This window comes from Mytilus californianus, unplaced genomic scaffold (genome assembly GCF_021869535.1).
Source record: "Mytilus californianus isolate M0D057914Y unplaced genomic scaffold, xbMytCali1.0.p SCAF_1, whole genome shotgun sequence".
NCBI classification, from domain to species: domain Eukaryota; kingdom Metazoa; phylum Mollusca; class Bivalvia; order Mytilida; family Mytilidae; genus Mytilus; species Mytilus californianus.
This window is the reverse complement of record NW_026262581.1, coordinates 119,563,171-119,707,349: the sequence shown is the minus strand read 5'-3', so window position 1 is coordinate 119,707,349 and position 144,179 is coordinate 119,563,171. Positions and strand designations below refer to the sequence as shown.

General features: G+C 32.6%; 2 protein-coding genes and 1 long non-coding RNA gene across 3 annotated transcripts; 1 reads left to right on the top strand and 2 right to left on the bottom strand.

Moving 5' to 3' along the window:
- Window positions 1-41,704: 41,704 nt before the first annotated feature.
- LOC127732418 (orexin receptor type 2-like) lies at window positions 41,705-133,767 on the top strand. Its single transcript, XM_052241452.1, has 5 exons — window positions 41,705-42,220; window positions 98,523-98,895; window positions 102,394-102,535; window positions 119,358-119,476; window positions 132,219-133,767. The coding sequence occupies exons 1-5, from the start codon at window positions 41,825-41,827 to the stop codon at window positions 132,452-132,454; spliced, it is 1,266 nt and encodes a 421-aa protein (XP_052097412.1). The 5' UTR covers window positions 41,705-41,824; the 3' UTR covers window positions 132,455-133,767.
- On the bottom strand, window positions 57,656-60,084 carry LOC127732434 (uncharacterized). Its single transcript, XR_007996258.1, has 3 exons — window positions 60,013-60,084; window positions 58,806-58,912; window positions 57,656-57,772 (listed from the first exon to the last, which is right to left on the bottom strand). It is a non-coding gene; the product is annotated as an uncharacterized LOC127732434 (long non-coding RNA).
- LOC127732426 (putative nuclease HARBI1) lies at window positions 126,227-127,377 on the bottom strand. The gene has a single exon (XM_052241465.1). It carries the CDS (start codon window positions 127,248-127,250, stop codon window positions 126,342-126,344), a length of 909 nt encoding a protein of 302 aa, XP_052097425.1. The 5' UTR covers window positions 127,251-127,377; the 3' UTR covers window positions 126,227-126,341.
- Window positions 133,768-144,179: the final 10,412 nt, after the last annotated feature.

Genomic DNA, 144,179 nt, shown 5'->3' with positions numbered 1-144,179 from the left:
ACACATACTTAAGAGATAGTAGGACATCTATTTCTGACTCCAACGTCAAGTAAGAAACAGGAAGCTTTCCGAATTGCCGCCAATTTTATTTAAACGCGAAAACAACCCAACTTCATAATGGCGGGCTTCATTATTGTCTTTAGAAATTAGCAACAACGGTCGTTTCTAAGGACTTGCTTTCCTACTGTATCAGCGTCTTTTATCAAAATTACTTCCACCTACTTACAATGTTTTTAATGGCGTCTATGTTAAATTTATTTATATGTTTGTCTGTTTTTTTTAGTCAGTTGTGTTGTATGTTTACACAGTTTGGCTGCTGGATTCCAATATTGTCTGTTTGGGTTGCTCACCCAATTTTGTCAATATAACAGAACTTAAGACAACTGTCATACAAGTGGGAGGTTTAGCTAGATATAAACCAAGTCTAATTCATAATTTTCCTCGGAAAATGCCTGTACCAAGTCTGGTATATGACAGTTGTTTTCCATTTGTTCTTTTGGTTGATAATATTTAATCTGTCAAGTTAGGTACTTTTGTTATACTTTTTTTTAAATACTATGACATAAATTGTAGCAAAGGTGACGTAACGCCAATTGTTAAAAATGCATTATTTAATTTGGGCCATCAGGTTACATTTCAATTGTACAAAAAAAAGAAAGCGATATTTTTCCGGTAACATTTATAAATGATAATTAAAATCTAAATGTGTGTTGAGTCCCAAAAAGAAGGGGTTCGTATAAGAATTTTAGGTCAAACGGCTATTGATAGATTGGTTGGTTGGTGATTGCTTAATGTCCAGTGGCAATATTTAGAAAGATGCAAGTAAAAGCTTATTATATTGTGTTTTACCCTGATAAATAAAAGTCGCCTTTGTAAGAATTAATCTTATCTGAAATCCTTAGAACATACCGTATATTGGGTTTTTTGCGTCGGCTTTTTTTTTCGAGATGTGACCAAAATAGGAAGGTTTACTTTTCAAGTGTATAATATTCGCTGAACTGGATAATACACGCGTCAATATATTATCTTAATTCCTATACAACATAGAGGCTAAAACGTTGTTGACATATTTTCATTGATCATTTTTATGACAGTTATGCCTGTTTAACTTGGTTAAAAAAGCTTATTTTCATTTTAACTAACCTGTACAGCAATAATGAAGCACAAATGAAGAAACATAAGTGTACGGCATATAACATTAAGTATGATATGCACTGGCTGAAGATAGGAAGCGAGAGTAAGTACGACTCCATGTCAGATATTGTGGTGGCTATAGAGAACCAAACTAATGAGGTACTAGAAAGTGAGATCGTTCATGACAAAGGATTGTCGTTCGTGTTTATATTGAGAAGGCAAGGGAATAGAGGCATCTGAAAAGGAATATAGCCTGATGTAGTGGTTACAATAGTTAAAATATAGAGGAAGTTAAAGATATGGAATCAACCCTCATTATAGATGACGATACCACTATAAAGACAAAATTATCAAATCACAAAAAGAAGTGACATGAAGCATGTTCAGAATACCATTGGTAAAATATTATACGGCTTACCAGCATCATACAGAAAATAAATATGAAACGAAAATATTACACGTTTAATTAAATATTTAAGCCATGCAGTTAGTTGTAACGTACAGGAATGATAGACACCATATGGAAGAATATATGTCCGCAATAGTGGCACATGCTTTCAATGATCACGGAATTGCATAGTTACTTAAAAAAAACAAAACTATACATCATCCATCAAATTATCCAATTTGAATTCACATTCTAAGCTATTTCATCATTATATTAAACACATAGATAAACTCGTACTCTGTGCTTCTAAAAGAGTAACAACTTGCAAGAGAGGATGCGTCGTTCAGTGAAATGTTGACAGCAAAGGCACTTAAAATTATCAGCTTCATTCTGCTTCAACAAGCTTAGAAACAAATGTCCATGGTAAACATTACAGACATATAGTAGAGCAAAACATATAAAAAGAGAAAGCTGCATGCAATCTATTGCAACATTGTTTGAAAGATTAGAGAAAGAGAGACTTAAAAGACGGAAATTGATATTCAATGTCAAAACATGCAAGAGACAAGTCTAATCTTTTTGTTGCAGAAACTCTTCTTCCACTCCAAAATATCTATCCCATGTATTTACCTTGACATTGTAACAACATGATTATCTCTAAACTGAGAAATATTTTAAATTTCTATGATACACATGATTATTTTTGATAATATGTTATCTCTTCTACAGGTATAACTTAATACCCCTCCTATGTAACCGGGTTGCCAATGTCTAACAATATACTGTGTTACAATGGTCGCAAAGTTCATTAATTTATACCCCTCAAAAAGGATTGCAGAGTTTTTTTTAGTTTTGTTACAAGAACTTCTACCAGACAATTACATCCTAATTTCACATAATGCAATATTCTTCGATGCACCGAGATTTAAAGGAAACAGGTTTTGAGTTCATTAATCCACTACCGGGTTTTGTTTTCCAAAGTCAGTAATTCTAGTGATCACATTTTGAAAAAGAAGTACAGTGCGCATAATGCATCCGCTGAAGTACAAATGCTTAAAGAATTAATTGAATTTACCAGTCAGTATTAATTGATTAGGTCTTTTCTCCTTCACCATAGTTCCGTGTGCGGTATGTTTAAAACATGGTATAACATCAAAGGCTAATAACACTAAACCCTTTAACAGAAAAAAGTTTGATATCGCCAGGAATTTAAACAAGGATATCTGATATTTGTTGAGAATATAACAAACGCAAATGGCTTTGGAGCGAGATACTGACAATGACATTAAACTTTTGTTTGATTAGAAGAATACGAAGAGAAATCCACGCGTTACAATAACTGCTCGCCTTTTGTAGCCGACTTTACGGTATGGGTTTGTCTCATTGTTGAATGCCGTACGGTCACCTATAATTGCTTACATCCACTTCATTTTAACTTTGGTGGATAGTTGTTTCATTGTCAACCATACCACATCTCCTTTTTCTTATAGAAATAGACAAAACACACGTATGTCGCACACACGTTTAATGCTGGTATTTATGAGTCTTTTACTTGCTCTCGCTGGAGTAGTAAGTTAAGTAAAACAATCAAGCTAAAAAAGAGTAAGGGTCAATTTCCTCATTATAACACAGTTTGCTGTTACACATTGACAACCCAATTACCTCACGCTGAATGTTAAAAGGAGGCAATAGATGTCAAGGGCAAATTCAAAGTTCATAGTCCTCAAACACTATTTATAAAACTAAGACTGAGCAATACGAACTTAGGTGATATCAGTGTCTCCGGAAGGGTAGGCAGATCCTACTTTACCAAAGGCACCCGTATTGTTGTTCATGATGGGTACAATTTTCGGACAAGTCTAATATGGTGATGTTTCCATATGCAGACGCTGCAGGAATATTGCTACATAGAAATGGTATGTTCACAATCGGGAAACTGAACCGTCCCTTTTGTCGAATAGTTTTGTTATAAACCGACCCAATTGTCAATTTCTTTATGCATGTCAAAATATGAAGCAGACTGAGCAACACGAACCCAACCAAAAACTGGGAGTGATTTCAGTTGCTCAATTGCAGTTAACTGTGGTATCCTTTATTTTCAATCTTTTGGGTACTTTATCGGAGTTATTTATAGATATTTTAACAAATTGACAAATTCAATTCATTCTCAAAATAACAGTTTGATTTCCCCAAAATAAGTTGACACTACAGCATACTGACTTCACTAATGGCCTGATTTGGGTTTATTTAAAAATGTTTTATATCTTTTGCCTTAACAAAATGCCAAAAACTGTAACACTTAATTCCAATTTGTCAAAAAAGTATTTAATACTTCCTGTCAAAGCAAAAGCATGTATAACTTCCCCTTGTGTGTGATACTTCAATCCTCATAGTTCATAAGCAGCGGTTATCGTCCTAAAGGTTGCAATTTTGAAATTAAATTGTTTTAATTGCTTTCGATGCAATTTAAAGAATTACAAAATGTATAACCTTCATTAAAATTCAACAAATTCAGATTTATTCGAATTGTCAAAAAAGTATTAAATACTTCCTGTCAAAGCAAAAGCATGTATAACTTCCCCTTGTGTGTGATAATTCAATCCTCATAGTTCATAAGCAGCGGTTATCGTCCTGAAGGTTGTAATTTTGAAATTAAATTGTTTTAATTGCTTTCGATGCAATCTAAAGAAGTACAAAATGTATAACCTTCATCATAATAATAACTAAAATTCAACAAATTCAGATTTATTCGAATTTTTATATATATGTCAACCCTTATTTGGATTTGGATTTGCCTGACTTCGTATTTCAATCGCTAGTACTGCTTTTGTCATCACAACAGAACCCGCTGTCCAATTTCTTGATATCGTCACATCCACATTGTAATTGTCCCTCCATTGTTACTGGACAAACTGTAGGCATGTTGCAACCGACGTCTAAAAAATAAACAAGTTTTAGATATTACCATAATGTGTTTGAAAAGATATACTTTAATAACACTGACAATGTCGATAAACAAAAAATCTCAAAATATGTAAATGACAGCTTTTTATTTAAAGACGCAAAAAAAAAAAAAAAAAACCCGGAAGTGTTCTTTACACTTACTAAATTTATCTGATGGTGTTACATGTGAATAGGATATGTTTCAATTTTAAAATACTCGCAAAAATGTTTGAAGTCAAATGCTAAACACTCATAGCACAAATGTAGTATCACTGTTCCTTCTCAATTAATTCTTAATTACGTCTATCGAAAAAATGTAGGATACTGTTAAACATTTTTTACTTATTAATAAGGCAAACAATTATTGTAAAAAAGTGAGTTTATGAGTGTTTTTGATATGTACACAATTATTGTAAAAAAGTGAGTATATGAGTCTTTGTGATATGTAAACAATTATTGTAAAAAGTGAGTATATGAGTGCTTGTGATATGTAAACAATTATTGTAAAAAAGTGAGTATATGAGTGTTTGTGATATGTTTACGTCGTATTGCTTTGCATTTTAAAAACATCTTTCCGAACACGGACTTGTAAATATGCACACCAAACACAAACAGTTATCTAAATAAGAAAAAAATGTAGTTTGCCTACCTGGCTCAACAACTGAAAATGTAAATACACACTAGTTTAGTTCATTCCACAAAAAAAATACATAATTTTGAAAAAAATGCTGTGTGAGTACTAAAACATAATTGAGCTTTATAAAACATTTGAAAGAGATCCTGTATATCAGCGTTTCAAAGGAAAACGTGAAATTAAACTCTTTAAACAGAATCTCAATAATGGCTGTACAAAGTCATAATATTTGAAAATAAAATTTGAAACAACTTACCAACTGCACAATCTTAAAAAAAACTATTTAGGAATAGGTATAAACGAAATTAGAAAACTTACATAACCACAAATATTGTGCACACGGCCGATTCGTTATATAGAACCACAAGTCATAATCGTTAAAAAATAATTAACGGCGGTCAAGTAATGAGATGATCGTGAAGACAATAAAATACAATGTAAATTCAAATTCTAATATAAAGTGCTTCTTTCGCTGGTAAAAAAAACAGCGTGATAAAATTCTCGATATATCTTAACTTAGCGCAGACTCAGAGATGTACATATTAATGGCTGTTACTATTTACCTCCAATGTTCATCCACATGTATCATGTGCAAACACTATGTGGATTTCGTTGTGTTCAAATAAAAATTGAAAAAGAAACTACAGAACCGTTGTTCCTATTCTAATGCATAACAAAAAAAATAAAATGCATAAGATCTTAAAAAATAAATAAAAATAAAATAAAATTCCGCGAAATTTCATGAATGATCTTGGCACATTAACATCATGTCAAAACATGACGTCACGTGTACGCTCTAAATTCGGATAATATCGCATTAAAATAGAGTTTTGAGGTAGGTGTTGTTTCATTTTCTATTCTATTGCATCATTCGCACATACATGGATTTCAGCAAGTCAACATGGTGGCTCACTCCTTAGTTACGACATGTCAACTGAGGATTTGACAGTAAATAGTAACCAACGGAAACAAATGTTTGGGTTAAGAACTATATGGATTGCACACATTTTTTCTAGTGGTTATTTCAGAAATAATTCATGCAAGCCTTAGATTTATTTGAAACTTGTAGCTTTTATCTTACAGCTCGAGATAACATTCGAATATAACGGCCCAGGCCATGTGAAAATTTCCAACAAATCTATGGCTTGCATGAAATATTTCTTGAATCTGTGAACAAATCCATAGTAGTATCAAAAGGCGGAACAAATAAGAATGAAAGAAGGGTGTCTGTCAAACTTATAAGACTAGTATTACTCAATAATACTGCGCACTTGGATAACAAGAACATGCAGAACTTTACAAGAAAACACAATCGGTCTCTCTTCGTACAGATAAAATCAGATTTTCTCTCAACAGATAAATTATAACAAAAATTAAACAATTTTAGATTTATTCGGATTATCAAAAAAACTTGGATATGTCTTTGCTTTACTTTGATGTAGAACTGTAAGTACTACTATTTTCATCACAACAGAACCCTTCGTTAAATTTCCCGATATAATCACATCTACAACGCGTGGCGCGGGGGACAAACAACAGATAGTTATGATGATGAGAACAACAATCATACTACTAAAAATAAAACATAATATGATAACAAAAAAGATATACATGTAGCACATTACCACCATGGTACATTATAAACCAAAAAACAAAAAACAAAACATGCCAATAAGCATGGTAGCTGTCATTTGTTTTTTTTGTTCCCAAAGCATGTAGGTCACTGATAGTTCAGAGAAAAATATTCAACCTGAATAGTTATATATGTTTGCGTTTCCTTTCTTCCATCACATATGATTTATAATTGAACATCCTGATTTTGATTTCAAATGATAGAAATTTGAAAACTTTGATTAATTACTTACCTACATCTTGTCCGGTTTAAAAACAACATGCCTTTTAGTATATAATAATTTGAAACATTATATTTTTAACACAAAATTTGTTATTAACCACTTTTTGCAAAGGAGTAGAGCCAGGAATTCCAATAAACGGCCCTGTAAAGGTGCATTTTTAAAACTTCAATTGGTTGTGAATGTATTGCTAAATGTATTATTTTTGAAAGTATAATTAGAAAAAATGTATATCTGCTTCATACATTATCTATATATTAGCCTGAAGAAATAGGTATAGTTTTCATTTTAATCCGTTTTTCTAGAAAGCCATCATCTTTTTTTACCTCATTTCATGATTTCATATGTGGCGCCAAAAATCAGGCGTTCACAAATTCCCATACATTTATGACGTCACAGATACATCACTTAATTGGTAAAAAATATTTCATAACTGAAACAATTAGACATTTAAACATATGCTTTCACATAATTTTCACATCATCGCAGTTAAAAATATTCAGGTTTCTTAGGGCCTAAATTATGAGTTAGTGAACCAACACCTTTAGATTATGTTCCTATGAAAACATGCCAAGATACAACGCATTTGTGGATCTCTCATATACAAGCTGTCTGAGTAAAAGTAAACATTTATTCCGATAGAAATTTTGCTCACTTTAAAAACTACGAATTAAAGTTGAATTTACCGGATATGTTTCAAAATAAGATTGTGTTGAAATCAATTTGATGTTCTATTTGTGGGGCATGAAACCGAATATGAAAAGTCGAAAGTATCCAACTCAATATAATATACAATTATGGCCCGTTGAAAAGGCTAATATCCAAAATTGTCAACACGAGAAGGTTATTTCATTGAGGGCACAGCCCGAAGTGAAATAACTTTTCAGGGTTGACAATTTTGAATATTCATCGCTTCTAAGGGGCCACAATTGTTTTATTATACCGAACTAACAGTGGAAGGGCATTTTGAATAACTGTAATAGCACTTACCCTTACTTCAGTCAGTAACAAACACAAGTTGACGTTCAAAAATACATGTAATTTGTGTCTTAGAATTGTCGTATGTACAACATAGGTAGATTCTTTTTGTAAAATATTGATGGCCCTGAAAAGGACCGTTATTAGAGATATCATCGGCACAAGATGCACGTCAAAAGCCTTATTTCCTCTTCTCTCGATCAATGGGCTTCCTGTAACTTGAACGTTGTCATTTTGTTTATTTACGTCTGTGACGTCATTTTCATGGGTACAAATCAACAAACTAAAAAGGTTATTCGCCGGTGAATAATAGGGTTATTCAACGCTGGAGTAAATTTTTAGGATTATTCGTTCTTTCTTGCAATTGAATGAAAATTGACTGAATTATTGCATGTCACGTGATAACGTTTTACCCAATAGAATTGTTTAAAATATATGTAAGGTATAATAATAATATTTATATAGAATCCTAAAACAAGCGATGTAATTCTGGTCTATCGGAAGAAGACACTTTTAATTAAACATATATTCAAACAGAAAGTGTCCGAAGTATAAGCATTTAAGTAATATTATAATGTCAGTATAGAACCACTGGCTACCAGACTAGTGATGTCATAGACTTGCGATCCATGATAGGTGATGAGACCAATAATTATAAGAACCAAAAATCTTTTTATGAACCGATCCATAACATTTTTCAGCTTGTACATGTAATTTCAGATTTACTGATCTTCACCTTATTAGCTGCATGATTGTACAAGAGTAGCACGATGGGTGTCATTGTGAAGTAAGAACTGATTAAACAAGTAAACCTCAAATTGTTATGGTGTTCAAGTTGGTTAATCATTTGATATCTTTGTAGATTTTTTTGACGTTTTTTTGTTTGCCTTCTTTGATTTGTAAGTTTGATATTCCTTTGGTTCTTTTAACTTTTCATTTAGTACAAATGTAGTTTAAACATTGGTAACACCACATGCAGAAACTATAATACGAATGTTTTGCCTAATTGAAATATGAAGTCTATTTTTGGGTAATAATGACTTATTTCTCTTACCTACAATGGTGAGTGGTGTTTTCAGATCAGTACCAATACAAACGTCACACACGTTTGGGTAATCACGGAATATTTCTTTAAATAATATGAAAAGAAATGTAATCACTCATTAAATTCTATTAAGGCAATCTTTTGTAGAGTACATGATTAAAAGCTCAATGTTATTGTTTATTTGTATATATGTAATAAGTAAAATAACAAAAATACTAAACTGAGGGTGGTAAGGGGGAAAAAGGAAGGGGGGGGGGGGGGAGGAGGTGTTCTAAAAATCGCAGAAACGTTGCACGGAAAATAAAAATCGGGAAAAACGAAGCACGAGAAATACAATCGTAAATATTAAGGAAAAAAGTACTAGAAGTTATTACTCAGTCGTTCTTGGAGATCATGCAGTCATTATTAACCCTCTTAATGCCAAGTCGACATATATGTCGTTCTAGCGTTAATGCCAAAGCGACATATATGTCGTGCGGGGGTTAACTGCCAAGGCGACATCTATGTCGTCACCAAAAAATAAATTAGTATACCAATTAAATCAAGACATTGCAAATTTATACACTATATACTCAGTTGTGTATAACTATTATAATGACCATGGGTCACTTAAGTTTACGTTGAGGTAATGACTTCATAAATATGACGTCATAGTGACGTAATAATTACGGCGAAAATTGGGTGTGCAGTCTCTGAAAAATGTCGTTTACAGAAGACGGCAACAGTGATGTTGATATGTCTGACTCATATGACACGGATGATGGAGATTCAGACAATGAAGTCAATAGACCTGGTAACATCAGAAATGGACCGTGGTTTACTATTATAGAGCCAAATTCATTCGTTATTGATAGACTGCCGCCTTTCAATCCAGATCATGGTCCTGTTGGCTTTGACGCAAATTTAACTCCCTATGAGTATTTTGAGAAATTCATTGATGAAGATTATTACAGTTCGTTTGATATCATAGTGGAAGAAACAAATAGGTATGCTACAATAACATTACACGCTTATGATCCAACTCTACAAGGAAGAGGAAACAACTGGAAACCAGTTTCCAAGCAGGAAATCAGTGCTTATTTTTGGGATAATGTTAGCAATGGGAATTGTAAGGAAACCTTCCCATACATCATATTGGGCAAACGGAAATCCAAATGTACTAAAATACACTCCAAATTTTTCCCAGATTATGTCAAGAAACAGATTTCAGGAAATTTTGAGGTTTTTGCATTGCAATGACCAGTGTTTAGCAGTCGAGAGAGCTCAAGCTGGTTATGACCCACTTCATTAAGTTGCCAATATCATAGAATTTTTTAACAGAACTTTTGAGGAAAATTACAGGTAAGAAAAGTATAATTCATGCAACTAATGTACGTTTTGAGCTTTCTTTTATGAATTTTGGATTATTTCTAGTTAATATTGCACAAATGTCTTCAGGATTTGTTTGATATTAAAAAGTGTATAATAATTTACCTCATTATTGTTTCAGTTCATTCACAGTATTATATCAAAAAATTATTTACAATGTATGTATTCCCAACGTATTAAATTATTTCAGACTTTCATTGACGAAAGAATGATTAGTTTCGAAAGAAGACACTTTTTGAAGCAATACATTGCTAATAAAAAGGCACACAGATGGGGTGTCAAGGCATGGGTTCTTGCTGAATCAGGCAGTGGATACACACATCAATTAGAAATATACAAAGGCAAATCAAATGCACCTCGTCATCCTGATGGACAAGGGTATGCTATTGAAATTATATTTCAATATTTTTATATTGTTTCATTTCCGAAGGATTATTCAAGTCTGGAAATGATTGACTTTTTGTTTACATGTAGAATCATGGAATGTAACACCAGTCAACCTTTTTCTCAATAACCATGCACACGTAGCATACAGAAAGTGATTATCTTATATAGCAAAAAATTAACAAACAAACAAACACACGAATATTTGATTATCATATACATCTTAAAGATTTGTGACAAATTGATCTTAGTGATAGTAAAATTAAGTCCGTTGTATCTAAACATGTCAAAAGGATATAAAGGGGTATACGTCAAATCGGTGGCATTCAACAACAAAAATTAACAAAACGACTATAGAGAGCAACATGTAGTCTTCAACCAGACTGTAACGAAGTCTTAAGTACACTAGTAGATTGATAAGTGTCGTGGTCAGTTGTTAATTTGTAAAACAATTCAGTTTAATTTGTTTCTCAAACCTTGACATACCGTTTACTCAAACACACAATAGTAGTGTACAACATATGAGAACTGTGAACACTGTGAACTACATGTACATGTATATTGTAAAAAGAAATATAATCATAAAACCATAAACAAAATTCTCGTAGAAGGCCTTTGATGTATTATAACGACAGTGATCATCGACATGAATGTCTAACTTATTTCATATAACGTGTTTAGATTCATTGTAAAGTGGATATATTTCGTAATAAACGTTGCAGTCAATATTTAATGCAATGCCATACATTTTTTATATTCTAGATACAAAGTCGTTATGGATCTGATGAGGCCCCACTTTGGAAACCAGCACCATGTGACCATCGACAGTTGGTTTACCAGTCCGAAATTAGTACACGATCTCAGAAACAGGGGTATATATTGTACTGGTACAGTCATTACCACACGAAAAGGCATGCCTCAAAGTTCTAGAAAAGCCAAAATTCCAAAGAGGGGAATTCTTGCAAAGTCGCAAGGACCAGTTATGTTAGTTTTATATAGTGATCGCCGACAAGTGTCGTTGTCAACAACAGCTGGAAGTGCAAAGTAAGTTTTTGATTGAATGTAGTGTATGATACTGACAAATAATTCTTCTTTTTCTTCTTCCAAGTAAGGAACCGAATTCATATATGAATGTGTATGGTCCCGCGAAAACGTAGCAGAGTCGTCGGGCAGTTGTATTCACAATTCATTCCAAAAATACGAAAAGCCGTGATCACGTTGTCATAGAATATTTGTGAACAAAAATATGATTTAAACTCATAATACGTTTATACATGTAAAAAAATGTACATGCATTGAAGTGATCAGAACACTTGTTTTATATCAAGTTCTAGAACTAGAGTCTTTTAATTTGCGAAACTAATCTATGTTTTATTTTCAGGATGACCCGGAAACCTAATAGTAAGGGTAAAGTTGTGAATGTGCCAGCTTTGGTACACAAATACAATGAAACGATGGGTGGCGTTGATCTGGGTGACCAGTTTATTTCACAGTATTAACCCCAATTTAGAAGTTTGAAATTATGGAGGAAGATTTTGTTCAATCTACTCATGACTGCAACAGGTATGGTTCATTCAATATTTTATGTTGCCAAAGGTTTTCAATTTGTAAAATATATCTAAAGTTATACGATGGAATTGTTTGTTCTCTATCTTAAAATCTTTTTTTTTTGTGTGTGTAGGTTTTAGTTTTGATGTTTTACAGACATTTAGTCCTATTTCATACCGATAATTAAATACTAGTACCATTTCTCAAAATGAACTCGCAAACAGTTCAAATATGAAATTTTGTTTCCTATAGGTATTAAAAAATATCAATTAACATTATTTTATTTTGTTTTCAGTTAACGCCTAAATATGTTTTAGAAATACCTTTGTGATACAGAAGAAAATGAACCATTTGACTTTTCAACAGGAAATAGTGCAGGGTTTGATTGGACAACACAGAGATGGACAGACACGACCGGGTCGACGCTGCTTACTTCAAAGTACCAGATTTACTGCTCGGCACTTTATAGAATGGATTCATAACAAAAGAAGAATGAGATTTGCCGTTTGTTCTGGCAAAGAGAACAGATTTTTAAGGACAAGAATAAGAACATGGTGTCCGGACTGTGGCGTTGGACTTTGTGTGGGAAGATGTTTTAAACATTTCCGCACATTGCAGATTTATGAGGAATAAAATGTTTGCGTGTTAGGAAAGAACCCACTTCAATAAATTGGACATTAGTTTGTAGTAATAAATACTCAAATGTTATCACATTCCAAGATAAAGAACAAAAATATTATTCGTATACAAAAACACTCTAACTAGCTAATCTATTCTTGATAAAATGTGCAAGAATAAAATACATACATGTATATAGGAAATACATGTTGAGTTCTTTTCGTTCTTTATTTGTATAAAATAACTTCTATGAAACAAAATGTGAAATGTTTTGTTCATCTACAAATATACAACAGCATCGGTCAATTTCTCATCATTAAAAATATCTTACGGTAGCAATTGTCTTCTTTTATCAATGAATATAGCTGAAGACGCAACTTTCTAAAACATTTTAAAAAAACCTCGAAAACGACGACGTCAAAAGAATTCGGTACTGGTGACGTCCAAATGTCATTACCTATTGGCAACGTCATAACGTTGATTTTTTAAATCTGGCATCGAGAGGGTTAATGGACATGAAGACCCTGCGGTCACCGGATTCGTACTCAGAGTCAGGTTTTTATTCGGATGCTAACCTCTACCTGTTGCCTTTCTTTTGCTAAAGGCGGTTTACTGCTATCACTGCTGTTATAGAAGTATATAATGCATTCAACGATCTGTTTTGAATTTTCCTCCATTTTAAGTTATTGATACTGTTATAAGCTTGTAATGAAGAGAGCAATTAATATCCTGGGAACAGTTCATTAATACATAATTTAAAACAATATCCGGGATGACTTTTAATTAGTTCCGGTTTACTTTTTAATCAAATGCGGGACAAGCACGATAAATTAAGAGTACCGACACGAAACACGGAAAATATATAAGGGGAAACACGAAGCACGCTCATCGAACCAAACACGAGAAAACGATAAAATAAAATGTCAAAACACGAAATCATGTGAAATAAAAAGGCCGAAAACATTGCACGAAAATAACCCTTTCCCACTCTCTAAAGTCCAAGGGAAATTCAAAACGGAAAGTCCTTTAAAAAATGGCAAAATCAAAATCTCAAACACATCAAACAAATGGAAAAAAACTGTCATATTCCTGACTTGTAAACACATGTACAAATTAGCACACTGTTTTTATATTAGTAAATATTGAAAAGGTTACAAGACCATCTACCTACATCATATTATAATATGACTATTCTTTAGCAGTGTTGCTTACATCACATGTTTAGAACTTTACAATAGCACAAGAACTTAGTTTTTTCGTGAGTGGTATCGACAAAATTATGTATGGGTGATATCGTTTGCATGAGTATTAGCTTTTTAATCAAACATATATTTACTCATTGGAAATGCTAATTCCCTATTTTATAAAATAGTTATGTAAATATCAGGATAGGGTGGCATTGTCGATGAGACTTGTCGATGAGACAACTATCCACCAGTGACCAAAGGACGAGGATGTATACAACTATTATATAATACTTATCTATTTACCACAAGGTTACGGTATGATCAATATATCATCATGTTTAAATCTTCTTGTGAATAATAATGACAGAATCACTGAAACTTTTATATGTTTTTGTTTTTTTATTAAATCATTAAACATGTTACACCGATAATTTAAATAATAATAGGTTGAACGATAACTTAGAGAGATCACTGTTTTTCGTTTGATGTTTTTGAAAGATGATTTTAAAAAAAATAATTTATCCATTTGTACTTTCTGCAATTTAACAGTTCGCTCTAATGCTTACTCTAGGGTGATATGAACAATGTTTCGGCATCAACAGATTTATCATCTCTTTCATCTTTTCTACATTGTAAATCCGAATGTGTGTTGTTTCCTTGGATTTCAAGTCTACAATAAAACAGCTGATTATAAATACATACAACTATTCTGTGCTATTTCATTTTTAGTAAGTTTTGAGTTTTCTCTATATCGGTAGCAGTCTTGGTCCTGTCTATTTAAAAAAAAAACAACAACAAAAAAATTCGCCATTGTTAGTTGGTCTATCACAGAGAGTAAGTCATGTTTTAATACCTTGGTGAAAAGGCTGGCGTCAGTATTGGAGCAGGAACTGCTGACACTTTCGGAGCACATGGCAAAACTTTATGTATATATCTTAATCAGATCTTGGACTGTTTTGGCTGAACTGTTGCATGCAAGATCATTTTTGTAATAATGTTAAGTGTAGTTTAATGTCCTTTTTGCTTTGAAAGTTCTCTGGTCCCAGCGTATTTGCGGAAGATTCTGAAGAGACTTCATTTGCGCTTCGCATCGTTTCAAGTAAAGTTAAATCGATTTAGCCTTGCATATTGATGTGTGTTTTTTTTCAAATGTGCATAAAATTGAAACACTGGTCTGAAAGACTACAACTGTGAGTATCTGGAAAAAGCAAATAAAACCTTTTCGTTCCATTGGACTTGTACGAGTCGAAATCAACATGGTAAATTAGCTTCCTTACTTTTACATGGTGAAGAAGAAGCACTCAATCACACGATTTCGATTTTAAATCTTTATTGGATAGTGTGCACTTAAATGTGATCCCAGAATGGACTCTTGCTTCTGTTCTCTTTGAAATTTAACCAGATTATCATAAAACATAACAAAGTAGTATTTCCCGAAGAACAACGAAACTTCCTGATCTTACAAAACATTCCCAAGTTGATATTATTGTGCCGTTATTTGTTAAAACAATTACTGTCGGGTCATCACTGCTCACTGTTCCTCGAATCCCAGTATTAGTGACGCCTGGTTTATACGATCTGCACTTTATAGCACATGAACCTTTATAGTTAACTGGCGAATATAACAGCAAAAATGACAGTAAAGTGAGCATTATAATAACAAATATCTATTAAGTGTTAGTTATGGTATCTCATTGTATAACGAACTTTTATTCCATATAGCTAGACATTGAAGATTCTTAATTTGTATATAATAGATATAAGAAGATGTGGTATGAGTGCCAATGAAATAACTCTCTATCCAAGTCACAATTTATGTCTAGATATCGTTTAAGCAGAACGATTTTGTATAAAATTACTTAATGTTCCATACGATTCTCAACAAGAATCATAAACAATATTTGAAGGAAGAATCCAATGTTGTGTGATATGTCTGATGTCAGGAGCACGTTAAACATCCGATACAGCGTGTGGCAAATTGAATCATATACTGTGGTTCTATATATATATAGTTAGATATGCTATAAGTTTTAATTAAATGCTTTGGTTTTATTAAACTTATGCTGTGTGTGACAAACCCTCCCCCTAACCTAGGACAGTGGTGTAACAGTACACCATAAGAAGTAAAGAACAAACTGTCAAAATCAGTTGAAAAGGGATTAACTAATCAGATCGATACAACGCAGAAAAACATCGAACATAAACACAGACCGAACGTGGCAGGGTATTTATACATCCCCAGAATAAAAAAGAATTAAGTCAGATCTGAGAGTACTCACAGTTACTGGCAGCTAGTTCAAAACCAATAACTATAATACAGCATCATGCATCTAAGACTTAATTATAAACCAATGCACACCTAAGATCCAATTGATTTAGTGTAAAGACGTCATTAACAGTCAGAGAAAAACATGACCTTGTGCAATGTCAAGATACAGGTATCGACAGATTGTAGAGCCACGAATGTGCATATGTATATAACAATAACATTAATTCAATATTTTACCATTAAAACAATATTCAAAGATCTAATAACAGTGTCGATTTGGTTACCGATATGTTTACCCGATTCGTATCTACATTTTCGGGCTCGGTAAACAACATCTCCGTAAAAATTATGATTTGCTATCCCGTTTAAAATAAGGTACAGCCAAACTTCCTAACAAAAATCTTTGTATATCTGGAAGAATTAAGTAAAGGTTTTAAGTCATTTGTGGTAACGAAATCCCTGACTTAATAATTTACCAGTAAAACATTTCATTGACATCAGAAACTTCACACAGACATAGCGAACAAACTGTGAAATTGTGATATATAAACACCGTATGATGGTGCCAAGAGGAACATCGCCGTCCAAAATAGGATAATTATCAATAGGGAACGAAAAATCGTCCCTTTTGTCGTAAATTTTAGTGTAGAGTTTCCGGTGTAAAACTGAAATATCTAAATCTAGGAAATGACAGTTATTACCGTTTATAGTTGATTTATTTAAAGTAAGTTCTTTTGGGTAAATTTTGGCAGTATCTTTAGAAAAATTCTTGATTATTTAATTTTAACGAAAAAATATCATCAAGATAAGTGTTGTTGAATTTATCAATAAAATGCAATTTAGGGGGGTCTTTACTGTGATTCATGCTGCCCATAGGTATACCTACAACCTGTCGATAAACTGTATTGCCGAAACGTACAAAAAGTTATCAAGGAGAAAATTAATAGCTTCAATCATCTCATCACACCTCCAGTTAGCGGCTGCAGTCGTTTAATCCAAGACAGTTCGATAATTTTTCGAGAATCTTCAAATAGTTTATGCAATTGCCCTTTTGTTTATGGATCGTTTCGAATATTTGGAATTTTATAAATTTAATATTGTGATTGTGTTTTCCTAAATGTTGGTAAATTATACTATTGAATTTCTTAGGTTTTCGAAAGCGGTATTGATGGTCATGTGTTCGTCTATATATAGTTTAAATATTAATACATTAGTGTAAAATGTTTATTTTTTATTCGAAAACTACATGAAAGAGGAAATGTTGTTTCTAATTGACTGTATAATCTCTTAAAGATAAGTTACTTATAATTATCAAGGGTAAACAAAATGAACTTTTTACAACAAATATTTGTTACAAAGTTTATCCATCTCAAACTAGTCTTACTAAATATACCATTTAAAGTAATCGCGTCTCTTCCTCTAGCCTATGTATTCTTTCGATAGTCTTTCCAAAGGAGTAAAAGGAAAGAGCGTCAAAACAATGTTATCGAATTGAGTAATAGGCCTTACAAGGGAAAGTTTTTCAATGTTGTGAGCTAGCATGATAAGTACATAGGATTCAAATTTCGATTTTATGAATGAACTGCCCCGGTTGACCTCGGGTTAATTGGGCGAAGACTCTTGACGTTAATGTATATGCTTTGTGACGTCGTCCATTTTTTCCGGGAAAAATCATCAATTGGAAGATCATGAATATGTTGGTCGGCAAGTTGTTATATTACAAAGTAAGACATATTAATATCACTCATTATTTTTTTTCCTGAATATACCTGAATAACTCCCATTGGACGTTCAGACGCAACGGATCATCCTTAACTATAGAGTGAAAAAACTTCTTTCCAATAGCTAACGGAGGGAGATGTTTGGAAACAAAATCATATCTTAAATTGTATTCAACATGACGTATTTACCTAACAAGCGTAATCCCTTCTCAACAAATCATTGATTGGATTTCATCGAAAGTTCACACCAAAGTAGAGGACCATGATCAAATATGCATGACAAATTGTTTAATCTATTATACAAAAAATGAAACTAGTGGCCTTTACCCGAAGCTTCCGAATCCATACATGCAGTAATGCCATTTACTTGTAGATAAAGACTGAATTAAAGGCAAACTTATCCTTATTTTAATCAATGCCTCACGCCCGTGAGATGCAAAATATGTCACCCCCGCCCGTACGATGAATTACACTTTGATAAAAAAAAAACAACTTTAAAAACAAAAAGCATTAGGTATGATTACATGAAATGAAATGACTTTTTTTTATAAAAAGTACGGAAATAGGTGACAGAAAGGTAGTTTTTATCCAGAAATTTTCATTTAAAGTCTCAAAATCAGCGACACGAAAACTGAGGAGGGGTGTTTTAGAACAGAGCACTGTGGATGTCTGCTTCTGCTGGCTGTAATTAGATTATGGTGCAATACATTTTTTGGTGCTAACATTTCTCAAAAAAAAAAGGAAAATTTTATACTTTTGCTTACATTGATTTAAACTTCGCTTCGAAGCCACCACCTCGTGTAAAAAATAGACAACATGTGGCGTTCTACACGGTGTGTAAGGAGATAGACGAAATATTGAATATATATATTTTATATGTAAATATTTGACTTTCAATGACATAAAACATTACCTGCTGTACAGCGGTGCCATAAAAACACAAGGAGCACTACAAGTATTCTAATCCTCATTATAACAAAAATATTTTAAAACCGTTTTATGAAATTGTCATGTAGATAATGATGCAACAGATTTTGATATACATGTACTTCAATAACTGTATAAAATCAATTTATAAACAGCTTTTGCAGATTAGAAAAGATATGCATCATGCATTTGTCGCTGTTTGTTTGAACATCTGCAACTGACTCATCAATATTATATACTGACGGACTTTAAAAACGCAACACTATATTACTCTTTTTAATTCCCATTTTCAAATATGCAATTTTTGTAAAATAAATGTATAAACATAATTTTCATTCATAACTTCATCATCTTAAAAAGTTTGCAGCTTGCAAGTTGAGTTGAATACTTAATTTTTAATGTTCAGATCGTGTGGTACTGTGGATTCATTATTATTCGTGGGATACCAATTTTCGTGGATTTCGTAGTTACAGGTGAACCACGAATTTAAATGTACAACGAAGTACAAATTTTCTAAAGAAGTGTATGCAGACCTTGGTAAAAACACGAAATCAAATATCTACGAAAAGACAAAGTTTCCTCAATCCACGAAAATTGGTACCCACGAAAATAAATGAATCCACAGTATGCACTGAAATCCTGGTTTTCCCCCTTATCAATGGATGTGTCACCGTCGAAGGCAATGACTGCCTGCAACCAACAACGCCAAAATGATTGTCAGACAGGTCAACCAATTATGTTGGGAATGTTTTGAGTTCTGTTTGTACCTTCTGATTTTGCCTCTGTCTAACCCATTGCAGTTTATTTTGGCAATTATGGGCTTTAAACTTTAGGGCTTTAAATGTTTTTCTGCAGTCCATTCTTTGGCATTTCAGTATTTGGGAAACATTTATGACGTGAATCTGTCTGCCATGGCATTCGACGACTTGATAAGCAGTTGACGTTCCGGCCGTAAACATCTCTCGCAAATGACGTTGCGTAATCAAATTTTACTGGTTTGCTACTAACCCCCTACGCATCCATAGATGGTTAAGTAAAATCCATAGGGGGTGAGGCTGAACGCCGAATCTCTTATGGATTTTACTAACCCACTATGGATTCTTAGGGGATCAGTAGTGAACCGTATAACGAATGTATCGCATTCGGATCCTCTCCTGCTAAGTTATGTATAAAAATAAGCAATAAAATACAATAATATTAATCGATGAGGTCACCATTAATTGTTAATGTGACGTGATGAACCCCATATGAAATCTACTGGCCCCATACGGATCAATTAGAGGTCACCACGTGACGGCGTTTAACCAATCATAACGTCATAATTTATCAGAATGCGATAAATATTGATCTGGTTATGGAGGGTCATCAACAATTCCCGTCTGCCTGTACCGTTGTTGTAAGGACAGCAAGACGAGTTTCTGACATGAAATTGTCTGGCACCAGCACGTTCACGTGTTTCTGCCTGTAATGTTCTTATGGCCTGATTCAGACTATAATAATCCGGTATGTTCAATAACCTCAGGTAAGTCAGGTATTGATTTTTCTAAACAGAAAGAAGTATGGTAAGCATGAATGGTAGTTATATGATGAATAATCATGATTTGGTAAAATAAAATCACCAAACTGTGTGTTGCGTTCAGTCCGTCAGTATAATAAAAACTAGGAGTACTCGCTGGGAAGGTCGAGTACTCGAGTACAATTTTAGGACTCGGATACTCGTTTGCCTTTTAAAAATCTTGAGACATTTTCCCTCGCTTTAGTTCCCTTTGAAATAGCCCTTTCGTAATACTTAGGAGATAATTGTATTGTATTCTAAGCTCCGACGGCATCAATTGGTGATTTGATGGCTGCAAATTAAGTTTACTGGCGACGCGTTAGCGGAGACAGTAAACGGGTATTTGCGACCATCAAATCACCAACTGATGCCGTCGGAGCTTAGAATAAAATATTGTTATCTCTATTCTAAAGAAACTGACGGAAAACAACGTCAAATCATACATTTAAAATCTGTCATACGTCGTCTGCGCTTGCGCGAACGTTTTCATAGCATCCATTGTGAATTGATGCCATGAAAATTGGTGACGTTATCCAATCAAAAATGAACGTTACAAACGATGTTGCATAAGAATAATTAATATATATCAACAAGTTCACCTCCAATCTAACGTCAAACATTCTAATCCAGTTCGTTATAAATGTCTCCAACGATATCAGCCGTATAAACTTATTTCAAAAGATCTTTATGAATAGAAACACTGTAAAATACTTGCCGTTAAGATTTGTTGAAGGTGATGAATTTTTGAACCTTGTAAACATTGTCGCACCTGAGTACAAGTTTCCAACTCGTAATACGATCAAATTGCGTATTGCCAAATTAGTTACGGTTTGTGTTCTTCTCATATATTTTATGATGGTATGATACTAAACCCCTTACGGGAGGGATTGTGCTTGATTTCCATATGATGAAGACATAATCTTTCAATCAGTTTAATTGAGGTCTGGAGCTGGGATGTCAGTAACTGCTAGTAGTCCTTTGTTAATTTATGTATCATTGTCATTTTGCTTAGTTATGTTTGTTACCTATTCTGACATCGGACTCGGACTTCTTTTAAACTGAGTTTTACTGTTCGTATTGCTGTGTGTTTGTTTATTCTACATTGGCTAGATGTATAGGGAGAGGAATGAGATCTCACAAAACATGTTTAACCCCGCTGCATTTTTGCGCCTGTCCCTAGTCAGGAGCCTCTGGCCTTTTTTAGTCTTGTATGTTTTTTAATTTTAGTTCATTTATACGTTTTGGAGTTGAGTGTGTCGTCCATTTTCATTGAACTAGTACACATTTTTGTTTAGGGGCCAGCTGAAGCACGCCTCTGGGTGCGGGATTTTCTCGCTGTGTTGAAGACCCATTGGTGGCCTTCGGCTTTTTTCTGCTCTTTGGTCGGGTTATTGTCTCTTTGACCAATTTACCATTTCCATTCTCAATTTTATATGTTGAACAAAAACCCCGTCTCATTTCAGAAATATCGTCTGCTTAAATAGCGTCACTCATAAAGGATACATGGACCTCTACAGCTACAGACAGTAACATAACTGTAATCGAGCATCACACAACTGATAACTGGGAACTAAAAGATAATGTGTTGGTATATGAACACACAAACAATAATTGCTAGTATAATATGTTATTGTTAGAAACGATGGTCAGTTCTTCATTGTTTAATTGATACAAAAAAGTAGGAGCGATACACATAACTTAGTATCAAGTTATTTTTCGTAGTCATACAGTTTGAGTTTTGCAATAATACGTATGTTTTTGTTAAGATGTCGAACGATGTCATCATATTATAATTTGGTTTATGAAAGGTTATAACAAAAATACCGCATCCCAAAAAAAAATTAATACTTTTCACCAGACGTTAAAGATTTATCCAAGTATTTGAGTATTCACGAGTATCATGACCGAGTACTCGAGTATTGAATTCCAGATCTTTCGACATCCCTAATAAAAACGGATGGATGAAGTTATGCTTTATACAACATTTAAATACATGACTAAATATATCTTTGTCCTCAAGAATATTCTTCAGTGGCACTACATGTAGTTCAGTAAATGCATCTTGATGCAAATTGTCATGCACATTTTATACTAATTTAGTTTTCCTTAACAATGAAGTGGTTGAACAATATTCACATAAAATGTTTCCATACCTCGCTTTCGAATCTTGCATGGTCGACTTAATATCTGTCTGATCGCATTAAATTGTGTTTGTTTATTTAGTTTCCGAATAGAATATTCCATGTTCTTATCGAAAACTTAAATTTCAAATTCTTTGCTTCTCTTTATCGGCTATTTGTTTAAAGTTAAAAAAAAATGCGTGTGTTTTCACTCTCCCGATCGAATTTTGCTTTGAAATAAAAACGGTTCCTTGTACCTTTTTCAGTTTTTTGGTATATGAAAGTGAGAAACAAGAAGGATAATGTGTTTCAATGTGATGTAACAACAGATCTTCAAAGGCATTCTGTACTTCAAAGAAATAAGAGAATAAAGCAAGAAAAAAAGGCAGATTAAGATTTTGTAAATTTAATGATTTAATATTTTCATTTATATTGTATAACAATTGCAACATTCACCTTGTTTTTGTCAAATGTAGCAGATTATTTTTGTGTAGACACCTTAGCTAGTGTTTGTTTCCTCGTTTCTCACGTCGTCAAGTGTTTGGTCAGAATTTACGTGGAGTTTGTCTGAACTATCGTTGATTCAGTCAACAGATTGATGGTTAGTTTCCTCTTCATAAAACAGTTTTGTTTCCTGCCTCGTAGTTCTAACAGCTCTACCATCTTCCTTAAATATCTTATTACCTTACAAAGTATCTATTACTAGTATATTATGTTTTATTTCGTTCGATTTGTTTTGCAGTGCTTATCTCTTATGCGGTCGCCGTTTTTTTTTCAGCCTGTTCGCTAAGCAGAGTTACGTTTTAAGGGGAAAATAATTCTTTTTGTACGGGACTCTTTTTGGACCTTTTACCATAAGTATTCCTTTTTTTTCAGTTCGGTTCTCCGAAATACAGGGTTTGCAATCTTCCAGTTGATCCGCACTGTTAAAGGAGGCAATTTCTTTTTCTAAACAAATCTTCATTTGTTGATATTTTGTAAAAGAGATTCGACAGATACCAAAGCGATATCCAACTCAAAAGTCGAAAATAAAATGAAAATGCCATGGCAAAAAATGAAAAACGATAAAAAAAAACCAAACAGTATACAAAACACAACATAGAAAACTAAACTAGACAGAATAACACAAAACCCACCAAAAACCGGGAATGATATCAGGTGCTCCAGAAGGGTCAGCATATATTGCTGCCCAGAATGGTACGTTGCTTGATACTGGCATTTCGCTGCCTATATCAATATCGATCCAATGTACAAAAATACGCAACCACGTCTAACCGTAATTAGGAATTTAATCTTACGGCAGGTGAAGGGATATTTCAACGATTATTGTAAGTTAAAGAACACTTGCTGCAACACTTTGAAGGGTCCATTTGCATATATTAGAACGGGCATGGTAATGCATAAAAGGTAAGATTAAACAAATATTATAATTGTCCTTTCCAAGATTTAGATATTTCTGTTTTACAGCTGGAAACTCTACACACAAAAAAATGTATTACTGGTAAATAACTAAGTCAGGGATTTTGTTAACACAAATTACTTAAAACCTTAACTAAATTCTTTCATAGATACAAATATTTGGTCTGGAAGTTTGGTTGTACCTATTACAGACAGGATATCACATTCGTATTTTTACGGTGATGTTATTTACCGAGTCCGTAAAGTTAGATACGACCCGAGTAAACCTATCGATCCTTTAAAAAAAACTTATTCTAAAAGGTTACAAATTCAACACTGAAATTAAATCGGTATAAATATTGATTATGTTATAAACAATTAAACTTCAACTGAATGTTATTGCGAAACACATATTATGTTCATTCACGGTACTTCGATTTGTCGATACCTATATTTTGGCAATGCACAAAGTCATGTTTTTCTATGACAGTTAATGACCTCGAATTTTACATAAGCGGCCATCTTAGTACCAGATTCTATGACAAAAGAGATTATTTTAATTTTGAAATTATCAATTTTGACAACATATTTGTTGAGTTTGGATGTAGTCTTTTTCAAAAAATTGTCGCATTCCCATGGGAACGAACACTGCGCCTCTCCTTGTCAACTTCTTCTTATTGCCATATAAGTCGGAGTTCCTTCAGACCCTTGTCAAAAACAAGAAGATCAAAGAAGCCAGATCATTTAATTTCACATTCAGATATATTGATGATGTTCTTTCCATTAACAATCCAAACTTTTCTGATTGGGTTCCATTAATATATCCTCTAGAACTAGAAATTAAAGAATCAACAGACACGGCTTCAATCGCCTCATTTTTAGACTATACCTCGAATTTGACATCAGCGGTCATCCCAGTACCAGAATCAATAACAAACGAGACAATTTCCCCCCACCTTAGTAGCAATATACCAACTTCACCTGCATATGGGATATGCATTTCCCAACTCATTTGGAATTCAAGAGCTTGCAGCTGCTACTCAGATTTTATATACTCAGACACCAGTGTGTCTGAGTAGAGAGTTGATGAACCAGAATTATATCAAAGAACGTCTCATCCTTTTCTGAAAAGGTTCATCGGAAGATACCAAGACCTTGTTGATACATATTCCGTATCAACTTCACAAATAATACATGATGGTCTTGATGTATAGATTCTAGGTACTGACTTTGTTTATCATCTTAATTACGTGTTATAGTGTTCTTTTATTTGTCTTTGTAAATTATTAACCTTTACTGTTTAGTTCATTTTTGTAATCCTTTTGGCGTGGCTCGGTACTTATACATCCCGCCATTGTGTTATTGTGCTATGGTCTTTTTTGTATTCTTGTCTTTCATTTTTGCTTATGTGCATTGTCTATATAGATATAGGAAGATGTGGTATGAGTGCCAATGAGACAACTCTCCATCCAAGTTACAATTTATAAAAGTAAACCATTATAGGTCAAGGTACGGCCTTCAAGACGGAGCATATGCCATTTTGTTTTTCTTTGTTGGCATATTTGTTTGTTTTTATAGTGATTAAGATTATAACACAATGTTGACTGCTGACCCCTTTTTTGACATTTGTACATATTAGGTCTGTTTCTTTTGTTCACACATTGTTGTCAATATAATGGAATTTTATGCGACTGTAATACAAGTGAGAGGTTTAACTAGCTAGAAAACCAGGTTTAATCCACCATTTTCTACATAAGGAAATGCCTGTACCAAGTCAGGAATATGACAGTTGTTTTCCGTTCGTTTGATGTGTTTGAACTTTTGATTTTGTCATTTGATAAGGGACTTTCCGTTTGGAATTTTCCTTGGAGTTCGGTTATTTTACTCTTTACACTAAATCCATTGGATGATTGAAATTTTAGTCCTTGATACATGATCTTTTTATATTATATTGAACTAGCTTTTAGACACTACGAGTACTTCCAGATCTGTACTTTGTATCGATATGATGAGTTATTATAAACATAAGAAGATGTGGTATGATTGCCAATGAGATAACTCTCCACCAGTGACCAAATGACATAGAAATGAACAACTGAAGGTCACCGTAAGTCCTTTTAAACTGAATTTCATAGGTTGTTCTTGTGTTGTACTGTGACACCACTGTCCCAGGTTAGGGGAGGGTTTGGCGCTAGCAAACATGTTTAACCCCGCCACATTCTGCATGTGCCTGTCCTAAGACAGAAGGTGTAATCCAGTGGTTGTCCTTTTTTGCTGTATATCATATTTGTGTTTTGTTTAATTAATTAGGCCGTTAGTTTTCTCGTTTGAATTGTTTAATATAAGTATGTTATTTCGGGGCCTTTTATAGCTTGCTATGCGGTATGGGTTTTGCTCATTGTTGAAGGCCGATCCGTGGTCTATAGTTGTTAATTTCTACGTGATTTTGTCTGTATTGGAGAAATGTCTCATCGACAATCAGACCACATCTTATATTTCCATTTTCGGCGTCTACCATAATGTGCATTACTATCATCAGTATAATACCAGATTAAGTGTTTAAAGTGCAGAGAGCATTGTACTGATCCTACACGAGACATCGGATTTAACGTCTCAATTCTAACCGGACGTGGCTGCGTATTCAAAAATCCCCCACAGCTTAACGGACGCTCGTTTTTAACAAGGAGATCAAAGAAGCTTGCTCATTTAGTTTCACATACAGGTATATTGATGGTGTTCTTTCCATTAACAATACAAACTTTGCTGATTGGGTCCCATTGATCATTGATATGTCCGTCTGAACTAGATATTAAAGAAACCCCAGAATGATACAGATCATCCTTCTCATTTTTTAGACAAATACCTCAAATTTGACAAAAGCGGTCATTTCAGTACCAGATTCTATGACAAAGGAGATGATTTAAATTTTTAAATTATAGATGTTCCTCATCAATGCAGCCATATGCCTACTTCACCCACTTATTGCGTATAAATTTTTGAACTCATGCGATATTCAAGAGCTTGCATCTGTAACTCAACTTTGTACAACGTCATCGGTGTCTGAGCAAAACATTAATGAGGTAGTGTTTTCTGAAAGAACATCTCATCCTCTTTCTCCCAAAGTTCATCAGAAAGTACCAAAACTTAATAGATAAATATTAAGTGACTACTTCACAAATAAAACAAGATGAAATTGAGTTTATGATTTTGAATGCTGACGTTGTATATCATTTCATTTACTTTACATTTTTTTCCTTTATTTGACGTCTATGTATATACTGCCTTCTCTTTCCAATGTATACCCGATTCAGGTGTAATGTTAAACTCTGGGTTTTGGTTGAACTAATGGGTCGGAAAATAGGGTTCACAGACAACTGGTTCAATGCAGTATGTCAACATATGTAAATACACCCAAAAGTCTTCATTATAGGTGAACATTTATTTATTAGCTCAACATAGTGATTTTGCCACCATTCCAAAGCCATTGATATATCATGAAATTTCAAGCCATCTAAAATTAATAGTATTGAAAATTAAACTTAGATCAATTTATTGTTGGTGCATCCCAAACAACAGTAGTCACGTGATTATAAAACAATTATGACTCTGGAAAGCTTGATCAACGAAAATGAACCCGTATTATTACAGCCTTTTGTCATCATAGACTATTTCCTAGTATCGATAAACCTGAAAATCATAAACGGCATTTTCTTAAATCATAATATATAAATAGAGGTATTGATTTTATTAACTTATCTAGTATATTCAATGACTCTACCATCCAAAGCCAAATACCTCCATTTTTTGATAATATAGAACCACCTATTATTTCGTATTCTTATAAAAAAAACCAGCAGAAGTTTGATTTTTAATTATACGTCAGTTACACCAGACGTCAATATAGAAAATAATGTTCCTTCCACTTGAGACTGTGAAACATCTAGTTTTAGATATGTTCCCTATGGTCATGTCCTTACAGGAGACCTCAACATCGTCGGAGACCGTGAGGTCATAACTTTTCTTAAGAAAGGACCGAAATATCGTCCTCCATCTAAAATAGATTGGAAACAGTGTCGTCAGGTCATTAAAGACGCTTGTCTGTCTATTGTAAAAATTGGTGTAAACGTGAAAAATCTGATAAAAAATCTCTAGACAGTTATTTGAATAAAATTATGAATACTGTTAATATTCGTATATCTTATTTTGAAAACAATTCTGTAATTAGTAATAGGGTCCATGATATTCCCATTTCTAGAATAAAAAATAAAATCCAAGTACTCGCAAAGCGGTTTGTGTTCGTACCGAACATTTGAAAGTCCCTACTATGTACTGGTTACCTAAATTGCACAAAAAAAACATTTAAATTCCGTTTCATCTTCGCGTCTAGTAAGTGTTCTACTACCAATCTATCAGTGCTTCTAACTACCTCCCTTACTACTTGTTATTAACTTTTGTAATAAAGCTTATGAAAATAATGGTATTAATTATTTTTGGAGTGTTAAAAATTCTTTAGAGGTGTTAGATAAAATACATGCTTTTGGTGGTCCTTTTAATTCTGTTGACAGTTATGATTTTTCTACTCTCTATACTACACTTCCACACAATCTTATCAAGCAAAAGTTTTTATATTTAATTAAATGGTCTTTTGAAAAATCTCATTACAAATTTATTTGCTGTAACTCGTTTAAAGCCTTTTTCTGTAACGAAAAAGGAATATGCTAGATACACTTACTGGAAATGGGAAGATATGATTGAAGCTTTAAATTTTCTCCTGAACAACATATATGTACGTTTCGGCGTTAAAGTGTATCGACAAGTAGTAGGTATTCCTATGGGCACTAACTGCGCCCCTTTAATAGCAGATTTATTCCTGTATTGCTATGAATCTCAGTTTATGACCAAACTCAGTAAAAAGACACGTCATTGTTACATTTGGTTGATACATTCAACAATACCTTCCGTTATCTAGATGATATTTTTTCGTTAAATAATCCAGAGTTCTCTAAATATACTACCGAAATTTACCCAAAAGATTTTACTTTAACTAAATCTAACATAAACAGCAGTAGTTGTCCTTTTCTAGATTTACACATTTCAAAATCTAAAGGAAAACTCAATACTAAAATTAACGACAAAAGAGACGACTTTTCATTCCCCATTGTTAATTTTCCTTTTTTAGACGGCGATGTTCCTTTGGCTCCATCATACGGTGTTTATATATCCCAACTCGTTCGTTATGCCCGTGTGTGTAGTGATGTCATAGATTTTAACGAACGCAATCAATGCATCACTGGTAAATTATTAAGTCAGGGATTTCGTTACCATAAATTACGTAAAACTTTTACTAAATTCTTTCATAGATACAAACATTTGATTAGTAAATTTAGCTGTACCTGTAGAAAACTTATTAGTGGCCTTGGACTGTTTTCAGCTCTTTGGTCGGGTTGTTGTTGACACATTCCCCATTTCCATTCTCAATATTATGCTATATAAGTAAACTAACTGCAGCTGTAAATGAGAAAAATTAATTTGGCTAATAATTTTATTCAAAGCATATTTTAATTTATATTGATAATTTTTAAATGCTTACGAGTATTTTTTTTAAAAGAGCAGTATGATCGCAATGGTTTGAATTATTCCTATGATGCCGTCCAAAATAGAATTTTATATTTACAAGGCAGCACGAAATTATGGTATTCAAAAGAGTACCCTCAAAGATATGAGAGGGTGGGCAGCTTTTGAGGGAGGTGGGAGGAAGGGGGCGGGAGGTGGGAGACAAAAAATAGGTGGGAGAGAAAAAAAGATTCTAAAAGTGGGAGGTGGGAGAAGGGTACCCTCCTGTCCACCCCTCAGATGTAGTAGAAACCGTGGACGGAGATGCTCAAATTTTCTGTTTGATGAGAGAACAGAGAAGCAAATGGTGGATCACATCGTATATATGGCCGGTATTGGTTATGAATCTTCCAGAATAGATGTTATTTACCTTGCAACTAACTGATTTAGCCGTGTTTATGGTCAAAAGAAAACCAGAGGACACATTGAGTAATAAATGGTATTATTCCTTTTTGAAAAGATGGTCCAAATCTGACAATCAGTCAAGCCTTAGAAATTGTCTATGCAGAGAGCCCGATGTGCATCAAAGGAGACACTTACCAACTATTACAAAGAGCTTGGCACTCAGATAACAAAAATAATCTCAATGATCAGCAAAGAAAATCTTCAACACTGATGATTGTGCTCATCAAACTAAACATAACCTACTTAAATTAATACACGACATTATTGTAAAGCCTCAGTCTGTTACATCTCCAAGGTAATCAAATGAAACTGTAATTGGTGCTGGCAATACTTTTTGACCCTATTACATATTTCAATGTGTAAAATTCGATAGGGCTCTTCTAATTGATGAGATGGTCAAAAAGTGACGTATGGAAAAATCACATAATTTGATATTGGACAGATGTCATGTTCACCATACTAGAAAGGTTTCTCAACACAGAATCTAACGTCACCTGTCAAGAAAAGTGAAATATATCATTGTTATCCCAAAGCTGTTGACCTTAGTGAGCTTGTTTCAGCTACTATTTACCACAAATCAACATCTAACGAAGCAACTGAACCTGTAATGAACAATAGCAGTATTTCCGAAGATCCGAAAACCTTGTAAATCAGCCTAATCAAAGATATGGTCCCTCTCAGGAAGTATGCAAATCTACCACTTTAACAATACAAAAGTTAGAAGTTTTGACATCAGATAAAACGAACATGATATTTTATCATATCAGGATGGATCAAACAGTCAACCCTTACAAAAACAAACTAGGAATAAACATGGGATGAGACACTATTGGGGTTCTTATAGGTATGTATGTATTGCTTAATTTACATGTACCGGTATATTTCCATACATATGTTCATATGTTCCCTTACAATGTGAAACAATGAGATTTACTCCCAAAACTTGGTGTTAATGTTGCAATTTGATTCGGGAAAGTTATAATTTTTCGGTACTTTATTTTCTAAATAATATCTCGCAATGGTGATATAATTTTAACATTTTGTATAATCGAAAACATATAAATGATTCAGGAGAAAGTGATTTCGCTATAAAAATAAAATCTTAAAAAGATAAACTGTGTGAATTTGGGACGCGATTCTAACCGGGATTTTAACCTAAATTAATAATGTTACATAAAAGATCTTCTTGTTTTGTAAATCTTAATATCAAATTCAAATTTCCTCAAGTCATGAAAAAATGAAACTTTATTTTACCGCATATAAAATTGGACATTCAATAATAGGTGACCCGATTACGTTACATGACTTTACATCGACGTTTTCTCATTATGACGTTTACCGTCATAAGCCTGTGTTTAATTATAGGTTCTGCACTATATACTGCAGAACCTATAATTAAACACAACACATCAAATTACTATCAAACATGAACACATAAAATATTCTCCATTTGTATTCCCGCAAAAAAGGTACGTTGTCTCACTTGAAAAGACAGAAAAGAAAAGGAACCACTTTACCGTAAAAGGACATTTAGGAAAGAAGAAAAACATGAATCATCTAAAGCAGTACAAAGAGAAAATTACGTTTAAACCACCCTATAAGACATCTGAGCCTAAGGCAGTTGAAAACTTGGATAAAAAAAACAACATCAGCAAAACAAACCAAGACAAAAAATAAAAAAAGGGAACCCGTGAAACAAAAAGATTCACCTGAGAGGGTTATGACTGAAAAACAGATGAAATTATCAGAGGCAGATGTTAATACAGGTCTTGGCACATCTGGGACTGTGATGTAACAGTACAACCTAAGAACAAACTATAAAAATCAGTTGAAAAGGACTCAACTCAGCAGGTCGATATAAAACAGAAAAACAACTTAGACAAACACAGACCGGACGTGGCAGTCAATTTATACATCCCTCACAACAAAAAACACGCAAAGTACAGATCTGAGACTACTCGCAGTTACTGATAACTAGTTCAGATCCAATAACAAATTAAAAAAAATCATGTATCTAAGACTAAAATATTAATCAGTACACACTCAACTTCCAATTGATTTAGGGTAAAGTCGTCATTAACAATCAGAGATATTTGTTTGAATTTTTACGTCAGTTGTTTTGTATGTCTGTGGTATATGTTTACATACCATTGGCTGTTGGATCCCAATTCTCGACACGTTAATCAATTGTGTCTGTTTGGGTTAATCACCCAATTGAGTCAATAACTATAACTATAAACAACTATCATACAAGTGGGAGGCTAAGTTAGCTATAAAACCAGGTTTTACCAACTATTTTCTTCGGAAAATGCCTGTACCAAGTCGGGAATATAACAGTTGCTGGTTGATAATGTCGAGCGTTTGATTTTGTCAAGTTTAATGGACGTTCCCCATTTCGTATTTACCTTGGTGTTCGGTATTTTTGTTTATAGATATAAGAAGATGTGGTAGGAGTGCCAATGAGACAACTCTCCATCCAAGTCAAAATTTATAAAAGTAAACCAATATAGGTCAAAGTACGGTCTTCAACACGGAGCCTTGGATCACACCAAACAGCAAGCTATAAAAGGCCCCAAAAATTTCTAGTGTAAATCCATTCAAACGGGAAAACCAACGGTCTAATCTATATAAAAAACGAGAAACGAGAAACACTTATGAACCACATCAACAAATGATAACTACTGAACATCAGATTCCTGACTTAGGACAGGTGCAAACAATTGCAGCGCGTTTAAACGTTTTAATGGTACCAAACCTTCACCCTTATCTGAAACAATAGTGTTACATCACAACATAGGAAGACACACTATAAAATATCAATTGAAATGGCTTAACTCAATTAAAAGACATATTAACACCAGTGAACATACACTGAACAAATAAATTTGATCTATGATACAATGTAAGTACAAAATAAATATACTAAGGGAAGAATAATTAAAGTAACATGTTATACCGCTGTGAAATGTTAAACAATTTAAGAAAAACAATATGCTTGAACAAAAATATCAGCCATTAGCAATAACTTTAAACACAGGTAAATGAAAATAATTTTGTTGGTATGTATACGTGTACAGTTCAAATGGAGAAAGGAAATATTTTTACAAAATAAATAATTTTGATGTTCATAGTACGAAGAAGTGAATCTATAGTAATACCAAACACTAATCAAAGCTGGTATATAGACCAGATATAACCCTGAATGAGTAAACATTAAATAACAAAAAAGCATTACAATTAGAATCAGCAGGTCAAATAAACAAGAAAGTACGATTTGATACTTTTTTTTACTGCCATAAGGGAGAAGACCAGAATTTACTGTTTTCCAATACCAAAGTCACACCTTGGAATACCCTTTCTTACAAGTATAATATGTTTTCAACAAATATTTTCCCATAAAACAACCAGAATTTATAATCGTTATTACTTCTTGCAAGATAAGGAAATGTTCAAATTTTAAATTGAACTCTTGATCGGTGTTCGATTAATCGTATTGCACCGTAAGCATATTTGACGATCGGACAAAAATAAAAGAACGCAACAATAAGCTTTCTAATAATAAAGCCGCGAGTAAAATACATTCATTAAAATTCTAATTATATGCCGGATATCACTGCATTTAAATTATTTATAAATAGTTTATCTTTGTATTTGTTACAGAATAAGGAAACTAATCGAGTTTAATTTCATAACAGGGTAATCAAAACTTTTAAAACAATGGTAATTTCTAATTTGTAAACACAAATAATTTATTACTTAGTCATACAGATGTACATTACGAAATTTGATTGACAATGTCATTTGAAATATGAATGAATTTATCAAGCAGGTGGCACCAGTCGTAATAAATCTGACAATTGACACAACCAAGGGCAGTTTTATTTTCATTAAGAATGAATTTTGTATAAGATGAACAATAATGTTCAGAAATGTTAAGATTTACATCAATAACTAAACTAACAACTATATTTACCTCCCCGAAATCTATACAATAATACACGTTCTTATCTTTTCTATTTTGAACTTAAAAATCAAAAACTCATTAAAGCCAAATCAAGCTGACATGGCTCATTGGTCTGAAAAATTACAGGAAACCCGACAAATAGTTCTCGAGTTTTCCGTCGCCTACTACTTTTTTCATCAATAAAACTGTATTTTGTTTTAAAGATATTGCTGTGCACACACTTGAAATGGTAACTGAGGGAATTATTTGTGCTACATTTCAACAATTCAGTATAGAAATTGAAACGGTTTCGTATTTATACCGTCACGTAATGAAACGTTGTTACCGGATAATGGACATTTGAAAATACTGATAATTATCTAAAGTTGTGATCAGTTCTAACCTATCTTCAGAACTGTCGTAATAATCTGCCAAAGAACTTGTCTTAACAGTTCTGTTACTAAACAGTTTTGCAAGAACTGTTCTAGGGTAGAACTGTCAGAATCACTTTTCGGGTAGAAATATCTAAAGCTATTCTAAGATAGAACTGTCAGGGTCTGTTTTCGGGTAGAACAGTTCTAAATGGCGCCAATGTGAGCAGTTCACTGATCTTGATTAAGAACAGGAGCAGTTACCTGATTTTTTTAACAAGACATATTTGAGATAAAAGGATTAAATAGTAAAGCATATTACAGTCTTGGATGTTTTAAATTATTTTTCTAATCAAAAATATGTTTATTGTATATGAGAATACTTGAGCAATGAGGGAAATATACTACTCATATTTCTGTAATTATTTTTATAGATACTAGTAACATATTCTCTTTATAATATTAGTTTTATGAGTTGGTACTGACCCTCCAATGTATCTGTAACCGTATAACGAACTTATCCCACACGGGATTTCCTGTCAAGTTTTGTATAAAAATAAACAATGAAATACATTCTAATATGACGACCTATATATCGACAACCAGTATAAACAGAGTATATCTACTTTTAGCGCATATTCGTTGATACATAAATTTGGCTGTTCCACGTAACGCCCACCTAATACATACGACCAAGTAAACTAAAAAAAAACGTTTTACGTAGGCCAAGCTTCAAATACAATACGGTTATCTCTATTATAATGCAAAATAAACAAATCAGTCCATTTCAGTTATTATTTCAGTATAAAATTACATAAAACAAAAATTACGCAAAATGATGTTGTTGTCTTTGGCAACTAAACAAGGTGACGTCATATATGACGGTATGCATCCGGCGTCAAATAGAAACATCGGGCGTTTTCAGACTTCTTGTGCTCTCAGAATGTAATAAAATTATATAAAAGAACATTTTTAGGTGAAAAATCTGAGTTTTGTTTATTCGTTATTGAATAAAATATACTAGTATTAATATTATTTGAAGGGTAAATCGGAACAGCCAAAACAGTATCGTGTGTATAGGACTTTCACAAATAACAAAATTACCGTATTTGTCATATTAGAATTGAAATAATTCATGGCAGCCGTAGATTTGTTTTCATTTAACCATGGGTTGGGCATTTATATTCGTATTTCACCGCTCACTAGCGCTCGGGATAAAATACGAATATAAATGCCCAACCCATGGTTAAATGCAAACAAATCTTCGCTAGCGCTCGGGATAAAATACAAATAGAAGTGCCAATCCCATGGTTAAATGAAAACAATTCTACGGCTGCCATGTATCACTTCTTTAATAACATTAATAAATGAAGTCACTATTAACAGTAGACATGACGTCAGGATACCCCCTTTGAAAACAACTGAACCCCTACGGATCTATAAGGGTCATCACATGACGGCGTTAAACCAATCAAATCGTTACTAATTTACCCGAGGTGCGTTAAAGACTATTATACAGGTCAAAGAGCACTTAATACAGGCAAAAATCTGGACTAGTTAGTGACCATACCCTTTTCTCTGGGAGTGTTTTATACTCGAGGTTGCCTGACATTCAACAATCATATGTAAAGATACATATATGGGTTTTTTTAAAAATACGTATTATCATGTAAATTTTGGAACGCACTTATATTAACAAAAATTCATAAACTTAAAAACTTTAACTTATCATTATAACAATTAAGAAAAAATTAACAACACTAAATGATTTATCATGAAAAGTTAAAGATATCCTAGAATATTCATTTCAAATAATATAGACAAAAGAGATACATAAATAAAAAATAAAATTAAGAAATAAATAAATTAATAAAAAAGGAAGAAAATAAATAAATCAATAAAAAAGATGTAAATAAATAAACAAATAACTAAATAAAATGAAAATGAACAAATACTAGTTATGAAATAAATAAATAATATTTATGAAACAAATAAAACCAATTTATGATGTCTTTAACTCATGAAGGGTAGAATTGTCAGAATCTTATATGTTAGAACTGTCCAAAACACAATCTGTTCTATATGTGTGAGGGGAATTTTTCTGATACATTTTCAGAGGTTAAAACTCCATGATTCTAACTTTAACTTTATGAAAGAGATAAAAGTGATTGAAACGTATTAGAATTAAATTAGAATATTTAGTTCTGTGGATTGGATTTACAGTTAAAATACAGATGCATTTCATACAAAGAAAGATTCTGATTTATAAATTTTAACAATGTCATCTACATGTACCTGATTTAAGTATCATTTTTTGTCATATACAAGTCTCAAATTGGACGATCCCTATGAATTCGATTAACTTTATTATGCGAGATTGGGGACATTCGGTAATCATGAAGTTAAAGTGTCCCACAAACACCAGAGATTCCTGCTACAAAGGTAACGAAGGATCTGTATAGTATATCGAAGGTAATAACGAACTTGAATCTGCGTCTATGTTTTGTTTGTGTGTACATCACAACTTACAAAAAAAATATGTCAAAACGGACGGGAAATAGAAGTATATTCGGTTTTTTTCACCAAAAATTTTATACTTTATTTCACAATAGTGTCACTTGGGTATAACTTTGCAAAAAAAAAGACAATTTATAATCCATTTCGTCTATAAAAAAAAATAATCCCGAATGACCAACAAACTACTACAATTACACGTTGAAAGTACATCTTGTCAACCATTATATGGTATAGTCTCACCATTTGCTGTAGTGTGTACGAGGTGAAATAGCTATTGGAAAGTTAGCTGCCATCGTACAGATTGACAGTAAAGACACTGTATTTGACCCTTTCTCTTGCAGTTACATTGTATGACAAGTATTGAGGGAAATAATTGCTTTATCTGTCAGGAAAAATAGAAACGTATTTTAGACCATTACGTAGTAAACATTAGTAGGCAACCATAAAAATACCAGTGTTAACAAGTCAGAAAGTTATCAATTATATGCTAGTTCTCGCTCAAATCTGCTTTAAGCTTACGTACTATTTCAAGTCTGATCCAAAACTACGCCCGTATTATTGATCTTTGTTTTTTAATTTTAATTGTATTTACATTTTCCTTGACCAATTAAACTGGGCTTTAAGAGTTCGGTTTGGTTTTGATTCGGCAAATATTTGGTACGGGGTGAATTTTGATTGAAACTGTTTTCCAATATGTATATGTACGCGTACGGTCGGACCATATGAGTATATACTCGTTTGGTTATTAACGGTCCGGCCGTTATGAGTTTTTAGACCATATAGGTATTTTTCGAATAAATTATAACTTCCTTCGCGATAACACACAGCTCGTTCTCCGAACCAAAATCGCCACAAGTTTCTAACTGAAATCCTATAACTTTGACATATTGTCTGAATCTTAATGTATCTGTTATCTTGCCTTTGAGAGGGTAACTGAATCTCAGTGTATCTGTTATCTTGCCTTTGAGAGGGTAACTGAGTCTTAGTGTATCTGTTATCTTGCCTTTGAGAGGGTAACTGAATCTTAGTGTATCTGTTATCTTGCCTTTGAGAGGGTAACTGATTCTTAGTGTATCTGTTATCTTGCCTTTGAGAGGGTAACTGAATCTTAGTGTATCTGTTATCTTGCCTTTGAGAGGGTAACTGATTCTTAGTGTATCTGTTATCTTGCCTTTGAAGTGTAACTGAATCTTAGTGTATCTGTTATCTTGCCTTTGAGAGGGTAAATTTGAAGCCTCTTTATCATGTCAACCTTTTCGTCCTTAAATTAAACCACGGGCGTTTTGGAGAATGTTTTTTTCCAGGTGTTTAGATTAGGTTTTTTCTTTCTTCTATTTTCAACTTATTTTCACTTATTTGTTGTGTTCTTAATGCTATTTATACAATATCAGTTAGAAATACGTGCTGCCACTCTTAACTTAGTTTCCACGTTAGAATGTACTAATGTATAAGACAAAAATGGTTTAGCTCCAGAATATTTGTCGAGTCTTATTGCATCAGCTACTGCAAACCAAAAATACAATACGAGTTGTATATCATCTGATAATTTTATAATTCCAAAGCCAAATACAGAGTTGTATACTTCTAGTTTCTCGTACAGTGGACCAAAAGTTTGGGATGCTCTTCCTAGTACATTTAAAAATCTAACGCAGTATTTAAATATGAATATAACTACAAATATATGTACTATTAACATTGCCATGCTATTTGTACTTTAATGCCATAGATAAATTGTTCAACGAAATCAATTGTATTGCATATTTTTTTATTATTATTATTGAATTTGTATTCTTAAATATAAATGTAACTGTTATTGTATTAAGAGAGCCTTATTGAAAATTGATGTAATCCAAATGAGTTACTCTCTCTAAATAAAGATATTATTATTATTATTATTATTATTATTATTATTATTATTATTATTATTATTATTATTATTATAGATCGTATGAATAGGAGCAGGAGCACATTAAATAGATTAAAATATTTCTTAAAGTTATATTTCAAAGTCGACCTATTGTGTTTCGTAAGGAAAAATCGATAATGACCATGTAAAAATGCTTTTACTATAATTTTAACTTGTGGGTAAAATTTCACTATTTCATATAATAGATATTAAACAAGTCAAAATTAATTTTAAAAACTCTTAATTTGTGACACCTTGAAGGTTCCCACTAATTCAATTTACAGTAATAGTACATTTTCAACGGACATCGTATTAATTACCCGTACCATACGCGTATGATTGGACCATATGAATAGATATAGGAAGATGTGGTATGAGTGCCAATGAGACAACTCTCCATCCAAGTTACAATTTATAAAAGTAAACCATTATAGGTCAAGGTACGGCCTTCAACACGGAGCATTGGCTCACACCGAACAGCAAGCTATAAAGGGCCCTAAAAAATTACTAGTGTAAAACCATTCAAACGGAAAAACCAACGGTCTAATCTATATAAAAACGAGAAACGAGAAACACGTATGAACTACATAAACAGACGATAACTACTGTAATCAGATTCCTGACTTAGGACAGGTTCAAACATTTGCAGCGGGATTAAATGTTTTAATGGTACCAAACCTTCTCCCTTTTCTGAAACAATAGTATAACATCACAACATAGAAAAACACACTATAAAATATCAATTGGAAGGTTTAACTCAATCAAAAAACGTAAATTAACACACAATGAACGAATAAATTTGACCTACATGTATATACGCATATGGTCATCACCTTACGCGTATGGTCCAAATACTCATTTGGTTCATTAACTTCATTATATTGATATGTCCAATGTCGGGAATCTGCTTTCTGGAATGGGCACAGCAATCTGAAATTTCATTGCAAATCACCTGTTCTAATAAGATTATAATTATGGCAATTTTAATTGTTCAGTTTTTCTGTTGATTTCCTAAGGGCTTTTCCTTTTTCCTAGTAATTTAAAATTGATTGTTTGATTGTTTGTTTCTTAACGTCCAGTGGCAAATTTTTCATGCATGTTTAGGACGAGAACATATAAACAATAAATACAATAGGTAGGTTCTGAAATAGAGGCCGTCCGGGAAGAAAGTCGAAGAAATTTGGACTGCTACAAGAAAATGAGGGTATATTGGATAGGGACAGACCTTTTGCCTTGTAACATGCCACCTATGGACCCTTCAAAGAGCTGTTGCAAGGGTTCTTCACATGCAGAGAGCATGGTACTCTTTTTACACGAGGCATCGTATTTAACGTTTCCATTCTGACTAGACGTGGCTGCGTACTTGTACATCCCGTACTGCCAAACGGACCTTGGTAAGGGTTTTAATTTTACTGCCGGTCGAAAGAAAACCAAAGTGAATTTGTTTCTATTCCCCAGTCACCCTTGGGGTGTTGATTTAAGAATCAGTCATATTCTATATCACCTTGAAATTTATTGCTTGACTTTTCATTTGTATCGGTGTTTTTCAAAAGTGGAGGGTGGGGGACCTTAATGTAAAACTGTTTTTTCAACCAGAGTAAAATATTCAAAGTTTTGGTCACAACTAAAAATGTCCTTTTAAATCCGTCTCTGACGACATTAAGTTAAGAAATAGTCTACCAGACCATGAATTTAATTAACATCCAAAAAGCACAAGATGTTCTTGAGAAATACACGAACAAAATGATCGTGTATTAGATGTTCAATAAATGTATGTTTACATTCCCCATTTCCATTCTCAATTTTATGTAAATAGGGATTCTATTTTTTTTATCTGTTGAAAATCGGTTTAACAAAATTTAATATTAGTTCAAGTTGGGTTTTCCAACTCCACTTCCTAAAATTGACTGCACGACGGTATTTGAAAATCCCAATTACTTGGCATCATGCGGCATTACATTCGAAAGAAGAAATTTTAACTCATATGTCAGCGATGATGGTATTTAACATATTATACCCTGGTCCTAATCCCTCGTTCCAAGTATAATACGGATGTATTCAAAGAGTATTAAACTATATATATGTATGTGACAGATTGTCGAAAAGTGTAAAGCCAGATTGTTTTAATACCAAAGTATTGGACTTGATGCGCATAAATGTAAAAAAAAAAACAAACAAAAAACAAACTCAACATTGAAATCAAATGTCAAAATATAAGCCCTGCTGTTATACCACATGTGTCGTCCTATGGTGATACACCGACATTATACCCACACCTTTCATTCATTTTCTATCCAGGACTTGCAAGTAAAAATGTATGTAAGAAAAATTCAGTTGACCTTAAGTTCGAAGGTCTAAGTCCTAAGTTGATTATAATGTAGTATGAGAAGACGGAACTACAAAAAATAAAATTAGAAAATTAGAAAAAAAAACAAAATTCGGAATGCAAACAACTGGAAATAGCAAGAATATTATCATATGCCTAAAATTTAATACAGAAAAAGTCTGTATACTTGTTAATCGTTATTTCAGATGAAATGACTAGTCATAATCGATTAACTACAGTAATTAAACAATATCTAGAAAACAACAACATGTAATGGAAGGTCATCTGAGAAGCTCACAATTTAACATTGTTTCTATTTTCTTTCATGCCGTAGTGAATCTATAACATTTAACTTCTTAATATCCCGTGTTAGTTTTTATTTATTACAAATATTAGAACATTGGATAAATACAACTTGCACGGCAATGTGCCTATTGTTTTATCTAATTAAATCCGTAAAGCGATCATCGATAAAACCCAACAACGAAACTGATTAGTTCTGATTCGTCATTGGTTTCTGGATACCGTTTATAATTCATTAAATATAAATATATGGACAAACAGGATCTCCACAGAATATTCAATAATGGATGAAAACAAACACCAACATATCTAATAATTAATATTTAAACATTATCAGATGTAGAATTGATCTGAAGACTTTTAAACAAAAATGGATAATAATTTTACAGCAAATTATACTGCTCAAAATTTGATTCCAGAAATAAATTGGTGTTACAATAACTGTAAACTTCAACCATGTGAAGGCGTGGTGCAGGATGTTTGTAGAAAAGTAATTGCTGACTATATTTTTCCATCTTTGAGTGAATGGTTTTTTATTGTGATAAATTTGGTACTGTTCATGAGTGGACTTGTAGGAAATGCTTTAGTTTGCTTTGTAATATGGCGTAGTCTGCAGATGCACACAGTGGTAAACACGTTTATATTTAACTTGGCCTTCTCTGACTTTTTGGTGATCCTATTCTGTCTTCCTGCTACCTTGTTACAAGATGTGACAGAAACATGGTACCTTGGAGATACAATGTGTAAAATCATACATTTTATACAGGTAAGAACAACTTCTATACCATTGCATCATTCAGCTCATTTTACCAGGAAAAACGAAATAGACTAACATCTTTGGTCTATTTTTTTAATTTCAAATTTATTTTCCAAATGTTTAAAGATCAGGAAGCACACTCCCTTTGCCCCATTTTTTGCTTTATATAAGCCAAAAAAGTATAAACCTTACTTATTCATATTCGTTATAACTGCAAACAAAAAGGAATAGATTAACATTCTCAGAATCGTATGTTAGATCAAAAATAAGTTTTGATTAAATATATGAACAGTAAAAGCGTGGGCATGAGATGTAGTGACAGTCAAATACTCTTTTAAGCGCAAAAATGTAGTTTTTTTTATGCTTGCTTGACGTTGTCGTTTACTTTTTAACGACAAACAGTGGGAAAGTAGTTACAAAAATTATAACCCTTCAGAATAAAACTCTTCAATAATTGACGTTGTTTCTCAAGGTCGTTAAATTGACGGTTATAAGTTAATAAGAAATAATTAAAACAAATATGAACACCGTTCTCATATAATGTTACCATTATCCTGTAAGTATGACAATCGAAGAGAGCAACACAGGTTATAGTTTTGCGTAAACTTAGTTTATAATGTTACTATGGGAACACATTTCTAACGTACAAACTTCAGTTTAATTTGCTGCTGACTTTACATGCCAAAAGACAAATCTAATGCTATATGTGTGTCTGAAGGTTGACTTTAAAATATGACCATCAAAATTGAAGTATTGACGACACCAAGGCATATTTAAATGGACGGTATTTGCTCATACAGAATTTAATCGGGACAATGTTAATGATTGTCTTTTATCATATCTGAAGGTCTTTGTATGTCTCAAGTAGGATAATTTAGTGTTAGTGACTGGTCTTTGATATAATTTATTCACTAGTTTTGTAGACTCGGGCCGATTAAGAGCTTTTTATTTTGCATAGACACATATAAACACTACATCGAATCTAGATGTACTATCTTTTGTGTTGTTTTTTTTTTATGATTGGTTGCCAACTCGTTGACGTTTAACTCATGTCTCATTTTAGCCACATATCTATCTTTATAAACCATTATATTCACACAGTAACTATATCTTTATACGAAAAATTCCATAGATAGCTTGTAGACAGAAGTGCATGACAACTTACCCTTCCGGAGCACCTTAGATATCCCCAGTATTTTTGGTGTGTTTTTTGTTGTTCAGTCTTTAGTTTTTTGTGAAGTGTTTTGTAGAGTGTTGTTGGTCTTTTCGTCGTCTTTCTTTTTTATTGTCCCCTTGGCACATTCTTCCTTCCTTTTAAGAAGATATTACTTAGGTTTACAAGGAACACTAAAAATTAGTTAACGAAAATAGTAAAGTGTGAATGTTAATGAATTTTCTAGATTTTTTTGTGAACATGCAGTAAAGATTAAAATGTAAAATAATAGTGTAACAAGCTTCTTATACATTTTTTTGATAAAAAAGAGGAAAAGACACTAAGGGACAGTAAAAAATTAAAACATGTAAAGCGAAGAAAAAAGACCGTAACACGGCCATAAGTCAATAGAAATATATATTTATAAGTATGATACTATTGGCTGGTTTTTATTGAGAAGGCAAGAAGATTCCTATTCTGTTGTTTTGTCTTCCCAGTAAATTCATTGCAGGGTTGAAGAGCTTTATAACATCTCCGGTTTCCATCACCTATGTAAAAAATTACGAAAATACAAAGTACGTAAAACTATATTATAACGTAGGTAGAGGCTTAACGGATGTTTGCCAGCATTCTTTCTTGATCATCGGTTGTCTATACAAGGCGCCATGCAACAAGTATTCGCGCAAAATTTGACACTGTTACATTTATTGTTTGTATATTATTTTCAACTGTTCAAGCGCTATGAATGTCAAACATTATTATCACTTAAGTCGAATAAGTATCGTTTAATCCATTAAGCTGTGTTTAGTAATACATTAACGATAACAATTGTTCTGCACCAGATACGCATTTCGACAATAAATGTTTCATCATCAATGCTCGAGATCTCTCATGATCTATTTTTACAAAACATGCTCGAAGAAGAATATCTGGAATGTTCCCTTAAATATGTAGAACAACTTCACTTCTTTAATTCTAGTACATCTGTTAAATAATATTTATATTGGTATATGTACTTGGTAGTTCAAATAAATAACAAGTTTTTCCCACATTTAGTTTAGTCACTTTTGTAAAAGGATTTGTATATTTGCATCTCGTCCTCTCCTATATTCTATAATGCAATCTACTGAATATTGATACTTACTGAAAAAAATCTGTCAAAACAATGATGAAAAATGCTCAAAACCGAATTAGCAAGACGTAGGTTTATGGTTTTTATACTTCCTCTGTATACAAGCCTATGTAAGCGCTTGACCTACTTTGCATTACGGTTGTATGAACGGGTATCATGGCGGATTGATGGACACATGGATCCCTCTGTCTGCAGGTTTTGACGAATGTTGAATTTTACAGTTGTGTTCTGCCCATTAATAATCTGAATGTTGTTAGGGTTGCAGATAACAGTTACGGCATCGCTTTACCAAATCTTTAATATTTGTTTACTGTGTCGTGACCAATAAAGTAAAGGTTAAGTTCGGTATTTGCTGATATGACATTGACAGTTCAATAGTAATGCTGTGAACAGAGGTATCAGTGACCACTAGTTCCCCTTATTGAAGGTTGATGTATTCTAAATGCATGAAACAGGAAAGAAACACTAATAGATTTTGCAGGTTAACAGCAAAAAACAATTATTTACAACAGCTGTTTAACTCGATAAATGTTTGTTGTTTTCTGTGATGCTTACGTTCTTAATGTTTGAGCGGTGACCCAATATGTCTTAATTTCTTTTGAATAAAAAATGTAACGCGCTAGAAAATTAATCATAATAAACGTTCATTAGAAAGGCATGATAATATTATAGTTGGCAGTCATTACATTTCTATCTACATCAACCTACAGAAGTATTATGCATAATTGAAATAGTTAAGAATAGAAACATCCTTTATACTGCAGTTTTTTTTAATATTTTTATCACATTTCTAGATTATTTCAACGGCTTTCCAGGCGGAATACATTGTTATTAGTCTGTCTATTTTGCCCCCAAAACTTGCTTTTCATTGAAGACGTTCAAATTGTCTTTCCGACATGAAAATTTGGCTCTGTTGAAATTACATTCAAACCAGTATCAATTATTTCATCTAAATTACTCAGAAACGGCTTCCAGTACTACTTAAACTTTCTCATTATTACATTTGAATTGCCGTTATATGAACGTTCAGCGTTTAGTTAATCAATTGATGTGATAAAAATCAGCACTGGCGTGAAAATCTTAACCATAAAAACTCAATGGTTAGCTAGGGTGTAGAAATGTGGTCACCTTTTCGTATGTCGCCCAGCAGTAAAACCCAATTCAAAAGAGTGTCATTTCCCTTTTATTTGGCTGTATGAGATGTATAAATACGCAACCACATCCGGTCTAATACCTGGTGTAAGTATAGTGTTACGCTTTCTGTACGTTCACAATAATTGTATTTATGCTACACTTATATAAAATATACATTCTTAAAAATCTTTTAACACTACCATTCCAGGTTTGTATGAATCAAATCATTTAAGTAATAAATAATGTACACAATCGTTTGCAAAAGAGGGGCGAAAGATACCAGAATGACATTCAAACTCATAAGTCGAAAATAAACTGACAACTCCATGGCAGAAAAAGACAAACAGACACACAATAGTACACAAAACACAACATAGAAAACTAAAGACTAAGCAACACGAACCCTACCAAAAACTGGGGGTGATCTAAGGTGCTCCGGAAGGGTGAGCAGATCCTGCTCCACATGTGGCACCTCAAAGTTATTATTTTATTTTTTTGAAACGTAAAACAAAAAGTTAACAATACTTGACAATAACTTTTGACACATACGGATGATACTATGTCAATCTTATGGATGATCCACATCTCATCTGCTTTTAAATGCATGAACACTTTTACAAATCAACCCCAATAATTTCTATATGTTTAAAATTAAACAAACATTTCAAAACCCCTTGTTTAAACCATATTTGTACTTATATTTTTTCTTCAACATTATTCAAAAAGTTTTCTGTCTTTCCACTAACATCTTATGAAAAATGCAGAAATATTTTTTTCACGTCATCAATTTATGTTAATCAAACACTTGCATGTTCTACTGACACGATTAATAGCATACCTTACTTCAATTATCCGTTTATTGATTTTATAAATTATTAGGAGCTTTCAACTCCCTCAGGCAATGTATACGTTATAGAAACTTGGCTACTTATGTTTAGGTCCTTTTGGTGATATAGTTTTTCATCTGTTTTAGTTCTTATACAATCTTGGATTTCAAATATGTGGCTTAGAGAGTTCCTGGCGGAGGTAAATCAAGAAAGGTGCTTCGGGCGCATTCAATATATATAGTGACTGTGTTGTTTCATTTTTTTTTGCTAAACATTTACTATAGAAAAGGATTCCCTAAAGCGTTTTGTTTATTTTGAATATGTGTAGTTGTTCATAATTAAACACTAGGCTAGGCGTTCTTTGTTGAAGTACCAGAAGAACTTGTTTTATGTCTAATTATGTAACTAGCTTTGTTCGATTGATTGTCGTTTAGTTGCATTTATTTTTCTTTTGTCTTACAAAACTACACGATACCTACATCAAATGGATGCACCATGTGGATTTCGAAAAAAAATATTTCTTACTGATTATGTTCTAAACTAAATATTGGAATGCTGAAAATGTCAAATGTTGAAGACCAATGACGTCTTTTTTTTTCTTCGTTCAGTTCTTGGGTTTCATCGTTCCTCATGAAGGTAAACCCAGAAAAGTGCTCTAGACACACAAAATGTTATGTTCATATACCAGCACTTGCCAGATACCGCTGCTGGTGGACTGCTAGTCTACGGGGGTATGGTCAGCAGTCAGTGCTTTGGTACTGACATGATTTATAGCATGCCTTTCTTAAAGTCATTTTAAACAGTTTCTGGTAATCAAAACAAGGAAATTATTGAACCAATACATGCATGTATAGGAAACTAAGTCAATTTATTACAAATCCACAACGTATTATCAACAACTAAAGAAATCGTTCGATGGTTGTTGGTCATAAACTTTGGCTGCTAATTAACTTTCGGGTTTTAATGCCGATCGATACCTTATTAAACAAGCAAAATAGGATAATTGAACACGTGAAAAATAAGTAAGATCATAGAACTATTTTATTTTCTTCTTCATGTTTTCTATTCGTTCCCATTTGTTAATTAAACTTTGAATTAACAATTGTTACATAAAATAAAGGTTACAACAGATACAGTCAAGTCTGCCTCATATCTTGACTTACATCTAGAAATTGATAATGAGGGTCGGTTGAGAACAAAACTTTACGACAAAAGAGATGAGTTGAGAACCGTCTATGTTACAAAATTCCAGCAGTGCCTGCATATGGAGTATATATCCCTCAGTTGATACGATATTCCAGGGCTTGCATTTCCTATCATGATTTCTTTGATAGAGATTGCTGCTCACAAGGAAGCTAACAAGCCAAGAGTTCCAAGTGGTGAAGTTGAAATCATTCCTTCGGAAATTTTACGGACATCACGTGTTGGTTGCCCGTTAAGGAATATATGTCTCACAGATGACGACGGATTTGTTCCAATTATCGTTACCACAACCCCGTACTCTTATCCTCGAATGTAACCTACCGAATTAGACTTATTACCGGATTTGTTCTTGCATGAGCAACACGACGGGTGCCACTTATGGAGCAGGATCTGGTTACCCTTCAGAAGCACCGTACATTACCCCTGGTTTTTGGTGGGATTCGTGTTGCTCAGTCTCTAGTTTACTATATACATGTTGTTTTTTATATACTGTTGTTTGTCGTTTGGTCCTTTTTTTTTTTTGCCATAGCGTTGTCAGTCTATTTTCGACTTATGAGTTTGAATGTGCCTTTGATATCTTTGGCCACCCTTTTCTAACCAAGGAATAGATTACCATAGCTTTATTTAGCAAAACCTTTCGGAATTGTGGATCCTTAATGCTCTTCAACTTCATACTTTATTTGGCCTTTTAAACTTGTTTTGACGAAACGCGCGTCTGGCGTACAGAATTGTAATCCTGGTATCTATGATGATTTTATTTACATGAATTTTGGTATCAAATTTGTTTTGCAGAAAATCGATTAATACTATCTACCTTCCACGTTTGTTTACCTTTTCGTAAGACAATAGTTCAATTATGAAGGATTCTTTTTAAAAAAAAAAGTCTATGTACACGTGTTTTAGTATACAAAACATGTTCAGTTTTTTTTGGTAAATTTGAAGTATCATATGACTTAAAACGTTCGTTTAATAAATTTAAAGATTAGTAAGTAACGAAAATTCCAAAAGCATTCAAGTATTTATACATCTTTGGATTTCAAATGAGTGGGTTTGAACGTTGCTGATGTAGGTAAATCCTGAAAAGTGCTTCAGACGAACACATTTTATAAAGTATTTTTAATTTTTTCAACGTATTTTTTATTCCCACGAGACATTGCAAGATATAACTGGTTTTGAATTACACCGATCCCGAGTTCTATTTCAGCAGATTGATATTTTGATACACTCTAATAGTAAACCTAATATATACATGTAGCTATATATGTTTCAATCTTTGTTTAAATTTGTTTAACGTATAAATGATTACTTGTAGAAACGTACTTGAATAATTCATACGATGGAAAATGATAATATATAAAAATGGAATGCAGGTCAATTGGTCAATTATGTCATCAGAAATCGGCAAAATAGTAATTTATAAAATTTCTTTAATGTCGATCTAGAAGTAGTTTGATTAACTGGCTCCTTTAATGTATTGTGCTGATTTAATGATGTATCCAACCTCTAGCAGAATGAAGTTCAAATGAAACAAAATAAAAGTATGATATTAAGAATGAAAATAATCTTTGTCGGTTAATTGAAATGAATGGGAGTGGTTATTGCAACGGAAATATTCGATATCAACAAGTTAATAGATTTTACGTAAAATTTGGCTTTTGGTTCGTGCCTTCTGTTATCTGTCAACAATGTGAAGAAAATAAATAAATGTTATTTAGCTATATCCGAAGCTTAGGTTTTAAGTATGAACCTAAACATGCATGTATTTTATTGACGAATTTGAGAACCTAAAACTTGTAACACGCAATGGTCAATAATCGCATTTGTACATGCAGATCTATATCATCGAGAAAGAGCTTAAAACAATAGGAAAGATCAAATAAGGTTTTTACTTGATAAATTGATAAAGATTCATATTGTTAAATTCTTTTGATTTGTATGTATATATGCTATCATAAGCACCATGTTTTTCGTGCTTGGAATATATAAACAGAAATTAACATACATCAGAACATCCATTTAAGGTTCATCATAACAAATGGACAAAAATGGATGTATTTACACATCAAAAACTACTCTGTGTATAGACTTACCTGTACAGTTCGGAAAGTTTTAAGTCCTGGCATCCACTAGATATATAAAAGCTAAATGCATTTTTTGTTTCAGAAAGATAAAATCACTTTTGGATTTTGATGGGCATATTTTTCCCTTTCTGCAGATGGTGTAAAAATAAACAAACACCTGAATTGCTTTGATACTGTCCACTCAGTTAAACCCTTTAACACCTATAGTTGTGTAGATACCTATTGTCTGTTTTTGTCCGTGCCAATCAAGGACAATCAATACAATACAATACAGTGTTTACCTGAGAGGGAGCATCTCAAAGTTTTATCCCAACTTAGTTTATTTTTACACCTTCTGCAGAAAGGAAAAAAAATGGCCATCAAAATCCAAAAAAGTTTTTATCTTTCTGAAACATAAAATGCATTTAACTTTTATATATCTAGTGGATGCCAGGCATTTAAACTTTTCCAACTGGACAGGTAAGTCTGTACTCAGAGTAGTTTTTGAGGTGGAAATACAGCCATTTTTGTCCATTTGTTATGATGAACCTTAATCATAGTAGATGCATTTACAGGCTACATGTTCACATCAGGTAGATGCATTTATATGGAACGCCACAGCTGTCTTATGTGGAACTCTGGTATTACTTTATGTTGTTTTATTATTACTTGATGATATTTTGTCTTTACTTAATATTGTTTTGACATTACGTAATGATGTTTTGATATAACTCAATATGGAATAGTCATTACTTAATGATATTTCGATATTACACGATATAATTTCGTATTGACTTGATATAGTTTTGTCATTACTCAATATGGTTTTGTCATTACTCGATGTGGTTTCACCATTATTTAATGTGGTTGTGGTTTTAACATTACTTGATGTGAATGTTACTTAACGTTATTTAGTTGTTTCATTACATGATGTGGTTTTGTTATTTCGTAATGATGATTTGCCTATTCTTTATATGGTTTTAACATTACGCAATGATGTTTCAAAATTTGACGATTTTACACTACATGATGTGTTTGTTTCATTATTTGATGTGGTCTTGTCATTCTTTGATGTGGTTATCCCATTACTTGATGAGGTAAAACCACGTGACCAATTCGGAAAAAAATATGTTCTATTTTTAAACAGATTTCAATATATCGTTTGTTTAATGTGCTTTGGATGGGTATCGCTATCCATTGAGTTAAAGTTCAAATTAAAGTTCGAGTGGTTGTTCAGAGTTATTTGGTATGAAAAAGGGGAACGGCAGACAATAATAAGAAAAAAAGTATTAAAAAGTTTACAGTATTTCGGACATAATTGGGATATCCCCAAACCACTTGGTCCTGTTGTTTTTATCCTAAGTTCTCAAACGGAAGCAGTATTTTTTTAATAAATTTGTAAAATATTCCACGGAACCATGTGTCTCGCCTGGTATTGCTGCTGTAAGTGCAAAAGCGTCATGTTGATCGGCTGTACATTTATCTATACATTTATCAGTAAAAACAAAATTTAAAAAAAATGCTTTTTCTTGAAATTGAGGAATAACTCCTATACAAGTTTTAAAACACTTCATTGAGGTTTACAAATTTATCATGTCAAAACAGTTTAATTCGGTTTTATTTAACTAAAACAAAACTGTATCGTTTTCAACAATGAGCAAAACCCATACCCTATAGTAAGCTATAAAAGGTCCCGAAATGAAAAATGTAAAAAACTAGAAACCTAACGATCTATAGATACATAGATACTTTATCCTCTAAAAACTAAATACAAGTTTACAGAGAAACATACAATATAAATACAGATACAATAGTTGAGGTAAACAAATACAGTATGATATTCTAAAAGTACAAAATTATGATGGCATACATGTTTAGTAACATGTATAATGAAAGGTTAAACTCAATAGAAATTAAAAAAAATGGAGATGGAGACGCCGACGCCACTATCGACGACGAAATATAGGTTTGTTGTGTCTCACTGCCGCTATATTGATATCGCAGGCTCGACACAAATCAAAAGACTTGAACTTTATTGTTAACAAATAAAACACTTCAAATCAACTCACACTTAAGTTACAGGGAAACGGGGGGAGAAGGGGCTCGGACTAAGCGACAAAGCATCAATACTATAAAATAAGAATTCTCCGAATTTTGTTTTAGCGTAAATGATCATTTGAACTTATACGAATATCAATCTTTTATTTGTTATCAATTGAATTCCATGATCTACCTCGCACTAATTGAAAAATAAACTTTTTGGAATATCTGTTTCACATGTGACGACGGACATGTTCCAGTGGTCGTAACCATAATACCGTCATCTTTTCCTTGAATGTAAACTTCCAAATAAAACCAAATCACTGGGTTTGTACTTTCTCGAATAACACGACGGGTGCCTTTCTGGAGCATCCGAGATCACCCCGATGGATTTATATTACCCAGTCATACCGATCTATTGAATCAGCCAAATGAAACTGTTTTGTATACCACCGCAACTGAAAGCTGGGGGGCATATTGTTTTACCCCTGTCCGTCCGTCCGTCCGTCTGTCCGTCCCATTGTGGGTATATAGTTATTCCGCGTAACTCCTCCTACAGTTTGAATCCTAGGAAGTTTTCTCTTTACTGTCTGTTTGTACATATATTGAAGGTGTGCATGTGGTCAGGGTTTAATGTTTATTAATATTTGCTTTTTTGGGAGATAGTTGAACTTTGTAATTTTTTGGGAAATTTACTTGCATAAGAAGAGCGTTTCCAGATAACTCCTCCTACAGTTTGAATGCTAGGAATTTTTCACTCTTCTGGCTGTTTGTACATATATTGTAGGTGTGCATGTGGTCAGGGTTTTTATTTTTATTATCTTTTGCTCTTTTTAGGAGACAATGGAACTTGTTTTTGTCATTTTTGGGGTATAAGCGGTTAAATGAGTTGAGTGCGGGGGCATCACTTTGTCTAGTTTACATTTTTTTTCTCGTGTTGTGCTGTTACACAACTGTAACAGTCCGATGTAAGGTTAGGATTTAGCGCTCACATACATGTTAAACTCCGCCACATGCACTTTCTTTATGTACCTGCCCCAAGTCAGGAGCATGAAGTTCAATTGTTGTCGTTGTATAAATGTGTGTCATTTTTTTTTTGTAGATTGTTTATTTATAAATGAGACCGTTTGTTTTTTCGTTTGAATTTTTTCACATGGTGCATGGTGGCCTTTTGTAGCTGACTAAACGGTGTGTTGAAGGCTGTACGGTTGCCTATATATGATTTCTTACATCCACTGCATTTAAACTCTGGTGGATAGTTGTCTCATTGTCAATCACACCACATCTAGCTTTATTTCAACTTCTATGTTGCGTTTTGTATACTGTAACATTGTTTATCTTTTGTACACATAACCCGGAGCCCTCTTTTCGGAAGCCCGAGCAAATTAAAGTTATTGTTCCGCGATAGAAAATTTAATTACGAACCATATAAGATAGCTCGAATTTCAACTCATAATCTTAATTAATCTAAATGAGACTTAAATTCGAATCTTACTCAAACTCTACCTCAAAAAGTGACTCAAATTTAATGTTGTAACTAGAACTCTACCTTTAAATGTGACTCAAACTCGAAATCCAACTCGAAACTCAATGCTAACTAAAACTTTAATTCTAATAATGACTTGAATTCGAATTCGAAGACTAACTCAAAGTTTAACTCAAACAGTAACCCGATCTCAAATTCGATGGCCACACTCATCCAAGGCACATACAACTGGGAATCTATCTAAAAATAGAACAGGTTTTTCCGAATTGGTCACGTGATTTTACCTCATCAAGTAATGGGATAACCACATCAAAGAATGACAGGACCACATCGAATAATGAAACAAACACATCATGTAGTGTAAAATCGTCAAATTTTGAAACATCATTACGTAATGTTAAAACCATATAAAGAATAGGCAAATCATCATTACAAAATAACAAAACCACATCATGTAATGAAACAACTACATAACGTTAAGTCACATTCACATCAAGTAATGTTGAAACCACATTGACTAATGACACAACCACATTAAATAATGGTGAAACCACATCGAGTAATGACAAAACCATATTGAGTAATGACAAAACTATATCAAGTCAATACGAAACCATATCGTGTAATATCGAAATATCATTAAGTAATGACTATTCCATATTGAGTTATATCAAAACATCATTACGTAATGTCAAAACCATATTAAGTAAAGACAAAATATTATCAAGTAATAATAAAACAACATAAAGTAATATCAGAGTTCCACACAAGACAGCTGTGGCGTTCCATACATTTAGTGGAACCATTTTTGATATTTTGCTTATCTTATAACACAACTTTTTCTTTATTAGTGACGAAAAAAGGCAAGTGTTGTTTACCGATGTTCAAATATAACAGTGAACTTTAAAAACAAACTATTTTTACAACTTGTAAAATATTTTTTTTAACTATTTATATATATATATATATAATATCTAAGTAGACTGATATATGATTCATTCAACATCACAATCATATTTACTGATGAAGGATATCTGTTATCCGAAATATTTATAAATAATTACATTTATAGTTCCTTTTTTTTGTTATTGGTGTTGTTGTGTACACTTTTTAGGCGTTTATATCTTTGACGGAACCAAAATTACACAAATTCTAAAATATACAAGTACAAATTTGATATACTGCATCACATGCTCAATTGTGAACAAAATATATCTGCTACGCAGGAAATACAGATGACCGATAAGCGCTAACATATATTATACCTGGCGTATCAAAAGATGCCTTCGAGTGCTGTGGAGGTATTTTGAAAAAATATTCCCGTTTATAAAATATATTGTTCTAACGATACAATGCATGTAATAAACGAATGGAACTCTTTTTTTTTTATTACAAAACCTCATCTAAATTGACGATTATAACTAATTAAAATATTATTCTATTTACATTTTAATTGTTCGTAAGCATGTTCATTGCTTGATGAATAATTATCCCCATGGAATGGCAATGCTATTTAATAACTGTCATTATACATGTTTATGTATTCACTTAGAGATTGTAATAAATATGAAATGTAAATCCGGTTGTATTGAAATTCTGTTGATTTTTCATCGTTAGGTTATTGTAAATAGAATAGAGAATATTTTTTTTTGTAAAACTTATTTATAATTATACACACCCCTATTTTTCATGATTTTCACATACATAAAATCGACTTTTAATTATACAGAACTTTAACTGTTCTGAAACAAATAGAAGACATTTATTTTGTTTAGAAAGCCATTTGTAATGTAAAAGCATATATCTTCGTGATCCTGAAGATACTCCACGTACTTTTGTAAACAGGAAGCTATGAAGGGCCCTGTCTGGTTGAAAATGCTACTACGTGATAGCTCATACCCTACTGAGTCAAAAAATAAATGGTTACTAGACACGTTTCAAAACTGGAAGTAAACTTCCTTTTAAAATCAGGTGCTCTTTTTGTAACTACAAATTGTTAGGTACATCTGGATCTGTCTTTTGGTTGCAAAATGTACCCATTGATAGTATATGTCATTCCAAATTCCAAACGAATGGTTGTGAGGTTCTTTTCTGAAGGGAACTAGTACTTTTATTTTGACAGATGTGACCTGGACCTTTACCTTTGATAAGGTCAAACGTATATCCAATGGTAAAGACACGAGGTCCCTACAAATGATAGTTTCCGAGTTGTAGCACCTAAGACGTTTTTAAATACTGCAACGGGATTATTTCCCTTTGCAAGAGGTCATGCTTTTTTGATGAATAAAGTTAACAAAATAACGACTTGATGTCCAAAACGTTTTTCTTAATATATTCCCTTACTATTCATGTTTTCGAGTTTATCCTATAAATAATTGTAAGATGGAACGGTCACTGTGGTCGTGACCGTTTGATTTTTGTGAAGGTCTTGTGTCAAAAGAAGAAGGCCTTAGGTCTCTACGACTTACGGTTTTCGATTTACGTTTGACGGATTTGGTTTACTCCCGCATTTCTCTCAAATAACGATTCTTCGTCGAATTATTTTAAAAGGTAATGAAGTACCGCCATGGACCAAAGAACTTTTCTTATCCTTAAGTTTTACCCATTACGCTTTCTGTGTGCAAACACTAATAATGGCTTACGTCAGATAGGTCTATAAGGAAAGGAAAAGATAGTTCGGTCTGCCAGGGTATATTCCAAATAGTTGATATCTATCCGACACTTGATACCGAAGCTGATTTTGATCCACAACGTATTTTGATCATCAAGGGTTCGAAAATTTAAGACAAAAATGATCACAAGAAATACTGGAAAGGTTTCCCATTGGTAACGCGAAAGACATTAATTAACTGTCTCGAAATAGACATCAATCTGTCAGCTCCATCATTAGTGAGGGCCTATGAAATACAAAAATGAGCGTTTAGTCATTCCACTCATGTACAAAAATCAGTCAATTAGACAATTCAAACTTTCAAACAGATACATTCATTGAACAATTGAATATAATTAGATGCCTCCATTTCAGCGAACGTTTTAAAATTTAAAAAATAAAACCGCTGGTAATGAACAGATTGACGTCATAGATAGCTTGGTTTTACACTTTTCCATTAAATCTCCTACTATTACGGTTGTGGAGATGTCCGTTCCATTTAAAACATTTGTTCTTAATGCGGCTGTATTATCGGTGCTGTTACATATTACCTAATGCTCTTGAATGATGCACTTAAACAAACCATAAATTACCCAGTAAACAATCCAACGTTGACATTACGTTTTGACAACGTTATACTATCGTTGTGACAACGTAGTAAAATTACGTTGGTACAACGTAATTTTGTGGACTCCAAGGCACGTGCTGACAACCATCCAGACAACGTTGGCACAACGTAATTTGTGACGTAATCTATTACCATCATAAGACGTTGTAACAACGTCGCAACACGACTGTAAATGTCCCTTGTCCTCATTTGATTGATAGGAGCAATATAATTCCATTGAAGAAGTAAACAGGGTCTATATTTTATTCTTTTGACCTGTTTTAAGTTGTAAATTTGTCTATGTAGGAAAGATGGACACAATGTCGATATGTACTCTATTTCCAAACTGCCAGCTGTGTATAATATAGTCACAAAAGGTTTTTGTTTACCTTTTTGCCAGGTTTCAATGTCAAATGTATAAATATCTCGTTTTCCCAAAAACTTTGCATTATGTTTTACATTAAACCTGTTTTTCTGTCCAATTCATGTTTCACACAGTTGTTTAAGGTTAAAGTCGTAGTTTTTAACTTTTGCAATACCGCAGTACAAGATTTACACATTTCCATTTTTTCTTTAAAAAATTTAACACATAATACTATTCGAAAAAGGAGATTTTGTATGATGGCCAATGAGACAACCCTCTATCCTAAAATCAAATATTGATGATGTTAGCAATTATAGGTAACTGTACAGCCTTCAACATGACATATTGGTACATGCTGCAACTTCTGAATGTTTAGGGTTTCAGTGTTCTAGAATATAGATTTCACTATGATGGTGGAGATTCTAGAATGTATATTTCACTTTGACGAAGGAAAACATTTTTTAATGAATTATTCAGAAATACAACAAACTACCACATATACCTTAATATTTACTGTAGATCGATTCATTCAGCTGGATTCACTACACAATGACAAGCTAGGAAAAAAGTTTGGAAAAAGGCCCAAAAGCTCTCTGTCTAATTTACAAATATATATTCTACACAACTTAAACACACTTCTAAAAATATCCCAAATGAAGAAAATACCTGAAATTCAATCAAACTAACTATTGCTTTTTTTCCATTGACCAACTAGGGATAGACCTATCCAAAAATTATTAGACTTCTTTTTTCTTAGCTACATGAACCAATAAAAAAATAATAATATGTTTCTGAATTTTTTTGATTTTATTCCAAATTTTAGTCTTGTGTTGGTTGTATACATGTCATTCCAAATTTCGGTTTTCTGCCCTCCCATCAGCTGGTCTTATGTTGGTTTCAGGTCTCTGAAAAAAAAATAATCATAAATTATAAAATACAAAAAAAAAGTTGATCCCAACTTATTGATTACAGCCGTTCTTAAAAAATATCCTATTGCTGGTCCTATAATAAATCTTGCAGATTCATAATTATGTTGTGTTGTTACTGAGATGTTTGTATCTTTGCCAATTATACACATTTTGATAATGTATGTTAGAAATTTTAACATAATTTCAACAGTATATAATAATTCATAACTTTTGGTTAACCTTTGTTCTTATTTAAAAAATAAATTTGTTGTTAAATTGAACATGTGTTAATGAAATTATGGCTATTTTGGAAAATACTATGTCCGCTCCCAGGGACCCCCACCACCGACAGAATTAAAAATAAATAAGAACAACACTCCCTTTGATTTTTGGTATTTCAAATACAAACCATCCCCACATAAAATTTAAAAAAGAGCCTTCCCTGGGGGGGACTTAGTTTTTTCTAGAACAACCACTAGTTATTCTACAAATAATAATGAATTCAAATTAAAAAAGGAAGTTTGGTTTCTTAAAATTGTCATTTATCAATTAATTTAAGATATTCATAGGATATTACCTTAATAAATTTAAATAGAGAAAACAGAACTAAGTTGAAAAACTTGTGTCTAATCCATTTGTTTTGTACAATAAAATATGTTTAAACTAATAAATTTAGAATTTACATCAATACAGCAAGACCTTTAATCATATGCCAATGAACGCAATCTATAAAATCAACAAATTATAATTTGATAAATAAAATTAATAAAAGAAGAATGTGTCCATGAGCCACAAATGATGTTATTAAAAGACACAACTAAAGAACAGTAAAACAGATGCTCTCCAAATTCAAACTCTGCGTTTTATGATAATAAGCATTGTGTATAAATTTCATAACATGTCGTTCAGGCAAACTAAAGTTAGAGAACAGAAACCAATTTGAGTTCAAATAATGTACGTACAGTACAAGAGTAAAACTATATCACTCAGTGAAGGAGGGCATAAAAAGAGCTGATCAACTGATGTTTACCTTTTTATATCTTGGTCCATCTTTTTGAGCTGGTGCATGCTTAAGTGTTACTGCAATGCATTCCTCAACCTCAGACACATTGGATATGTGGATTTTTATACAAGACTCTGAAAAAAAAATTATAAATACATTCAATTATCTTCTATATTCTTCCGTCTGTTTACATGCGTGTCAATCCAACAAATCTTTGGGAGAACTAGGTAAGCGACAAATTAACATGCATTCCAAAATTCATAAGTTTTATGATTGATTACTACATTGTTTCTGATCACATATTTAGTGAGAGTCGATTATAGCTCGTCATTGATAAACATGTAGATTTTATACCATAAATTGAACAGCAAAAAAAAAACATCCCTATATACTGGTTTTTTTAACACCAGTAAACTGGGTTTTACCCTGAAAACAGGAAAATTTTACCCAACTTTTCCCGACTGGATCCTAGTCTAAATAATTATGACGTCTTGGAAGGCTATTTTAATTTTTTTCTGTGACGCCTTCCTACGACAGTCTTTATTGGCACAATTGTCTTCTTCTTCTTATGGTATCCAGTTTAATATCCATCAGATTTTTGATGATTACTAACTATTCCCATGTCAGACCCAGTGACACATTGATTGAGTGTTGGTTGCTTAACGTCCAGTGGCAAATATTTCATGCATGTTCAGGATGACCCCCAGTGATACATGTAGTATTATCATTAATATGCCGCGTTTGTAATATGCCAAGTTTGTAATGTGCCGAGATTATAATGGGCCGAGTTTGTAATGTGCCCAGATGTCTAGCTTCGCATTTGTGATATTGATCAGACTTTTATGCTTCCAACATTATCAAAAAATATCAGTGCAAAAGACACTTGCAGCCTAAATATATAGGGATAGTAGCTCTTGTCATGGATAGGAAACAAGTGCCTGTGCACCCACCCCCCTTTTTTAACTTTCTACAGTTAATTGCATATATCTTAAAAAACAACACAAGTTAATCAAGCAATTTGAAAAATGGATTCAAATAACACAAATTTTGGCTAAAATATCTTGTATCAGTGCAATATATTGACAGTAAAAGAAGGAGTATCATATTTCAACACGGTCACGGACAACAGACTTGAAAGAGGCGCCCAACACGGCAACAGATGTTTTATTTTCTTCAATCATACTTGTTTTTATCATGGAGAACCTATTTGGCGTATGTGCAATTATTATATTACCTTTTTCTTTGTTCTGGAATCTGGATCGAGCTAAATTTCACTGCAAGTTTTATCACTGACACTGTTTTTAAAAATCAAGCGGTGAAGGTGCGCATGCTCAGACTTTTCATAATATGCAGCGGTAAAACCCGAGGACTGCTGAACGTTCCACTATTATAACCGATTATGAAATTAAAATAATAAATGATGACAAAACTTTAATGATATATTAAACAATAAATATTCATACAAAAAATATATATTAGAACATTAAAATTGGATTTGTAATATTTTCTTGGACATTTTGGTGCAAATTATGTCTGTGCGGGAAAAAAGGGGGATATTTTGAAAATCGAAAAAATCTTGAATATATTCTAGTGAAGGTGAATGTTATACCCAGGAAGACTCATACCCACAAAATTCGTCCAATAAAACCAGATTTAAATGTGTCACTAGTATTCACAAGGTTTGTTCACTACGTTATTATAATGTTGATACGACGTAACAAAATATTACGTCGGACAAGGATTTGTATAGTGAGACTATACAAATCCTTGCGTCGGATTATGACAGTTATATTATAATTAAGTACGTTGTCACAACGTAATAAAATGTTACGTCCTGACAGGGTACTAAATTTACGTAAATTCGACGTAATTTTTGAACGTCGTCTGTATGTCTGCATCCAACGTTGGGTTTTTAGGTTCCCACAACGTTGGTACGACGTAAACTCAAGACATGACGTTCAGACGACCATTAACCGACGTCGGGAGTACGTCGTGTGTTTGCTGGGTAGATCATTGGAAGTAGTAGATTTGAATAATGAGAATATAAAATATTAAAATCAAGAATTGAGAACTATATTTCTATGTACAGGTCACCGTAAAATTTGGATCAAAACCTAAATTTAGCATATAATTTGAAAAAATCATAGTGAACATTTGTACTAAGTTTTAAGTTGATGTGAATACGACCTAATGGTGAACTACCTTACACAAAAACTTTATCCTGAGACGGATTAGACTCATACCAGAAAACATAGTGCCCCCTTTTTTCTATCACAGGCGGGGCATAAAAAAAGATACTTACACACATAATTTTATCGAACCCTATAAGTATACTGCACAGAAATTTCACTTGTATTAACATGATTAAGGAACATGCCTGTAATGTATAATATAAGGTGTGTTGGAACTACTTTACCTGCTTACATATGTTACCCTGTCGGTTGCAAATTAAAATTACAAGGGTTAATAGTTAGCTTTTAAGTTCATTGCATTAATGAATAGAAATCAGTAAACTAGCCAATTCTAGTTTAAAATTAAGCAAAGAAAGTGAACAATTGAGAATGTAATTAAGCGATTCTATTTAAGAAGCGTTGGTTGTAGAAAAAGAACCCACGGTTTATGGATAGGCAGCTGACAACACAGCGATCAAATATCCTCAAATATCACGTTCCAAATATATATATAAATAATTTGCTCTTTTTGAATTATTCAAGTATAAATAAAATAATGGGTAGTGAATACTTCAATGAGACAGCAACACAGACACCATTACGTAAACCAAGCCGTAAACGCAAAATGTGATTTCGGATAACGTTCTATAAAGGAGAATGACAGATACATCAAGTTTAGATCTGCTTAATATGTTAACCTTCAACTAGAAATATAATGCAAGACCCGGTCGAGATTTTTTGACACCAGGGATGAATTCATTTTTCTCATTATGATCTTTTTATTTTAATGTTCTAGTTATATTTTCGAAAGTTTAAGTCGCCATAATGACATGGTATACTTGATTTACGAAACATCTGTTTCACAGATGACAACATTTATGCTGAATTTTTCATAAGCAAAATCCTGTCCTTTTGTCCCCATTCCTGATTTATCACCGAATTTTACTGGTCATAGGTAATATGACTTGTATCACTGGTGGACCAATAACTATTTACCCTTCCGGAGCACCATATATCATCCCAGTGTTTGATGGGGTTCATATTTCTAAATCTTTGTAGTGTTTTGTAAAGTCTTATTTGTCCTTTTTTCTCTAGAAAATGATGTGAAAAAAATTACTCATCAAAGATATTAAGTTTATAATTTTGTACGTCAGACGCAATATGTCTTTTGATTTATACATTTGGACTGCACCCTTGGTATCTCTTATTTTTCGTACAATAACAAAATATAAAAGTCATTTCCATTCAATATAATTTTCCGTCGGCATATATCAGATTACTTAGTCTAGTTGAACTCTACATTTAGGTTTATGTCGTTTTTCACCCTTGTTTTGTGTAAAGGTGGTGATTCCTAATATTTTGGCAATTATTGTCATCAAAAAGACCGCTGAATGAGAACGGTACTTTTTGTCATACCTCCATGACAAATATTATGTTGTCCCTGCAGATAAAACCCCAAACAACATCGTTTTTGTGTGTAAATCACATTACATAAACTGCTTTATAAATGAATTAGGTATTGACAATTCACTTGAAAACTCAAAATATACCCCCACGACACTTACTAAAGAGGAAATCCTGGATATTCATAGGTCTGTTCTTTGTTCCTTTTGAATTTCAACTAAAGATGAAGAACTGGATTTTCCATCACTGTATTGGATACATAAACTACATAAGTGTCCTTACAAACAACGGTATATTGCTGGTTCTTCCAAGTGCTCCACGAAACCTCTTTCTATATTATTAACATCAATTTTATCAGCAATCAAAGCCGGGTTTCAAAGTTATTGTGAAACTACCTATTCTAGAGGTGGCGTGAATCAGATGTGAATACTAAAAAATTCCAAAGATCTTTTAGAGTACATACAATTTAAGTCTCTTTCATCTTGCAATAGTATTAAAACATTGGACTTTCTACACTTTACACAAGTATTCCCCATTCCAAGCTAAAAAACAAATTGAAAGAGTTGTCCTGCTTTGTTTCATAAAAATGAATGGCCAACGTAGATACAAGTATCTTGTCTTAGGGAGGGATAAATCCTGCTTTGTAAAAAATCACTCTGATTCAAACAAAAAATTCTCTGAAACTGACATTATCAAGATGCTTGATTTCTTGATTGACAACATATTTGCTACGTTTGGAGGACGTGTTTTTCAACAAACAATCGGCATTCCCAATGGAACAAACTGTGCCCTCTTCTTGCCGACTTGATCCTTAGAAAAGAAGTTAGCATATCCTTTAACTTTACTTTCCGCTATATAGATGATGTTCTCTCACTAGATAATTCAAAATTTGGTGACTATGTTGAACGCATCTATCCCATCGCACTTGAGATAAAGGATACAACAGATACAGTTAAGTCTGCCTCATATCTTGACTTACATCAACAAATTGACAATGAGCGTCGGTTTAAAACAAAACATTACGACAAAAGAGTTGATTTCAGCTTCCCAATTGTGTACTTTTCATTTCTATGTAGCAACATTCCAGCAGCGCCTGCATACGGAGTATATATCTCCCAGTTGATACAATATTCCAGCGATTGTATTTCCTATCATGGTTTCCTTGATAGAGGGTTGCTGCTCACAATGAAGCTATTAAACCAAGAGTTCCAAGTGGTCAACTTGAAATCTTCCCTTCGTGTAAGTTTTACGGACGCCATCACGAGCTGGTTGACCGTTATGGAATATCCGTTTCACAGAGGATAGCGGATATGTTCCGAATGTCGTAACTACAATCCCGTTCCCTTTTCCCGAATGTGACCTACCGAATTAGACTTATAACTGGGTTTGCTCTAACATGAGCAACATGACGGGTGCCACATGTGGAGCAGGGTCTGCTTACTCTTTCGGAGCATCTGAGATCACCCCCAGTTTTGGTGGGCTTCGTGTTGCTCAGTCTTTAGTTTTTTATGTTTTGTTTTGTGTACTATTGTTTGTCTGTTTGTCTTTTTCTTTTTTAGCCATGGCATTGTCACTTTATTTTCGACTTTTGAGTTTGAATATCCCTCTGGTATCTATCGCCTCTCTTTTGGCTTTTTATTTCGTGTCGACAATGTGGACATTTATCGTTTCTCAATATATTTTGAGGTTGCAATAAATAAGGGAGCTATTATTAATCAGATAACTTTGAAGTGCATTATCTCAACCGAAGGGAATAATACAATAACATTAACATTACCAATTTTATTGCACCAGATTCAGAATTTTACAATTAATCTCTCCTCAGTGATGCTTGATGCCAAAATATGGACACATTTGGTATTTCAGTATTTAATAATTACATATACATAGTCATTATAATGTATTCAAACGTAGAAGTAAGACGTCATTGCATTATCTTTGATAAAAAATTGTAAATAATTTAGATTATTACGTCATCTAACCTTGTTTGAATTATTCTGTTAATTTTTCCATAGATATTTATAGTTCTGTCTCAGATGAATGTTGAATTCTCTTACATTTTGTTATCTTAAAAGCCTATATTTAATACTAAAATACATCATGAGATGGCAATAAAAAAAAAAGAAACTTATCAGATTACAGGTATAATGGGCTTACTTTAAAGAGTTTCTACGAAATGTTTTTAACACAGTTGGATATGCTTTTCTTTCTAAAAGCAAAACACTTCAATAATAAACAAATATTATTTGTTCATTTGATACGATAACAAAAATGTAGAATGAAACTATGTGATTTAGAATTAAAATTCATAACAGTGTAGACGAGATAACTCGTTGGCGCGCTCAATTCTCCAATTGACTGGATCAGATCCGGTAATAGTTTGTCTGTTACGCCTACTTAATACGTTGTTTTTACAATGGATATTTAAACGTACTGGGTCACCAAAGGTTTCTTAACGCCTGATAACAAGTAATTCGAAAAAAATACTACAGGCGTATTGATTAACATTGAATATTTTGACATTCTTCGACGACAATCGATAATCAAATTATTTATCATACCGCACTTTCTTTAAGGATGTTTGCTCCTCTTGTTTTTGAAGTTTTGCCAGATTTTCGGAATCCTCTGGTTTTATCCATGTATTGCCATTAAAAAAATTTGCCCACTAACCCCTACTTTTCTTTTCATAATTTTATTACATATAGTTTAAAAAGCCATATTTGAAAATCTTATAAAATCCTTGTTATTTTTTCCTAGTTTTTGAAACAAAAAAGTGACCAATACTAAAAGTATGAAAAATCTAGCGAGAATAATTTCCCGCCAGATTTTCAATGGTTTATATCTCGAAAACATGCACACTGACCCATCATTTTTTTCTGCTTTTTTAGTTCCTTTATTTATATACTATCATTTTAGAACAGTCTTTAAAAAACTTGTTATTTTGAAACAGAGGAGCGAACATCCTTAAACATTCAAATAAAATTTTACTAGCTTCAAAAGTAGAAATGAATGTGTAAGCAATAACCTTTTCGGACTTAAAAGCGATTTTATAATTGTCGCTTTCTAAAATTAGTTCTGGCTCTTCGTATCTTTTAACTTTTATATTGTCTAAAAGTATTAATTTTTAGAACGAATGCATGATAAATTTAAATCTTGGTGCAATTAAAAAAAAAAAAATCGTACGGTCTTTTTCGTACTTGCAAAATATAGGACAGTAAAAAGCTACATGTATTTGAACCTAGCTTAATTCAATTTGCATTTACTTTTTGAAATAGTAGTCTTTAGATTAAATATCTAAATATGATTAATTGTTGAATATTTACTGGAAAGCTAGAATTCAGATTTTGATTTAATTTAATTCATTTGTGTGTGTGTGTGGGGGGGGGGGGGGGGGGGGTAGTTTGTTTTTTATGAACATACAGGAACAATATTTGTTATTCTCTGTGTCGTATTTCTTTTTATCCCTTATTCTAAATTGATATGGATTAGTTTTCTCACCTTTCTTTCCTGAATGATAGAGGACTGCTTAAAAAAGTATGTATCCCTCCGAAACATAAATACATTTGATCAGGACGGGTACACTATCATTCATTGGCACACTAACGTTCCCGCTAATATAATTATTTGATTGCATAATAACCAATATTTATTGACTTAGAGAATTGACCAATCCATTGAATAGGCTGCAATGCATGATGGACTATGTACTTTATCGAGAACACGCGTATTTTTCCGTGACCTACAACTCACTTTTTCTTCTTTTGTGTCTACGTTTAATAAAACATAAGATGTATGCTCAGATTAAAATAACAAGCGGAGAGCTGATGAACTGTAACACCTGATAATTTGTAGTTTATTAGATAAACAAAACCTTGTATCAGTGTTACAACCTATGTGTTACGATTAATCTATTTAGTATGAGGCTTTTGGTTAATTATTCTACTACCAACATATTATGAACACATTAGATAAAATTAAATAAACTGTAAGTACAATTTTTAATTAGATTGTTGTGATTCAACTGCTGCAGTTAACAGGTCGGGACATTTCCAGAGGCGAATTTAAGTGGGGTGGAGGGTATGGAGCTTCATACGTGGTTAATGCATAGACTTTTTACATGTCCTACTCCTAACGTTGTCTAGTTTGACACCCCCCTCCCCCACCTCCTTTTCCTTTTCGAAATACCTGATCTGTATCTGATTTCCTTATACGGATATGCAATATTTAGCATTCTAATGCTTCCGCCAATACATATATCAGTGTTTGTTTTCAAATAATGCACTTTTTGGGGCAATTGACCAAACAATCCACTGAATGAGTTGCAATGCATGATGGACTACTATGTGTTTATAATTGTTTATAACTGCATGACATACAACACAATTTTGAACACATTTCCGAAAAAAGAATTCCTCTGTATACCTTTTCTTCATTTGTGTTTACATTTATGGTACAAAATAAAAATCGACATGTTTTACATTTAATATATTTTTCTATAATTTAATGATATTAGCTCTGCAGATTTATTGTTATTTCAATTGAAACTGTTGGGTATGATAATTACAAGAATGATTAAAACAAATTCCTTTTGAATTGAATTGAAAGAAAGTTTAATTTTATGTATCGAAATGTGAAACAAGTGATTATTTAAATCCCCACTGGAAGGCCTTTGACAGACGAAGTGAGCGTAAAATCATTGTTATCGATAGCCGATGACAAACAAGTTCAAGGTAAATGCTTCGGTATTATTAAAAACATAATCATTACGGTTGTCCACACTGTTATGGGACTACCTCTTTATGTGTGGATTGCTGAAACATAGATTTTGATTTCAGTGATACAAAGAAAGAACTGTTAATTTACAAATATATATTGAAGAAACATATAAAACATCATTTAAAACCCAATCCTTTTCTGTATTAAACCATAAAAACATTTTTGTAAACAATATTATATGTACATGTATATCAGATTTCTTCTGTGATCAATGACCATTAAACCTCTCCTCAAGACAATCCTTTTAAACTAATTGATGTCCGCTCTACGGCTTAAAGTTATTTAAACACGATATAACATTGATTAAATCGGATGCGTTTGTTTCATTTCGTAATGAATCTATAATATAGGATAAAATTGGAATCAAATATCATAAAGACAACGCATTCATTAAATTTATAGCTAAGTTCATACTTAAAAGCAAATTTAAGGTTATAATTTCAACCTCTTTCATTAATACCGCTTTGATTCGAGCGTACTGATGAGACTTGTTGACGAAAAACTCATAAAATATGTTTAAACATTTTGATAAAATATTGTTCCATTTTATGTCGGTATATTTCGCACCCCCTATTGAACTTGAAAAATGGAAATATTTAAAAAATTTTATTGGTAAATGTATCAATGTGTAAACTGTGAGGAAATTTTAATAGGCCAGACTGGAAGATTGAATGAAAGGGTCCGAATCCACAAGGAACAAATAAAGCTTCCGCAGTACAGGCAAATTCCACTGAATGAACAAATTGATATATGTAGCAATGTAAATTTAAAACAAAACAAGAAAAACAAGAGACCGTCATATTTTCGGATTAGGTATAAATATGTTGCAGATAAAATTGTGAGAACGCTACAAAATTAAGTAAGGAGCCTTCTTATGAACTACTTTGAAGGGACTAGATATTGCTTCATAAACTTTGGATGATTACTTGACATTGACTGACAAATTTGAGTAGCAGACAGAAGTTTTATCATATGATGTAATAGGGAAAATGTTTTGTGCAAAGTTTAAAAAGTTTCATTTGTCAAAGATTCTCCCGGGAATATATTAATGGAATCCACTTAACGATTCTAAATTTTAAACGGATTGAATTCATGAATGAATTTGTACGTAACTTTCTTGCATTATACTGTAAAAACATAATACATTGGCCAACAACTTTTTGTATATTAATTTCTAAGCAATATTTGTTTCGTATAAAAAAATGTGAGCCAGAAACTAAATAAAATATCTTGACATAAAACATAAATATCTTAAGATCTTATCGAAATTAACTCCTAATGTGCAAAGTCGGAAATTAAATATACGAACGATTTAAACATCTGAAAACCGTCAATGCTCTAGAGAAAAAAATAGTCACAGATTTGTACTACCAAACAGTTTAGCTGATTGAAATTTTTTATCTATTCGATGCTTCAAGTTATATTAGAATTTCGAAGGTAAAATTCTCATCTTAATTTTCACGATTTTCTTGAATGTTCAGCATTTCTGTATGCTATTGTTATATGTTCTTTTCTCTTTTTAGGAATACTTCTTAAGGCAGTGTTTATAGTTAAAACAGTGTGTTTTTTATGAACAGTCTTGAATGGTTTTACACTAGTCATTTTTTTGGGACCTTTATAGCTTGCTGTCCGGTGTGAGCCAAGGCTCCGTGTTGAAGACCGTACTTTGACCTATAATGGTTTACTTTTACAAATTGTGACCTGATTGGAGAGTTGTTTCATTGGCACTCATACCACATCTTCTTATATTTATTAAATACAATTTTAAGTTAGAGTCTCAAACTTATCATTTAGAATGACGGTCGAACTTTCAACGAGATGACTTCAACTTTACAACTTGGAGCCCTTGGTTCAATAGCTCTATTTTAAGCAGCAACCCATTATCAAATACATTATGATCGGGACACAAGCCCTGAGATATCGTATCAATTGGGATACATAAAGTCCACATGCATGCGCTTCTGGAAAGTTGCTACATAGAAATAAAACGTTCAAAATATGAGGTAGACTTAACTATGTAAAGAAAAGTAAAATAACAAAAATGCCGAACTCAAAGAAAAATTCAAAACGGAAATTCCTTTATCAAATGGCAAACTCCAAAGTTCAAGCACATCAAACGAATGGAAACAACTGTCATATTCCTGACTTGGTACAGGTATTTCCATATGTAGAAAATGGTGGATTAAACCTAGTTTTATAGCTAGCTAAACCTCTCACTTGTATGACAGTTGCACAAAATTCCATTATATTGACAACAATGTGTGAACAAAACAAACAGACATAATAAGTAAAATGTCAAAAATTGGGGAACAGCAGTCAACATTGTGTTATTTATAATAATCTTATTCACTATAAAAACAAACAAATATGTCCACAAAAAAAGAGGTTTTCTTTATTTTTAAATTCGATGGGATATATGCGTTTAACAGTCACCACTCTTTGAAGTGTTTTGTGAGAAGACATCATCTTTGAAAAGAGGCGTTAAGTTATAGGATAATGCAGTCTTCTTTCCATTCTTCGCGAGAAGCTGCTGTATGAAATTTGCCAGATATGAATATAGGATCAAGTCTACAAGAAGAAAATCACAGCTGGTTCCCATGGTCATGCCGATATTTGTTGGAAAACGCATCCTCCAAACGTTACAAATATGGTGTCAAGACAAAATTAAGCATCTTGATGATGTCACTTTCAGTGATTTTTTTCTTTGAATCAAGAGTATTTTTTAGGTTTTTTTTTTTACCATACATGTTTAATTATTTCATAAAAAAATAATATTTGTACCTACGTTAGCATTAGATAGTGAGAACTGAAGAGTTACCTTAGACATGATTTACCTAGTGCATTGGGATTAAAAATGAAACATCCTAAAAGTAGCATACTAACTGTATAAACATAACACATAGCTTAGAAGGTGATAGAGCAGATTGTTATCTCTAGAAAACACTGCGAACCGAGGCGAGGTCAAGGTTAACAATGTTTTAATGGGTTAAATTCTGCTCTAATACCATCTCAGCTATTTGTTATATATATATACTGTTAATATGCTTCTATGAATTATTTAAAGCCGACAATGTTTAGAAGCTGTTTAATTTATTCATATTAACAAATATGTAAACAAACTTAGTAGTTGTCGTTTGTTGATGTGGTTCATAAGTGTTTCTCGTTTCTCGTTTCTCGTTTATATAGATTAGTTGGTTTTCCCGTTTGAATGGTTTTACACAAGTAATGTTTGGGGCCCTTTATAGCTTGCTGTTCGGTGTGAGCCAAGGCTCCGTGTTAAAGACCTATAATGGTTTACTTTTATAAATTTTGACTTGGATGGAAAGTTGTCTCATTGGCACTCATACCACATCTTCTTATATCTATGAGCACCCCTACTTTCCATTTGTTGAGAAATTGCGAATTCAAAATTTTGCTTTATGAAATCCAAAAAGAACTCGAACAAATAAAAATGAGCAAAATAGGAGGTGCACAATGCAAATAGGTACTAAAGTAACCTAGACATTCCATTAAAATCGAAGGTAGCGTTGGGCATACATGAGGCAAGGTCAATATTTTTTTCATTTTTTGATAGATATTGCGAAGTCAATGTTTTGCTAAAAGTGGAGTGACAAATCAAGAAAAAGTCGCTTAAAAGTTTAATGAGCCGACATACCTCATGGCTGAAAATTTACATGATGATAGAGTAAACAACATACTATCATTTTAGCTCTGTCGTAGAGTTTTCCCACGGTGCATTTTTTTTTGTAAAATCGCGAAAATAGTCGTGAGGTATTTCGGTCCATTAAATTTTAAAATTTACCTTACATGTCACCGTACTATAAAAGGAAATTTGATGGAAATAAAGAGATGTAACTCATCAGAGATTCCAGGCTTAATATTAATTTTATTGAGAATCATTGGTCGATAACATGAAAATTAATCTAATTTGCCGGACTAGGAAAAATATCATTTTTGTCATAGTAACTGATATATTGGTACAGACAAAATACCATCGGTGATGTAATGATTGATTCAATCTATCGATAGCGAAGTTATCCCGTCTCCCGATGCAGAGAGCATCGTCGGTGTATTACTGACTAATTTGATCTCTTGAATTATTGAAGTTATCGTGGATTTCATAATAATTGTATGTTAGGTGAAGTAATTGACGATGTCGTAGTGAATATTACGATCTCTTAGTTTATTGAAGTTATTCTCTTTGTGGTAATGACTGATCCTATCTTTCATTTTTTATTGATATAACTACCATTGTCGTAATTTTTGATCCGGCAGAGTAAAGAGGTAGAACGGTCCAAATCCTCCACATGGAATACAGCCATCATCTCGACTTTGGTTGGGGACTTTCCTTTTTGAATTTTCCTCAGAGTTCAGTATTTTTGTTTTTTGTATATCGTAACAGAGTCTTAGTTTTTTTAACCTATTGCAGAGATGTTACATTGGTATTGGTATTGGTATAGAATACAAACGCCCACTTCTGTCTTTCTGTGAATATAACATGTTTTAGCAATTTAATGTCATTGCGGTGACTGACTGACTAAAATAGCCTGACGGTAGATGAATGCATATCAGGATGTGTTTACTCTGTCTTCTTATCTGGTCTCAATTCGTTTGAAGCTATTCTGGCTGTTTTAGCTATCACGTGTCAGTGCCATGCGATTGCTATTTTTATTTATAAAGAAGGAAGAAAACTTGAGAAAAAAACATTAAACCAATACGTTATAAATTTCAAGCGTCCGAAGCGCTTTTGTGGATTTACCTTCATCAGGAACGCCCAAAGCCGATTTTTTGAAAACAAAAGAAGTAAAAGAACCGGTGCAATTGAAGAGCTATAAAACCAAAAGGACCTAAAAACAAATCAAAATCCATCTAAGGTCAACTTTACCTGAGGGAGTTGAAACCTTAGTGTCATAAGTGTGACAAGTGTCATATCAATCACAAAGTGACAATTATCTTCTTGAAAATAGAGGGGTATCAAAATAGGTTCCGACTTTTGGACATATTTCTAAACCTTATTTTGAGTTTTTAGTTATGCTATGATATATAAAAATAAGAATTCAGGAAAAGGTATTGTATATAAAAATAAGGAGATGTGGTATGATTGCCAATGAGACAACTATCCACTAAACTTCAAGTGAAGTCGATGTAAGCAATTATAGACAACCATTGTGTTTGTCAGCAAGTACTGAAAATGTGTTAAATGCTTCAGTGTTTAGTCCCTCTTGAGTTGAAACGAGTTAATCTGCAATCTGACTAAACACATTATAATATGGACAAATGTAAAATTATATGAATGCAAATGGTATGTCAGGTTTAAACGATCTCTGCAGATTCTAGACATTGTATACAAAGACAAATTAGGAACTTAGAATTGACTTCATCTGGGAATGGTAACAGCTGTAAATTACTCATCATACACATAAAATGCATGTGAATAAAATGTATTTAACTAAATCAAAATGAATGATGAATTTTATTCAAGCATGGTACTTGTAAATCGTTTTTCTATTAAAAGAAGTTTAACAACTCATTTAGTTTTTTTTAAACGTTTATGAAATACCTATTAATATACAACTTACAAAAAAAAATATATATACAAATCAACTATTCAAAATATGATGTACATGGAATTTTTTTTTAACGTTAAATAATCATCAATGGATTGTAAATTTTATAACGTTTAACCGGTTGTTAAACAAGGTTTTATTCCTATACCATGTGTACTTTCAAAAGTTCTATTTTCCACTTTTCTCTCTGAGTTCATTCAAATAAATCACCATTATCCAGTCATTTAAGTAAAAGTAGATAAAAATGATAGTTCTCTTTTTCTGTATAAAAATAAACGTTCATAGAGTTGTCCAATATAAAATATTTGATGAATGAAACAATGAAGTAATTGTTATTTTTTATAATACTACCATAATTGAAAACAAAATTGTAATAAATACATTTAAGTTGTCGCAAGGAAATTACCGTTTTTAGCATGTGATTGGCATATTTTTCATTCACATCTTCTTAGATGGAAATGGAAAGTCAATTTACTCCAGTTTTAGATTTCATAAAAGAAATTACACAAGACTAGTGTAAGATATGAAAGATTTGATGTGTTGCATGTGGTATGAAAAAAATTCATAAAAAGGTAAAGGCTTAATAACGTATAAAGTAGAAGAGCACTGAGGACCCAGAATTCCGAAAATAACAATGACACGTGTGTTTGTGTGTAACAGATATTATTTAAATGACGGAATGAAACGTGTTTGTGTGTTAGAGAGATTGAATATAAATGCACATGATATTCCAGGATGTCCGTCTGAAATAAAAATTTCCGTTTCATACGATGTACTCCCCTTCATCATAGTCATATGAAATGCATGTGGTTCGAGCAATGCATTTCCATGATATATTTTGTAAGAATTTCTAGACATTCCCAACATTCCTCTAACCTAACTAGATAGTCATATTAAAAATAAAGAAGTCACTAATGATTTAACATCTTCTTACTAAAGCCAATTGCAAGTAACAAGTAATGATTGCTCGGTAGGGAAATTACAGATGTCAAAGTCTGGCTTTCGGAAATAACTGGCAGAAACGGCTAATCGGAAGAGTTACATAGCTTCGGTTACACAATTTTCTAGTTGGTATAAACCCGTCATGCCAACTAAATCCTTTACAACAGAACTACATCAGAGAGTCGCTGAAAAGAATGGTCGAGTTGATTTTGACACCTGTTGGGAGCCGATAAATTACGGAACGTAACGCACATCAGTTAACTCGATCTTCGTTATTTTCGTTTTCTACATCCTATTGTTACAAAAAGCATATATCGCGCGGTTGTATAGAGTGACCAAAGGCTTAGGTGAATAAGGGTTTCTTTTTTCCTGATAGTATAGAAAATTGAAGCAAGTTTTGTTGAACAAAATAGTTCACAGGTATGCAATCGTACTACGAGATCCCAACAGGATTATTCGAGATTCTAGACATTCAACATGTCGGAACAGATTATAAAGCCCGATAGACTTAAATAACGGTACTCCTTAGAACGTCAGTAACTGTAGATTACAAGGTTAAATAATTACGTTTTGTAACCTAATTTTTTAATAGATATATCAATGAAGTAAAACAATTTGGTACAGTAGTGCATATTTTAGTATAAATTCAGATATTTACATATCAGACACTTATCGTCGAAAGATAAATTGAAAGCTTTCCATGTTAGACAAAAATATTCACAAGATCTTATTTATGCTGGTATTGCAAATGACAAAAAACATTCAGATAACAGAATTAGAAGACTACAATGACGGGAAGTTACAACTGAAAATCGAAAATTCTCGTTTGTAGTCAATCACAATCCATGAAATTACAACATAATACAAACTGTCAATAGATATTTTCCCGATCTTAGAGTAGTTTAAAAATATGAACAGACGGGTCGATCTATATATTTTATAAACAGTAGACATCAATTACCATGACTTAAAACTAGTTACAAAAGCCCGATTAATTTCGGAAGACCCAAAGTCTGGGACCAAATGGAGGCGACCCTAGGTACGGAATGTGTGATTATATACATGAATGTGACAATATTTGCATATGATCGGGAAAATTTTAAAAACCGAATTCATCACATAAACTGTGCAATATGTCCATAATGGAATTAATTCTATGTCGGAGAAAACGCGACTGATTGACCATATGAGAGTACACAAACAACAAATAATGAGATTCAACTCAACCATTTAAAATAGAAAATAGCTCCAAAAGTGTTATATATTCGGGAAAAAGAAATTTTGGATTGTCCCTTTCTTAAAAATTTGGAAAGTCTATTCAATTTTTACCAAGAGCAAAAGAATATTGATCTAACTACTTAACCCGAAACCTTAATGACAATAATTCGTTTCGCTATTTATATTCCTTAATATAAACCTACCGGACTTTACCATGACGTTGAAGATACTAAGAATAATCTTTGTCATTGACAACATTCATGCATTCTGTGTGAGGAGCCAAACATGACAGAAAGTGCTTACAGAAACTTCAAGAATATTATTTAACTGGACTGCGTTTTTCTGAATTCATTTCAAGTCGGATATTGATCTAGAGTATCAATTAAGGGAACGTTGCTAACTCTCCTACTCAAAGCTTATCGTTTGATAGGGTTCAAAACTCGTTGTCGCTGAATCGTAGCAACAAGAAGAAAAGTCCACTGGTCTGACGAGAGATGAGAGACGAGATTCACATAAAAGATGTATGAGCCCGTGGTTGGCGACCATGAAATACTGCATTTGCACGAAAGAACATATTTGAGACAGTTATTTTCAATGGAAGGTTGTTAATAATTCTGGGATGTTTTTAATTTGACTATAAAGCTTAAAAAGCACACTTAACGTTCAAAGGTATAAAAAGATTTAGCCGGATTTGCTACCATGCTATTTTGACATCATTGCAACTGCCGGAGCTGTGCTAAGCGACTTCAACACACTGCCGATTACGTAAAACAGGTTATTTTGTACTGTGGCATGTAGATCGAATACTTGCAAACTAGTAAATAGAATGAAAATACTTACCATGCAGTCACATCAATACCATTGTATTCTATACAACTAAATAATTACTAATGTATGTGACAACTTCACCACACACGTTCTCAATTGAATAACCTAAAGTTAAACAAGGTTATTATGACAAATTAAAAAACCTTCGTCTGAATGATGTGGTGGCTTCGGTAGAAGTATTGTTTAACATTTTTCTAGAAGTTCCAAATAAACAAACACACACACACATGCGTGCATTTTACTTGATAGGGATACTCTTATTGAGATTAGTCGGGTGATTCTTTAAACATCGGTAATCCTCTTTCGGAAACATATCTGTAAAAGCTTTATGCTATCAAATGAATGACATTACAGCATGTTATTGCAGTTGTTGAGGGATTTGAATAAGGATTAACGCATCATCAGAAATAATGTAATGTTTAATTCAATGTGTAATTCTTCATGAATTATAAATATACTGAGGATACCATAATATTTTAACGCTAGTCAGAAGATTAGATAAAATAAATCTTAACTGTAAACGAAAGACTTATGAACTATGATACATAAAGAATTATTTATATTTGTATAAAAAATTGGCAGCGGACAAAAAAATGCTTCAAATTTGTAAACAGTTTATTACGACTTCGATATTTGTTGATTTAATATTTCATAATTAAACATCTCATAAACCACAAAACCAACATGGTGATAAGGAATTTATTAGATTTTCGTGATACAAAATAAAAAAAAGTGACAAAAAATTATGTTAAGATCAATATTTCATCAAATATTACTAAATGAAATTTTGTAACAATTAAAACAATGATAAAAGCAAAATTTGATATTTCAATGTTTAAACGAAACAATATCGTCAGTAATGGTAAAAAAAGAATTAAACTTCGATTTCAGACTTTCAGCCAGTGTGGGATTAAAAGAATGAAAGCACATTAAGGAACCAAACGAATCACAATTTACTTCGATACATGTTGAAATATAATATGAAATACATATTTAAAAGCAAATTCATTGATCGGATTTTAACTTTTACTTGTACGAGGTTTAAAGTCACAGAAAAAAGCGAGCTCGGAAATCGTTTCTATCGTGGTGCTTGTCGTATACAGGGTAAATATATTTACAATATTCGTACAGTGTAATAAAATATAAAATGTATTTGTACGAGCTTTTGAAACAAGAGAGAAAAACGAGGCATTTCTCCTGTTTCGTAGGGAGTAATATGGTAAAATATTCAGATATTATATTTCTAATTTGACAGAAAAAAACATGATAGAAGTATACCTAGGGTATTTCAAATTATACAATTTCAATATATGAGATAAAGTTAATGGTGTGAAATCCGAAAGAGTTGAGTTTAGGTTCGTCCAATGGGTAAACAGAAAAAAACGTAAAATAGGAAAGCTGGTGGTTACAAGGAAATTCGATTCTTCATGACGTCACAAGTTATATCTAAAACATAGAGGCGGAAGATACCAAGGGGACATTCAAAGCAAAGATAGACTTGACAACGCCATGGGAAAAAAGCGAAAGACGACGAAAACGACAAACAAGTCCACAAAACACTACATAGAAAACTAAAGATTGAGTAGCACGCACCCAACTCAAAACTGCTGGGTATCAGGTTCTCCATGAGGTAAACAGGCCCCCCTCAACTAGTTACGCCCGTCGAATCGATTATGGTAAATACAACTTCGATGAGAGGCTTTGTAGGTTTGATTAACTTGTATCGCATTCCTTTTGTATGTTTAGCAAATAAAATATATTTAAACTACAAATTCGATAATGTCACAATCGAGGAAAAGAGGACGGTTCATGGTGACGACAACACTGAAACAAATATACCATAACGGTCAACCACCTCGTGTAAACCTTTCGAAGGGATGACTTCAAGACAAGACGCTTTGTCATTATAAAGGCTATATCCATGCGTGTCTAGTTGTCTATTAGTTTATTTTATGGGATAGATAGCAAATGAATACACGTAACATAAGCATTCCTGTATTCATAATAATAAGTTTAGCTTCAATTGCTTGATCTTCATAAGATACTCTAAACACTAAAATTTAAAAAGAAAATGACACAAACATACACATTGTAATAAATATTTAGAAATAACGGCTAGGTCAAGATTCCCGCTTTGTGAAAGCTGTCACCGTAATATGAGAGAAATTTATTGACCAATAATTTTTTTTATAAATCCGTTTACTTCTTGAAACTGGGATTTCCTTTTATTTTAAATGCGAATATGCATGCTGTTGTAATGGAACCACATCTCCTTATTTTTATTATAAACCACAATATTGAACGACTGAAACCCTTAAAAACTGTCTCATACATCTCAGTCTACTCATCAGTCTTTTGCGTTACATTAAAATTTAAACCGTTAATCGCATAATATTAATATGTTAGCATTGAGAACTGCGGGTTTAAAATGACTGAAAAAATAATTTGAGGCAGGTTGCTACCTCATGAGCTCCAAGGGTTATTGTTTTTTTTTTTCAAAGACATGCGTTTTACTAGTCAGTCCTAATGTCATGTGACCCGTCAAGTGCTCACCTTTCCCTTCACTTCAATTGTTATAGCTAAATATTTGTGTTATTTTATAATAGCATATCTGCATATAACAGATTATTGTATATTTTTAAACGTTTCTAGCATTCTCATACGAGACCACTTGACATGAAAATTTATCACCGCTACGATTTTGAAGGTTTTTCGAGGCCATAGTATACAGCGCATCTGGCATACACAATTATAAGCCTGGTATCTTTGATGAGCTTATATACAGACCCAAATCGGGAGCTTAAACAAGATTTAAAATATTATTTAAATTATTTTTCTCGCTTATGACTAAACAACCATAAGAAATGAAAATACCAATATGAATAGCATGCGTCCGTTTTTGTTTTCTATCTCTTGCCCAGTCAAAAAAATGAGTTTCCATTTAAAATTCCGTTTTTGTTCATGTATATGGGTTAGAAACTGGTCCTACATCGTCTTGTTATATCAAAGGATAATGATTATACAAGATACATTTATTGATCGACTTGTATGTGATGCTTTAACACCGGATATGTTTCATTAACGGATTAATCCTCCAGAAGACCCGAGTTTACTTAAGATCTTTGATTGGGTCCCTGTTAATCAATTTAGTTTCTGTTGGATGTGTTATGGACTGATGATTGTAAGTCAATACGTGTTTCTCCATTAACCTAAGTTATAAAGGACCTTCTGCTAAGACACGTTATAACGTAAGTATGTACACATATGGTGAGTCATGAATTGCTTACATAAAATAATCATACAGAATCCAACACTTACTAATCAAATTGTTTACTAGCAATAGCCAGTATTGGAGTTCCTTATATATAGTGCTTAAGGGTAGACTTGTTGATTAAAAGAACTTCAGGTAGGACAACATCCTTTGTAAGGGTAAACTGTGTAGGTACTATGTCATCTTACATCTAATAAAGTATAGGCAATATCATATATCTATGACATTTGTTGTTGTGGTAGTAATGCCAATCAATTTGATGAGGTTAATAAATGAGCTTTCATAAATCATATATCATGTTTGCATTCTGTTATTTAGTGTGTGTACACCATTATTGCATTGCTGTGATTTATTACGTTTTAATATGGTTCGTCGTTTATTTTTCGCTTCCAACCGTAAGAAAAGTATTAACTTTTTGACACTGTCTGGACCACTATTAATAAGCGCAATGTTAGCATCGTTAACGTCAATGGTCATGTGTTGTTTGTCTATGATATATAACAAAGTACTGTCTTAGATATAAATTGATGTTGGAATTTGATATAATTGATATAAAACCAAACAAACAAAAAACAATAATACACATTATATATTATAGTTACGGAAGTGCAATGTATCTAATATTTTGTGAGAGACAACTGGCCCTCTTGTAACAATACGCAAATTACTTAATTACTGTGTGGTTTTTTTATTGCTTCAACTTATCTGCAGAAAACGATTTGAAATTTGCCTCAGAGATATTTCTATTTTAGACTATGAATTCCATGTTTATAAGCAAATCGGATCGTCACTTGGTATGAATATCATAATCAACGCGTACAACATGCTTAATGTTTAAATAACGGTTTGAACGACAACACCAAAGGACAATGTTGGTTAATTGTGTCCATTAAGATAAAAATTTAATATTCTTTCCACATTTTTTAGTCAAAGTACCTATACGTATTAAGACAATGCATATTAGGAGGAAAAACTATTTAAAAAATAATGAGAAGCGCAATGAAACGAGAAAAAATAAATAAGAATTAAATCGAAATTAAATCAGAAAATTGAACTGTGTTTTAATAATGAGAGTTAATAATGTTGTTAAAGTACAAACCAATCATCAATCTCAAGATAGCTTGAAGAAATCAGTCAGCTTTGCTACTAATTATTACTGGAATAAACTTTGAAATCTGACATTTACATGTAAATGATTGGACTTTATCGACTACATCACATTGACCAGGTATTGAAAAATCCAGATGCAGATGAGCAAATGTTCCCTTGACATTTAAGTATTATACAACATGTCGAAGTTTAAGCAGAGGAGTATTCATTGGTTAGCAATCAAGTTGTCGTTTCAAAATTCGTAGAAACGACAGGGTGTTTAAAGGGCTAACTTTATCTTTTCTGGTTTTTTTATTGTGGCCACGGAGAGTTTATTGACAATCCTCTATTTGAGCCGGTTATTTTTTATGCATGTAATTACATCAGATTCAATACTAATGAATATTCTTCGATAATAATCAGTCAACGCAGGTAAGTTGATACTCTGAACAAAACCCAATGTTGGTTAATACTATTATAATATTTGTCCTATTACAGTTTAAACAAAGGCGATCCTCTTAAAGTCACCGAATGACAGAAGTAAAGACACTAAGAATTACTTTGACATGTCTGAGTACATTTTAAACTTTTTATCATAGCTCAAGGTATTTATATTTATAAATAATGTTGAGGAAACAATATGTAGGTTATGCACTATCTGGTTGTTGGAATACTATGCAAATACATAAAGCACTTATGTTGGTAAATATAATCTGAACAGAATAATCGTGTGTTTTGTCATCGACAACGCGTGTGTTGAGCCTATATAGCTCAAGATCGATTAATTTTTGTGAATTTTAAATACCTAGATTTACCTATTAGTTCGTAATAGGGTTGACACGTTTTCGAATGATACACGTTCCCTACAGGAAGAAGAATCACATTGTATGTTGAGCATCAACGTGTTGCTCTAGTGTACTCTATGATACGTGAACTGTAACGCGTTGCTCTAGGGTCGTTGTTTTAGGGTATGCGAACCAACAACAACGTGTTACTCTAGGGTGCATGAATAAACTGCAACGCGTTTCCATAGGAAATGTGTAAACAGATTATTTTAACCCAACTAACCTTTCATAGCTATTTGACCTTGTATAAAGTGGACAAATATAATATCAAATGTAACCAGAAAAGACAAAACAGTTTATTTGCCTTACATGGAAATTGTCCTCTGTAAGTAAAGGAAAAGGGTATGTTGGCACGTATATGCATCAAGTGTTTCGACACCTAGTTAATTCAAATGTGCATGTGAAATAAATAAGTCATGAATTCAATGAATAACACAATCATAAACAATAATTTTCCATAGTATTACAGTTATATAAAATGATTTCTACCACAGATTCTGGAACACACCCGCGAGTACGTGACTGGTATGGGATTTGACCTGAACTTGTTATTTAATAATGTAAATTATGTGGAAAACACACAAAAGGGCCTGGAATGGTGTAACTTTTAAACAACACCATTGTCTTATATTAGTTATATATAAATTGAAATTATTTGATTCGTCGTTTATACGTCATGCCGGCTAAATAATGAACTTCGTTATTTTAGGAGTACAGATATAGTGCATACAGATGACAATGTCATACGTAATTGTCATTCACAACACTGTTTCATAGATATGGTAATAAGACAAGTATCTAATGCAAAGAATGCTTCAGACTCCTTGTCTAGGTTTTTTAAGGCTAATTCAATTATTTACCTATTAATTATTTCCATAAGATTAATATTACATTGGTATGGAAATTTAATAGACGGAATTAATTTGCTTTCGTGTTTACAAACCATAATGTCTTTGGACTCTTGTTATTAGAGACATTATTTTTTTCAAATACATGGTTTGTTACGAGGGAATTATCACATTATTGCCAGAATTGTTCTATATTAAGTAAACAAATAGTACGTGACATATAACCTTACCATAACAAGTAAATTTTGTTAGTCACATGAATGCCTAAGTTAATTACCGGAAAAGATTCAGTTATAGTACAAATGTTTTATTATATATTGTTCAGTGTCCAAATCAACTGAAAGAAATGTGAACATCTGATGAATGTTCTTGGCCATTAAGTCATTATTAAGACCACGATCGTTAAATACTACATTTTAACACGAAGAAGTTGACAGTTAATTCACAAAACACATGATAGCTTTACTTTTATCAAACGAGAGAATCGTCTTTTCTTCATCTTTCAAAGAGAGAGTGAAATTTTTTTTAAAAATGTACACAGGCATAACTTAAGTGTCCATGTACAAAACTATACATATGCTTTCAAGTTCCAATGTTGCACGTATTGCGCCAAACCTTTCAGTAAAATCAAGCTATTGCGAGTTATGATTTCTTTCGACGAAGGCAAATATATATTTTTTAAACAATCAATGCAAATGCTAAAGGATTAGAGTTTCAATTTGTTTTAAACGTTACAGAATATTATTTACTTGTCATACACCAATAAGCTCAATCACATCAAGGTTAAAGGATAATTAGAATTTCTGCATTTATATTTCAATGTTCAATGTCTATTGTAATGTTCACGTTTTTGCTGATCAAGCACGACCATAAAAACTACAGCTTATGAAGTGCACGAAATACATAGAATACGTATTTAAAGAAAACATTTACCCGTAATGCATAGAAATTGACATTTTTATTCAAATGGAGTCATGATGTCATTCTTTTGTAAATGTTGTTTTCAAGTTTCGCAAAAATTGTAGCATTTGGGTGTGACAAAAATCGATTATATGAATTATGAATTAAACGATCTTATAAAAATGGAATATTGTTTTTATCTATTTGCAAAAGACAATAACCATGGTCGTGTGGCTACGATTCTTTCTCTTTAGCTCAAAATTAATATATATATAGTAGCGTACTTGTGTTTTGATTAATTCAAAGAATAAGTTGTTTTGATTTTACTTGTTTAAGACTTCCTCACTCTTAGTAATAAGAACAGTGAGGTAGATTTTTAGGTTTAACAAGTGTGTTTAATTTTCCTTATGGCATTTTACTGTTTGTAATATAAACAGACCATTGTTCTCATTTAGATCGAGAATTTTTCATTTTTAACTTGTTTATTGCAACTAATCTAAGTGATTAAGTTATCGCAATGACATATTTACATAATTCACACACCTAATTAAATGGTCATTTAAAAAGTCAGAATGCGAATATATATGTTCAAACTCTGTTAGGTCATTTTTTAGTAACAACAAACAAAAGAACTATGTCAATTGGACCTGCTTTGATACTATAACTGCCCTTGAATATTTACTAGATAACATCTTTGTTCGCTGTGGAGACTCCGTATATCGTCAAGTTATCAGAACTCCAATGGGGACTAACTGTGCACCACTTATTGCGGACTTGTTTCTATATTGTTATGAGTTACAATTTATGACTAAAATCAGCAAAAACCAATCGAAACAACATCTGATACAAAAATTTGATAACACTTTTAGATATTTGGATGATATATTGGCTCTCAATAATGACGACTTCAGTATGTACACTAAAGAGATTTATCCGGCTGAACTGACTTTAAATCAAGCTTATACTAACAATGAACACTGCCCTTTCCTGGATCTTGATATCTTTATCTTTAACGGGAAGCTTAATACCAAAATTTATGATAAAAGAGATGATTTTTCATTTCTAATTGTTAATTATTCATTTTAGATGGTGACGTTCCCTTGTCACCATCTTATGGTGTTTATATATCTCAACTTGTTCGATTCGCTCGTGTATGTAACAACGTATTTGTTTTTAACGAAGGAAATCTCTGTATTACTGAAAAATTATTACACCAGGGTTTTCGATATCACAAATAGTCAAAACATTTACTAAATTTTATCATCGGTACAAGGACATCATTCGTAAATATAAATCAACATGCAGACATCTTATACGTTCAGTTATTTCACATCCAATCTTTTATGGTAATATTCTTTACAAAGCACAAAAATGTCGGCATTCACCTCAAAAGCTAACCAAACCTTTAAACAGACTTATTCAGAAGAAATATAGTTACGATACTTTTGTCAGGTCATTAAAGATGGCATACTGTGGATTCATTAATATTCGTTGGATATCAATTTTCGTGGATTTCGTGGGTTCAGGTAAACCACGAAATTAAATGATCAACGAATAGCAAATTTTCTATAGACTTGTATGCACACTTCGGCAAAACCGCGAAATTATATATCCACGAACATGTAAGTTTTCCTTAATCCACGAAAATTGGTATCCACAAAAATAAATGAATCCACAGTATTTTGGTATTGATATTTATTCACTCATAGGGTCTTTGCATCGGAAATAAACACATTTACTCTAAAACCAGTTGTTGGCATGATACGGGTTATGTTCTCCTCATATAATTTATGATGGTATGATACTAAACCCCTAACAGGAGGGATTGGGCTTGATTTGCATATGATGAAGACATAATCTTTCAATCAGTTTAATTGAGGTCTGGAGCTGGCATATCAGTAACTACTAGTTGTCCTTTGTTAATTTATGTATCATTGTCATTTTGCTTAGTTTCTTTTGTTACCTATTCTGACATCGGACTCGGACTTCTTTTAAACTGAGTTTTACTGTGCGTATTGCTGTGTGTTTGTTTTTTTTTCTGCATTGGCTAGAGGTATACAGGGAGGGTTGAGATATCACTAAACATGTTTAACCCCGCCGCATTTTTACGCCTATCCCAAGTCAGGAGCCTCTGGCCTTTGTTAGTCTTGTATCATTTTTAATTCTTATTCATTTATATGTTTTGGAGTTTAGTATGACGTCCATTTTCACTGTACTAGTACACATATTTTGTTTAGGGGCCATCTGAAGCCCGCCTCCTGGTACGGGATTTTCTCGCTGTGTTGAAGACCCATTGGTGGCCTTCGGCTGTTTTTTGCTCTTTGATCGGGTTGTTGTCTCTTTGACACATGCCCTTTTCCGTTCTCAATTTTACTAAATAAAATGATAGTCGCTGATTAAAAAATAATAAGAACACTTTATAAATTGTATCTGAACCGCTTTTCTAGATTTACTTTCACCAGGAACGCTCAAAACCAAATATGCGAAAGCCAAGGATGAATAACATCAGACACTTGGATACAATGTACCTATTAAAAGAATCTAATTTCAATTTGTTGACTGAATTTTTAATTCAACTGTGAGAGAGATAAAGGATACCAAAGGGACATTCAAAAAGTCATAAGTCGACAACAAACTGACATGGCCATTGCATAAAACGAAAAAAAAGACGAAAAGACAAACAACAAGACACAAAACACAACATCAACCCTACCAAAAAACCGGGGATTATCTTAGGTGCTAGGAAGATCTTGCTCCAAATGTGGCACCCGTCGTGTTGCTCATTTAGGTACAAAACCCGGTTATAAGTCTAATTCGTTAGGTAACAATCGAAGAAAAGAGGACGGGATTGTGGTTACGACAATTGTAACATATCCGACGTCATCTGTGAAACAAATATTCCATACCGGTTTATGTAAATATATTAAGTAGTTTGCGTTGAAATCACTTACTTTTATGCATTTGGAAAATTAAAATATACAAGTGTAACAATTGTTATGGTACACCAAGCAATGTGTTGTTGATGATAAATTTTGAGCCGAATTTCTGTTATATGTATTCTCAGCTATCCGCCATTCAAAAGATTTAGGCCCTGACATATCGTATCGAATATTGGCTTATGTTTGCGACCGTATCATATGATTTTTAGATGATGTTGTTGGGTTTTTTGATAAGATATATTGATGATGTCCTGTTATTCAATTACCCACATTTCACTGCATCTCATATATCCAAGTAAACTTTAGATGAGGGATAATACGGAAACTAGAAGGATACTTCATATCTTGATCTTTTTCTCCATATCGACATAGATGGACGACTGTAAACTAGAATTATTGAAAAAACTTCATGACTTCAACTCTCCAATCGTCCTTTTTCGCAACAGTACCATACCCTGTGTCTCCTTTTATGGCGTTTACTATACCAGAATAGTCATCTACTCTATATTTAAATGCAAATTTTATGTAACATTGTGTTTGGTTGAAATTTTCCGTGAAATCCACAGGTAACATGTCGTACCAAAGAAGTGAGCCGTCATATTAAATTGCTTGGATCAATAAATGTTCGATTACACAACATCATCATAAATTTAACAATACTTTCCTCAAAAACGACGTTTTGGTGTGATTTTATCCGAACTTGAAGCGTAGAAGTATCGTAGTAACCTATCTCAATCATAAACCGAAAGAACAATACTGTAGTTACCGCTTTTTTTATCATTGATATGGTCATAATTTATCATTGACATGGTCATAATTATAAATTAACTGTTTACAAAACCTTTTTTCGAAATACTAAGGATTGTCTACCTAATGAATAGATTAATAGATTACCTTCGCTGAATTTGGCAAAACCTTCTAAATTTTGGGTCCTCAATGCTTTTTAACTTTTTGGGGGCTTTTTTTTTATTCGAGCGGCACTGCAGATAAAGCCCCAAACAACATCGTTTTTGTGTGTAAATCACAAAACATGAACTGCTTGATAAATTAACTGTTTACAAAACCTTTTTTCGAAATACTAAGGATTGTCTACCTAATGAATAGATTAATAGATTACCTTCGCTGAATTTGGCAAAACCTTCGAAATTTTGGGTCCTCAATGCTTTTTAACTTTTTAGGGGCTTTTTTTTCGAGCGGCACTGCAGATAAAGCCCCGAACAACATCGTTTTTGTGTGTAAATCACATAACATGAACTGCTTGATAAAATGAATTAGGTATTAACAATTCACTTGGAAACTCCACATATACCCCCCACGACACTTACCAAGGAGGAAATTCTGGATACTCTATGTTCTATGTTCCTTTGGAATGTCAACTAAAGATGAAGAACTGGATTTTCCATCACTGTATTGGATACCTAAACTAAGCAAGTGTCCTTACTGGGTCTTCCAAGTGCTCCAAGAAACCTCTTTCTAAATTATTAACATCAATTTTATCAGCAATCAAAGCCGGGCTTCAAAGTTATTGTGAAACTACCTATTCTAAAGGTGGCGTGAATCAGATGTGGACACTAAAACATTCCAAAGATCTTTTAGAGCACATACAATCTAAAACTCTTTCACCTTGTAATAGTATTAACACATTTGACTTTTCTACACTTTACACAAGTATTCCCCATTCCAAACTAAAACACAAATTGAAAGAGTTGGTCCTGCTTTGTTTAATAAAAAAGAATGGCCAACGTAGATACAAATATCTTGTCTTAGGGTGGGATAAATCATACTTTGTAAAAAATCACTCTGATTCAAACAAAACATTCACTGAAACTGACACTATCATGATGCTTGATATCTTGATTGACAACATATTTGTTACGTTTGGAGGACGTGTTTTTTCACAAACATTCGGCATTCCCATGGGAACCAACTGTGCTCCTCTTCTTGCCGACTTGTTCCTTTATTCATATGAGGCTGAATTCATACAGGAATTCTTAGGAAGAAAGAAAAGAAGTAAGCAGTAAGCAGTATCCTTTAACTTTACTTTCCGCTATAAAGATGATGTTTTCTCACTAAATAAATCAAAATTTGGTGACTATGTTGAACGCATCTATCAAATCGCACTTGAGATAAAGGATACAATAGATACAGTTAAGTCTGCCTCATATTTTGACTTACATCTAGAAATTGACAATGAGGGTCGGTTTAAAACAAAATTTTACGACAAAAGATATGATTTCAGCTTCCAAGTTGTGAATTTTCCATTTCTATTTAGCAACATTCCAGCAACACCTGCATACGGAGTATATATCTCCCCGTTGATACATTATTCCAGGGCTGGTATTTCCTATCCTGATTTCCTTGATAGATGGTTGCTGCTCACAAGGAAGCTATTAAGCCAACATTTCCAAGTGGTGAAGTTAAAATCATCACTTCGTACATTTTACGGACGCCATCACGAGTTGGTTGACTGGTATGGAATATCCATTTCACAGATGACAGCAGATATGTTCCAATTGTTGTAACTACAAACCCGTGTCCTTTTCCCCGAATGTGACCTATCGAATTAGACTTATAACCGGGTTTGTACTAACACGAGCAATACGACGGGTTCCACATGTGGAGCAGGATCTGCTTACCCTTCCGGAGCACCTGAGATCACCCCCAGTTTTTTGGTGGGGTAAGTGTTGCCCAGTCTTTAGTTTTCTATGATGTGTTTTGTGTACTATTGTTTGTCTGATTGTCTTTTTCTTTTTTAGCCATGGCGATGTCAGTTTATTTTTGTGTTTGAATGTCCCTTTGGTATCTTTCGCCTGTCTTTCACTGGTGAGTCTTAGTAGACAAAACACGCGTCTGGCATTCAAATTTTAAGCCTGGTAACTATGAGTTGATTTACACTTTAAATTAATTTACTGGCGATTTTAAAAAACTTAAATGGTGTTATGGAACATTTATCCATAATGATGGCCATTTACATGTTCTTGTATATGTATTTTAGATATACACTTTCCTCCCTTTTTAATGTTCTGTAGACACCCTTTCTGTTGAAGGACACATACACATGTTTGAAATGGTCAATGTATTTTAGGTTTACGCAGTTTGATAATAGCAACCTAATTTCTTTAATTGAACCATACACTTACAAGCTGAAAAAAAAAAATTTTCTCAAAATTTATAGCATTTTCACTTGACAGTTTAATTAACTCATAAATATGGTCGTAGCACTTTAGGAAACTTAATTTCTTTTTCTTCACTTCAGTCATACCATATAAAAACAATATGATGTAATGCCAAAAGAAAATGAATAGCTTCAAATTAACAATACAGTGTCATGCAACTAAAATGAAATAAATTAGAAAAACAAACTGCATTGGGATTTAATTCTTTGATTTGCTTTGGAGCAATGCAAAAATTCGTTGGACTAATTAAAATGTTTGTTATAATATTGCATTTTCCATACTAAGGTTTTAACATTTTTGTCATACGAAATTAATCTTCTTTTAGTAATTTGGATGAAGTTACTCTGACAGTTGTGAAACAGAACGTTATAATGAGATTTTTGAGAAGATTGTGTTTAATTGATTTGATGTTAGTCTTTTGTACTTTTTTCATAACGGTAAATGGCTCTAGAAAATGAATTTTCAATTCTATATTTAGCCAGCTGGCAAATTTTCCCGACTTTATCATTTCAGTTCATGTCTTGCAGACGCTAGATTGCTTAATTGTACTGTTTGCTTAATTTTTTACCATCAATTGTTCCTCAGCTGTTCTAAAACATATCGTGAAACACCAGTTGTTTTTTTTTTAATCATAAGTGCATAAACAGGAAATTTTAATATTCCTCTTTGATGTTTAGACTTGCTTTTGACTATGTTCAAGTATTGACATTATCAGGATGGTTAAATATCATTTGAAAATGAAATTGTGATTAAGAACAGGTTAGGCTCACCTTTGTGTTTAATTTTCCCACTAAACAACGATTTTATGAAAATCAATGGCATACATTTAAGTAGACCGATCAAGGTGAAACAGTAGTATTTACTTTCCGGGAACTAGGTTGCTCTTTTATATACCCTACTGAGGGCAATATATCTTAGCATTGTGATTGATCAAAACATACAACATCTATTGAACATATTTTTCCTAGCTGAGGGATCATCATTTGTACAAAAATATAAAATAATTCTCTACATACAGGTGAAAAAGAATTTACAGATTTTTGTATTAACTTCATGATAAAAGCAGCAAAGCACTAGATGCCTTACTTTATAGAAATAACACTAACAGAAGACGGTCAGCATACATATTCACACTTATTTCCGACTATCATAATGAAATTACTTCAGTTAACTGTGTGTGTACGCTCTGTTCCAGTGTTAGAAAGTGGTGAAAATTCTAAAAAGGCTATCATTTTTCAAAAATGTTGAAGTAAATAAAACACTGAAGAAAAGCAAAGTAACACTGTCACCTAGAATACACCTTATCGCTATTTAGTCCAATCCGAAGAAAAAAAAACCAGTCACTTAGACAACTTCCTATTTGGGTCAAGTGGTGCAAAAAGAAAGGTGATAAATAACGATCTTAGGGAGGAAAAAGTTAAGAAAGCAAACATTTTGAAACTGTGATGGATTATGATTCACTTTTTTAAAACAAAGTAATAAAAATGCTTTGTTTGAAGTTTTTACGATGGTTAAAACATTTATCTTTGAAAAGTTTTATGCGCAATACATTGTTTAAACAGGGCCCTTGGTAGCTTCAACTGCATAAAAAAGTTGTGTAATTTTAGAACTTATCCGGATTTGAATAAATAGCGATAAGGTGTATTAAAAATAGAGCGTTCCGGTTTAGCTGTCCATGGGAAATTAACAATTTAAAAAGATTGAAATAGCGTAAACAATAATGGCAAACACCGTCTTAATATATAAAGTTGGCTTGGAAATAATTTGATTTATCAATTGTAATGGATTAGTCGTCATTTAAATCCCACCCCCCCCCCCCTAAAAAAAACAACATGTCCTTAAATTTATTAAAATTCGTGTTATAGCTAATGATACGAAATATTTTTCGGTAGAACGTCCACTGGAAAATTTCATGTATGTTTTAATCAAATCAAAGCTAGCAAACAAATTAACATCTCGTTGAACTAGTGGTCAAGCAAGGAAACAAGACGAAACAACAAATAATGATTTCCATGGTCTAAACCTAATCTGGCACAACTTTTAGGAATGTTTGGTATTAAAAGCTCAACTTCGAAATTGGTTTTGGCCTTCAAACTGTAATATGCTTGGTATCTTCGATTCATTTTTACAAATATTAAGTAGATGCCGCTGCTGATGAACGTTTGTTCTTGAGAGTATCTGCAGCTTAGTAGTAAGCACTTCAGCGCTGAAATAAAGTATGGTTGATATCGTTATTTCTTCTACGTTTATTGTTTATAAAATGTATAAATTAATCTAAACACCAAGGTTTTCCTTTTAAAGCATATTTGGCCTTACATTGATTTTGCACTTTTGAGAATGTTTGGATTTTCAATGCGCTTCATTTTCGTAATTGAAATGGCCTTCCCACTGTTGAGTCTTATGTATATAGAACGTACGTCTATCGTACTAAATTAAATGTTGGTATCTTTGAAAACATAACACAGAAAAACTTAAGATTACACAATCCCAGTACAAATCAGGTATGAACGTCACATTAATCTCCGAAACATAAAAATTACATAAAATAAAAAAAAAACATACAAGACTAACAAAGGCCAGAGGCTCTTGACTTGGGATAGGCGCAAAAATGCGGCAGGGTAAAACATATTTTGTGAGATCTCAACCCTCCCCTATACCTGTAGACAGTGTAGAATAAACAAACACACAACAATACGCACAGTACAATTTAGTGTAAAAGAAGTCTGGAGTCCGATGTCAGAATAGGTAACAGAAGAAACTAAGCTACATGACAATGATACATAAATTTACAAAGTACTACTAGCAGTTACTGACATTCCAGCTCCAGACCTCAATTAAACTGATTGAAAGATTATGTCTTCATCATATGAAAATCAAGCACAATCCCTCCCTAGGGATTTAGTATCATACCATCATAAAATATATGAGAACATAACCCGTATCATGCCAACAACTGGTTTTAGAATAAATGTGTTTATTTCCGATGCAAAGACGCTGTGAGTGAATCAATATTAATTCCAAAATATGCCATCTTCAATGACCTGACAACAATATCGTAACTATATTTCTTCTGAATAAGTCTGTTTAAAGGTGTAGTTAGCTTTTGGGGAGAATGACGACATTTTTGTGCTCTGTATAGAATATTACCATAAAAGATTGGATGTGAAATACCTTAACGTATAAGATGTCTGCATGTTGATTTATATTTACGAATGATGTCCTTGTACCGATGATAAAATTTAGTAAATGTTTTGACCAGTTTGTGATATCGAAAACCCTTGTGTAATAATTTTTCAGTTATACAGAGATTTCTTTCGTTGAAATCAAATACGTTGTTACATACACGAGCGAATCGAACAGGTTGAGATATATAAACACCATACGATGGTGACAAAGGAACGTCACCATCTAAAATGGATAATTAACAATAGGAATGAAAAATCATCTTTTTTTTCGTAAATTTTGGTATTAAGTTTCCCGTTAAAGATATAGATATCAAGATCCAGAAATGGGCAGTGTTCATTGTTAGTATTAGCCTTATTTAAAGTCAGTTCAGTAGGATAAATCTCTTTAGCCAATATATCATCCAAATATCTAAAAGTGTTATTAAATTTTTGTATCAGATGTTGTTTCGATGGGTCTTTGCAGATTTTAATCATAAATTGTAAAGCATAACAATACAGAAACAGGTCTGCAATTATGTTAACTTGTAAACACTATTTTCACTAAAGTTTGACTGTGAGTACAGTATAAAATCTGACACTTTAACTGTTTAAATGAAGTTCATTATGACATTTGTGTTATTTATGTATACCTTGTAAACACTATTTTCACTAATGTTTGACTTAACCATTATCTGCAAACATTTTACACAACTTCTTAATATGTTTAACATCTTTGTTGCCTGTCCGAAGCCATCTGTAACCCAGTGTCGTTATTTCCTGTATGCCATGTTTCATTTTTAGTTTATGTTGTAGTATAAATATAGACGTTTATTTGCTCTTTAGAATTCTATCCAAGTTTGTCATAACGGGAAGATCAAAGCTTACATTTCGGTATGGTTTTAACTCATTGTTGAAGACCATGGTACAGTGACGTATAATTTTTCACATCCTTGTCAGTGGGTCATTACTGATAGTTGACAACTTAGCTGACATTTCCTAATTTTCATTTTAAAATTCTAAACACCAAATATGTTCTTTAATTCTAAAACTGAGCCCATTGTGTTTAGAATATTAACACTATCTAATAGTGTAAGATATGTGATTGCGATTGTTTTCTTCTTTTCCATGTTTACCTTATATTACCGATATCTTGATGTTGTCGCTACAGAATATTTGGTTTCATTATGACAAGAAGGTTGCAAATGTACATATGTCCTTTGAATATTTATTGAATGGCAACTCTCGACGGACTTGATCTCGCCACCAAGTCTATAACTTTTGCCCCCTGTAGAATACTGATATTTTATAATGGTAACAGACGTCTTATTAATTGTTTATTTATGCATTTGTTTTATAAAAATAGCATATTTTAGACTGTCAATATCTTTGTTGTTATTTTGATTCAACATTAACTCAAGCTGCCGACAAAGTCGGAGTGACTTGTCAATCAAAGAGAGTATTTTTGAATTAAAGTAAGGAGTGATTGACTGTAGTAAACAGTTTGGTATTAAAAACGGGAAAACTATCTTTCTTGTTTTTGATTAACTTTGTATTTTCAAATTGTATGAAGATTCTGACGTTAATGAACTTGATAGTTCTCAACATCAGTTCAGTGAAAACAATTTTTTTCGACAAATATTGTTGTCAGCATGTGTCATAAATGTAACTCATATATGTTGATAAAGGGAAGTAATCACGTTATGTCAAGGTGGACGTAAAACAAATCATTTACTATTTGACCTTCAACTGATATACTATTATGATTTCTAAAATACGCTTTGGACATTAAATTGCAGTAATGAGCTAACAGAACATTCGTGTTAACCATGAAACTGATTTTGTCATACACTCTGACAAACACTCACCGACACAAGGGAATACAGTATCATCAAAATTGTAAAACTAATGAAGTTATTACTACAAGCTTTTCTACGAGTAATGAGGCATAATTCATTTATCAGAAAAATATCAAAAAGTCCATTCCATATAGAATAGGAAATGTCACTTTAATTCTTCCATAATATATCTTGATTGAGAAATAGTATAAGGAACTAACGATACACTATATTACAGTAAATAAATGTAACATATATCCTATCACATTAATACATTGGTATTTGGGTTTGATTGAAAGTAATTTTTACTCTTGGGTTGCGAATTAATTTTTAAAAAACGTTATTGCTCGAGTATGGAAAGATGGATGCTCCATTTCCGTCATAGACTCCCTATTTAATAATTAATAAACAAACTTACGATGAGTGATTGAACTGAAGCCTCAAATAATACAAATATTACTTTATAAAACGTTAGAAGGTACTGTGACTGTTATCGCTGGTTAGTACAGCAGTGTTGTTTCTACCTTTTAGACCATTGTGTTCTTTTCTTCCATAATCCACGATCGTGTCTTTGTACTTTTATTTACTGTTTTGTCAATCTTGATACTATCCATCGCATATTTGCCTACTTTACACAAGAGCGCATGTCTGTAGAACTAAGTCAGAAAGGAGAAGGTATGATAAGTTAACCTTTTTTACCCCTTTTATTCGAAAATAAAAAAAAATATTATCAATCTTTCAAAAAGTATCATTCAGATGTTCAGTAAGCACTATTTTTCTTATCAGATTGCAGTTTATATACTTTTTTATCAGATTGCAGTTTATATACTATTGATTTTTTTTTAAATGTTACTGGTTAAACCTCAAAACAAACAGTAATAAATAAAATCAATAGTATATCTTCTTGATGTCTTTTTGTACTCTGACAACTGATTTTGAGAAAATATGAAAAAGTGCCCAAACCCATTAACAAATCTAATACTTTACCAGAATAATAAAATTATGTAAGAAAACCTCTAGGATTTCTTTACTGTCCCTTTCCATTATTATTATTATAGTGTTATTTTAAGGAAGTGCCAATCAAAGTTCATTCAACATATGCTTCACTTAGTTCAGTTGTATAAGATATCGATACATACGTAATGAAGCAACAAAGTTTAACAATCGTATAGATCAAGGTATGTCGTTATAGATGTTACAGCAGAAAGACACTAAGACATATTGTTCTAATGAGAGGATTGGTTAATAATACCTGTTACTACAAGTAATTTGTCTTCAGATTCGTTAATGTTGAGTAATTGTTTATCAAGTGGTTTATTATACGTTCATCATTTCCTTCTTGACCAAATCAATACAATTTCTACTGATAATGATATTTGATGTGAAATCTATAAAATGCAGATATTCACTTCCTGTGTTCGGTTACCGTTTCACAACACTTTTAAATTTATAATTTACAAATACACATGCAAGAACATAAAGCAGTATTAATTTTATCGAATATCAATTACCTTTTACATGCATTATTTATACCTACAGGTTGCACTTCTGTAAATATAGACAATGCAATTTCCCATAGGAACTCGTTTTACGGCTAAAACTGTGCCACTCTTACTGTGAAGTTTCGTAAAATAATATATCCTAGAATGGAGAATGCATATGCACTACTATTTTTTTTTCAAAGGTCAAAACATAGGGATGTGCCGCAAATTTTCAACATGTTTAAGCCTCAAACTTCTAAGAGTTTAAACTTATAGTAAAAGTATGTACAACCCCTGCCTTCATTTTGGGTCTTCCTCAGAATTCAATTTGGCCGCTATCCCTGAGTATCTATTCTGGTAAAATTCCAAAGTTGTGTCTCTGTGAAATGAAACATAGAAATCATATCTGGGAACTAGAAGATGAACGAAACAAAATATCTATAAATATTATATATCTCATCAAAAGAGGCGTGATTTGTGAAACAGCTGTATTTACAAAGTGCAACCTACGCGATTTTCCTGGGAATACGAATTTTTTACTACATGACTAATCTTTAGTACATATAAATTTGAGTGACTTAGTTTTGAAGTCTATAAACACTTAGTAATGGATTATGTTACTTGACAAACTGTAAACTAGTATATGTATTTATGTATGATTGCGGTCAAATATGAGTTACAGTTGTTCGTATTTTCGTTCAAGCACTGCTAAAATTCCATCTATCATTCCATATTGTAATAAGAGTTGTTACCGTTAACCATTGTTCTTTGTTAATAATAAATTTTGTCTTCATTTCTACATTTTTTTCTGCTCTTTGGTCGGGTTGTTGTCTCTTTGAATACTTTGAACGACAAAATTATTTTATTTATTAATATTACTTTTACTGTTAAGTCTGTTTTTTGTGATATACATTTGACGTTACTCTGTACTAATATACCCCGTCATACTTTGAACCACAATATTATTTTATTTATTAATATTAATTTTACTGTTAAGTCTGTTTTTTGTGATATCTATTTTACGTGACTCTGTACTTATGTATCCCGTCATACTTTGAACGACAAAATTATTTTATGTCTACCTGTGCGAATTTCAAACTCGCGATTTTAACGCCGGTACTTAAAACCTTCCATCTTTTATGGGTGGACTTATATAGATAAATAAAATCGTATAATATAAAAGCAAAATGAAGATATTAAATTTGATGTATGCCTTTTTGTGCTTCTTCGTTACATTTGTTTGTTTTTATAGTGATTAGGATGATAACACAATGTTGACTGCTGTATCCCTATTTTTGACATTTTTACCTATTGTGTCTGTTTGTTTTGTTCACTCATCGTTGTCAATATAATGGAATTTCATGCGACTGTCATACAAGTGAGAGGTTCAGCTAGCTATAAAACCAGGTTCAATCCACCATTTTCTACATAAGAAAATGCCTGTACCAAGTCAAGAATATAACAGTTGTTATCCATTCGTTTGATGTGTTTGAGCTTTTGACTATGAGGGTCGGTTGAAAACAAAACTTTACGACAAAAGAGATGATGTCAGCTTCCCAATTGTGTGTGAATTTTCATTTTTAAACCAAGAGTTCCAAATGGTGAAGCTGAAATCATCACTTTGTAAATTTTACGGACGCCATCACGAGTTGGTTGACCGTTATGGAATATCCGTTTCACAGATGATATCGGATATTTTCCTATGTCGTAACTACAATCCCGTTCCCTTTTCACGAATGTGACCTACCGATTTAGACTATTTACCCCTATTTGTGACATTTTTACCTATTGTTTTTGTTTGTTTTGTTCACACATCGTTAATTTTGTCAATATAATGGAATTTGATGCGACTGTCATGCAAGTGAGAGGTTTAGCTAGTTTTAAAACCTGGTTCAATAAACCATTTTTTACATAAGAAAATGTCTGTACCAAGTCAGGAATATGACAGTTGTTATCCATTCGTTTGAGATTTTGATTTTGCCATTTGATTAGGGACTTTCCTTTTTGAATTTTCCTCGGAGTTCAGTATTTTTGTGATTTTACTTTTTTTTTGACACATTCTCCGTTTCCATTCTCAATTTTACCATCATAGTAACTGTCAGGTACGATAACCTTTAAACAAATTTATAATACACATTATAAAACACAACAAGACATATATATGAATCACAAATGGCATCAATTTCCATCAAATAACATACAATCCACAAAAAAAGAAGCGGATAGTTAGAATATGAATACTACATATATAATGCACGAACTGTTGTTCTTTAGATTAATATTCTTATACAAAAAATACGTTTTACTCTATAGATGGTCTTTCATTTTCCCTCTACTTTTTGAGTTTGATTATTTTTATGACAAACCTGGTGTCTATTTGTATTAACATGAAATATTTGACAGACTACCTTAATGGTCGATAATTATTCATATTTGTTCACTTTGTTACTGAAATTAATCATGGCCTTCCACGTAATTTTTGGTTTGACTATTATAATCTAGAAGTTAGATCCTGCCTCGGGGTACGCCTCTTTGGTTGTGCAAATTGTTACGGCGGGATGATTATATAATGGGACATTGCTTAAGTTAATATCATACTTAGCTACCCTTTAAAGTTTATTTTTCTTTCGTTGAATATGAGTAGCTCATGATATTACTTTGTAACTTTCATTTTTTTTGGTGTTTTGCTCCTTTGTTTAGAGAGGCTTTCGAGTGTATGATTCATAAATGGCGTTCCGTTGGTTGATATAGTCGAGTGTTTGATTTTGTTAGGTTTTATGGACTTCCCCCTTTTTTAATTTCCATTGGAGTTTATTTTTCTTTAGTTGATTATGAATAGCTCATGTTATTACTTTGTAACTAACATTTTGTTTTTTTGTGGTTTGCTCCTTTGTTAATGACGTTCCTTTGGTTGACATAGTTGAGTGTTTAATTTTGTCAGTTTTTATGGGCTTTCCCTATATTTATTTACCATGGAGTTCGAAATTTTTGTTAAAACCGTTTTTTCATACAAAGCGCAGGTTTAAATGGCGTTTTAAGTAGCAATAAAAAGTCAAGACTATGATTTTTATTCCTAGATTGTTACTGGTGTCGTCTTGATTTCTTCAAAGTTGCCACTGATTGCTAATATATAAGACCTGAGAACATGTATAGAGTCGTACCGTTGAATGGTTTTGCCCTTTACATTTTACACTACCTTATTTTAAGATATCTATGAAAATCACATAAATTAGTTTTTTTTCAAATTATGTACCTGTAATAACTAATATGATTTATTTTATAATTTTCAGACTACATCTGTTTCTGTATCCGTATTAACGCTTAGTGCTATATCTGTTGAGAGATACTTCGCTATATGTCAGTTCTGGAAAGTTAAACCTGCTTCAAAGACTATAAGTTGTATCCTAGTTATTATATGGTGTGTTAGTTGTCTAATATCAATACCTCATATTGTATATATGACTGAAAACCACACATTTCCGGAGTCTATGACGTCGTTATTGACATTTTGTAAAATTGAAATGGATGAGGACCATTATTTGGGCTATAATATGTTGAAGATAACAATGTTATATGTATTACCGGTTCTGATCATGACGTTTACGTACTCTGTTATTTCCCGACATCTGTGGAAGAATGAATTACCAGGAGTGTCAGAAGAAGGTAAAGTATTATATTCCTTAATAATCATTATGTTTATGGCTGTTCGATGAGTACTGATTGATATTTTAGTCTTAGATACATATTTTTTTTTTATTAGTTGTTATTGGCTTTGAACTAGCTGTCAGTAACTGCAAGTACTCTCAGATCTGTACTAAGTGTCTTTTTTGTTGTTAGGGATGAGGGATTGATAAATACCCTGCCACGTACGGTTTGTGTTTATGTTTGATGTTTTTTCTGCTTTGTATCGATCTGATGAGTTAAGCCTTTTTCAACTGATTTTTATAGTTTGTTCATATGTTGTGCTGTTACACCACATTCCCAGGTTAGAGGGATGGTTCGACGCTCACAAACATGTTCAACCCCACCACATTCTTTATGTGCATGTCCCAAGTCAGGAACCTGTAGTTCAGTGGTTGTCGTTGATTCATGTCTGTCATGTTTGTTTTTCGTTAATTGTTTTGTTATAAATTAGGCCGTTACTTTTCTCAATGTAATTCTTTCATATTTTTCATGTCGGGGCCTTTTATAGCCGACTATACGGTTTGGTTTTTACTCATTGTTGAAGGCCGTACGGTTGCCTATAATTGCTTACATCCACTTTATTTGAACTTTGGTGGCTAGTTGTTTTATTGGCAATCATACCTCATCTCCGTATTTTTATATTATCCAATTTATAAGTTAGTACGTGCAAGTTCTAATAAATTATTTATACGATAATTACTTTTATAGTTTCACAAAAACATTCGTGTAATGCAAAGAATTTCTAGTAAATCTAAAAAAACCATATCAAAATTTTGCAAAAGGTGCTATCCTATATTTTGACAACCACTGTTTACAAAAACATCTGTATACATTACATATAGTTGAAAAGCCCTAGTCCAAACCTTGTTCATATAGTTAAAAATATACATATCAATGACAACATGCATGGCGGGAAGAGGATATCTGGATGTATTCTTTTTCTTTAGGCCTGTTCATTTTAAATATAAAAGTAAATGTATAAAATCCATAAAGAAATTTTGTTTTATTTTCATAAATGGAACTTGTAAGATCCTACTTCCATATGTCAGTTATATGTATACTTCATTTTTACTATATATGTAACCGATTAATGATGAAAAATGATATCACATTACACCAATTATTCGTTTATCTTCAAACATCATATTCTTTTGCTTCGCAAAGTTTTGAAATTGAACTTGCCAAACGGACTATGTGATAACAATTGCCATACTCCTGACTTGGTACAGGACATTGTAAGAATAAATGGTGGGTTGAACCTGGTTTTATGGCTAGTCAAACCTCCCGCTTATATAGCAATGTTACAAATACCGCTAAAATGACAACATTACGTGACAGGAATTAAGTACAAATAAATGCAAGAACATTCAGGACAGAGAAATACATAAATAAATAACATAATAGTCCATTTCAACATGTAAACCACAGAATAACAACGAACACCTTAAATTAATTTACGACAGAGCACAAATACAGCACAATCGAATAATGAACTGTACGTCACACAAATGTATCAACGCCATAAAAAGTGACGTCACAGGTAAATTTCTAAAAATACAATATGAAATTGGGATTAAGTTTGTAATGGTGTTATTAGTTGTATTTTCTAACCATTACAAGAATATTAATATAGAACTGTGTTAGTAATGGTGTAATTATTTGTATTTTAAGTAATAAAATAAATGAGTTCACTATTTGATGAGAATACAGTATAGATGCGTGGATTAAACCTGACTCCTGTCCGTCCCCCGCTAAAAGGTATCACTTATTGATACTAATGTTTAACAACTAGTGATCAGTTCTAATAGAGAAATCATTTTCCGGTTATCTCAAGTTTCTTTGTTACACCATTATAACAATAGTTTACAATTTTGATGCTATAATGCAACCTTTTGGGAAGTAACAAAAGCCACTGTTTACTCTCTATCGTGGATAAGTAATCGAATGTGCATGGGAGAGATTAATAAAGCATATGGAGAGCAAATTTTCAACTTCTCGTATATCTAAAGTTTATATCATAACATACTCATGTGTTCGTGCCCCGCATTGTAAAGCTTTAAAATTCAATACCTATTTTGGTAATGTATCCAACTTATGCATAGCTATGTCCAGGTTTGATTTTACTGTATGTCCGTTTTGGTTTTATCAGCTTCATGATGTGTCTAGCGGTGGTGGATTTGCATATAGTTTGGGCCCAAGCATCACGGAAGATACATTAATTGAGGAAATGCACATCTGGTGCAGAAACATTAATGCGAATGCATACTTGGATCTTTAAAACCATAACATTCAAAACGATATGTTTTACAATTATAAAAAAAAATTATGTACAATTTGTGATTTATACATCGACCTAGTTACCGACATTATAAAGCTTTCGTTGATAAATTTAATGAATGATAAAAAGTAACATGTGTTGTAGAATTAGGAGCTAATCGATATCTTGCTTAAGCCTTATCAAGTACAATGAAAGTAAAGAGTTTGGGAACGCAAAAGAATTGTAAATCATTTGACAAATGAAAACAAAATATGTCTTTTTTTATAATGAATAATTGTTTTTTCTACAAATTTGTTGGTTTGTTTTGAATGCTTGCACTTTCAGAAGTTATTCTGAAACTATTCAGATAAGACGGCGTTAATAATTTCTTAATATTAACATTATTTTTAATAGAATAAATTGGATACCTAGCTATAAAACCAGGTTTAATCCACCATTTTATATATAAGGAAATGCCTGTACCAAGTCAGGAATATGAATAAATAAAGACAACAGTAGTATACCGGTGTTCAAAAGTCATAAATGGATTGAGAGAAAACAAATCCGGGCTACAAACTAAAACCGAGGGAAACACATCAACTATAAGAGGAAAACAAAGGAACAATAGGAACACTGAAGTGCAACAAAAACAAACGCCAACATACATAAAAACGAACTATTTGATAACAACTGCCATATTCCTGACTTTGTACAGGACATTTTAAGAAAAATGGTGGGTTGAACCTGGTTCTATGACATTTGTTTCCATTCGTTTGATGTGTTTGAGCTTATGATTTTGCCATTCGATAAGGGACTTTCCGTTTTGAATTTTCCTTATTCGGTTCGGTATTTTTGTAATTTACTTTTTGGATTGACCTTTTTATTGATACAAAAAAAAAATTTGCTTTGTAATAAAATTATTGATACTTAATTTAGAAATGTTATTATAAATGATTAGAGAAGTACCGTATAAGGAACAAACTGAGACATCTCATAGTGGTGAAATGGAAATTAAATCCTCGTCTAATACAGCTATTAACTGAGAATGTCATTAATATGCGACACATACTTGTGAAGACTGTCAATGTAATTTTGCACAAATTAAGAAAATAAACTTTCATTTTGGATACACTGACAGTTTAATCTATTTTTCCTACAATTCTAAATGCTGTTAAACCATATCAATTCTAGTTAATGACAATTTATTTATATTTCTACAGATCAACGACCAGGAAAATTCGCCACAAAATCTGGACCTGAGTCGCAAATGAGGTCGAGAAGAAGAGCAGCCAAAATGTTAATTACCATTGTGGCAGTGTTTGTTATCTGTTTCTTTGTTGTTCATCTAATACATGTTTTGAGGTAAGACCATAAACAATAGCAATACAAGGACTGTACTTTGTCCTTTAAATCTATCACGATAAATGCCTCTATAAAACATAAATCCTTAAACCTTGGTACGTTGCTTTAAGTCTTTAATCTAAAAAAATATTATTCATACAAATTATTGTACTTTTTCTGAATTTGCGAAAAAGTTACGTGCGCCCGAAGCGCTTTTCTTGATTTACTTTCATTAGGAATGCTTCAAAATAAAATTGAGAAATGTTTAAATACGTACAAACGTGAGGATTTAAATGACTAAAACCAGACATAAAAGAACAGCCAAATTCATCAAAGGTTAAATTTTCCAAAGGATAGAAACCTTAGTTTCATAATAATGATTAATTTTAACCGAGGAAAAGTATGTTATAAATCATGTCAGTACCGAAGCCCTGACTACTGAGCTTATAAAACCCTTGGTATCGACCCAGCGTTAGTAAATGAGAATAATACTCTATAAATTTCCTGCGTCGGAAGCTCTTTTCTGGTTTTGCTTTCTTCGGGAACTTTCAAACCTAACTTTTGAAAGCCAGGAATGTATGAATACATTCCTTTTAAAGTTTCAAATTCCTTGTCAAATACAATATCTCTCGTTTGATATTATGCTAAAGGTCTTAAAAAAATAAAATATTAACTATTCGACCCCTGTTTGTCATCACCATTTATTTAAAATGAATGACTTATTGTGTTCCGTTATAAAGATATCAGTGTCTGCTAATGTAATTGTGTATTAGTATCAAGATAATTGGTTTAATACTTAAGCTGAGGAAAGCTAAGTATATTAAATAGACTGAAATAACAAGTACAATCTTTAAAACGATATCAGACGCCTTTAGATGGGAGCATAGTTATGTTTAACAAATGAATTGTTTGATGTTTTATTCTATCATATTAAATTGCCCTAAATTTGACGTCAAACGTATGACAATTCTAAAAATTGAACACTCGCACTTGTCTCTTAGCAAATATACATATATACCTTAATTAACTAGTAAAGGTATATAGCGTAATTTTTCAGAAACAAATGCCTGTGAAATTAAAATAAAATAAAATATATACATTGGAACACATAACAACTTGAAAAAAGGTTTTAGAATTTAGAAGAAAAAACAATGATAACTATACAAGGATAAATAATATAATTACAGACGAAAACTTAAACCGACTGCGTCTGAAAAATAATATCAATAAAGTAACGTTCTCCTGCACAGACATCATTATATTCCTAGGTATAAATTACGCCCATCCTTTCATATAAAGATGCAATCATAGATACTGACCATAGACCAATTTATCACTAAACATATGCTTCCATTCTGCGACAAGTTAATTTTGTCAATTTATCAACCTGACAATTTCTCTCATTGTGTCTTCTTTAAGAGAAAGAACCAAAAAGAACATATTTCATTCAAACAAGTTGCAATTCAAGGTTATGTGATTACGATGTACCATTAGGGTCAAGTATATTGATTGCTTATACTGTAAACAAAAACAGTATGTTCTACATGATTTGTTATCCTTGTAGTTTAGGCTGTATTAAAACAGCTAAGATAACATTCAAGACAATAACATAGCAAAAAGTAAAATAAAAAAAAATATCAACTCCAAGGAAAATTCAAAACGGAAAGTCCTTTATAAAATGTCAAAATCAAAAGCTCAAACACACCTACCGAATGGAAAACAACTGTCATATTCCTGACTTGGTACAGACATTTCCTTATGTAGAAAATTGGTGGATTAAACCTGGTTTTATAGCTAGCTAAACCTCTTACTTGTATGACAGTCGCATAGAATTCCATTATATTGACAACAATGTGTGATCAAAACAAACAGACAAAATAGGTAAGATTTCAAGACCATCATGTATTATTTGTGAGGTAGATACGGAATATTTATCAACAAGGTCTTGGTATCTTCCAATAAACCTTTTTAGAACATAGCAACATATATAACATTTTGAGAACATACATGTGGCATCAGAACATAGCACCATATTTTGAATTACATGAATATTTCTAGATCTTTTTTAATTCAAAGCTTATTCCGTTTATACAGTGTATGTTTTCAAATCGTGCAAGTCATTTTTCAACCTGTACACAACCAGAACAAATGCATACAGAATCATGGATACTATGTTTTATTAATTATATTCTTGGTTCAAAATGATATATGTTAAATGATTTGGCTATGAAATCTTATGAAAATTATTCCCCACACCTCTAGCCGATGATATTTATAACTAAAGCCTTTATCGGTCTAAATTTGTCTGGCCTAATTGTGTAATATGAATTTAAAATATTAAAAGACAATCTAACTTAACATGAAACTATATTCTGATGGAGTGTTAAAAAACGTGGTCTGAATTCAGAGTTATGCTCTACTGTTATTAATATTAGATCTGGTGATATATCCGTGTTACAAAAGTCAATAAAAAACATATATTAGAAATCTAATGAAGTTTTCTATATTCTTTAGATGACTTTTTCTGGTAAAAGAAATTGCTCTTTCTTAAATTCATTTGATTAAAAATGATTTTAATACTTTCGTTTTTCAAACTAAACTATCTTTCTAAAAAAAAAGTGTGTTTTATTTTTTTTGGATAATTTAGATAAATTTCAAATAAAATTACAATACATTTTTTATCTTTTTTTAAAAACTTCTTATTTTTTTTGAAAACCTATAAGCAATGGACATTAATTTCAGTTAAATTTGCTTAAAAAATAAAATAACAAAAATGTCGAACTCCAATGAAAATTCAAAACGGAAAGTCCCTATCAAATCGCAAAATCAAACGAATGGAAAACCCGTGGCGGATCCAGAACTTTTTATAAGGGGGACCCGCTCCAGTCATGCTTAAGTGATTCCCTATATAATCAACCACATTTTTCCCACAAAAGTGGGGGGGGGGGGGGGGTCCCCTCTGGATCCGCCTATGAAAACAACTGTCATATTCCTGACTTGGCACAAGCATTTCCTTATGTAGAAAATAGTGGATTAAACCTATTTTTTTAGCTAGCTAAACCTCTCACTTGTATGACAGTCGCATAAAATTCCATTATATTGACATCAATGTGTGAACAAAACCAACTAGACATAATAGGTAAAAATGTCAAAAATTAGGTTACAGCGGTCAACATTGTTTTATAATCTTAATCACTATAAAATCAAACAAGTTTGTCAACAAAAACTGCGTTTCATGTAATGCTCTTGTCAAATAGATGGTATACGCCGCACAGAAATGTACAGAATATACGAGAAGAGAATAAAGAAATAAAAATATATCATTATTTTAGAAAGGAAATTTATTTTGGCAGTGGTTCGAACTAAACGTTTGTCAGTCTTTTGTCTTGTTACATAACAAGCTTTTGTTTGTTGAAAAGTTAAGAATAAAACACGATAACTCTTAAATAGAAAGACCTTGAGTGGATTCAATTTTTACTTGATTCTGTTGCCATTGTCTCTATATTTTTAAAACAAAATAAACCTTTATTTTAACAGTTCCTTGGGACTTATATTCAAAAATATCGTTTTAAAAATCACACAAAATAATGATATAAACACATAGGAAATCCCCGCATATCCTAGTAAATACATGCCCATTGCATTGTAACAAATATTATTAATTAACTACTTTGTTATTAGACTTCATATGGTAAAAAACTAACTGCATGTGTTACTAAACAAAGTCGATTCGTTTAATACAGAATACCTCGGCCAATATTGATCTTTTTCGCATTGGCCAAGTTTTTATGCGATCAATACAGAATTTCATGAATTTAACTCTAAAGTGAGGATGAACACCACCTTAATGTTAACTGTTGTTTGGAAGTACTGTTTCATTTATACACTAACATCGTGCCTTAACGTTCAGTGTGGCATGATGAAATAGTAAATTCATTTTTAGGAAATCTTTTGTAAGCAGGCACTTTATATGGTAGTCCCAAGTAGGGAGCCTGTTTACTACATTGTAACAAGTTTCATATTGGAGACTGTATTGATATTGTCAGTTATGTTGTTTTACATGATATTAAATTGGTTCCACGTATTTTCAATAAATTAAAGCATAATGCATTTTCATTACAGCTGAAAAGACGATGACGATTAAAGTTTCACAGCTACTTAGAATTTTCATTTATATATATATTTTTTTCAACATTCAAAATAACTCGAAATATTTTTTTAAACTGATTAAATGTATGGTTATAGGTATTACAAATATTGAAACATGCTAGCGGACAGGGTTTGATAAGTGTTCCTTTTAATTCGAAAAATCAAAAGATATACATTAAACAAATAACAAAAGTCAGTTAGTCACAAGATGGACGTTTGCAAGGTGTCAGCAATTATACTTTCGAATATTTTCTTACATATTTGCTTTAGGCGATAAAGCTTTTGCATTTATAGAATGTTTTTTCCCGTTTTTAGCCTCAATTTTAAAAAACCTATTTTTTTCTATTACATTTGTATTGAAATTCTTGACTATAAATCATCAATGGCAGATGTGGATTTAAAGGGGCATTAGCTACGTGATATAGAAAAAAACAAAATATGATTTGTTTTTTTGTTAAATCATAAATGAGAGTGAAATAATGATATACTAATTCGTTTTTATCAGCAGGTTTGGTTTAGTTTTATCAAAATTGCCAAAGAAACATCGCTCATGAATTATTCACTTGCAAGTGAATAAATCGACCTCATTAAATCCGTATTCATGTGAATTTCAATTAAACCCCTTAGATAGAGACGGGTTATGCATGAACTAGGCGTGTTCAGCTATTTCAAAGAAAAGAATGTCAACAATTGAAGTGAAACAAGGGTCAACCATTTGGATTGACTGATTCGATCTACAAAAACTCATTCTAATACAGGTAAAAACGATTATTATCATATTTTTAAACCTATAATATGAAATAAAACAGACTTAAATAAATCTAATTGCACTAGTTCTGTATCTATTTATATCTCTGTTTATGTTTATATCGGGTTATATGACCGTCGACAGTCTGCGGAGGTCACCTCGATGGTTAATTAGATTGCGTCTAGACTAAAATAAACACGAAATGCTGATACATATGATCGGGTCCGTGCATCGTAAATTGTTTATTTTAGACTTTTTATTATTTGGATATACGTTTTTGTATGTTATAAATCAACTATGAGAATTTGAGTCAATCGATGAACATGAATTTGACAGCTAATACCCCGTTAAGAGACACCGAGAAACCTCATTTTCCCTGAGTATTGACAACTGATAACAAATCATTTAAAAAGACTGGAAAGTCGATATTTCGAGTTGTTTCAGTTCGTAGAATATTCAGATTTCTGAAAATCTTTGTGCCTAAAATGAGACCTTGCATAAAAATGAGCTCGGTTAAGACTGATTCTGTTACCAATTACCAAAAAGTATTCACTTTTTGAACTGCCTGAAACCAATAAACGATAATTTATATAAACATATCGTATAAATCAAATTCAACTGCCAAGAATAATTTGATGCTTTGTCCATAGCTGAGCTTCGTTGAACCATAAGCAAGATTGCGTTTGACAAGAAATGGTTGTTTCAGATGTAAAAATCATGTTCACCCATGATGTAAATTAGGGGACAGTGCAACAAGTAATGCAATTTGGTTTCTATAGCACCACGTTAACAGAGTAGTGAGGTCACAATATTTGTATTAAAAAGATGCTGATTCATAGAAATGCATATTTCATACGACGTCTTCAGTGATACATTTGACCTACTCACTTAAAATGTAATAATATGAATGTTTAGTTACTTAAGACTGGGCATAACTTCTGAGAGCTCTAACTGAAGTACTAGCTTTAGTAATCACAGGAAGAAGATTTCAAAAGTGTACAATTGCTGGTAAATAATAATTGGAAAAAGGGCAGTTCTTGTACGAACAGGGGAGTAATAACGAATTTCTCGCATAATAATTATTTCTAGTTTCATGGGTTTCTTGAACTAAGCTCCATTTCTGCACTAAAGTGGTCAGATTATATCATCATTTTCAAGTATCAATGAAATGGTAATGAGAAAATAAGAAAGAACATTATTTAGAGGGGAAAATTGAAGCATTCTGTTATTCATGCAACTTCAGGGGCGAAATAATGACTCTTCTTTCGTCTTTTCCTTTGAATCCTTATTATTGCACAGAAGCGTAGTATTTTAAAAAGATCTTGAAAGTTGTTTTTCGGTGTCTGGAAATTCAATTCATATTCACTGCTTTCATTTGTATTATTTAGCTCGGAACTTCTCAGTTGATATTTGCAAAATTCTATTTCGTCTGAAAAAATTAAAATCTAGTATATAAGCAGTCTTAAAAACAAGTGTCAAGGAAATTTTTTTTAAAATCTCATCAAAGATACCAGTGTTATTTGCTACGCCTGATGCGCCTTTCGTCTTCTATAGACTCATTAGTGATGCTCGAATCAAAATAGTAGTAAGGCCAATTGAAAAGGAAGGTGAAGAGCATTAAAAAAAAAGATTTTTTCTACTTGTAAAAACTCATCAAAGATAACAGGCTTATACCATGACGCGTATAATCGGATTGGTGTAAATAGACAATTTTTTATTGGGCATATTAGTTTGTTTAAATTATTGAATGCTGAAAATTCAAATTTCTGTTTTTTAAAAGCAACACATTTGCCTATCAATTAAAGCAAATGAGGGGAATATTTCAATAAAAACGTACATTATTTTTTTGTATTAAAGTGACTTAAAGATTTTTTGCTAAATTAGTTTAATTCTTAATAAGTTAAAAGTTTTTGTCTTGTAATTGGATGGGTGCAATTCGTCCAAATAATTTCAAAACTCTACGTATTCCATGAGCTGGAAACGTCGAGGTGTCAAATATATGATGCCTGGAAAACTTCGGTTTGTACATATGTACGTTTGCGCCTGTCCAAAGTCAGGAACCTCTTGCATTTGTTTTTCTTGTATGCTTTTTTGTATTTTGGTTCATTTGTTTGTTTTGGAGTTTATTTGTTGCGTCCATTTTGTTGTACTAGTATACATTATAATTTTATTGTTTAAGAGCCAGCTGAATATAAAAATAAGAAAATGTGGTATGATTGCCAATGAAACAACTCTCCACAAGAGACCAAATGACACAGAAATTAACTCAAGGTCACCGTACGGCCTTCAACAATGAGCAAAGCCCATCCCGCATAGTCAGCTATAAAAGGCCCCGATTTGACAAATGTAAAACTATTCAAACGAGAAAACTAACACCTCCGGGTGCGGGATTTTCTCGCTACGTTGAAGACCCATTGGTGGCCTTCGGCTTTTATTTTGGTCTTGGTCGGGTTGTTGTCTCATTAACTTATTTCCCGTTTCCATTCTCTATTTTAAATCATAAGTCATATAATAAATCAAATAAAATAAGAAAAATAAAAACCTTTAAAAAACAATTAAATTCAATTTAATTGAATGTAGGTTACAATGCTTTATCCCCATATGTTCATTTCCCACGTTACCTTTCATACAATAAAGAAATGAACGGATGGTTAGACCAATTAGCCTACTCTTTAGAAACTACGTTTGCACTGAAATCTATAGAATTTTCAGTATATAAGAATTTATCATTGAACTCCAATAACTAGACTGTCAACAAATAATTGTAAACACTATGTAAATGCAATTATAATCCAAAACAACACGTTTTGTTAAGTTATGTAAATCATTGTTGAATGTTTCTTGTACTATTCAAATCACCGATCTTGGTCAGTTAATATTGACAGATAAAATGTGGATTTAACTAGCTATAAAACCAAGTTTAATCCAACATTTTCTTCACAAAATGCCTGTACCAAGTCAGGAATATGACAGTTGTTGTTCACTCGTTCCGTTAATTGATGACGTTTACTTGTGTCAGATTTTATAGACTTCCCCTTTTTGAATTTACCTAAGAGTTCGGTATTTAGAGTTCTTGCAGTCAAAGTATAATAAGGAAGATAATAATGATTCATTGGTTGTGTTTACCATGTAAATATTACAGAAACAGTGAAATCAGTACAACTGCAAGATAAATACAAAATCATGCAAGCGTCAAACGTATACTCAAAAACCAACCAAAACAATCCCAAAATGTGGCTTGTGGCTTCTTAAAATCTAATGGCAATTGACAAACATATTCAGCACTAAATCAAATTAACAATATATGAATATAACATACTTTGTACTAACCCCATACACCAACTCTGACTTTTCACGTGCTTGATCAAAAGTTAAAAAACACAGGAAGATAGTTTGGTGATTGAATCTATTTCTTTAATATTTTTTAGACGATATGTTGTCAAACTTTATCTTTCTTTCTCAATGATTTACAAAATCAATGTCTTCATTCAGAACCTTCTAAAAGACAAAAAGAAAAAGCAGAATGCGAAATTCTTTAATTTTAATTTCAGATATATTGATGATGTTCTATCACTGAATATCCCATATTTCAGCCATTGAAATTAAGGATACTGCTGATACTAGAAGTACTGCTTCATACCTTGACCTTTTCCTTAATATTGACACAGATGGACGACTTTACACTAAAATCTATGACAAACGGGACGATTTCAACTTCCCAATTATCAATTTCCCATTTGTCAGCAGTAACATACCCTCTGCCCCATCGTATGGTGTTTACATATCTCAGTTGATACGTTATGTTCGTGCATGTTCACACTTTACGGACTTCATATACACAGAAACTGCTCCAACAGAGTTATGAGGAGGAAATATTAAAAATGACGCTCCGTAAATTTTATGGACAAAATCACGAGTTGGTTGATCTATACAACGTGTCTGTGTCTAAACTAACTAACGACATTTTTACCACGTCTTAGATTGTGGTTTACCATCTACGTCATCTGGTCTGCTAAGTACCGAACGTGACCCATACCCAAATATGACTGTTCTGCCGAGTGTGAACTCGCATTACTATTAGACGTGTCTCGGTATTTATACATCCAACATTCAAGTATTTAGTTATGAAGTTTCATTGGATATTGTGTTATGTCTTATCTTTTGTGGTTTTAATTCTATTTTTATTTTCTATATAATAAAATTGAGAATGGAAATGGGAAATATGTCAAAGACAAGAAAACAGCCGAAGTCCACCAATGGGTCTTCAACACAGCAAGAAAATCCCGCACCCGGAGGCGGGCTTCAGCTGGCCCCTAAAAAAATGTGTACTAGTTCAGTGAAAATGGACGTCATACTAAACTCCAAAACATATAAATGAACTAAATTTTAAAAAACATACAATTTCGATATGTATGTAAAAGCAAAGATAATTAATCAGCTAGGTCATTTATATGATTTTTAGTTTGGAGCAACTATATGCACAGGATTTATTTGTTTACACAGTTTGATTTAGAGGAAAAGCCGACATGGTTAGAAAATACAAATAATTACACCATTACTAACACAATTCCATATTAATATTCGTGTAATGGTTAGAAAATACATCAAATAACACCATTACAATTTAATCCCAATTTTATATTCAATTTTAAGAAATTTACCTGTGACGTCACTTTTAGTGGCGTTGATACATTCGTGTGACGCACAGTTAATAATTGTATTGTTCTGTACTTGTGTACTGTCGTAAATTAATTTTAGGTGTTCGTTGTTATTCTGTGGTTTACATGTTGAAATGTACTATTATGTTGTTTATTTATGTATTTCTCTATCCTGAGTGTTCTTGCATTTATTTTTACTGTATTCCTGTCACGTAATGTTGTTATTTTAGCGGTATTTTTAACATTGCCATATAAGCGGGAGGTTTGGATAGCAATAAAACTAGGTTCAACCCACCATTTTTACTTAAAATGTCCTGTACCAAGTCAGGAATATGGCAGTTGTCATCAAATAGTCCGTTTCTATGGATGTTGGCGTTTGTTTTTTTGTAGCAGTTCAGTGTTTCTGTTGTTCCGTTGTTTTCCTCTTAAGGTTGATGTGTTTCCCTCGGTTTTGGTTTGTGACCCGGATTTGTTTCAGTTAAATCGATTTATGACTATTGAACAGGAGTATACTACTATTGCCTATATTTGCTGTGTTTCATCAGGTAATATTGCCTTTTTCGTGACGTCACAATATTAAATCAAAAGAAACCAAGAAAATTTGACGTCATATATTGAATATTGGTCAAAGAACAAATGAGATCAAACGGATCCCACATTTGTTATATTTTTGAAAAAACCGTTGTTGTTTGTTGTTTTTTTGAGGGGGGATTAATCGGCTAGGAATAATGGAAAAAACGTGTATCATTAATATGAAACGGGGATAAATTTTGTTTAGATTTCCAGTTGCATTACCCTGATGAAAATAGAAATATTTCTGTTCAAATGTACTTTATAATTTAAACAACTGTTTGATTTCTTTTGAATTTGAAATAAACGAAAATGCATATATTGACATTTTTACAACAAAATAAATACACTGTTTTTTCTAGTGACTTAAAGATGGTAAGAAATAAAGTTCAATTTCTGTATGTATTTTTTTTATTGAAGGAGAAAACACGCGTGTTCTGCCCTTTTATTGCTTTTCTTTGATATCTGAAAAGATACATTAGAGTTGCATGCCTAAAATTTTAAACGTTTTTTTGTCATTGAAGTATTCTAATTTTCTATTGTTTTGCACAGTGTAGCAGCAATCTAGCTGAAAGGCTATATGGAGAAAGAGATACTGCAGCAGGCATGCCTCTGTATTTTGTTGTGATTCAGGGATGTTGACTACTATACTCCTATCATTTACTTTTTTTACCGTATTTTCACCATAAACTTGACAAACTTTTAACTTTTGATAGATCACTGGGTGAAGTCTATTGTTTTCAGACATTTGTATGTTAAAACATAACAGTTTTAATCTTGTTAGATTAATGGATAATATCTATGGGAAAGTAACCGTTATTACCAACAGATAACGGATATTGCTTACTGTTCATTCCTCCTAAATTAGTTCTTTTGGTGACTGAAAAGGATTTCAGCGGATCAACTCATATATAAAAGATTAGAATATGAAAGCATGACAATGGAACCTGTCTATTGACATAGAAAAGCTTAAGAGATTTAGGTTGTTTTTTTAGAGTGTGGTGACATATTTAGATAATGAATTAAAAAGAGAATCTCTCGGTATGTTTCAGTGCTATGACATCAGCTTGTTTATTAACCCGGGTTTCTTAAATTAGTCTTCGAAATATAGTCATATTTAAGGTATAAAACCACCAATCGGCCCGTCAGAAAGAACATACAAGACATTAGTATATATTTTTAAACAATAGTTCCTACGCACAACTGTAACTATTTCAATAAGTAAAATGTGTGGGTAATTTGGAATGAAATGAAAGCTTATTGAATTATAATCATTTTTAAACCCTTGTTAAAACTTTCTTTGGAATAATACAACAAATATGTTATATAGATACAATGGATAAGCGTGGATTCTTGAAAAAGAAACCATGAGCCCGGAGGACAACAACCCGACCAAAAAGCATATATAAAGTATATATAATAAGTATGTTAACGAAATTTTTCTAGCACTCTAGGCACATCACGATTTTCTCGCATAGGAATTTGCGAACAAACCTTTGTAAAATTATGTAGTAAAACAGAATTATTACTCTGGTATTATTACTTTTGAGTGATATGTTTACGATTTGATTGAATATGATATCTTACCATGCATTAACACAATCGAATTTTATGACATGTTAAGTTTATTTTATCTCTTTCTATAAATTTTCGGATGCCTTAATATATAGATAGATACAATCATATAGGAACATTACACACAAAATAATAAAATCTTAAAATAAACAGTATTTGGACACAAAAAAAAATGCATTTTGCATTAAAATTTACGGCAAAATCATTCCTAAATATTCGTCCGCACACGGTGGAGCTCATGAATTAGTAATCCAGAATCAACAGTTTACCATTGATTCTCGTTTATGTATTTATTTTGCGTTAATGCAGAAAACATGCAAATGACAAAACAGAATATCAAAGTAATGTGGTTATTCTTTAAACATTCACATGTCCGGTGTCACTTTTTCCGACTTCTGTACTATGTAAATAATGTTTAGCCCAGTCTATATTGTTCCAATGATATACATCCTGAAAACATGGAGAAAAACCTTTTGTGACGCGTACATCGTATTCGAATCCGTGATATACGCGAAATGGGACGTTCAAACCTGCCGCTTTTTATCGAGCTAGAAACAACATCACAGAGTTTATAGTAGGGTTCCCAATGTCCAAAAAGTCCTCTAGTTAACGAGTTTAAGTTAACGGATAACACACGGCTGATGTTTTTGCACATTATAGGAAAATCATTATATTTTACAATCATGATTGTCGTCGTAAGTTCCCGGGTCACGATTTTCTAAATTTCGTGTTTTTACAGGGTACCACCAGATACCGTATTGTACAGGGAATCTTTAACATGACAAATAAAATTATTGCGTTCTTTGTTGGTAGTTAAAACAGTACCTATAATATAGTTTATATATTAGATATATCATATAACGAAATCGTAAAGTATTTAAGTGATTTTGACATAAGTATTTCAGCATTTTAGTAAGAGTAAAATTTTACCCGAAATTTACCCTATTTTCATCGAAAGCAAAATTATAACATGTATCATCACAATATTTTTTACTCTGATTTAAGCAATAAAACACAGAACATGTGTGTGCCAAATTACACGCGTGAAATAAAAATAGTTTTGAAGAAATTAGTAATTAAAAACACAAATTAAGTCAACATTTTGGTATTGATTAAACACGGATTGTCTCGTGCCATTAATCATTAGGTCATTAACAAGGACAGAGGTCACTCAAAACATTTGTCTTTTTTGCTTGTTGTGTGGTTGATTTATTTGTTGTGAATAGCCAGCTAACTCTATAGAGTGTCACTTTGTTCGGAGAAATCTGTTTTGTGTCTGTTTTTCAAAACTTTAAACTTTTTATTGAATAAATATTTTGTTATAATTGTAGTAAAAGAATCAAATCGGTCGGTTTTGTTTCACACCCGGAAAATGTCACATCAAAAGTTTTGTATGATGTTTTCGACCTAAATCCCTCTCGTTGGGAACGACAACAAAAATATACCACCGTTCGTGCAACAACAAAAAAACCGGATACAACAGACAGCAACCAACGACAACCACTTAATTGCAGGCTCCTGATTTTGGACAGACATATACAGAATTTAGAGGGGTTAAACATGTTTGTGATCCTTCAACCCTCCCCTGACCTGGACAATGGTATAACAACACAGCATAAGAAAAATCTGCTGAAAACAGTTTGAAATGGCTTGACTTATCAAATCGGCATGAAGCACAAAAACAACTAACATGAAGACAAAAAACACAAAGTACCGATATAATAGTACTCGCTGTTAGGGTAGAACATTTTATATTCTGAAGAAAGGGATGGGGCTGGCGGCGCGAAAAATTTATTTTCACTTTTGTACACATTCATATCCTCAACTATCCTGCATTTCATGTTGAAGAGTGTTCATTCTCATCATGTCTTTTGCAAAGTCAATTATTTCAGTTCATACCAGGCCAAGTAATTCATTTTCAAAATCCTCATTCCCTCCCTGTTTTCGAAATTAAATGGGTGTTCCCTTACTGAAAACTAATGAAAGGACGTCATCAATAGTCTGAGAAAAGTATGATCATAAACATCATTACCGTAAAAACTATCTTTTGTTATAAATCAGGCCGTCAGTATTTTTTTCATATGAATTCTTTCATTTTTTTCATAACTGGCCTTTTTATAGCCGACCATACGGTATGAGTTTTTCACATTGGCGAAGGCTGTACGGTTGCCTATATTTGCTTGCTTCCACATCTCCTAATTTTTATATTATACAACAAGTATTATATAAAATTAACACTATCAATGTTCCATGTAAATGAGGTAAGGTCAGATGAACTCTGCCACAAAATCACGTTCACCTTGTTACCATTCCATACACCAACTATATTTAACCCACTACTATCTGAGACTGTACGGACTTGACCACTGAAACTTAACCTTATTCACTGATCCGTGAAATTAGGTCGAGGTCAGGTGAATCATGTCTGACGATCATGTAGACCTTGCAAGGATACCATATATTAGTAACCAAATATAGTTATCCTAGAACTCGTGATAATTGAGTCATTCACTTGACGAAAAAAGCTATACATTTTTTAGCAGTCACTTAAATATGAGGTCAAGGATAATAATTATATGACGGAAACTTCGTAACACAATGGATCTATATACAAAGTATGAATCATCCAGTTCCTCTGCCCTCTGAAATATAAAGCTATACAAATAGTTTACGGTGTTGCCGCCACCACCATCAGATTGTATTATGTATGCCTCGCATTCTGCTACTTACGTCGAATGCGATTTAAAAAGAACAACTGAAATTAGCTCTCTTACCTAAACATAGTCGATGGGCTTTCAACTTAACAGCAGACAATGAAACGTAATAGCTACTACTAGCTTCGGTAATTTTTCTATGTTGTTTCGCTCTTTATATATGATATTTATTAACTCGCGTGCTCTTATGTATAAGCTCAAATGAGGATAACGAAATCAGAGATCTATATTTTAATTAAATCGATGTTGTTAACAAGTGTTTGTAAAATACATCGATGCTGTACAAAAATTTCTTTTTGTAGATAATCTTTAACTTCATGTCAATTGTAGGCCAATTTATGTTCGATAAGTCATGTACATTACACTTGATATATAGGAGTGATTAGCCTGCTGTTTCTAATTCTCAATTTGTTTTCATAACTTGTAACATAAACCCTCCCTCTTTTTCACCGTTTGCAGGTTGTTTTGTTTATTTCTTTAAAGCAAATATATACTCAGACCTGCTAATTCAATCAATTTTGCGTTAATATTCATCAGTTTTGAAACTAAGTATTATTTGATGTGCTTACACGTTCACCAAAAGAAAATTGGATATTTACCCATAAAATAATGACGAGCACCTTCTATCAAAAGACGGAAAAAATAACATTTTGGGAGGGCAACTTATAAATGTTAATATCTAAAAAACATCTCTAAAGATCACTTGTATCGAATCTTATGTAAAAATTCCGATTTTGGAACTTTTAAAAGGTCAAGGTCACTGTTTTTAACAGCTGAATGAAAATTGTAAATGTGCACCCTATAAGTACAAAAAAAAAAAAATTATCAAATTAGTCCTAAATATAGAAACTTTAGTTATAATCCTTTGAATTATTCGAATTTATTTTGCTATAAACGCAAATATATAGGGGTGGCCAGCTGTTTAAACGTGAGTCTACGTTTTCCTTGATATTTTAGATTTGACCTTTGACCCAAATTTAAGAAAATCGTGACCACTGTAGACTACGACAACATCAATATTTCGACGAGGCTTGTTCTCCTCTTTCCAATGATATAAAATATAGCCGTGTGTTATTCCGTTAACCCAAATCGATCAAATTTGTTGACTGGGCACCCTACTATTATGTCATAATCAATTTGCGTAAGCTAATGTGTACAAACAATATGCTTTTTGGTCTTTAAAAGAAGGTTTATTGCATATTATAAAAAAAATGGAGATGATGATGTATGCTTACCAATGAGACAACTTTCCACTAAAAAAAAACAAAAAAAAAGTATGTTAATAAAACAACTACATGTCACCCACTTTCAACATTGAGCAAAACCAGTAGTGTAAGCTTTAAAAGATCCCTTAATAACAAAATGTGAAACAATGGAAAACGAAAAACCAACGGCCTGATAAGCTTATAACATGAAACGAAAACCAATTATAGCAAGCAGCAACCAACGGTAACCACTGGAATAGAAGACCAGTGGCTTAACAATTCATAGTTCAAACCTAAAAGATATGCCAGTTGATAAGTATGCAGCACTCATACCACATCTTCCTATATATATTGAACAAAGATTCGTCCAGCCATTTATTATTATTGTCATTAAATTTATAAAACACTTGTTTGTACATTTTCATTGGTAACAACATATCTTTGAATTAAAATTCATGATTAAGTTTGTGATGAGACAGTGGTATTAAAAATCATATATCACTTAGATTGCCTATAATGATATTATTTTTCATCTTGCATGACGTTTCTTTTATTATTAAAACCACCAGTCAGTAATTTCCGGATTAACGCGTTCGTTCCGATATAAATATCATTATTTTTTTTTCTACGTAAGTAATAAAAACCTTTGAAGGCGCTCGCTATATTTTGGCAAATATATTTTGTGTATGTCTTATATTAGTATTGAATGACGTACAATGCTTTTTGTATATTTTATTATAATTTTGAAAAGGTTTAAGGTCTACCTGGGCAGTATGCATTTAAAATAAACCTGTAATCATGTAAATTCTTTGTCGACATATATATTACTTTGATATGTTTAAAATGTTGTGTTGTGTATAGAATTATTCCAAATATATACCCAAAAGATTACAAAGACCCTAAAAAAGAAATAAGTCCTGTAGTCCTAGCAATAGTTATTTATACCATGCCCTTGCATATATTTGTCTGACTTTTATCTTGCCAGGTAGACTTACGAAATATCTATTGAAAGGTGCTGCTAAAGTTTATAGCACATGAACATATACGTAAGACCATCATTATGCCAAAATGTTGACAACAATGTTTGATCCAGATTATGTATAACAAAAGGTGCTCATTCTGTTACAACAATTATTCTTTATTTGGTTTGTAATTTTGATCTTATTTCGAAGAAAGATAACAAGTAGAAGCAATTAACCATTTTTTGCGATCTTTCCGTTTCAGGTCATTTGAACTGGTGAATAAGATATCAGATGAAAATGTTCATGTCATGATAATGCTGTCTCATGCATTGGTTTATCTCAGCAGTGCTGTCAATCCGATTATCTACAATTTTATGAGTGGTAAGTTATGAAATATATGTTTTATAGATATATGATCAGTAGCAAAAATTTGAAACCAAGCACGTTTTTTGCATCATCGTTTCGTAAAAGTCTATTTTTTTTTAGATCGACATAGTTAATATGATCCGAATGATCTGAATTTCTAAGCATACATTACACTGTATAGCCAATACATAAATGTCTGAAATTAATATATATGTCATGCTTTATATTTTAAAGAAATACAAAACGAACAAAAACGAAATAAGTAACTTTCACTTCTTTATTAAAAAAAAATTCCCAACATTTTGAAATCCTATGTTAGGTTGTCATCAGACTTTAACATTTTGTCCATTTAATTTGTCTTTTAGAGTGAATCCTCCCAAAATCTAATCATAAAAGTTAAATCAAGATTAACAAGTTCGAATGCGGAATCCGTATAGTCTATTGTTTCTAACTATAATTCTATAATTAAAAGAAATCATACTGTTATTCAAAGCAGAAAAGGTTTTAGTGTTAATGACGAACAATCGAGTATTTCAGATTTCTGATCTTAAAGCATGGTTACACTTCTGTAGATGTTCAGGATATTGCATCATCTGCCTAACTTGCAAGTAGTAATCATGATAAATGTGACATCCAAAATAGCGTTTTCCTGTTTACCCAGATTGCAAAAAAATATTGAATCAAAGCTTATCTTGATCAATGAATCAAAGTGCATTTTATATTTAATTGAAAATTTTGCATCAATGTTGAAATCTGATATTAAATCAATGTTGAAATCTGATATTTGATCAATATTGAAAACTCAATAAATAAAGCGGAGATAATAGTTGATTCCACTTTAAATTTATAGATAACAAAAATGAAAAAAAATAATCCGAGAATATACAGCCGATTAAATAGTCTTAAATGTTTTAATAAGGTAAATAAATACTTTACTGCTGAAACATGATCAATTTTTAATATTTTTGATTTCTCGAAAGCTACGTTTAAATTTCATTCATATTCATTGCACAATCAAAAGAGGAAGGGCCATCGTCCCAGACTGTACTTCACACCACGGTCATTTTCACACACTTTGAGGTTCTGACTTCATTATGGCATTTACATGCATATGAATATGTCACCTAATCAAATGTCGTTTCCAAAAAATGAGTTATTATGATCGCAAAAAGAATAAGAAGGTCATTCTTCACAGACAATAAAATTCTTTTGAAGATACCGTTATGTTTTGTCTTGCAGATAGGAACTAATTCATGTGGGTTTATATCAAAATATATGCAAAATTGAAGAAAAAGGTCAATATCTTGATATTTATTTAAGTTAAAACTGTCTTAAACAACGTTAAGCACTGATTCCATTTGGATTTTACGGATATGGGCTAAATAGTTTAATCTTTAATGTGGATAACTTAAGATATTCTCCGATATTAAATTACCAGAAGATTTTAACAATTTTCTTGGAAAGCCTTTTGAATTATTCTTTTAAATCTGTAAAAGACATTTATTAATTTATATTGTCTAGATGGTTTCTACAAACGTTTTTTTAAATTAGAATACAACTTTTATTAAACGATTCTAGTAGCATAGAACCGAATTCAACTCGTTTAAAATTATTCGCAACACACCAAAAAGTTTATTCATCTTGGAGGATTCATACAAAAAACACTTTACAGTTATTTATTGTTTTTTTGTTTGGTTTGCTATTCAGACAGTGGTCTGATGAACATAGATGATTTCCAAAACAAAACAAATTGCCTAGATCTTTGCAAATGAACGGTTAAGCTAATATTAATCTTTATCATTATTTCAGATAATGTATAATATATTTCAATTAGCAGCCAATAAATTTATTATTCTAAAAGTATTGGAAACAAGATAATTAAAAACTGAGATACGACATTAAACTTGTAATAAAAGCTGTTTTTTACTTTGAAACCTTTGAAAATCCATTAGTGAACAAATTGATTGCTTATTTAGCACGTTGTTTACATGACACGTAAAAAGTTTGCATCACTCCTTTTGTAGAGGTGACTAGATGCATTTCGCCATTACTAAACACTGTTAGTCTTTGCGATTTAAGGAGAAACTATCGTTGATTTTAAGTTTGTTATTTCGACTTAAACTATGGTTCAAGTTCCTTAAAAGAAAGTTTACGGTGGTCGTTCCCAATATTTTTGTTTGTTTGTTATAAATATAATGCATTTCTCATTTTATTACTGAGTGTTTTAAAGTGAATCGTGTTGCTTTAATTTAGTGCTGTGTGTTCAAGTTTGTAGGGTTTTATTGGTTTCAATGTCTGTGTTGTTTTTACCATTAACAGTGTTATTTATCCTTTGTCTCGAGGTATTTTCATTTCAAACTTTCATATGTATCGATGGTTTATAAATTTAGTAATTTTTTAGGGATAGAAAAGATACATTCACAAATCCGTTATTGCATAGTGCTTTTTCACTGAATACACGGTGGTTGTCTTTGGTGGAACATGAACTGCTGTCCTTCTAGCGCATCTAAGCTCATCTTGAATTTTGATTCATGTTGTTTATCATTATATCTATGCGAACAAATGAAAACAACATATATATATAATGCGTCCGATGCACTTTTCTGAATATCAAAAATGTGTGTAGACTGGTGTTTGTCTCTTTACCTTAGTATATAACAGTTGCTTTGTTATGGTATTTTGTGCATATTTTACCCGGTTTCTAACCCAATTATCAAACACTTTTGACAGGTAAAGAAGTACATGTAATTTTACAAGTCAAACCTTATTAACTTGATTCGAGTAAAGACATGAAAAATGTAAAACTATTCGAACAATAATAACTGCATTTTTCATGATTTCAAGGTGAGAAATAATTTATTCCAGTAAAGAAGGCATTCGACTACAAGTTATCTGTCTGCATGCGAATGTCGTTAAAATATACCTCAGATTACATCGTCTGCAGTATTTTGCTGAAATATGGTATAAAGTTGTAAAATCAGTATTCGCACCTCAAATATTACATTGGTAATCTTACCTAATTTTTTACCTACTACTGGCCATGGCATCTTGGAAATGTCATGAGAATGACAATTTCGACTCCATGTGCAGCCATCCTTGTTGATAGTAGCAAAACAAACTTATTAATGACAAAATACAAATCTCATACGAATATATTACATTTAACCTACATTGTACTTTAAACGTAGTTCAACTTAAGTTTCATGAAATTAACTTATTTAGCTGTGTTTCCGTCATCTTAACAGGTATCTAAAATCGATAATTACGTATTGTATTGTGAGAACAGTCACAAAAGTATCATTGTATTACCAGACCACAAGTTGTACTTTATTCATACAAACTCTGACGCTCTTTGAATTTTATTCAAAATGTGGTCCTAAAAAAAGGCTGTTCTATTGCAATCTTAAGGCTCAAAGTATGCAAATGAAAAAAAAACATATTTATTGTTTCATTTTATTCCAGCGCTTTTGTTGTTGCATAAATTACACCTCCGATATCATTTTCTAATATTCATTGGGAATTCCTGTTTCATTTTTTTTTCTCTAAATGAGATTAAAAATATATTCAACTTTATTTTCCTGGCTCAAATGGTTGTCACCTTTTTACTGAAAAGTGCCAAAAAGGAGTTAAAATGGACTTGCTGCTGCATTTGCTTTTTTCTGTAAAATTTAAGAAGCTCACTCATGAAGCTGGCAAAAGCACCATGCCTTATTTTATTAGACAACAAGAAATTACTTTTATTTATATTCAAGTCAGATGAGCAATATTCTTTCACTGTGATATTCTTTTTTACTGCTCTAATGTATTTACCTTCGCAATTATCTGGAAAACCCAATGTTTGTACATGTTCTACATTTAATAAAGAAACAACGCTTGTAGGACAAAAAAATCATAACAGTGGCCTATTTATCGAGCAAATTGCTAGAAGTAATTTTTTGTACTAACACAATTAAGTTCCTAAATACCTTTTTTGTCACATTGTAGATGATCAGTAATTGTTACCATCAGCAGAAGCATTATTCAGTCGAATGTCTAGAACGTGTCAATAATGAAGCCTTAAGAAGTATTTGATTAAATTCCTTGTAATTTCTTGTAGTCAAATTAGGATATAATCATGATAATGTATCAACAAGTACAAACCATTACGTTGAAAATAGGCAATACAAAATGGATTAGATAAACTGAGAACCACATTTAATAAAATGATATCCAATACAGCGAGACTGTCTGCAATAGACGGGAAACTTGTATGCTCTACTACACAGATAAACATTGCTAGAAATAAAACGAACGATAGAGTTTATTGGAATTTAAGTTCGAACACATAAAAAGTGCTTTCGGTACACTCTTTTTTATAGCCTTCATTTGAATACATCTACATTTAATCTGTTTTCTAATATCGTTGTCGATTGTTTTTGTTTTTATTTATCTAAAGGAAATTAACACATCCGATCTTTTTGAAGTAGAGGATATTAATTCGTTTATTGGAATTTAAATTCTTGTTTTACACTTACCATGCAATACGTATTGATATAAGTATATCATTATTTAAGCGTTGAAAGTAACAAGCCAGAACAATCAAACTGATTCGCTATGTTGTTGGTTAAATCGGAAGATAAACTTAGTTAGTCATTGTCTGGAAACTATACGCGCCATAAATTAGTTTAAGAGTACATTTTTAAAATTACGTTACGTATACAAAGATAGTCTTTATGTTGCTTCAGATACTGACAACTATAGCCTAGGCATTGTATTAAACAAGCAAATGTTATGAATTTTTTTGGTATTTTTTATTATTATTATTGCGTTACACTGCAAGGGTGGTGTTCTCGAAAGTATCCTAAGATTCGTCCTAAGTCATAGATAAGACCAATTTTAGGATGGACTTAGGATCAACTTAGGACACTCTTACGTAGTGTCTCGAAGATATCTCAGACGCATCTTATGTTAGGACGTCCTAAACATATCTTAAGTGTGATATATAAATATTTAAAGTAATTTTTTGATAAAAAAAAAATTAATGACGAAACCAATTAATAACATAGTTTACGAATTTTATAATTACATGTATAGAATTAAATGCATGATTTCAAATGCAAATACAATATTGAATCTGAATCTGAATCTATAAAATTATATCAAAAAGGATTGTAATTTAAACTTGAAAACAATTCGTTTTGACATGAGAATTGAATTCGTAGTGTCATCGTGTCGTGAAACATAAAGTTCAAACTTTAAAATCATGCACAATTTCTTCATATATATACGAGTTTATAACCGATGGTGCGTTTCATTTCATGTTCATATTCACGTACCAGAATGAGCAAAAATCGAAACCCAAACTTTACGGAGGCAGAGTTAAACATTTTTTTGGATCAAGTGGAGAGCAAGAAGGGCATTTTATTCAGCAAACACAGCACTGTATCCACAAACGCCGCTAAAAAGATCATGGGAGTCCATTTGTAGTAAGGTGAATGCTTGTAACTTGAACCATAAATGGACAGCCGAAGAAATAAAAAAGAAATGGTCGACCTGCCCAAGTACTGTGAAGAAGCACGCATCATTTGTAAGACGAGAGGCAAAAAAGACTGGCGGGGGCCCTCCTCCAGATGGTTTGACTCCACTTCAAAACAAGGTTGTAGGAATCATCGGAGATACACCGATTGACGGGTTTGCTATGGATCAGAGCTGAGAGGAGTTTGAATCCTCATTCGAAACAGGTCAGTTTTCATATTCTATATTAACGTACATGAATTCATAACTAATATAATTAAAAGGGAAGCGAGTCACAATTTGTTTTGTTTCTCTATTACGGGATAGATTTCTAATTCTTATTTCTTATTCTAATTCATCTATTTCGGAATAGATTTACCGTTGTCCGTCTGTCCGCCAATACGTCTCAGAGGCGGATTAAGGGGGGGGGGGGGGAGGGGGCCGAGCCCCCCCTTTCCTGGGAAAAATTTGATTGACTATATAGGGAATCACTGAAGCATGACCGGGGCGGACCCCCTCTTAGGCAGTCAGTGGGCCCCCACTTATGAAAAATTCTAGATCTGCCACTGCGTCTGTCCAAGTCTTGGTTAAGTGTTTGTGTATATGTTCATTTCTAATGTACTAGACATGCTGGTTGGTGTGGCAACGGTACTTATCAGTAAATATAATAGATTGGTCGTTTGAGCGACTTGGTTAAGTTCGATATGGTTCTAGCATTAAAATGTAACATTTAGTCTGCTATGGGGACTTTACGATAATGACAGCAAAACCTTGAACGAGATAGACGCGAGATATTAATCAACCATGTTCCTCTTTGAAAAAAGAGAGGAATTGTTGAAGATTTCAACGAGGTGCAGGTAAATTAATGTATTACGACAAGTGCACACTGTGTAACTAATAATAGGGGGTTAAACATTATTCACAAACCGTTCTCAAAAATGTAAACTGTCCATTGAAATCTATATTCAATCACATGTATTTTAACACGTTTTGAATGATACATTTTTTTACTTTTCAGTCTTACCTTCTATTAGTGGCATTAGTTCAGCCGGAGACGATAACAGTATTTTCACGAGAACACAATCATCACCGCACACAGAATCATCAGAAGAATCACTTGTAGAGATAGAAAGGGAAAGATTGGCCGTAGAAAAAGACCTGTTAAAAATTGAAAAAGAAAGACTAGCAACCGAGAAGCAGAGGCTAGAGATAGAAAGAAAATCCCTTCTCATCAAAGAACAGAAATACCAACTGTATATGACAAAGCTGAACTTCAAAGCTCAATTTCCGGTGCAACTCTACATACTTCATTAATAATCAATCAATCAATACAGACAAACTACATAGAATTCATTATTTAAATCATACGACTTTATTATTAATTCAGTCAAAACCTTCCATTTATCAGTCTTTCACGAACAATTGCCCCGTCGTTCAAAGGTCCATTATAGGCTGGTCCGGCCATGTGTCCATGGTCAGGAAAATCATTTCTGTCTGGTGGTAAAGGTATTCTGTTATCTATACACAAATTGTGTAGGACAGCAACAGCAACAACAATGCGACAACACATTAAAGCGGAATACAACAAAGTTCCAGCACTAGTATCTATACAGCGGAAACGTGCTTTTAACACACCAAAACCTCGTTCGACAACATTTCTTGTTCTCATGTGTGCCCCGTTGTAACTTTGTTGCTTTCTGGTAGTGGGGTTCAAAACGGGTGTCAATAACCAAGGTCTAACAGGGTATCCGGTATCCCCAAATAGCCATCCGTCTGATATTGTTCGATTCTCGAATAATTCATACACAGTTGAATTAGACCAAATGAAAGCATCGTGGGTTGCTCCTGGCCACTGTGAGACTATGTTCAGAAATTTCAAATTAGAGTCACAAACTCCTTGTACATTAATTGAATGGAAATTTTTGCGATTTACAAAAATATGCTCAACTACTGATGGAGATTTGATCCGTACATGAGTTCCATCAACGGCATCTACTACATTAGGAAAGTCTGCAATTTCATAGAAATCACGCTTTATAATTTCTAAACTAGCTGCATCTGTAGGCATAATAATGTGTTGATTGCATACATTGACCAAACACTGCGTTACATCTCGTACACATCTTGAAACACTGGATCGAGATATGTAATGCACATCAGCATTTACAAGCTGAAAACTCCCTGTGGCAAAAAATTGAAGTGCTGCCATTATCTGCAAAGAAACAGGCAATGCACGGGACCTCATTGTTGGTCTGTGTAATTCATTATCAAATCTTCTGCACAAATCAAGAATCATTGGACGCGACAATCAGTACCTACGTATGATATCAAAGTCATCTAAATAGTCCAAAGGGTTGTCGTAGTCTCTAAGCAGTCTATTTCTACGAATATTCTGGTGCCTTCTCCTCATGTACACATAAGCTGCAGCCATATTTGTTTACAAATTATTGTCTGAGACGTGTCCTAAAGTTAGGATAAAGATAGGATTATCTTAGGACACCTAATTATGTGTCCTGTAGTTAGGACGAAAAATGCGATATATCCTAAGTTAAGAGAGCTTCGAGAACACAACTTAGGACAAAGACTTGTCATAAGTTGGTATTAGGACACGTCCTAGTCCTAAGATAGCTTCGATAAATCCACCCCAGGTATCTCTCTTTTGTCAAAAATGAGACGTGAATTACACTATATATACATTCCGCCTTAAGTTAAGTACCACCCATATTTTTATACAGACAGTAGAACGACCGTTAAAGTCCCTAACATATTCAATGGGGTTCATATCAGGTGCCATGGCCGGCCCAGGTGAAGTGTCTGATTCTGACTTCAGGTGTGCGTTGATAATTCGTCGTCTTAAACGACTGGTCTATCAGCTAACGCGTGATTATCAAAATGAGACGATACTCTGGTTTTCGGGATGTCGTCCCGTAAACTTAACCTATTCAGGGTACCGTCAATAACATGCATATATCAAGCTTATAGTCATGGGAAAACATCCCAATACTGTTACACCGCTGCCACCGAAATATGTTGTATCAAGAATGTTATTGTCCCGATATAAGGTGTTTCTTTCCCTCCAAACACGTGTTCTGCCGTCGACGGGCTACCACAAGAAACGACTTTCATCGGACCAGTGATTTGTTATTCAGTTGCGTACAGTCCATCGGCTTTGGTTCTTAGCCATTTTAATCTTGCTCGTGATGTCTTAAAATTCATTTTGAGGGCTTTATTGGCCTCCGAGCCCGTAGACGTCCACGTGCTAAAAATCATTTGTATAAAAAAAGGCGATGTGGTATGATTGCCAATGAGACAACTATCCACCAAAGTTCAAATGATGTGGATGTAATCAATTATAGGCAACCATGCGGCCTTCAACAATGAGAAACACCCATTGGTTGGCTATAAAAGACCCCGAAATGAAAAATATGAAATAATTCAATTAAGAAAACTAACGGCCTAATTTATAACAAAACAATTTACGAAAAACAAATATGACAGACATGAACCAACGACAACCACGGAACTACAGGTGTAATACCACCATTGATTTTCCCCTATTAGTCTTTGTTAAATTTGCACTTTTCATAAAATTGTGCAGAATTTATCTGTGTTTCAAATAAAGAAATACTTGGCATAAGTAAAGTTTTATCCTGTCCAGTACTATAGAAAAAATTTCACATAACATTTCATTGCATATAAGAAAATAACCATCACTGGAAGTTAACCAATCAAATTTTCCCCCTTTTCTAACCTGTGTACAAGCCTTAGTAACCATGTAACCTCAAGTTTCCAAAATATTCTATAGAAACCCCAAATAAAGAAATAATGGTGCTTTGAAATACCCAAGATATATGTTTATGACTCAGAAATGTTTTACTGCAATGAAATGTAGGATCAATTACCTACAACGGTCAAAATCAAGGGAATATTTTTTTTCGACCTATTTTCGTATGCAACCGGATGTGACGTACTATGATTTGGTGGTATTACACCTACAGGCTCCTGACTTTGGACAGGAACATAAAGAATGTGGCGGCGTTAAACATGTTTGTGAGCGCTCAACCCTCGCCAACCTGGGACAGTGGTGTAAAAGTACAACATAAGAACAAACTATAAAAATCAGTTGAAAAAGGCTTTACTCATCAGATGGATACAAATAGAAATACATCTAACAAAAACACAGAGTGGACGTGGACGGGTACTTATACATCCCCACAACAAAAAGACACTAAGTACAGATCTGAGAGTACTCGCATTTACTGGCAGCTAGTTCAAAGCCAATAACAACTAATAAAAAAAAATCATGTATCTAACACTAAAATATCTATCAGTACACATCCAACATCCAATGGAATTAGTGTAAAGACGTCATTAACAGTCAGAGGAAAACATGACCTTGTGCTATGCCAAACTATAGGTATCGACAGATTGTAGTAAAGTAAATATGTGTAATATTTAGTATTGTTTTAATTTACTGATAACAAAATCAATATTTATACCAATAAAAACAATATTCAAAGATTTAATTACAGTGTTGAATAGGTAACCTTTTAGAATAAATTTATTTAAAGGATTGATAAGTTTACCCGGAACGTATCTAAATTTCGGGGCTCGGTTTACAACATCACTGTAACATTAAGGATGTGCTATACCGTTTGAAATAAGTTTTCTACAGGGACAGCCAAACTTGCAGACCATATTTTTGTATCTACGGAAGAATTTAGTAAAGGTTTTAAGTAATTTGTGATAACGAAATCCCTGACTTAATAATTTACTAGTAATACATAGATTACGCTCATTGAAATCCACGAGCTGGGATAAATAAACACCGTAAGACGGTGCAAAAGGAACACTATCGTCCAAAAAGGGAAAATTAACAATAGGGAAAGAAAAATCATCTCTTTTGTCGTAAATTGTTGTGTAGAGTCTCTGGTGTAATACTGAAGTATCTAAATCTAGGAAAGGACAGTTATTGCTGTTAATAATTGATTTGTTTAAAGTAAGTTCCTTTGGGTCAATTTCAGCAGTATATTTAGAGAATTCTTGATTATTTAACGAAAAAATGTCTTCAAGATAACGGTAAATGTTGTTGAATTCATCAATAAATTGAATTTAGAGTTTTTTACTGAGTTTGGCCATACACTGTGATTCATAACAGTAAAGGAACAAGTCTGCTATTAAAGGGGCACAATTGGTGCCCATAGGAATACCTACAACCTATCGATAAACTTTATTGCCGAAACGTACATAAATCTTGTCAAGAAGAACATTTAGTGCTTTAAACATCTCATCACACCTCCAGTAAGTATATCTAGCATATTTACTTTTCTCATTAGAGAAAAAGACTTTATATTAGTTGCAGCAAATAAATTTGCAACCAGATTTATCATACGACCATTTAATTAGATAGGATAACTTTTGTTTAATAAGATTGTGTGAGAGTGTAGTATAAAGAGTGGAAAAGTAAAAACTGTCAACCAAATAAAAAAGGCCATCAAAAGCACGTAATTTATCTTCAACATCCAAAGAATTTTTTACACTTCAAAAATGGTTAATTCCACTGTTTTCATGTTTGATTACAAACATTAACGATAAGTTCTTTGATAGTTAAGCAACTCGTTAAAAGTCACTGAAAGATTAGTAGTAGAACACTTACTAGAGGCCTAGATTAAACGATATTTTACGGTTTGTTTGTGTAGTTTAGGTAACCAATACATATTCATATATTCAGAGGAGGCCTTAAGGTGAGCTGTGGTAGTGACATGAATATTTGCTATATGACTCTCGGTGGAGCGTACGGCCTTGAATGTAGCTGAGTTTATGATTTCATTCTTAAGAAATTCCGTGTAGTATTAACGTCATACCCCCACCATTATTTGCATTAATAAAAACATCGCAATAATTTTTGAATTTTCAGTACGCGAAACACACACAAGACAGATTTTAAAAACTGGTAATGAACAATCAATATGTAATCGATTGACAGTTTACTTGAATCCAAGAGTTATCTGTTGTTTAAAATTTTAATACTAGTATATCTTTTATGAAAAAATTCTTTAAGAAAAAAAGTATATTGAAATTAAACTGGTTTGTGCTTAACTTATGGCGGAGTGTATATAATACAGAGAAGTAGAAGGTTGCACGGGCAATCGATGGTCATCGAAACGGCATTGAAGGATGGTTTCCGACATACCCAATAATATTGCTAAAGATTTAAAAAAAAAAACAAGTGAATCTGATAGTATACTAACCTAGGAACCAAAATTGTTAGAAATACTTTCTACTGAGCCCTATAAATAAACAAAAAAAGCTTTGCTCATTAACACTTTTGAAACATGAAAATTATTCTATTTCAAGGAAGTTAATCGGGAAACCAAGATTCTGATGAAATTTCAGCTGTTAAACATGGCATATTCACCTATAAGCCAACCCTTTCCTCTCATCTATCACGTCATATGTTTTATAAAAATCTAACGAGATTACCAAGAAACGAAAAAGTTGCACCTCATGTTTCTATATTTGCTTCCTATTTTTAGCTGCTGTGACCATGACTTTTGGTCAACTTCCTCAGGGAAAGTAAACTGATGATCGTTTATTTTTTATATTCTTCTTGGCCAAATAGCTCCTCAAGTGCTCAAGTATTTATAATGTTTATACATTATTGGCTCTCAAATTTTGGGGGTTTAAGAGTCCCTTATGAAGGAAAATCCGGAAAAGCACTACGGAAGCCACAACTTATGAAGTGTTATTTTTAATTTTATGGTCCTCCATTGATTTTAATTTTTAAACCAACACCAGAACTTCAAGTTTTTATCCGGAAATCAAATCCCCCCCCCCAATAAATTCTATTTTGGTTAAAAAGAACCTAGTAAACAATATCGCCGACAATGATATCGTGTCTGGTATCAACTTAACGACATTAGTTAAATAAAAAGTTTAGATGGTGATATAAGAAAATAAATTGGAAAAAATAATACGACGACTCCAATTTGCTTTAGAAACGTACACACTGCTGAACTGGCTATTGCACAATTCACAGTCAAATGAATCAATTGTATGAAATAGGTTGTCATAGAAATAGCGTCTTATAAACTACAATGGGAGTGTTTGGAAGTCTACAATTAAATAATGTTTGTCCTAACCATCTGTTATTAACAATAAATAACATAGTGCTCTGTAGTACTAAATCACTTACCGATGATTTTGTTTGTTTATCTTTTAGTGCATTTATTAATATGTTGTACTTTTTATTATACTATTTCAGCCAAGTTTAGAAAAGAATTTAGAGTAGCACTTAGTTGTTGCAGGAAGGGACGAAGACTGGTGTTTAGACCTCCACAATACACGACATCTTCTGGTCGAAATCGAGGCTCCATACCAAGAGGATCTATACCTAGATCAGAAAGATTTACAATGAACACATATACTAACAAACATGGTTGGTTCGTTGCTTCTGGAATTTTAAAGAAAGCAGTTATACAACAGGATAAATATGATTAATTTATGAATTTATATATAAACCAGACATGATATTGTTATTTCAATATGATAAACACATACGTTAATACATGAATTGTGAGATAAGGTACTATATTAACTATATAACAACACTTATATTTGACCAAACAAAAAGAGCAAGTAGCGAAATGGAAAATAGAAGGTAGTTGAGCCTTTGATGAGTCCGCATCCATTGCATATTCATTAAATGTGACACGATATTGGATGAAAGAAACTGATATTTGTACAGTGAAAACTAAATTGTGGTCCTGTATTGGAATGTGGCTGCCATTATCTTACGCATGCTCAGAATCAGTTTTGGAGAATGACATAAAGGAAAATGCCTCGATATATTGATCTGATATTGTGATATTAAGTGACGAACAAATAAAGGGTACTATATAAACTGAAGGAAAGCTGTAAAGGAAATGGTCCTAGCTGTTATTTAAAAGACTTATTACATGTAAATTAAGGAGGCAGATTTCAAATAGACGAATAGGAAGAAATAACATTACTGATAAAAGACCGAAAGAATTAGATATGAATTATCTGTATTTAAAAAAAGGGTTACATTCAAATGAAAGAAGAGGCACAAAATATCCGTATAAATATTCTGAAAATTCTAAAAAAAAAAAGTCTACATATGGCAGTAAACTATTTAGTTACGATAGTATTAATTTTGAAATTGTACTCAAGCTAGGAAAACGTAGTTGCTGGAAGGAAATTTGTAATAAATCTACCAAAATATGTATAAAACAGACTTCATTTATCAAACTTTGGAATGGTGTTCGATTAAAATGCAAAACATAAGCCTCCTAACATTTTTTGTCAATAGTACTTTCTTGATGTACTTTTTTCTCTCAGACATAAGTGACATATAAATATATTTAAAAGCTTAAAAAATTGTCTTTTTCGCTTTATTTATTTTAAGAGTATGGTTTAATACAGTGAAGTAAGAAGCATCGCGTGGACGCATATACTGTTCTCAATCTTACTTATAATGATAAATAAATCCATGTGATAACTAAAATGTCAATCATAATACAAAATTATAGCTTCTCGCAGTTAAGTGTAATTTCTTATTGGTAAGATAAAGCATATGTCTTAGTTTTGCAATATTTGTGCCTAATCAATTTAGAATGTTTACAATGTAGAGGCAAATAACATGAAGTTTGTAAATTTTGCTGGAAAATAACTAAGTTCTAAAGTCCGGAAAAATGTGAAATATTTCTTGAAACAATTCAATAATAGCAGGTGCATAACTTCAACATGTGTTCAATCTTTCTGTGTAGACATATAGATCATAGCTGAAAACTTGTACAATCTTTCATAACCTTTGCTGAAAATGACTGACTAAGTTTCAATGTCTGAAAAAATGGAAATTAATTCAGCAAACAATTTCAAAATAGCAGTAGCATTACTTTCAACATATGTGCAATCTTCTTGTGAAGTTTCAGGGTTCTGAGTTGAAAACTGTAGGAGCTTATTATTCAAATTAGGTACCTACTTTTTCACGCCCGCCCATCCGCTCAACATTACCATACTATAAACCGTACAATACCCCTTTAAAAATGAAAATTTTGACTAATTTTTGAGGTTTGCCTAATATCTCAAAAATAGTAAATAAACTCATCATAAATACCAGGATTAAAATTTTGTACGCCAGACGCGCATTTTGTTTACAGAAGACTCGTCAGTGACGTTCGAATCAAAAAAGTTAAAAAGGCAAAATAAAGTATGAAGTTGAAGAGCATATGTGACCCAAAATTCCATTATGGTTTGGCAAATTATAGCTAAGTAATCTATTCCTGGGGTAGAAAATGCTTAGTGTTTCGAAGAATTCAAAATTTTGTAAACAGTTAATTTATTATTATGACCATATCAATGATAATTCATGTCAACACAGAAGTGTTGACTACTGGCCTGGTGCTACTCTCGGAAGGAAACCTCCACCAGCAGTGGTATCGACCCAGTTGTTGTAAATAAACTCATCATAGATACCAATATTAAAATTTTGTGCGTCAGACGCGCGTTTCGTCTACAAAAGACTCGATCACTGACGCTCGAATCAAAAAAGTTAAAAAGTCCAAAAATGTACGAAGTTGGAGAGCATTTAGGATCCAAAGTTCAGAAAAGTTTTGCCAAATGAAACTAAAGTAATTTATTCCTGGGCTAGAAAATCCAGTGGCATCGATCCAGTGGTTGTAAATAAATTCATCATGTATATAGATATAAGAAGATGTGGTATGAGTGCCAATGAGACAACTCTCCATCCAAGTCAAAATTTATAAAAGTAAACCATTATAGGTCACAGTACGGTCTTCAACACGGAGCCTTGGCTCACACAGAACAGTAAGCTATAAAGGGTTCCAAAAAATTAATAGTGTAAAACCATTCAAACGGGAAAACCAACGGTCTAATCTATATAAGAAACGAGAAACACTTATGAACCACATCAACAAACGACAACTACTGAACATCAGATTCCTGACTTAGGACAGGTGCAAACAAATGCAGCGGGTTTAAACGTTTTAATGGTACCAAACCTTCACCAGGATTAAAATTCTGTACAGGCCGAAATTATATACAGCAAACTGATCAGCAATAAAAGATCTACAAAAATGCAAATATGATCAAAACCATAGTTTGTCCTGACTTTTGCCCTGAAATGATGATTTTTGACTTATGTTCGAGTTTTAGCCTTATCTCTCTAAAACTATAATGAATGCTGGATAGTTAGAATCTTTAAACCTAAAACATTTTCATAAATGCCAGATATGTTTTAAAAGATGAGCGATTCAGTCTTTGTGGCCTCTTGTGTTTTACTCTACAAGTAACTTTAACGAGTTTCAGACACTTTCATCACACTTCCCTACCCTAAGGTACATTCCAACTTCCACCGAAACCTCAAGAAGTCACATAGGCGCCAACTGGAGTATTTATAGCGTTCGTCGTAGCCACATAAGGGATTGTTCGTGACATAGTGTAACAATTGTAGGTTTTCGGAAGAAATCTTAAAGATTGATGAATCAGAACAACATATAACATTTATAAAGCGCAGAACAGATCGTAGGATTAACCGAATCTGATCGGATACGGAGTAATGCAAGTTCCTACTACACTGAATATTTGAAGGGCAAAGGTTTATCATACCAATTTTTATCAAAAAATTGCCGCTTTCTCAAACAATTTTGAATATGTATATAAATTTTCAACTGAAAAGAAGTACACTTCTTTTATTAATTTCAAAATAAATATTGTTTTATGATAACCATTGTACAATTTGATAAGTGCATGAGTTGTTAACTTCTTTTGTCATTTGGTCTCTTTTGGAGAATTATCTCATTGGCAATCATACCACATCTCCTTATTTTTATATCCTAGTAAACAATCAATAAATGTAGAAAATACGTTTATTTTCACACATAACCGTTTTATTTATTATATTCCTATGTACGCTAGAAATCTGACTAAAACTACAGCATTAATGGCAATTTGTAGTAATGGTAAGGAATAGGAATATATTTCTTAGGAAAATAATCAGAGTATAAATATTAACACTAGATGAAGAAAAATAATATTTCCCTCAAATCACATATTAAAATGAATAACTTGATCTACTCTACTGAAAACCGACTGTTCTAGATATCAAGTAAAAGTAGAGCTTCTAAACTTTTTTTTACCAAGGGTAAACTTTATCCCCCCCCCCCCCCCCAAAAAAAAAAAAAAAACAACAACAAACAACAAAAAACATATTTTCTTATTTCAATACTGTTGTACAAACTAACAAAAGTTAAAGTTGTTAATATTTTTGAACAAAAGAAACCTTGTTTTTGTAAAGTGCAAATGGATTGCAAAAGTCAGCCAGAGCATGTGCACTGCTTGCAATGATAGTATCTAATGTAAACTGCACAATGACTTATTGATATCATCAACATCGCAACATGCAATTACATCAGAAAAATTGCAAGGCTTCCAGAAGCATCGTAGATGCAAGCAGATATTACCGTTTCTTGCACCAATTTCAATCATTGAGGGTCAATTTAATTATTTGATTAAAATTGCTGCGTTTCAAAATGTATGCTTCTGTTAATTGGTTGCTTCTGAAATTGTTCGCACGTTGTATGTTTTTATTGGCTTAACATAGAAAAAACAGTCAATAATTATATATAAAATAATCAAAATAATCAAATATACGGCTGACTTGTTCTTGTTCATTTCGAGATGAACACTTAAATTACAAATTATGAGTATTTGCTCGATTAACTGTCGTGTGAAAATGGATATCAGTGAGGCAAACAGTTGGGAAAAGAGTTTTTGTCTCCCGTTGATGTTTAGAAAGAAAACACATTAAGAGTTCTCAAGTATATATTAAAATAATCACTATCGATTTAGACTGTCAACTTTGAGAAAACTTTTCATTACGATTGACCATAGCAGCTCTGATTCGTTATTTGCACCTTTTTCTTTACGATAAATCTTCCATTATACACATACAGAATCCAAGTAACACGACAGCAATTTCTTACCCTGAGCATAATACAAATAAAAAAGGCAACACTAGTACATTCATTTCAGGATCCTGTAAAAATGAAGAACAGTTTTAAATTAATAATATAAGGTCCATCTATGGGTAGCTTGCGGATTTAACACTTACATACTCTTCCGTTTACTTGGTAGTAATCTGTAGTTAATAAATCAATAATTCAAAGCACATCTATGGGTAGCTTGCTGATTTCACACTTACATACTCTTCCGTTTACCTGGTAGTAACCTGTAGTTAATAAATTAATAATTCAGTGCACATCTATGGGTAGATTGCTGATTTCACATTTACATACTCTTTCGTTTACTGTGTAGCAAACTGTAGTTACAAAGTCTAAACAAGACGACATTCAAGATAAAATGGATGGCTTTACCAGCAATTAACCTGATTATTTAAAGCCAATGTTATATCATTAAAATTTTCAAATATTTTAGAATGAAGTTTCTTGCAACAATTTTGTACAAATGTAGTCAATTCAAATTTTGCTAACATAAAAAGAAGAGTTACTATATGTTCGAACGTGCTTAAATGGTTTTCATTAATAATAGAATAGTGTGTTTGCCACATTCAAATACACAAAGAAAAAAGTTAAGCACCCCAAAATCTTTTTAAAATAACAAAAGATACGATCAGTGTCATGAGATCACAGACTAATTCCCATCAGTCAGTAGTCGGATTTCCTGCTGTGGTAGCTGTGGCCATTCTCGGTGCAATGCTGCTTCCAATTGATGTAAATTTGTAGAGGAGGTTCGACTGCCTGTAGACGGCCCAACATATTCCAAACATGCTCTATCAGATTCTGGGCTCATGTCTGGCCATAGAAGAGAAGTCACGACTTCAACCTTGAAGGTAGGCAGTTGCGGCCCACGAACAATGCGACTTGACGATGCCATCCATAAACACAGGCCATGCAGCTAGTGGATGTTTGTCAAAATGGGGGCTAACAACTGGCTGAAGAACTTCTCTGATGTATTGATCACTTGTTAGTTTTCTTCGTATGGTCACCGATTCCAACTTGCAACCATGAGAGATGCACCCCCATATCATTACAGAGCCTCTACCGTAAGGAACAGTTGGTTGGATGTTCCTTTGGGTATGTGTCGCTTTTTTCTCATTCGTCCATCTGTTACATGCAGCAGAAACCGGCTCTCGTGCAACCAATGGATCCTGCGCCAGGTCCTCAAATTCCAACCACGTCACGCTAAACATTATGCCAAACGCACTCTCCTTGACTTCAGTCTTGCTGATTTCAACCGGTTTCTTACTGTTCTAGTTGATAGACGTCTATTAGGTAAGCATTGTCCTTTTAGAACAGGACTAGTTGCAAATGGCATTCGTCTAACCACGCTTTGTCTTCACGCTGCGATGTATCGGGTGGTCTACCGGATCTTGGCAAGTCTCTCATGGCATGTATGTTCACCTCTTTTTTATGGAACAATGTTCTTGTTAAAATCAATATTTGCATTCATATTGAAATTCATACAATAATTCAATATACCAGGGGGTGCTTAACTTTTTTTCTTTGTGTATATGAATAGAATGGGAAGGGGATTATAATTCAGTGATGCATCAAACCAATGTGACACACAAAAAAGACATATAAAAGTTAACATATGTCTTCAACAACAGACAAGTGTTTTAAAAATATGTCAAGCTCTAAATCTCATCGAGTCTAAAACATTGCTAGACTAACAACTCGTCAATGTCTTTGCCTTTGTCATGTTAGGACCTGCTTTCTTAATGAGAGTTTTGGTGATTAACATTACCATTGATAATACAAGAAAATATTTGAAATGAAGACAAAGAATAATGTAAGAGTTTTATCCAAAGGTGATCTTGCAGTCACTCCCTGAAAATTTGTATTCAGATCAATAGTGCATACCATACTTCATTTAGAAGTTGAGACGACAGCAGCTATCTCATCATTTCTAGTGGCAGCACTATACATTGATTAGTTTTTCATTGCGATGTCATGAAGTTCTTTAAGGTGAGTACTGGTGGTGACAAAGTTCATTGGAAATAGTGTTAACAAGAAGTCTTCACTCTAAAATCTCCATCCCTCAATTATATCATACTGTTAATCCAATATTTGTGAGTTAATTATGGTTCTCTGTCTGGCATATACAGACAATCTTCAATGTTTTCCTATTAATCTGTTTGGTACGTTTCAACATATTCGTAATGAATGTAATACATGTATTCCTATATCATTTTTCTAATGCTTTAGATTTTAACTTTGCCGATTAATTAATAATGCCTTTTATTAGTTATTTTCGATTTTGTTTGTACGTCTATTTTCTAATGTTAGTTATTTGTTTTATGTTCTTTCGATTTAATATTTAATCTTATCCTATTTTGCTGGAAATTTTTGAACTACGATGTCACTTTAGACTTAAGTTCATCTGTTACTTTTAATCTAAACAATGTGAAATTCTTCCATTAAAAAAGAGCTACTGATGATAAAACATCTCATCAAATATACCAGGCTGATAATGGTATGCCAGAAGCGCGTTTTGTCTACATTATACTCATCAGTGGCACTTGAATCAAGACATTTGCAATGCAAATAAATTTTACGAAGTTGAAGAGCATTAATAACCAAAAACTCCTTTAGACCATAACAGAACATTTACTTCACCAGGAACGCTCAAACCAATAAATTTAAATATCTGAATACACGAGGAGCAAATAGAACCCAAATACGTAAACCTCAACTTCAAAACTAACTTTATGTTCTAGGTACTATTGAATTCTAAGTAAGGTTTTTTTTAAATATTCATTGAACAAAAACATTAAAAATAGAGAGAGTTTCAGGTTTTTACATTGACAAGAAATAAACTTTTCAAAATTGACGTCAGAAAAACAAATTAATGGGCTAAGGTTACTTTTTCTATTTGTTTTTGCTTTATATATATCTTTGTATCTACAAAATATGTCTGGAACCATGATCATGTAAATTAACGTATAATAATCCGTATGACCTTTATTTATTGTAAAAAAGTTCAGCGTTTCAGTGCAGATATGCAGTTTTCTTAGTTGGATAGGTTGATCATGATGACATTTTCTCGAATCACCGTCAAAATACGACTTCTTCTCTTTACGAATGCACTGGATTTTCATGCAATGTAATTAAACAAAGTATCAGCAAGCAAAAGAAAAGTCTATAAGCAACGGTTTGATATTCTATTTCGTTGTTTCTTTATCGTTTTTCGTATAAATGGCTTAGCCCTTATCATATACACAATCCAAGTTTTACGAAATAAAAACGAAGATCTTATTTTGAAGCCATTTTACATCCGCGATATAAAATTACAAACTGTTAAACGCCTACTGTAAATAAATTTGGTTAAATGACTTTTTTTCGTGTACTGACAAAAATGGCGGAAATTAATTGAATGAAATACATTCTTGAAATAAAATGTGGACCTTCCATGTACAAAGTATGCAAACAACAATACATATGATTAACCTTTAATAAAGATAACAGTGTTAAAAACTTTATTCTATTAATAGTGAAATACAATGTGTTTCTCTGCCGCTATATCCTTTTGTTAAAACTAGTTTATATTGCATATTGCAGTTCTCAAAATCTGAGGACTCATTGTAAAATACCTCATTTCTTTTTATAAACGCTGGCTTTTTATCCAGTCAAACTGCTTTTATGTTCCAAATACACGTGTGTTCTTAAGTAATGACGTCAACAGATTTGGTGAAAAATTTGGTTGGGTTCCGTTAATACAGCTACGTTACAAATATCGATTTCGTTACGGATGTAATATACATTAAAGGAATATTTAAGATGAAATGAACGTGAAATTAGATGATTCTTGCAGTAAATGGACAAAAAATAGCCATGATATAGCTGTTTCGTAATAATACCGACTTAATGTTAACTAAAAGAGTTCCTATATACGACATAGTTTGATTTTTCCCAAACGTAGAGAATATTGATATGTTGGTTTGATAAAGGGAAAAACATACTTTCTTCCAAACAAAAAAGTTTCAAATGCTATTTCTTAACTCGATGGTGTATATTATAAGTTATATGGTTTACTACTGACCCCCACGGATCCATAGAAGGTCAATAAAATCCATTGGGGATGAGACTGAATCCGGGATCCGTAGAGGGTCAGTAGTGAACCGATTAACGAATTTATCGCACATGTAAATTGTTCCCCCAAGGTATGTATAGAAATAAAGTAATGAAAAACAATAAAATTAATCGATGACGTCACAATTAATAGTAAACCTGACCTCCCTACCAATCCATACAGGGGTCACCACGTGACGGCGTTAAACCAATCACAACGTCACTAATATACTTGAGGTGCGATAAAAAACTGTTGTGAACATTAAAAAGTCACTTTCATTAAACTATGTTTAGAAAGAGGCAATTTTCAATATTGATAGTTTTAATTTGTTGAGGTAAATGAATTTGCTAGGAACATTAAAAAATCGCTATCTCTTATTTCTATTTGAACAAACATGTTCAAGTTCAAAATGTGCGGTTTTAAATTGATGTGTGCGATATTGTTAAGCATTTGAAAACCAAAAACAGCACAATTGTAAAACAGTAACCTAACGCAAAAGCAACACGAACCTCCTAAAAAAACAATGGTGAACAGAGATGCTCAGGAAGAGTGATATTTCCTGATCCATTAGTAACATCTTTCGCGTTGCGAGTGCCAATCAAAACATAAAAGATTCCGTAAAATTGTAATTTGGAGAAGAAAAAAAACATGTTCAGTGTTGTTTTGGGTTCGTGTTTCTCAATCTTTAATCTTTTGTGTAAAATTTGTTGTGGACTTTTCGTTGCTGTCGCTTCTCATGTTGAGTTTAATGAACAGTTTTTTGTATCCATTTTGAGATTCATTTCGGTTTCAGTCACGTTGCATTGGTTCTAGTCCTGCATATTATCTGTAATAGTTGTCGCTGCATAATGATGGAAAATGGTATGTTGGAAAATGAAGGTTAAATAAAGTAAAATTAAATAGATAAATGTGTGGACAAGTTGATTTATGTACAATTTATCTATTTGATAATATTCCCAATTTTGTACGTCATTTATACTCATTTTATCCTTATACTATAATGAACTAACTATATTGAACACATTTTGTATTATATGGTTCAGTGAATCCAAATACTCCATGTAGGCTCGATTTTTACTCTCTACTGGCTATTGGACAAACTACTTTTCTGAATAGTTGTTTTATCTAGTACTGGCTAGTTTGACCTTGTATTTTGATAGTTAGACCAGCAACAACATTATGAGCCGTAGCCAGCAGAATAAGGTATTTATCAGTTCAAGGTTTTTCAAATTAATCTATGGTTAAAAGTTTTCGTCTTAAATATTTCAATTAGTTTCATTTACTTTGTATTTCAAACTTTATATTTTGATACTAAAGCTAGACAGTGTGACATGTGAAAAACTACCTTAAATCTGAATTTTGAAGTCCAATGATTCTGGAGTAAAAACAGGGGGAAAAAAGTAGCTTACTTTTACCAAAACCAACAACTGGCCTATAACGTCTCAGTATAGGCAGCCTTGAACATGTTTTTCTGCTTATTTTGATAGAAAGGTTAACATGTGAGCAAATTGCAAAATAACAAAGCATTAAAAAGAAAAGTCTATCCACATATTTTGAATTAAACCCATTGCACCAAGTACTAACTTGGGGATTTGTTTGAATTTGTTACTATCAGATTGAGCTACGTATTTTTGTAATCTGTGTCTTTACTTTTTATTCTTAGATATCTTCTTAAGCCCTCAGTCTGATGTTGAGTCTCTGGAAAAGATCAGGACATACATGGAAAATGTCATGTCAATAATTTAGTATAAATGACGACATACTTTGATAAAACCTACCCGAATCACACTGAGAGAGAAAAAACCGATTTCGACAAGAAGGCGATACTACCTTAATATGTTTCATTGTTTAAACCAGGTATAAATAGAAACAAATTGGGACAAAGCCATAACTATAGTTTCTATAAACAATATATATTTATATAACTATTCTATTATGCAAGCTGTCAAAAACAGCGCGGAAAGAGAGATTCAATGTTAGCGAGAAAAAAATACATCAAGATAACCACGAAGATCTTTGAAATAATTAAAATCTGTTGCAAACTGCCATGTCTTTGGGAGTGTTGGCAATCTTGAACAACGACGGACTATTTTGGGGTAGGCGGGTTATACCCTTTAGCAGAAGCCGAGTCAAATTTCTATGTCCAGATTTTTCCGCAGGGGTTTAATTTCATGCAGTCGTTTAAATTGTATCCATCCCATAATTTTCCCCCAATATATGACGAGTTTGTCCTTATAACTGTATTTAATAAATACCTGTCTCAGTGTTTGAGATACATCTTTCTATTTTTTTAAGTTATGAAAGGGGAGGGGCCAAGGGGGACAAATGAACATGAAATGAGAAGGGTGTCGATTAGGACACAAACAATATTTTTTAGAGCCACATGGAATTATAACAATTGCTGGTAAGGGTAGGAAGATGTTTTCTAAGCATCAGTCTTTGTCGCGCTAGGATGCGTATTTGATACAACAAAGATAACATCTTGTGGAACCATTGAGCATTGTATTTCTCAATATGAGAAACCTGGTCCGATGTCTACAACGTCCAGGTTATAAGATGTTTTAATAATATAACAAAAATATATATGAGGATATCTGGAAAATCATTAACAGAGCCATAGACACAGCAAAACAAACCGAACAGAACAATTTTCGTACACACCAAAGAAAATACAACCGAAGAAACTATATCAGTTATCATTAATCACAACCCACACAATCCGCCAAAATTTTTTTTTTTAACAAACCGGGACAATAATTTGGAAAGATTGCCAGAGACATACAGAGTAAATTAAGTAATTTAGTAAAATATATTATGAAGGAGTGACACGAATCGCTTTACAAGGGACCTCGGCAGTGGCCTTTTCAAAAGAAATTTCCACATTTTTCGGAATGATAACGTCAAAACATACGTTTTAGGACATAAGAAGCATTCGTCCCAGACGCTTTAGAGTTTAAATATCCGGGTGTAAATACAATGGTCAATAAAAAAGTAATAACGAAGAAACCCCTGAAATACCAGTGCACATTTACTTCACGAAATATCTCACAAAGCAACATTAATCGAATACTGCTTCCAATGGTGCCAATCA

What these genes read in the sequence shown, in the direction of transcription:
- LOC127732426 (XM_052241465.1), bottom strand. Translation starts at nt 127,250, where the DNA reads ATGATTCTTGATTTGTGCAGAAGATTTGATAATGAATTACACAGACCA.
- LOC127732418 (XM_052241452.1), top strand. Translation starts at nt 41,825, where the DNA reads ATGGATAATAATTTTACAGCAAATTATACTGCTCAAAATTTGATTCCA. An exon ending in AAATCATACATTTTATACAG is followed by an intron (nt 42,221 to 98,522) that starts GTAAGAACAACT and finishes TATAATTTTCAG; the next exon opens with ACTACATCTGTTTCTGTATC. An exon ending in CATCTAATACATGTTTTGAG is followed by an intron (nt 102,536 to 119,357) that starts GTAAGACCATAA and finishes TTTCCGTTTCAG; the next exon opens with GTCATTTGAACTGGTGAATA.